Source organism: Cuculus canorus, chromosome 3 (genome assembly GCF_017976375.1).
Source record: "Cuculus canorus isolate bCucCan1 chromosome 3, bCucCan1.pri, whole genome shotgun sequence".
Taxonomy (NCBI): Eukaryota; Metazoa; Chordata; class Aves; order Cuculiformes; family Cuculidae; genus Cuculus; species Cuculus canorus.
Window position 1 is genome coordinate 14,677,786 of NC_071403.1, and position 121,392 is coordinate 14,799,177.

General features: G+C 40.3%; 2 protein-coding genes across 5 annotated transcripts; both read left to right on the forward strand.

Annotated features, from left to right (window-relative positions):
- Positions 1-959: 959 nt before the first annotated feature.
- FAM135A (family with sequence similarity 135 member A) lies at positions 960-90,261 on the forward strand. Of its 4 annotated transcripts, none has more exons than XM_054062418.1 (22): positions 964-1,096; positions 17,717-17,802; positions 21,403-21,520; positions 40,372-40,451; positions 44,542-44,681; positions 44,789-44,859; positions 45,172-45,345; positions 47,890-48,016; positions 48,392-48,545; positions 50,372-50,449; positions 52,780-52,829; positions 54,475-54,630; positions 60,430-60,503; positions 60,802-60,956; positions 61,215-63,531; positions 65,522-65,682; positions 67,394-67,485; positions 69,541-69,638; positions 75,054-75,205; positions 76,209-76,319; positions 86,510-86,623; positions 87,484-90,260. In XM_054062418.1, exons 3-22 carry the CDS (start codon positions 21,444-21,446, stop codon positions 87,687-87,689), a joined length of 4,587 nt encoding a protein of 1,528 aa, XP_053918393.1. In that variant the 5' UTR covers positions 964-1,096; positions 17,717-17,802; positions 21,403-21,443; the 3' UTR covers positions 87,690-90,260. The 4 variants fall into 4 exon arrangements, 3 of the variants coding, with proteins under 3 accessions (XP_053918393.1, XP_053918395.1, XP_053918394.1); XM_054062419.1 differs by lacking the exon at positions 964-1,096 and adding an exon at positions 2,590-2,728; XM_054062420.1 differs by lacking the exon at positions 50,372-50,449 and having other exon boundaries at positions 87,484-90,261.
- A 6,244-nt stretch (positions 90,262-96,505) lies between these two features.
- SDHAF4 (succinate dehydrogenase complex assembly factor 4) lies at positions 96,506-106,856 on the forward strand. Its single transcript, XM_054063857.1, has 3 exons — positions 96,506-96,619; positions 100,733-100,885; positions 103,576-106,856. Exons 1-3 carry the CDS (start codon positions 96,577-96,579, stop codon positions 103,683-103,685), a joined length of 306 nt encoding a protein of 101 aa, XP_053919832.1. The 5' UTR covers positions 96,506-96,576; the 3' UTR covers positions 103,686-106,856.
- The last annotated feature ends 14,536 nt before the right edge of the window (positions 106,857-121,392 follow it).

A 121,392-nucleotide genomic window follows, 5' to 3' on the forward strand; every position in this document is an offset into this window, starting at 1 on the left:
CCAACTCTCTCAGCCTGTCTTCACAGCAGAGGTGCTCCAGCCCTCTGATCATCTTCGTGGCCTGCTCTGGACCTGTTCCAACAGTTCCATATCCTTCTTATGTTTGGGATTCCAGAACTGGACACAATAGTCCAGGTGGCGTCTCATGAGAGCAAAGCAGAGCACCTCATCTACCCACCTTCTAAACACCTCCAGGGATGGTGACACCACCACCTCCCTGGGCAGCCTCTGCCAGCGCCCAATTAGTTCAGACTGGAAAAGCCACTGAAGGATGGTTTTATTTTCCAAGGTTTCTGACAATAAGAGAACTTCTCTGCTGTCGTGCTTTAGCACCGGAATTTGTGAACTGCCCAGCGCGGGGGGCGATGCCGGGAGCAGGATCCCAAGCCGGGGGCAGCACCGGGAGGATCAGGATCCCTGGAGCAGCGGGGCAGCAGGGGGAGCCGGATCCTGAGCCGAGAGCACCGGGAGGAGCGGGGGGAGCAGAATCCCGAGCTGGGGGAGCAGGGGGAACACGATCCCGAGCTGGGGGGCTGCAGCGGGAGGAGCACGGTCCCGGAAGCATCGGGGGAAGGAGGATCCCTGGAGCGCCGCGGGGACGGGAGCGGGATCCCGGGAGCACCGGAGGGGAGAAGGATCCGGGGAGCAGCGGGGGGCAGCAGGAGCAGCAGGGCGAGCCCGATCCCGAGCCGGGGGCAGCATCGGGAGGAGCACGATCCCGGGGCAGGGGGAGCCGAATCCCGAGCTGCGGGCAGCGGGAGGCATCAGGATCAGCGGGGCGCCGGGGGGAGCGCGGTCCCGAGCCGAGCGGGGCGGCAGGGGGAGCCCGATCCCGGTCTCGGCAGCAGCGGGGCGAGCCGGGAGCTCGCTCTCCCATCAGCCGCCGCAGGACCCGCACAGGCGCGGGCGGCTCTCGGGAGGCGGCGCGGAGACGGGGCTGCGGGCTGTGCCGCTCGCTGCCCCCCCCGCAGCCCCCGCGGAGCAGGAAGCGGCGCTCGGGCTCCCCCGGCTCTCCCCGCCCAGCAGCGGCGGCGGATGCCTGCGCCACGCCAGCCCGAGGCCTGGGGACCGGCCCGGCCGCCGCTTCGGCTCCCAGGTCGGTGAGCGGGGGTGCGGGGTGGGTGGGGGGAGCCTGCAGCAGCCTCCGTGCCCGGGCGGCCGAGGGGGGGGACAGCGGCGGATTGCAGCCTGCGGAATGCTAAAGAGCCTGGAACGCTGGAGTCACGGGCTGTAATCGGGCAGTTTCAGCTTGCAAACATTGAATGGTTTTAAGATCATAGAATCACAGAATCGTGGAAACGTAGAGTGGAATTGAGCAATTACAGCCTGCAAACACTAAATACTTCAGATCATAGAACCACGGTGTGTGATGAAGTCATTTCAGCTTGCAAACCTTAAATGCTTAAGATCATAGAACCACAGAAACATGGAAACGTAGAAAGTAATTGAGGAACTACAGCTTGCAAACACTAACGATCATAGAATCATGGAATTGTGGAATGTGAATAAGTAATTTCAGCCTGCAAACCTTAAATGCTTACTATCATAGAATCATAGAATGTGATTGATTAAGTAATTTTAGCTTGCAAACTTTAAATGCTTATGATCATACAATCATAGAATGTGATTAAGTAATTTCAGTTTGCTAACCTTAAATGCTTAAGATCATAGAACCACGGAAGCATGGAAACGTAGAAAGTAATTGAGCGATTACAGCTTGCAAGCCTAAATACTTAAGATCATAGAATCATGGAATGTGAATAAATAATTTCAGCTTGCAAACCTTAAATGCTTAAGATCACAGAACTGTAGAATGTAATTAAGCAATTGTAGCTTGCAATAAACGTTTAAGGTCATAGAATCATAGGATGGTTCGGGCTGATGGGGACCTTAAAGCCCATCCAGTTCCTTGCCATTCCATTTCCATGGGCAAGGACACCTCCCACCAGCCCAGGCTGCCCAAGGCCCCATCCAACCTGGCCTTGAACACCTCCAGGGATGGGGCAGCCACGACTTCCCTAGGCAACCTGTGCAAGTGTCTCAACACTCTCATCGGGAAGAAAATCTTCCTAAAGTCTAGTGTGAATCTTCCTCTCTCCAAATTGAAGCCATTCCCCCTTGTCGTATCACTCCAAGCCCTTGTAAACGGTGCCTCCTCAGTTTCCCTGTAGCCCTTTCAGGTACTGGAAGGTCACTATAACATCTCCTCTGAGCCTTCTCTTCTCCAGGCTGAACAACCCCAACTCTCTCAGCCTGTCCTCATAGCAGAGGTGCTCCAACCCTCTGACCATCTTTGTAGCCTCCTCTGGACCCGTTCCAACAGTCCCACATCCTTCTTTCGTTGGGGATTCCAGACCTGGACCCAGCACTCAGGGTGGGTTCTCGCAGGAGAGACTCGGGGGGGCAGAGCCCCCTTGTTTGTGCCGGGCTGACCCGCCCGGCCGGGAGGCGCTGGGCTGGGGTCTCTGCCGCCTCCCCCGCGGGACAAGGGGCTTCCAAACCCCCTGCCCCCTCGGGTGCCGCCGTTCCCCGCCGCTCGGGGCCGGGTGGTGCCCGCCCGGGCAGCGTTCCGCCCCCGGTGTTGATTGTTTATCGCTCCGAGGCGGCGCCGAAAATAGGTCAGAACCAGCGTTACCCCCCCGCGCCCCGTCCCCGCGGCTGCCTTCGCCCTCCTTGCGTTCCTGAGGGATACCGGCTTCTCCCAGCGTTTGGAACGGCGTTTGCGGGGGTTTGTTTATTTATTTCCTTAACACCGGTTCTTCGCGTGGCGTGGAAAGTTGGCGGCTGAGCGCTGGGAGTCGCTCCCGGTTGTTTTCCTGGTGCGCGGGGGGCGGCACTGGCGGCTCCGCTGGGCGCCGAAAATGCTGGCAAATAAATTCTATTAAGACTTATTTTGGAGTTTTAGAAAGCGAACACCCTTTGTCAGGCCTGGGAACGCGAGGGAGCGATCCCCATCGATCCTGTGCAGCGAGCTGGGACGCAGCATGTTTCCCACTTGCAGGCGTGGGGATGAATTTTCCCAGAAATCTTATCCATAGTCCTTTCCAAGGACTAATTTTATTGTCGTTATGAACTTCACAACAGTCAAATCTCTTTCTAATTTGGAGCTTTGGCTCCAGCTCTGACCTTGTGTTTGAGGCAGAAGGGCTGCAAACAGAGGTGGTTAAAGAAGAGACATCTGTTCAGCACAGATCGCGCTGCACACGAGATATAACAGTGTCTAGAAAAACAGTTTGGAAAAAAAAAAGCTATAAAGAAAACTTGCTGTGGGGGGACACTCTGTCTGACTTTCTAAAAACACACAGTTACTTGACTGAAACTTAACTCACTTTAGCTTAAATCCAAATATTCTGCTTTTTGTAATAGTAACTACTTCTTGTATCACAGCCTCTGCCCAGGTGGGGAAAAGCCCCTTCTCTGGCTTTGCCCACTGTGCGGGGCAGGCTCTGGAGTCCTGTTATCATCCCTAGGAGATCCTCAGGGGTGAATTAACTTTAGGACGCTTAGTGCATCAGTAAGCGCTCGTGTGGAAATAATCTTTCTTTTCTGTCTGGTGTTATTTCAAGCAAAAATTTCAGTAGAATTCACTTGAAAACTTGTATTTCATAATTATATTTTGCAGACGTACCACTTTGAAGAGAGATTGTATAGCATAAGAGATTTTAAACAAAATCTAATTGGGAGGTTTATGGTCACATTGCTTATTGTAACTAAAAAGGTATTTGGGTTTAAGCCCGCTTTTCATTTCTCCTGGTTGCAGTGGATTTTTCAGATTGAAAAGTAAACAAATTTCTGTTTGAAGTCTGACATTTTATCAGGTAAGTTGGCATAAATGTCTATTATGTTTTACTGGGTTTTGCCTTATTTTTAAAGGAATTATTCAACTAGTTAATGTTGTCTTATACCTGAGCAAAGCCTGAGCTAAAATCCACATGCACCAGTTTTTTGTTTGTTGGATCAGTAAGAAGCAGGGAATGCTATTCGTGTGATCCGTATTGCTCTAGAACAGAACGTGTTACATTTTCATCCATGAAATATCTCATGCTTGTGCATGTTGATTGTGAAGAAAAACCTGCTTGGCCCTTGTTAAAAGATAACTGCTGCAGTCCAAATGTGATTCAGTAAGGCTCTATTTGGCTGGAGCATTATGACTTTTTCAGGATGAAGGAATAATGGGTTTGTGGAGGAGCAAATTAAGTACTTTTGCATAGTTTTTGTTATTCCATTCAACAATTTGTTGCCCATTAGAACTGGAGATACTGCTGTGTGGGAAGTGAATAATAATCCGGGCTCTGGCTGTATCTTCACAAATACTTTAAATGAGTGGAACACAGAATTGTCATCTTGCTCTGTTTCTTCCATACAACTGTGCCAGTAGTTGCAGTCTGAGTACCTGCATTTGCTATGTCAGAGCACAGCTATAAATCTTACTCTGGGTTTTCCTTGGATGGACCAACTTATTTTCCTTTTCCTGCCTCTCATTTTTTCCCCTGTAAGTAGCGTAAGACAATTCTTCAGCTTTCCTTCAGTATTCAACGAAAATTACAGAACACGAATTCGAGCTCGTTCTCTGGAACGGTTTTCATTTCTTTTATGTTAAATGTAGTCCTATAAAACCGGTCAGAGGTGACTGATATGTGAAATTATTAAGTTTTGTTCTTAAATCACCACTTGCTTTATTAGAAAAATTTATTTATTCCCTTTGCTTTTAAGTTATGGTTGGTACAACTGGCCTGGGTAAGGCTTGGCATGAGTAGTCATCAGTACTAGTAAAGTATACATAGCAACCAAAATCTGTCTTCAAAACTGTGATTTTCAGCGTATGCCAGACAAGCCAACACATTTGTTGATTCAATTTAGTTCCATTGCTGTAGAATTTAGTTCTGTTTTGAGTTCAGCAAAACCTCAAAAATAGTGCCTTGGGTTCTGTTTAGGCTTCAGAAAAAATACGCCCTGGTGTCTATTCTGAAGCCATTGAACCCCAAGTCGTGGATGTGGTACTGTTACCTAGCACTCCTTTGTTTTGGAAGTATCCAGGTTCCTCTGTTCTAGGACTTTCTCTTGAATTTTTATCCCACATAGAAGCATTAATGAATACAGTTCCCAAGCAGAGAGAGATATGAAAATCGAGATCCATGGCTCTCTCCGGCGTTTCTTGTTGACTTTGACAGTCAGTTCTTCACTGAGGAAGACTGACACATTGTGTTGGACTTTATTGTTGTGGTTTTAAGACCTGAACACTCTGTGACAGGATGTTTCTGTCAGTATCACACTCTCACCAGGTTGTGGTCTGGTATTTTCATATGAACTTTTCTTTGAGGGTTCTGGAAGTGATTAGGATGGGATGTGCGTGCCACAGCCATCTGGCTGGATGTGGATAGGAAAGCAAATTCTGGCAGAAGGGTGAAGTGGATTACTGTGAGTGGTAAGGTTTTGAACTATTGCAGGTGAAGATATGGGAGCCCTGTCTGAGCTGTGACTCCTGAACTGTTATTTTACCTCTATAAAGAGAACCTAGATGTTTACGCCAACCTGGTGTAAACCTGTTTATTAAAGTGCTGCTGAGACTACTGGTGCCTGTATGTCTTTCGGCCTGGGTACTCTCCTGAACAAATGTGAAAGTGAAATTGGTACCAAAGGTGGACCTCAGGGTGAGGATTACGATAAACGGCTGTGAATTCTTGTTAGTGTTGACCTTGTTTCGGTGTTTGAAGTTGTTATTGATACGGGCTAGTGCTTCTTATCCTTGTTTGGTAAATGGTTCATCTTTTTCTGTCCTATGTCTTAAATTCCTGTTGTTCTTTTTCAGTCTCCGGTCCCTACAGACTACAGGGTAGGCTTGGCAGAATATACCCTCTTGTTTACTACGGTGGAAGAGTTGCGTTTCTGTTGTGTGGGGTTTCCTCCTCTCCCCCTTTCCTCCGTATGGAAAAATACAGTCTCGCTAGAGCTTTGATTGTTTTCATGACGTGATAGACGAGTAGAGTCTGCGTATTGACCAGCAATTGTTGGTGATGGATATTTGTTTTGCCAGCCTGCTGTTGTATGTCAGGTGCCTCTGACAGGCACTTGGCTCAGGGATCACGTAGCCAAAATAGGTACTTGTGTGAAGTACCAACACCTTCGGTTTCTCTTTTGGTTAAACTATGAGCATAACTTAGATTTTTCTTAAATTATTATTGGTTTAATCTTGCATACATTTTCCCTCCTAGTGAAAAATAAAAAAAAAATGGAAAATGTGTTTATTTTTTTTTAATGAAAAGTTTGTTTATGCAGCCACCTTCAAATGCTTTATAGGTAGGATATAGGATCCTACATAGGAACTGTCAAGATGCAATTTTAAATTCTGTTTTAAATCAAGAGCGAGAGACTGCGTTTGGCTGGTTAAATCTGCTCAAGAGCCACTTTTTCTTGTCCCTGTGAGCTTGCTACAATCACACTGTGTTTCTGAATAAATGCTGCTTCTGTGTCTTTCTCCCACGGCTAGGCAAAACAGTAAAGTATGTCCTTGCATTCTGTTGACATTCATGTACCGTATGTTTTCTGTGTGACAAGACACGTGCTTTTACGTTTGTTGAACATCTGCTGATTTTGGCCTACTCTAGCATTTTACTAAGCACATTTTGATCACGTTCATTCATGGGATACATCCGATGAAGTATCGTGTATGGAAAACTACGTCACTGTACAAGTATGAGCTTCGCAGTTAAATATTTATGCCATCATTTCTAGCAAAAGCAGTTGGTACTGTGGTGTTGCTGATACTTGCAGAAGTCTGTCGTACAAATTGTCTCCTCAAAGAACAATACATGGAACATTCATGGTAACAAGAGTGTACAACAAAGAGTAAACAAGAAAAAAAAATCTGAAAGGGAGGAAATAAGTTTGCTGTAGTTTGGGGTGAGGGAGAAGTCAGGTGAGCAAATTGTGTTTACTTCAAGCAGGAAATCAGTGACAGTACTATTCTTGGAAAGAACGGGCAGAGAAATAAGGAACAGAATGAAACCTGAACGCAGAGTTCAACTTACAAGCAGAAACAAAAGTTAAAAACACTAAAGCAGATTGAGATGACATCAGTTCTATTTTTCATTAGATGGTTTCAGTGCTGTCTCCTTTTTTTTGTAATGGATTTTCTTTAGAGGTTTTGGAACTGGGAACATTTTTCAGTGCTAAGAATCTTGGACTTCACATTTTTTACATAGTTTTGTTGTAAACAAGATATGAAATCTCCTTTATCACTGTTTCTTACTAAAAATAAATTCAGAATTCCCTCATTTCTGAGTTGCATGTCTTGCATCAGGAAAATTGAAAACATATTACTTTTCCTATTTTTAATTTTCAAATGAAAACTTATAAATTTGTTACCTCTAATACTGTATAATTTTTATATATATGCATACCCATGCATATATGTTTGTTTATAATTTGCTTAAACTTGTTTATGGAATAAATGACAAACGTGTGCTCACTACACCCTCAAATTCTTAGAATTAAGAAGAAAAAAATCTACAGCATTCATCAGTTGTGCAGGAAGCCTTACCTTTGACTTCTGACATTTTGAAATAATAAACTGGCTTGTTTTTCAGATCGAGCTCTGCTTCCTATAATCACAGCCTTGTTCATGTGTTGTAACTTCATGAATCTATCCCTGTTACTCATCGTGACATAGATCAATCATTACCTGTAGTGTACAGGGTATCAAACTAGATAAGCTTGTCATGCTTTCTAGCTATAAAACAATAGGAATTCTCTTTATGCTTTAGATGATATTCTAAAGCTAAGAGGTTGCACTTTAAATTTTGGTAACAGAATGGCTTGCGGTGTATCTTTTGTCTTCTTTATATTCAAGCTTACAAGAGAAATGTGATAGTGTTTGCTCCTCTGCAAGCTTAAGAAGTATTATTCATAGAAACTACTTTCTTCCCAGACTGTCAGTTCAGTTGTCACTTGATTTTTCTGCATAATGATTGTATATTTCCAGGTAAAAATTTCAACTAAATAGCGTAATTAATGCTGCTGTCTTTTAGTAATAGTGGTGTTTGCATATCTAGTACTTTTAAACTACAGTATATATTGCTTGCCTGCCTATTTATGTGGCCCATCTAGCTTCCCATAAAAGAATATTTGTTAAAGATTTTCTGTATTTTCTGGGCAAACAAGAGTATACCAGCTATCAGATAATTGTGGGGGCCTATGGTTTCATGCACTTCTGACTTTAAACCCTTCACCCCAGTGAAATAATTCAGATCAAATTGTGCCAAGGTATAGAGGATATTTGAAGTGCCAAAACAATGAGGCGTAGGTAGTAGAAAACATACATTTTGCTGCTCTATGTGTAAAAAGAGAATAGAGGGAAAAAAACTTATAATGACTGACTGAGGTCAGTAGTAGACCTAAAGGTGGAAGTCAAGACTTAGATTGCCAACTTTGCAGTTGTTCAGTCAGGTTGAGCTCCGTTTTCCTAATGAAAGCCCTTGCTGCCGAGCCATTGGTTTTACCTGCTGCTAATTTTACTTTGTGTATTCTTAAGGTACTGCCTCCTCTGTGGAAAGGACATTGTATGGCTCTGAAATGAATTTGAGCCATCAGCCAACGCTACAGACATTTGGGTTGGTGACTAGAAGCTCTAACAGATGTGTACATGCCTTTTGACTCGTGAAAGGTGTAGAAGCTGGCAAAGTTTGGACGGAAAGATGAATTGTCATGGCTGGGCAGTATGGTCAGCTGTCAGTGTGTCCTACTCAGGACAGGGGGGAACAAGGGTGTGTTTGGAAACAAACCAGCTATGCTGTCTGCGGGGAAGGGAAAGCCTCTGATGACTTTCGTTCCTGGTTGTTGGGCCTTTTTCCCCTGGGTGTGAAATAATGTATTTAATAGATAGTGTTGATTTTAAAGCAGCATATAAGGGATTTAATGATCACAAACATTAGTACATGAATTTCTGACTAAATATGACAAGTAAATTTTATGGGAAAAGGAGTGGACAAAACCAGTTCCATATAAAACATTGTCAAAAATTGTTTAAGCAGCAATGGTTATGGTTCAGGCTAACTCAAAAATCAGTTTACTGCTTTGTTTTCATGGGACTCTTCAAGTCTACCTCTTGAAGCTACTGAAGATGATCATTAGACTTGTTTTATTTTGAATATGTTATTTCAGGAATGGAGCTGTGCCGTTTTAAGTTTGTCTCAGTTATTTTAGTGGCTTCTCAGGCGTCAGTGTTGTTCCGTCAATTAATGCCGTTAGGGAGGTAAGAGGGGAATAAAGCCCTCAAGCCACAAAATAAATAAAAGCAAAACTTGAGTTTGATAAGGCTGCTGTATTTGCCTGTTTAATAGGGACTCTCTAAGTAACTTTTATTTTGGTGTTGTGGTGAGGGTAGGAGCAGCGTCAGCTCCGCGAAGGGGGTGGCCTGTGGGGCTGGGGTGGGAGTGGAGCAGCCTGTGGTGACCAGGGTGGTTTTGTCTCTCTCTTCCTTCGTGACAGGGAGTGATAGGAGGGCTGGAGCACCTTCTCTACGAGGGCAGGGTGAGAGGGTTGGACTTGTTCAGCCTGGAGAAGAGGAGGCTCAGAGGAGATCTTATAGCGACCTTCCAGTACCTGAAGGGACTACAGGAAAGCTGGAGAGGGGCTGTTCATAAAGGCTTGTGGGGATGGGACCAGGGGGAGAGTGGTGAGGCACTGGCACAGGTTGCCCAGGGAAGTTGTGGTTGCCCCATCCCTGGAGGTGTTCAAGGACAGATTGGATGGGCCTTGGGCAGCTTGGTCTAGTGGGATGTCCCTGCCCATGGCAGGGGGCTTGGAACTGGATGATTTTTACGGTCCCTTCCAACCCAAACTATTCTGTGATTCTTCAGGAAAAAATTGTTCCTGTTACTTGACAACTGGATCTGTCAGTTGGCAACTCCGCAAGCAGAGTGTACTTCTGGACCTGCTGTGACAAAGAGCTGCTGGAAGCTGCTCAGCTTTACAGCATCCAGTGACTGCTTCAGGAGAGAGATATCCCTGGTCTGGGTTGCCAAGGAAGGTTCCCAAGTGTGTAGTTGCATCCCTGGGAAGCCGGACCTGTGAGGAGGGAGTGGGACATGCTGTGTGGAGGTTGGGCTGGGCTGGTGCTTCAGCTCTGGGGCTGTGTACCTCCTTGGAGGGGGAGCACTACTGTCCTCTTTCAACTTTTGAAGTGAGCATAAGGGTGTTTTAACTCAGGAATGGCCATGAGAAGGGACAGTTGCTCTTGCCCTGCCACTTAAACCTCTTTGCTTTGCAGCGCCACAGCCGTGGCTTAAGGAGACAGGTGCACTGAGGGCACAGCCAGCCAGAGGAGCCATGGTGTCCCACTGCCACACACCTTCCCTTCCCGTTGCTGCAGTGGCACTGCTATTTGTGGAGCTGTGCTTTGAAACAGGATAAGGAAGCGATCTGATCAAGCCCTGCAAAAATAGATTATTCTAAAATGGTAACTAATTCATTTTAAAATGCTGTCCCACGAGCACTGTGTTGGCAGTGCGGTGGAGGCGATGTACTGATGCTGTAAAGATGAGATGAGCACCTGGGGCAGAAACTTCTGAAGCTGTTGCTGATGTGGAAGACTTCATGTAGTTCCACAGGCAGAATTGGCTTAAATTCTTGCCATGTCCCTTGCTCAGTTCTTCAGGGTTAGATGTTAATATCGGCATGCTCTCTCAGATGCATCAATGCAGCTGTTTGTGGAGCCATGCTGTATTTAAATCAGTGAAATGTATAAAAATACAAACCCAAAACCCTTATAAAGGAACCTCCAAAATACCCGTAAAGGTTTTTTTTTTGGTGATAGTGGGTTTTGTGTCCCCCACAGCTGTCAGTAAAATCACAGAGATTGGTGTTTGCCAGGTAGGTGAGAGCAGTTCTCCAGGGGTAACAGGGAAATCCTTTAGAAACTCTGCTGCTTATAATATATAATGTGCTATTTTCTCATGATGTTTACTGAAATACATTCTTCCTGTAGCAAATACGCTGAGCTCTGCTCAGTTTGTTTAAGCTGTCATCGTAGTTGCCCATCACTGCAGATCAGTGTCCTCTTTACCTGACGTTTGTTTCTTCAGAAACTTCTTTTACTGAGCATTTGTGCACACACAGTAGTCTATGTACTGTGTTTATGTAGTCCCTTCTCTAATAAAGCAGACAAGTAAAAGTGGAGAGTGATTTAATTTTGTTTCGGAAGTTGTTTTTGTTGTTTGGATGTTTTGAAGGTGGGTTTTTTTTTCAGTTTTTGGTGTTTGTTTTTTTTTCCTGCTGGTAGCTGTTGGGACAGACACATCTGATTTGCTCTAGGCTTCAGTGGTAAAAAAGAGAAAGGGGGGCATCAAGGGTAGAGTGTTGAAACTGGTGCTTGACTGGTTTTGGTAATAGCTAAGTAAATTTATAAGGTTAGATATGTTTCAACTTTGGTTTGGAGGCAAGTAGGAAATAACTTGCTGGAGGTGCCATCTGAGGGTCTTGGAAGACCTATGGTCAGAAAATCATTAACAAGAGAAGAACGAAATAAGAATCTATGCCGTTTCTCTGTCTAGTATTGAATAAAGACAGTGGGTAGGAATTATGGCAAGACAAAAATGTTTTATATTTTTAGATTTTTTAGAGTTTTTTTCACATTGAAATGGATCAAACTTGAACTTAAAAGTTGTGTGTTTGGCTTGTTAAAATGGTAGGAAACTGGAAGCCAAACCACAAGGAAAATAAGTGAAATCAAGGACTGTTTTTAAAGGTGTAGTACTGTAAAGCCAGCCCAAATCAGCTTACTTTATATTAGGTTGCTAACATTATGTGTTGAAAAATGAAATAGGCTTTGATATAGTAATCCCATGTGTTTCTAAAATAATTAATAGGTGTATGAAAGTCCCAGTGGAGCTGCTGTTTTTTCATGTTGGCGCATCCAGCCTATCGCCACAGATTATATTAGTGTAGGAACTACCAAGAAACTGTTTTTGTGGCCACTGATTGTGGATCAAATCTACTGTCAGATTATCTCCTAATGCAACTTTGATCAGGCAGGCAAATTATCACATTTCTTAAGTTAATACAAGTACACAATGTATCATTTGCACTGCCTTAATGCCTGCTGCGGGAGGAAAGACAGTAACTATTTGGCATAAAGCCTTCCAATACAAAATCAACCTGTCAAATTTAAACTCTGTTTACTGTCTTGTCAAACCATGACCTCAGAGCAGATATCGGAACTGTGTAAATTATGCTTTGTTTTATTGACACAGGACAATAATACAGAATTATTACCTGTTAAAATAATCTACTGAGCATGTACAGTTAGTTTTATTTTTCGTTTCTCTTGAAACCAGGGCTTTTTTTTCTTTTTGGCTTTTTTTCTTTTTAATAAGTTTGCTTGGGATGGGAAGAGAAGTTGCTACAACTGCGTCAAACTCTGAAGCCTTCAGCACAGGAAAGACATGGACCTGTTGGAGCAGGTCCAGAGGAGAGCTAGAACACTGATCAGAGGGATGGAACACCTCTCCTATGAGGAAAGGCTGAGAGAGTTGAGTCTGTTGAGCCTGGAAAGGAGAAGGTTCCAGGGAGACCTGATTGTGGCCTTTCAGTATTTAATGGGAGGGCTTGAAAGATGGGGACAAACATTGAGCAGGGCCTGCTGCGATAGGGTAAGGGGTGATGGTTTTAAAGCAAAAGAGGGCAGATTCAGACTAGATATAAGGAAGAATACTTTTTATAATGAGAGTGGTAAAACACTGGAACAGATTGCCCAGAGAGGTGGTGGAAACCCCATCCCTGGAAACAGTCATGGTCAGGTTGGTCAGGGCTCTGAGCAACCTGATGTAGTGGAAGATGTGCTTACTTCTGCAGGGAAGGTTTAACTGGGTGGTCTTAAAGGTCTCGTCCAACCCAAAGTATTCTGTGATTCTCTGACTTTTTAGGAAACTTTGATTTGTAAAATATGGCAGAAGATAACAGTAACAGTCATTGCAGACATTTTAATGCCAAATTGATCCGTCCATGGGAGGACATGCTTGGGACATGGAATTAAAAGATATTTTTCTTGCTTTGTATAAGCAGGGAAGTGAAGTATGTTTTAAGCACACTAAATAGGCCTTTAATACTTTATGAATAATCTGTTAAGTTGGGCAGAATCAAAATATTTTAGTAAGCTTCCCTCTCCTACTTTATTAATTCTTACCTATTACATACTTCATAAATTCTTGAGGTTGTTTGCAGGTGAATGTATTAAACTATGCAGTTTGTTCTTTAAGCCAACATTCTACAGCTTGCAACTTATATATACATATATAGTTTATTATAACATCATTGTATGTTTTTTATGTAAAGTTACAGAAGACTTTCGATTAAGTATTTGGAGGAAGCGCCTGATTTTTCTCTCCCCATGTTGCTCTTCTTAGTAGACTGTTAGATAAGAATAGATTGATTGCATTAATTGAAAATTGTAAGCAAAATAAGTAATTGATTTAAAGATGTATTTCTAGATACATTACTGCTACTTTAGTTAAAGGTATTTTCTTCATTGTTGTTAAGGTGGGTGAATGGTGAATGGACAGCTTAACTGCTAATTTACTGTCTTCACTCTGCTTGGTGGTTAGCATGAGAGTGCAGTAGTATTTAGTTCCTTTTTCTCACTTGGCTGATACACAGAACCCAAGTGAGACAAAGCATTGGCTTATATGGTAGCACATATCCTGAACTGCCACTGCTTTCCGTCAGAATGCTGTGTTTTGCTGGTTCTGACTCAAAGGCAGTCACATTTGTGCCAGTTATTTCATACCCTTTTAATAATGACTTTTAAAATGTGGGTTTTCTTTTTAGGATAAATCTTTGTAAAAGGCAAATAAAACATTCAGTTTGGTTTGCTCATGTTCTGTTTCCTCTTTCTTTGCAAATTACTGTTGAAATCATTGCTTAATTCAGCCTAATATGGAAGAGGAGAAGGGATGTCAGAGCTAATGAAGTTTGTGTTTAGTGTAAATTGGTGGCTGAAGAGAGAAGGCGCTGAAGTTAGTGCCGACACTGGGAGGAAAAATATAGCAGTCAGCTAGTGTGTGGTCTGTTTTCATAGAATCATAGAATCGTTTGGTTGGAAAAGTCCTTTGAGATCATCAAGTCCAACTGTACTTGTCCACTACTAAACTATATCCCTGAACACTTAATCTACGCTTCTTTTTAAATGCCCATAGGGATGTTGACTCAGTTACCTCCCTGGGCAGTGTCTTCCAGTGCTCAATAAACCTTTTGGTGAAGAAATTTTTCCTGATGTCTAATCTGAACCTCCCCTGGTGCAACTTGAGATACTTTCCTCTTGTCCTATCACTTGCCACTTGGGTGAAGAGACCCAACACCCACCTCTCTACAACCTAATTTCAGGTAGTTGTAGACAGTGAGAAGGTCTCCCCTCAGGCTCCTTTTCTCTAGGCTTAACAACCCTGGGTCTCTCAGCTGCTCCTTGTAAGACTTGTTCTCCAGCCCTTTCACCAGCTTTGTTCCTCTTCTCTGGACATGCTCCAGGTCATCAATGTCCTTCTTGTAGTGAGGGGCCCAAAACTGAACACAGTGTTCGAGGTGCAACCTCACAAATATGACTTTATAACTTTATATCACAAATATCACGGATATAACTTTATGGTACCTGCAGGATGTGTGATCTTATGGTTAGTCAAGGGTCCATAAAAGGTCAAGGGTTATTGTGGTGGAGGGAGAAGAACACATTGGTAGGAAGGCAAGCTTTAGTTTTCTAAACTAAACCAGTTACTGTTTTCACCACATTGAGTTTCAGCTGAAAGCTGTGTCCAAGAAACATGCTCACAGAACTTTTCATGTTAAAGTTCATAATGAAGCAGCTTAGAAATAACATGTCATTTGTCAGACAGACAAAGAGCGGTGCTAGGGGAGAAGGGAAGAAGCCTAATAAATGTTCAAGGTAAATTATTGTATTACATACGTGATCTATTAATAGGGGAGAAGAAAAGAAATAAATGCAACATATTAATGACTTCCATGCTCAGTGGGAATAATGAAGTTGTCAGCTCAGAGTATTGACTATGTTGTTTTTATCAGTGTGCTGCATAAAGGATGAGATATTGGTGCTAAATTTAAAGCAAAAAGTAGGAAAATTTGAATTTTAATTCTTGATTAGGCTGGTTGTTTATTTAGCCCATTAAAATGCGATAGACTTCTTGCTTTAGCTTTGTTAAAAATGGTGACTCTAACCTTGTAATGGCTTTCTGGGAGGCAATCTAGGCCTAGAGAACCAGGGAAGAAGAAAATTGTAGTGGTTTGGTTTTTGGTTGTTTAGCTATATTTAGGTAACTGTGTTTGTTTACATTCATGTAATTATTTATAACTGGGAGGCCATAAAAAGAATTTAACGGATAAATGCTGATATAAGGCAGGCTATTCCCTTGTTTTTTTTTCTGAGTGGTGGCTATGTTGCCTTTTTAAAATTGGGATAACGAATAAAGTATCCTAGATATCTCTGCTTGAGGGGAGGTGGTGTTTGTTTGTTTCCCTGTTTTACAACATGATGATTATGCAATCTGAGATTCAATTAGCATTTCTTTTCTACCCCCTCACCTTTTTAATTACGGAGAGCCAGGGTTTATTTGTATTGCTGGGAGGCTCTGTCTCCAACCAGAGCACCAGGATGCCGGGTGCTACACAGCTGCTAAAGGATTTCAAAGGAGGACAAGAGCGTTGCACTTGATATAGTAGTCCAGGCTCTCTCTGCAGGGGATGCAAAGAGGGGTGAAATGATCAAAATAACAGTCTGTTTCTTTGCAGCACCGTGCTGAACTAACACATGCAGTGAATTATGCTTTTTCAGCCTCACCGTAATTAAAACAAAAGAGGAGATTAACTTGGATGAGTTTTGGCTGTATGGATAGATCGAATGTATTTCTAGTCACATGCATAAAAATTTGGCAGGTCTCGTGCATAGTCTTGCCAAAGTCTACGAGAACCCAGAGAAAACTAAATGAAAAATAGTGGTGAGGTTTACAGTCAGACCATTGTTGTGCACACTCAGAAAGGAGATATTTGGAATAGCCATGCAGGTCAGGTCAAGAACTCTGTTTTCACCACATTGAGTTTCAGCTGAAGGCTGTGTCCAAGAAACAGCTGAAGACAGTTCCCAGGTGGGGGGACAAACCTGTGAGTCATCAGCACAGGGATAGACGGTGGCTGAATTTGTGTTGGTGGGTGCTGGATCTCTGAGCATAACGGAAAAGAGAGTGAGGAGAAAAGGTCAGGAATAGAGGTGTACAAAGCTTCTACAGCAGCTTAGAAGAAAAAAATATCTGGAAACTGTATTAAATGAGCAGCTACAAGAAAGGTAGAGGAGAATAAACATTTTGTTGTCTTTTCATTAGTAGGATTCTGTGTTTTAGCTTTTGACTTCCACTGCGCATAAAATATTGAGTGTAACACTAGGACAGTTTCAACTGCAGAGGATTTCACTTGTTTCGTCTCTCTTTTGAAAAAGAATGTAGTCTGATTTTAAAAGAGAACTGGTATGACACAGGTTTTGTTGCATTGTCAAACAAATGAAGTAAATGTTGGTGCCATTTTGATGCAACATTATGGTGTCAGGATTTAACCGGGACATTATTGGTAGTTTATGGTACCGAAGATGTAATATGACACATGACATGCATTTTAAAAAAACCCAGATTATGGTTTTGGTTTTGTTTTTTTGGTTTTTTTTTTAATGCTTCACCTTCTCTGTTTTCTTGTCTTTGAAGCTAGGGCAAAACCAGTTTGGTTTCATGGCTTGCCTGCACAAGTGGTGATAGGTTTTGTGTTTGTATAATATTTCTCTGAAACAAATGTACAGGCAAAGTTTCTTCAAGAAGAGATGACTAAGCAATCTCTTCTCTTTGTAGCAGAAATCTAAAGGTCATCAGATAAAAGGGAGACTTTGGTTATTTTTTAGAGGGTTTTTTTTTTAAATAAATGATTTAAGAATACAAGGGAGAGACTGCTACTTCAACAATTTCAGAGTAGTGGTTTAGCAGGAGTTTCAAGGGCAGTTACAGAATATTAGGTGATATGCTAGGTGTAATGTTCGCTCTAAGAAAGTGCGTTCTTAGTCTCGGCATTCTCTCTCTTATCCTCTAAATTTTGTCTCCTGAGGAGAAGGGACATGAGATATCCCAGGGGAATTTCACCTGACCTGTTCTTGTACGTCGTCTCCTCCCTGGTAGCTCTGTAGGACTGCATGAGGGCATGAGCTGTATTTGATGACTCAGGCCAGAGTATCCTCCTACCTCCTCATCACTGCATTGCTGCTGGTGAGCCGAGAGTCTTTCTGGAGATCCGAGATGCTGTGGGGTGGCTGGGGGTGTACTGAAGACCTCTGTAAGCTAGATTTTAGAATTCCTTTGTGAAGACAGGGATAGTTTGGCTGAACATGGCAACATCAGCTTTGCCAGAGCATGGACTTCATGAGATTTATTTTTTCTACTTTATTTTGGAAAAATAGGTGTCAGACTGCTACACTGGCTGAAAGCTGAAAACTGCAGTGCAGGAACCAAGGGCAGATGGGACAGTGTTGGTAGGCATTCATGTCTGATGGTTGGAGAGGACACTGAGGGGGGAGGAGCGGGGAGCTGTGAGTGGGACACAGGATAAGAGTGAGTGAACACAAGTACTGAAAGATGTAGAGATAGTGCTCTTAGTAAAACATTTTTTTGTTTGTTTTGTTTTCTAGTTCAAGCAGTATGTTTCTGACAGCAGTAGCGAAGAACTGGAAGACTGGTTAATAAACATACTAAAATGGAGTATTTAACAGTGGAGGTAAGACATTCTTTGAACATACTGTGGTTTTGTTTCTGAGCATTGTCTTGTAATTCCCAGTGCAAGTAGCTGCCTTATTAGCACTGTTACACAAGCTTTTCTCTGAGAACAAAGCTAGTTCGCGAGGTTTCTGTGTACCTCCATCTGCCTTTTCACTGTATTTCGGGTGCTCTGATGCAGCTGCTGTGAAGTATCGCTAAAATGTTAAAAAAAAAACCAAAAACCAAACATAATCAAGAATCATTTTTTTCCTTATGGTCTTTTAAAATCTGATATCCCGTGATCCATTTTGTATTGTGGCCTCAGAAAAGATTAGACTAAAGAAGATGGTGGGCTAGCGTGGGGACAGTTTGGACTGTCCCAGAAGTGCGAAGGAAAGCAAGGGTTTGGCCCTCAGTATAGGATCAGGTGGCTTTAACTGACATTTGAACTATTGGAGATGTTCTGTCTCAGTGCTTAAATATTTTTGAATATTGAAATGCTGTTTTGACTGTAAATGCTCAGTAGATACCAAAAGTTATGAAACTGTTTTTTTCTAACCTGTGTATTCTCATTTATTATCAGGTCTTCTAATATGTGTTTACATCCTGCATTAGCCTCCTGCTCATATGTAGAGAGCTCCTAGTGAAGGATTCTTCTGCTGTTTGCAGGCAGACAGAACAAAGATGCAGTTTAATAGCTTGGTTTCTGAACGCTAATTATATGCTTTAAAATAAAACAATAAACTCATTAAGGATTAAAATGAGTTGTGGACATTTAATGTCATTTAATTTAGTGAAGTTTAGTGGAGTGTGAATTTGAATGGAATCTATGCAAATAAAGACTTCTAGATGAGGTGAGCTTATTCTGTTGGTTTTTGTACAATTAGTGAACAAAAATTAAAGATACTACTCAAATCTGAGCTTCTCCTTTAAAGTATTTAATAACTGCATAACACTTTTTGTTTTATAGTTCAAAGAATACTGTTTTCCCTTGCACTGATATGAAAGACTTTGACAGAAAAGTAATGATTTGGTTTCTGCCAGCCCAGGGCAGGGAATGTTCCCCATGGTTAAGGTGCACATGGAACAAGCTGATGCTTGGCAAGGAAAAAGCCATCCTCCAAGGTCAGGTGTTAGGCTGCAATCCTGGGATCCTGCAGTGGCACGCAACATTGATTTTTGGATGCATTGTTTTGTGAACTATGGCTCAATATTTCTTACTGGATTTGCAGTTGATTCTGGAGGAAGGCGTGAGTGCCACTTTTCCAAGTATTCTTGGTAGCTGAGCAAGGGCTGTGTTTTTAGATTAAAACGTGGTGCTGTGTTGCCCACTCCTGTGTTTGCTGGGCGCTGTGTTCAGTCTGCAGGGGTTGCCTGCCTGGAGAGATTTTAGTGGTCTGGCTGGGGAAGCTAAGTCAGCTCGACAGAGGAGGGGGGGAGCGGCCCCGGCTAGAACTGTGCTAGAAACAATAGAAATACCACAAGTTCACTGGACAGCCCTTTTGGCAGTAAATGTGGCCCTCCTAGCTTTTTTTGTTGAATTAACTCATTCATAAAATGAACCTTTGAACTTGCCTAATTGGACTAGTTCTGGATTTTTTTGAGTTCTCCTACTGAGAAGAGAAGTTCTCCTACTTGAGGGACCTTGGAGCATTTGTGAGTGAGTGCTTGGCCCAACAGCTCCTGTAGGAACAGTCTTCACTTCTCTTAGTGGGGCCAAACTGTTCAGGGACACACAGAGTGCCACTCGCTGTGCTGGGAAGTCAGAGGCATTTTTCATCTTTGTCCCTTGAAAATGGAGTTTGATCAAAATGCAAGCTAGATGAGCATGCCCTGTGGCATCCTTTGTCTGTTTACATCCTCTCACTTTTTTCCCAAGTGTTTTAAAGTGAGTTCTTTTCTGAGGTATTCATCACAGGTTTTATGCACAACTCACAAGGTATGTTGTCCAGCAGCCAAGGGTCATGACAAATCTAGGATCTCTGCTTAGTGGCAGGTCAGGTTCCATTTGCAGAAGATACTCTTGCATTTTGGTAGGTAATGCAGTACGGCAACCCCACAGAATTAGAGTGAAGAACTTCTAGCTTTAAAGACCACTGAGGCAGCCCTACACAATCCTACAGACAATGCAGTGGAAGAGGGAATGGTTGCAAAGGTTACCGGTGACAGTTCAAACGCTGCATACTGTAGCAAAACTTGTGGCATCATTCAGTTAATTGGAAGTCCCTTGATTGAAATTTGAATGATCACAGGATTTTTAAATGAGCTGGGTTAATAGCGTCATCTAGATGCTGCGGTTTTGATCTTGTGGTAATGGCCCTTGATCAGAGTTCTTTGTATTGTCATAATTCAGCTTTAGAAGCAAATTTCCTCTTTCCCTGTCCCCTGTTACTTCAGTAACCTACTATTTCTGTGGGTTTTTTGTAAAGTGCATGCAGAGTCCTTGTATTGGCTGTTAAACCAAGGTCACAGTTATCTTCTTGTTTATAGTTAAAAATCTAGACTTGTGCTATGGTGCTTGAAGCCTTCCAGCTCCTTAAGAGTGGGAACAGAAAGGTAAATGTTATCTTGAGTCATATGCCAAGATAATTTAGTTGGTAGGCTGGATATAGCCCTTAAAGGTACCTTTACTTTCAGGTGACTGATACTGGCTGTGGCGATGACTGTTTATGGCAGCTGCTGTGTTTCAGTCACCATAGCACTGCTTGCTGCTTCACAAACACCCAAATGCATGTTCAGGATTTTAGAATCAAAAAGACCTCATAATCCATGCAAGCCTCAGCCAGGCTAGCTTTTTTAATGTTCGCTGCTTCTGCGTTAGACCCAGCAGATGGACTAATGTGCATGAAGGATATCTGGTTTAGGGTTTTTTGTCTGCGTATTCTTCAAACCAGACAGTTCTTGCTGGAACTGGAAAGTCTGAAGACAAGTGTTTGCAGAAAGTGTGGTCTGTTTTATTAATCTAGTTGGTATTGTTGAAGGAAAAACAGCAGAACTCTGGATTTTAATTTAAGTATCAGCAGGCAGTTGTGAATTAGCAGGAATGTGCCGGTCTGTGGCTGCGAAGAGGACAGTGAGAATTAACACTTTGCTACTAAGAAGGATTGACTAAAAATGGGCATTTTGCCATCCTTAACTCCTGTCTTCCCTCTAGAATTTCCATCTGAAGTCCCACATGACCTGGTCAGGTACTTTCTCTGCACTGTTTTGCCACACTGTAATTCAGCTGTCCCCGTCCTCATGTTGGAGTTGAGGCACCGCTGCCTGCACGGTCATTCTGCTTCAACAAGGGCTGGAAGCAGACCATGCTTTTTTTCTCCTTGACAGCAGTATTTTTCCCTCTCTCCAGCCAAGTACCAGAGCAGAGCTGCAGTACAGAGGTATCAGTAATTGCCAGGATTGTATTATGCTGATGCTGTGTTGTGATACTTCTCTGATATCATTTAATGCCTTCGCAACAAAGACAGAAGTTATTGTGGGCAGGATTTCTTCTTTAAGCCAGGGCCTGTATATTTAAGGAAGCTGTGCAAAATTGTGCATAGCATCGTCCTTTTTAAGGACCAGATAGGCATTATTCCCAGCTTGTATTCTAAAAAGTTTGTTTTCTGTTTGTTTTCAGTAACTAAGGTGCTGACAAGTTTTGACTTCATCCTCATAAACATGAGTGAAGTTCAGGCTATGGTAGAATTCTCCGTGGAGCTCCACAAATTCTTCAATGTGGATTTGTTTCAAAGAGGGTAGGTAGTACATTCGTTCAGACTTTACTGTGGTGGTTGCCTGATGTTGTGAAGACCTTAATGGGTACTGTCATGCAGTGTTGCTTCATGTATTATTGACTGCTTTTAAAGTGATTTGAAAAAAAATGTATTCCTTGTTGGAAAGGCTTATACTTTCTCAGAGTTACATACTTAAATAATTTGGCCGAAAACTTTAAGTTGTAATAAAATATTTATTGTCTAATTGAAAAAAAGGAAAACTCTGCAGCTTTGGAGGGTACTTTGTATTCTCATCCAGGCCTTTACCCTTTCATATTTTCATTTTTGTAATCCTTTGTGTTTGAAATATGATAGGTGTTTCTCTTGAATCTTTTAAAAATGTTGCTGCCCTTATTAACTCACTTATCAGTTTGGCAGTGGAGAACACCAGCTTCTCTCCTCGTCACACTGTGCTGTGCCTCCACAGTTACAGAGGACTCCATACTGTGTTACTAGGCTCTCCTGACCTCCTCTTACTCCACCTGGTTTCTGTGGAAGGCTTTTTAACATTTCTTTTGCTTGATTTTATCTCATTGTCCCCAGATGACTTTCTGTGTTCCTCCTTGACAGTGGCTATGTAGGAAATAATCATTTATAGCTTATTTTCAAGTTATTAAAGATTATTGGTCGTCTAGTATTGTGGCACGTTGCCGTTATGTCAGTCTTCTAACAGATTACAGTGAAAATACATTTCAGTATTGTAGTTCTTATGATGTTTGTTGTAGATAAATGTGGGTGAGGCTATGTGTCGGTGTTTACAGACAGGGAACAATATGTATATCAGTGTTGATTTGTGATTGCTCCTTTTCCAAAACATTATGGAATAACTTTCCTTAGAAACATTTTGGTAATAAGCAAATGCATTCTTTGTTTTAACCTTGTCATAATTCAAGGCAGGTGAGTGGGTTATTGTTTTTGGTAGAGTTGGGGGGAGTGTGGCTTGACAAGAGTGAGTTGATGAAGGTTAAGTAACAGGAAAATTGTTTTGCTTTGGGATGCATGTATAGTTCCTCCACCTGGTATTAACCCTCTGAAGTGGATATTTTGGGGAAAAGTGATGCAAAAAACAGTTAGGATTGGAAAAGAGCTCAGGAGAAAGAGGCATAAAATAACCATTATAAAATATTTTGGCTAGCTAGCCTCTGGGTTTGCCACATTACTGTTAGTTTTCATCTGTATTTTGTTAAAGCTAGCTTTTCTCTGAATTTGACCTGAAGCTGCTACTGACACGGCTGATTACCCATTCTGGCTGCTACCATTTGCAGTCAAAGTGTATGCAACAATGTCTATGTCCTCTTTTTAGGGAAAATAGTAATTTCATTCTTCATTGGAAGAGAAGGATTGAGGAAGGCTTTAAGAGGTCTGGGAAAATACTGAGAATATTCTGATTACTTCAGAAGAAAAGCACAGTCTGTTGAACTGTTGCCTTTTTCAATCTCTGAGATTGACAGGGATGGAAAGCGTAGAGTATGGCAGCGTGTTAGCTCTGGTAGAGAAGAGCCTGAAGAGAAGAAATTCTTTTGGATGTCTTAACCTTACTATTCAAATGACTCCTCAGAATGGTGGTAGAGAAGCAAAGCACGGCAGTATAATTACCAGTGCTCTACTTGGCATGTTTCTTTTTAGCTTGCTCCTTAAAAAGCAGTAAATGCACAGAGCAAGTTCAGAGAGGTGGAATGCTGACATAATGAGAAAAGTGACATGAGTAGATACTATCTCTCTGGTTTCAAGCTGAACCTTTAACTCTGGGCACTTTCTGTTAGAAAGAAATGTTGGGAAGGAGAGGGAGCTTCCACAACAATTCAAAAAACCGAGTATGTGACTGTTGTAATAATTTCTGTCAATTTGGGTAAGTTCTAGTATTTTTCTAGGGGAAAATAGGTGGTGTTTATTTGAGGCAGGATGCAATATTTACATTGCCAGAGGAGCCTTTCAATGATGGATTGAATCAGCAGAGAAGGAAATCTTAGTTTCATTGTTAGCCTCCTATTTTGAGCTACAGCTGTATTTAGCATGGTTTCTCTCACCAAAAGTTAGGTATAGAATTGATTGTATTCTGAGCTTGTTCAGGGTTGTGTGCATTCAACCCTACCCAGTTTAGCATGCCTGTCTCATGGTGTTAGAAGTGCAGTGACCTTCTGAACTGTGTAAAATAAAATGTCGACTACTGCAAGTAACTAGATCAACCTGATCAAGCTGTTTCTCAAAACTTAGTAGATTTTTATCCAAACTGTTTGGAGAGTGACCCCAGATTCTCAGTCTTTTGATTACTGGAGACGACATAATTTCCAGCCTAATTTTTCCTTCTGATCAGTTTTTAATTGTTTGTTTTTCTTACCAGTTTTGTCCTGTGCTTTGAAGTACTTTATCAGTCCAAGTGTTCATCCTGATGTATTTTTAGATTACAGTCTTTTGTCTCTTTTATTAAATATGAACTGAATCAGTTTGGTCATTTGAATTTGTGGCAGATTCCCCACTCCACTTCCTTTTCTGTTGTGTCCACGATATCCAGTTAAAATGATTCTCTTCTTGTTTTTATAATTATTTAAGAAGAAACTGCCGGCTATTACATCCAACTGGAGCATGTTTTCTTGGGTCTGTATCTGTAGTGACACTATTGCCAGGAGCACTTAGGACTATATTTATGCTAACAATTAATTTGGTACTTCAGTAATGAGTTACTAGAAGCAGTGTTGACATCCCTTTATCTGTGCAGTTCCAGGGTTACTTCAGACTAGATTTAATCTCGTCCTCTGGACCAGATGTTTTGCATCGTGAGCGTATTTTGAAGTTGTTCATACCAGTAATTGGTTCAGACCTTTTTGTCCCTTGAGGGCTGAGGTGCATTTTGTGACATGTAAATCAGAGCCTGTGGTTTTTTAGCTTTCCTTAGGAGACATCTATGTTGTATATGTGAAAAGCTGTAAGTGAATGGAACCAGCATGAAGCAAACTGGGATCACTGGGGGAGGTGCCTCAGAACCACTCTGCTAATCTTAACCAACCAGTCATGAAGACTTACTTAGTCAAAATTTTTCGTAGTATTTCACTCAAGATTAAATTTGAATCATAGACTCATAGAATGGTTTGAGTTGGAAGGGACTTTAAAGCCCATCCAGTTCCAACCCCCCTGCCATGGGCAGGGACACTTCTCACCAGACCAGGCAGCCCAAGGCCCCATCCAAGCTGGTCTTGAACACCTCCGGGGATGGGGCAGCCGCAACGTCCCTGGACAACCTGTGCCAGTGCCTCAACACGCCGATCAGGAAGAATTTCTTCCTAATATCTAATGTAAATCTTTCCCCCTCCAATTTAGAGCCATTCAGGCTCACTGTTACAGCCATGTTGTTCTCCTACCTGACCCTTTAAAGCAGACTGTGTATTTTCTTTGCTTTTAGAGAACCGTTACTATTGTAAGTCAGGGGACATACACAGAGCAGGCACTTCATTGGAATACGTGAGACTTGCCTGTACGTGTATCTCTCTGTTGCTCATCTGGTTCAAAAAAGATTGTACTTATTGTCTGCAGTGGTTCTGGGGTTTAGCTGCTTCTGGCAGTTGCACTGCAGCTGTTAGGTAGTTTAGTTAAAGAGCAGTTATCCTTATCTAATACAGCTATTTCATTACGTTTTCTTACAACTCTGTGCCACTTGCTTAGAACCCAGCTTGCTCCAGGTAGCTCTGGTACTTTATTTTAATCTGTTTTAATATTCAAGTAAGACTTCATATAATTTTCCTTTTGAAGTAGTAAGATGCAGTCATGGGATTTTTTTCCCAAACAGTGGTTGATGTGTGTGTATTTGGTGACAAAATGAATAAAAGAAATGTAATTGTATGGGACCTGTGAGAATGACGGTCTGAGATTGCGAGGCTTTGGGCTGTTTTGTTATCTTAGCTCATAAAAACTCCAGTGTGATTTGGGCTTGCTGGTGTTCACCATTTATAAATAGAAAGAGAAACATTATGTAGCTAGATTGAGATGTGGACTGCAGAAGTGGAGAATGAGTTGAGTGGAGAACCGGTTGGATGATTGGGCTGAAAGAGTTGTCCCCAGTGATGCGAAGTCCAACTTGCAGCTGATGACTAATGGCATCCATCACAGAGTGACACTGGGTCAGTACTGTTAATGTTTTGATTCACAACCAGACAGAATGCTTTCTCAGCAAGTTGTTGAATGGTAAACGGCAGATAATGGTTTGATACTCTGGAAAGCAGAGCTGCTCTTTGGAAGGATCTAATCACATGGGAAATGGGCTGATAGGAACTTCATGAAGTTAAAGGTAAATACAAGGTCCTCCAGATGGTGTTGAATAACCCCATAAGTCAGTGAAGGCTGGGGACAAACTGGCTGGAAAGGAGCTTTGCAGAAAAAGTACTTGAGGGCCCTGGTATATAAGAGGTTAAACATGAAAAGAAGGCCAGTTGCATTCCAGCTGTAAGAGCTGGGGTGTAGCAACGGGCACGCTTTGCAAAAGCAGGGTCTTCAGTCTTGCCGTTTTGTGCTGCCCTACTCCTGCCAGCAGCTGAGCAGCGATGTCGGGCTGTTTCTCACTCAGTTTTCAAACTGGAATACTCCTCTTTCCATAACAGTTTTCCTCGTTGAAGAATCTGCAAAGTAGATGCTCAGTACATATATTTTTTTTGGAAAAACATCTCATTGGCTTGAGAACCCTTAAGATATAAAGAGTTTCTCTGTGATGGGAGTCACTGACCGTAGTCCGGGATTTCTGTAAGGGTGCAGTCAGTTTAATATTACTTTCTGTGCTGGAAATGGGGAAAAGTAGGGTTTTTTTTTCAATTTAGTCAGTATCTTTGAACAGAAGCTGATCCCTAAAATAGGGTTTTTGCCACACTGTCAAATACTGTGTCTGTGTCACTGTGCTTCCCTATTCATACTTCCATTCACATGTCGTTTCTTATTTTTCTGTAGGTCCTTTGGCATAAAGACTATTCTTTGTTTCCACAGCAGACACCCAGTTAATGTATTTGGTTTATTACTGAAAGGCTTATTCTGCCTACTTATAATAATCATTAGTAAGAATAACCTTTTAATACTTTGTCAACCAGCTTGCTCAATGTAACTGAAATGAAAATCACTTTCCGATGTAGAACAGATGATGATGATGTTCTCTCGAAACATTTTTATATGCACTTAGTGCATTGCATTCTTGTTTTTTCTAGTGGTGATGTTATCAGCTCTAGATGGACAGTTAGAATGTACGGTGTTCTGGTAGTGTGATTTTGACCTGTCTTTTCCTGTTGTTTAGAAGTTTGTGCAGGTGGGAGGTTGTGGGACACCGATGGCAATTTTAGCAGTGTTTTGGAAAGGAAGTGTGGGATGTTTACTTCTTACACTTTCTGCTCTGCCTTGTGCCACCACCTCCTGATGATTATGAATAGTATTTACAATGCTGTTCTTCAAAGCCATCGTTAGTGTAAGAGTGAGCTTTATCTTACATCTTTTTCTGTGATGAACTGTGGATGCTTACCCTTCGCATTTACATTCATGTTCCGTATGTGCCAACATCCTGATCTGAGATATAAACGTATTGAATATTTCTGAGTGCAGGCAAGTGGTAATTGAATGGGCTGCAAGGTCTGCTTTGAAAACAGCTTTAGTCTATGATTTCCCTACCTCTGTGTGTTTGTATGGTCTCGATGTTAAATTACTATGTGGCACTAATAATTTGTTATTTTGTCAGTATATATATGTGGACACAACTTGCCAAACCCGGATTTAGATGATTTTCAATAGTAGTGTCTCTCTGTCTGTGCTTTGTCTTTTTTCTTTGGTAGCAGTTTTCTTTGTGAAGTAGAATATCTGCTGTTTCATTTGGGGCTTCAGAAACAGAACTTCGTTATTTCAGCTAAACGCAAATTTGGTTTTAACCCAGGTAGACTGTGAATGAGGCAAGTAAAGTAAAGTATTAACACCAACTCTTTTTAATAGCTGCAGGTTGACATTTGTGCTCAGTGTGTCTCATTATCTGTTAATTGACGTTGGTTTGGGTTAAAAGATTTTTCCAAAGATACATCAAGAGTTTACATTAGTAATGTAAGTCTACCACAGTTTGCAAAGTGGTTTTGCCTTATGAATGCTGGTTAACAGATGCTGGAAGACTATTAAATACCTTCCACAGAAGAGACTTCAGCGGATTCTAACATAAAATACGTTTTTGGAGGTGAATCATATCTGAAATTAGGTTTCAGTAGTGCTAAGTTGCCTGAGAACCTAAGTCCCGTTGAAAGTCAAAGGAATTCAAGATTCGGAAACTGCTGGAAATTTAGCTTTGTGATATTCTTTTGTTCCATAGATTAGTGGTTTTTTCCATGTGCAGATACTTAATGTGTCTGAGCAGCATTGACATTTTATGCTTCTGTGTGTGTGGTTGTGTAATGTAGCGCAAAAGAAAATGCACTGAATCAGAGCATGAATTTTAATGAGTCTTCCTATGATAACACAGTAATTTCATGAGAAATAATGTCATATGAAAAGTTATATTTTACTGGATCCAGTGAGTTGTTTACATGAGTTTTATGATTCATTGAGAGGAAATTAAAATTTGAAGAGTACGTTTTTAGTAGGATCGCTTTTCTCTCTCCTGGCTGCATCAGGAATGAAGAAGTTTTGTCCTTAAATAAAGAAATAGCCTCTGCTAATGTTTTGTGTTGTTAGCATATGATCAAATAACAAACACTCAAGGAGCAAGGAACATTCAGGCTCACCTGTTTGCTTTTCTTTTTAATTCATACAACCCACTTTTACTTTCAAACTGTGTTTCTGTATGACATAGCCTTCTGGAAATAAGCGTTGTGAATTGTCTTCTGACATGTAGCTTATCTTCTGAAGTATTGTACTGTGATCTTTACTTAATGTAATGCAGCCTTTACAAAGGGAAGAGAAAGCTGTCAAATTTGTCTAACAGTTGCAAGATGAGCTCTGTTCTTAAACTTATAGTTTTACAGAACTACAAATAGCAGTAATACACGTTTAAGATTTGGAGGGCTGGCCTGTAAAATCAAGGGAATAGTTTGTCCTGAAAAAAATAATGCAAATAGCTTTGTTTCAATTTTACTTTTATTTTTCTAAAGTGGATCAGTTTCTGATTCTAGTTCAACAGTGGATGCCCACACACAGGTCCTGTTTTCGTTGAGGCAAGAAAAGGTAAGACTGGCAAAAAAGAAAGCTGGGGAGGGACTTTTGACAAGGGCATGGAGTGATAGGACAAGGGGGAACAGCTTTATATTGGAGAGGGGAAGATTTAGGTTAGGTATTAGGAAGAAGCTCTTCCCGATGAGGGTGGAGAGACACTGGCACAGGTTGCCCAGGGAAGTTGTGGCTGCCCCATCCCTGGAGGTGTTCAAAGCCAGGTTGAATGGGGCCTTGGCCAGCCTGGGCTGGTGGGAGTTGTCCATGCCCATGGCAGAGGGGTTGGAACTGGTTGATCTTTGAGGTCCCTTCCAACCCAAACCATTCAGTGATTCTGTGCCTTGCCTTGAAGGCTGTCAGCAGAAACTTGGATCAGTGAGTTTCATTAGTGAGGGAGTAAATGACAGTATGAGACAGTATTGAGTATAAAAGGATTCTCTCTGGAGAAGGCCGATTTTTTTTTTAATCAGTAGAGGAATGTAGCTGGCTTCTGTGTGTAGCGTGAAGGTAGAGTTGGAGTGGGTGTTAGCTGAAGACATCGGAATAATGGTTTCTTGACTACATACGTTCTCTTTCTAAATCTGAGTTTTTACCGAGTTCAGTATTCTGGAATGGCATGTGACAGCAGTAGCAGTTTTAACTTTGCATTAAATATCTCTTTAGGCATTAAAATAGATAATTTTGAGACTCTTCCATGGTGTAGCACTCTTGTGCGGCAGCCTGCAGCTTCTGCTTAGGCTGACAGTTCAGACCAGTCCCTGTGTGATGGTAGCAAAAATCAGAGAAAAGTCTGTCATTCCTAAGTGTTCTGTCCTGTTCAGGTGTGTTTGGTTAGTATACATCATAGTTCTAGCAGAGGTGATTATGTTAATTCTTTAAGTGAGTTTGCAATCTGCAGCTGTCTGAAGGAAGGAAGGAAGATGTGCGTTCTGTGTTCCGAAGTCTCAACTGCTTGTGATACAAAAGAAGCTCTTGGTGTGTGGTCTTTTTGCATCTCTTCTGCTGCGCATACATCTAATCGTATCTTTATGTATACCTGTGTCTGTAATCACAAACAGCAGTTTACTGGATCATCCCGTACTTCAGAGAGCATATAGCTCTATGTGAATATGGTATCAGGCTCGATTCCACCACCAAACACAGATTTGCTGCCTCCACTTCAGTCAGGTGTTCTCTTCAAAATACCTTCCTCTTTCACTCCTTAAGGTAATTGCTGTACTCCATATAAAGTAACTTCTCACACTTTTGGCATTTCTTTTTTTCATCATATTTCATCCCCTTCTCCTTGTTCTTCCTCTCCCAGATTCTCACTCCTGTTGACAGTAGGGAAGGAAGCTCAAGACACCTCCAGATGGTTAGGGATACTCCAGGCTGGAGCATCATTTTTGTTCTTATCCATAAACTTTGTTTCTTCGCGAAGTTTTAACAGGCCTTTGGAAATGTTTCTTGTTTCTCCAAAAGAAAGGAGTCTTCTCTGACTTCTGGCACGAGATGGCTTTTGGAATGGTGTAACTGTAGTGCTGGACCAAATCACAGAATCATTGAATGGTTTTGGTTGGAAAGGACCTTAAAGATCATCTAGTTCCAACCTCCCTGCCATGGGCAGGGACACCTACTACTGGATCAGGTTCCTCAGAGCTCCATCCGATCTGGCCTTGAGCACCTCCGGGGAGGGGGCATCTAAGACTTCTGTGGGTGACCTGTGCCAGTGCCTCACCACTCACAGGAAGAAAATTTCTGAGAGAAATGTCTCTGAAAGTTCCGTCCTCCATGATAGGAGGTCTTCTCTTGAACGGGAAAGGCCATTATGTCAGTGTGATCTGCTGAGTGAGAGCAGCCCAGAGATTAGTATGTTGTGAAACCAAACCTCTGTTTGAACTTCTGCATTCATCTCACTTGGCATTCCTGCCCGTGGGATAGAGAGTTATGACAGACATCAAGGTATGTCAATTCTAATTTCCCTAAGCTCTCGTGGAGAGATCCTGAGCTTGTCTGGCAGCGCCAGGCTGCAGAGTTTCCTCCTTCCATGCTGCTGGCCGCTTCACGCCCCGGCTGCTCTAGCGGTTGGGCTGGCTGAGCTGCTGCAGCAGCCTGCTTCGAGTCAGGCTGCTGGATTGGTCAGGTTGGCAGCATTGCTCTGCAACTGGTGCATTGGTGTGACTGGGGAGTGGGCAAAATATTGCAGCGGAGGGGCAAGAATGAGCGTCTGGGAGGACAGGGCAGAGGAAAAGGAGAAAACAGAACTACTTAAGCTTGGCTTCTTACAAAAGAAGCCTATATACACTATACCTGTAAAAGTATAGTTTTAGTTTCAAGACGTTGTTCTTGGCATTTCCTTGTTATGAGGAGGGGCAGGATTTCCCAAGTGGCAGCATGCATGAACAAAGAGGAGGGCTCAGACAACTGCAGAGGACAGAGGGACCCATCCCTGGTATTTGATGGGGTAAGGGCCCTAATCACCCCCAGAATGCCAAGTCTCTTTCCGTGAGTTAGGTGATAGAAAGGTGAGTTTGCAGACATTCAGAGCATCTGAGACCCACAGTCTCCAACCCCTGAAGGAGAAACTGGATTCTTCTTCAGTCGCTTTTGCAGATCCCTGCTTACAGGGAGCAGTGGCTGGAGCTCAGCCTCATAAGGGGAACACAAAGATTCAGATACAATGAACATTGAAAGATTGAGGCTCCTCAGTGTAGGTACAGAGTAAATCATAATACCACCTTGATAATCATCCCTGTACTTCTGTCCTGTTACTGTGGTTAGTGCTTCTTGTATGCACTTTTTCCCTTTCCCCATCATAATGTTCTGCCCTTCCTAGTTTTTGTCTTGTTGTCTTTTTGCATGCCTTCCTTTAGCAGTCTTTGTTTCCTATGTTTCCTGAAGACATTCTAATAGACAATTTATTTCAAATTATTTTGGATGCCCTCTTAAGTTTTCTGCAATACTCATTACTGTTTTCTCAAAATAAAACCTTTGACAAAATGTTGACTTTAGAAAAACAATTTAGACTTGTTGAACAGGTTCGGTGGGCGCTGCGTGTCTTTAGGGTGTCCAGCTTGTGGAATCTGTTAGGAGGAAAAGGGAGGTTGGTTACTTAGTCTGTTTGTGCCCAAGTAATTTGTTTAGTTTATTTAAACTGATATCAGAACTTTAACTCTTGCAAGTTTGGATTTTTAACTTTACTTTTCTAAGAGTGTATTTGCTGCCATGTACTGGGTGGGATAGTTGTAATAAAACCAAAGACGTTTTTGCTGTAGGGGATGGCTCCGAGGAGGCAAAAATAAAAATTCTGTCCAAGAACAGCAACTTTTTGATTTTCATGAAGGGGATAGAAGTGATATGTTTGGGAATATCTTCCTTTCAAATCTTGAATGCTCGCCTTACTCTTCAACATTCATGAGCCCTTAGGATCATCTTAATAAGAATGGGAATTTCGGAGTTTAGGAAAACAGATCTTGACTTCTGCTGCTAACTTTTCATAGTTTGCATCTAATATTGTTCGTGTAATATTTTCTGAGAATATTCCTTAATTTATGTTAATGATAAATGCGTACATACAGTACACGGTGAGCAGATCTGCTTCTCTCAGTCTTTTTGGAATTGAAACTTCTGAGGGAAAAAATAATTTACAGGAAGTGGCAGTAACATTTCACATTCCTTCTGAGTGTGGTCTCCCACCAGCAGCAAAACCCGATCTAAGCCTACCTTATGTCACTGAAGGGAACAATCCTGCTTTTTCCCCTGGCTGTGCAGCCCTGCATTCTGTAATAGCCCCTACTGGATAATTATTTTCTCTTTCTAAGTGGATGAGCATGTTGATCTCAGTTGCTGCAAGGTCAGGACTTATTTGAGGAAGGGCAAAAACATGTAAAAGGGGTTTTGGAGTGCAAATTGCTTCTACGGGTGGCAGCACTGTCTTAAGCTGGCTTAAATGCATCATGAAACTGCGTGTTGCTTGGAGGAAAAAAGAGAGATGCTTCTGATTCTGAAACAGTTTTTCTTTCTTAGTGTCCTAATAACAGCAGGATGTTACTTGAAAATATAGCTATCCAATTTAAGAAATTGAACTAGAGGAGCTAATGTGACTTCCTTTTCCACAGGGGAAAAGATGAAGGTACTGGTAAAGGATAAGAATAGTGACCTTTATTTGTTGTATCTTACCTAAGATGCAACAGTTCATATGGGCTTTTCTGTCATGATGGTTTGCAACAGTTTTCCTTGTAACACCTGAACTTCCACTCTGGTTGAATGTGTGATGTGTTTGCTATTAAAACAGAGATTGCCTTTCAGTAAAATAAGCCGTAAAGTGAATTGAAAGGCTTGTACACTTGATTACTGGCAGCTGAGAGGAACAGAATTGCACAGCTGCAAAACTTAAACAATTGCAAAAAACAGTAAATGCCAGAAAATGAGTTGTCAGACTTATCTTCTGGGCGCCCATCTGTTGTCTTTGCTAAACCTTGTTTTCGAAAATAACTTGTTATGATGTGTCTGAGGAAAACTGCTGCGTGTTTGCGAGGGGTGGAGCCTGGTTACTAGGAAAACCCTGTCCTGTACCTTTGTCCCCAGAAAATGGAAATGTTCAAGCCACTCAGTGTTTGAACACTCCAGCATTTATGCTGAAACAATAAGTCAAATGAAAAATAATTTCATGGTAAATAAATGGAGTTAGAAAGTTGTCATGTAAGACAGTATGGGAAGACATTAACCCTGCAGATGAGCTTCATGGAGCTGTTGTAATTCGAAGAGGAGATTTAGTATGATTTCCTTCTTATTCCTTTCAGTAATAGCAGGAAATAAAGGGGGAACTAAACCCATAAACATAGTTTGTAGTAGAAGTTAAGATTTATTTGATTAGGTGAGAGCTAATCTAGTGATTTATTTTTATATGGCTCTTTAAAAAAAAACAAAACTTATTTGAGAATATTCTTCTTTCAGGTTTTTAAATAAATGTTCATAGCCATTGTAGAAATTCTGCCTGAGTCTGCCTGTGATAAGAACACGGAGAAAAGGCTTTTGTAATAATAAGGCAAAGTCCCCAGCTGCATTTACTTTCCCTTCTCTCCTGTCTTATGTACTTAATCCTGTTTCATAACTAGTTGCTGTGACTTACTTGAGGTATTAATCTCCCAAATAGTTCTCATCAAACTTTTTGTGTCGTAACTGTTATGTAGTCAGAAGTAAAGTGTGCCATAGGCACACGATGTACTTTTAAATAACTCACTTTCATGAAAACTTGCTTTAAAATAAATAGGAAGCTTTTATCTATTTCCTGTAAGTTTGCCTTTTTTTAATCTTAATAAAAAACTTATCTTTTATTTATCTTAATAAAAATATGTTAGCCACAGGAAAATACCTGTGTTTTTCATAGAAGGGTTTGATGAAAAGGTTTTAGATGAAGTATTTTGGGCATAATAATTCTCCTGCTGCTCAATATCTGAATAAGGATATGTTAAATGATAGAAGCCCCACAATTGTAGCAGAGCGTAATCTCATATCGGTCCATATTAGAAGTACGTAGTACGAAGTGATTGCAAGATAAGAACCTTTCTGTGTATTCTGTACCTGTATTAAATAATTCCCTGTCTAGATAAGCCCTGTAACTAGTTGGTGGCCATTTGGTAGTCTGTGGGCCCCAGGTGGGTTTGGTAGGATTAAATTTTTATGGACAACTGTGCATTTCTCCTGGCGGGGAGAATTAAGGAAAAAGTCTAACCCATTCTCTTTTTACATTTGTCACTTTGAGAATCAGCATTTCATTTCCTGTGCTTTATTCTGTGTGTTTTTATATTCTCTTATTTCTATTCCCTTATACCTTACTTTATGCCCTTTCTAATTTTCCTCTTTGCCTCTTGTCTGTGTGCCTTTGCTTGGATTGCCTTTTGGCAGAATTATGCAACTTAACGAGGTTTCCAGAAAATTCTGACGCATTTGTGGTAATATTTAAAATAGAATATTTGCCTTCCAAGATAATTTGAAATGCCTCAGTCATTAGAAGCATACTCAGATTGCCTTGAAAACTGTGTTTATGCTGGATTTTGTCAGTATGGGCTTGTGACCGGTTGTGCGTAATGCTAAATATCTTTGCTGCTTTTAAGATGGATTTTTACAAATCCTCGATAGGGTAATGAAGGGTCTCTGCAATAGCAAAGGGCTTAGCTTATAGGACACAGGGGTGTTGAACAGGAATAAAAGAACGTCCTCTCTTGTTGGATTCTTTGAGTATTTTGCTGACTCAGCCTCTCACTGCAGCAGGAGTTTGTGTAGGTTGACTTCTGTGGGAAGAGGTGTGTTGTGTAGAAGGTGCAGCTTTGCCAGTCAGTGACTGCAGTGGCATCACAGAGCTGCCTGTTCCTCAGGAGACTCATTCCTCTGTCCGTTTTTCTCACATTTCCTCACTTCAGTGCCACATCCCGTATTTACAAAGCAGTGCTGCGCCTCACCTCCGTTTCTGCATCTGCCAAAAGAAGCATACTCGCCTGAGCCACTGCTCTGTCACCTTGGAAAAAACAAGGGAGAGAGATGTCTTGGTGATGGTCTTCAAAAAAGCGTGTTTTCAACGAGGTCTTGCATTCACTAGATCCTAAGAGCTCTCCTGAGGTTTTGCATATTCAGGGTCACAGCTGTTCCTTCATTTGGTGAACTGATAAATTTAGAAGCTGCCCTGCAGGTGACCCAACGCGCATGTAAATTTTGTCACAATGTTCAATGTGACTGAGCATTGAAGTGTGCAGTCAGTGCACTGGGATTCAACCAAGAGGAAAGGTTGGACTCTGCCGTGTGAGCTTCTGCCTTTCCTCTGCCTGGCAAGAGGAATTGCAGAAGTTTCTCCTCAATTATCAGTTGTATTATGGAGGTTTTTCAGGACGTACATTTCCCTTGGAATGTACTTTAGCTGGCAAAGTAAGTGGTTTTTCAAGTAAATGCTCGTGCAGCTAAGTCTGTAAAAGCACATATGCATAAGGTATTTTTTTATTAATAGTTGCCCTTTATGACTGCATTTGGCAACGTTACTGCCTGTGATATCATGCAAGAGTGTTAAAAAGTCAAATAACCATTACTTCCTACATTTCATCTTTTGTTTGTAGCTGGATACATTCAGGTTATTGATAAACCTACTTCTTGCTCAGATTATAAGTGGTGATGTTCAACAAATGTGATGAAAAAAACTTACTTAGCACGCGTAAGTGATGATCCCAGTGAAAAAAGAAGCCGATCAGTTTTCCTGCGTAGGAAAGTGTTTTCTGGCGCACGTGGAATGGATGGTAGCATGTCATACAGTCAGTCCACTCTCATGCTGAAAGCAAGATCAGCACTCGATCCCAGCCAAAATGGTTGGAACTCTTTCTCCTCAGGTCTTGAAAGCCTCCATGAGTAGAGATTCCACAACTCCTCTGGACAACCTGTTCCAATGCTCAGGTATCCTCAAGTCTCAGTTTGCTCAGTCTCCCTTTGGAGACTGTCATTCAAATCACTCCTACATCAGCAAGGTGAAGGTCAAGCTGTTGTACACTGTTGAATTAAAAACAATGTTAAAGATGCACTCTGGGGCTTTTCTTTGTGTGGTGTCAGACCTTCATCTAACTGTCAGTCTCCTCTTCATTGTAAATCTGTTCCTTGTGCTGCCCCTGCTGTAGTGACTTGCATTAAGGCTCCATTAGCTGTGGCTGTAGCCTAGGCTTTTAGAATACCAAACCGTAGCTGTATCATCAAAGATGATCTAAACACGTCTTGCTGAATTATCCAGTGGCAGTTCTAAACATCACAGCATAATCTATCAGGGTAATTTAGCAACTACTGCATATCAAGTTCTTCATTTTTTAGTGCATTATTTCATTACACTGTAAATTACAGTTCTGTGTGATACTTCTGTCCTTTTATTCTGTTTGGTGAAATACTCAGCTATCCTACTTCAGCTAATAGTGAAAAGGGTAGCAAAAGGTCCTTACATGATGGGTGCTGCTGCTTTCACGAGTTATTAATGTGTGTTCTTACAGTATACCACCTCCCTGAATACCATTGATCCTTTTCATCAAAACAGGGAGTGTAGCTTTAAAGCATCTTTGTCAAAATATTTCTGACTTCTTTGTTATCTGCAAATTGCAACCCTTAATAATGTGAAGATGGCGTTTTCCTCATTTAATGCAATCAAAAGAGAGATTAAGGAACAGGTTACAACACTGAATCTTTCAAATTATCCTTCAGAAATCTTCACAAAAGAAATCACTACCAGTCTAATCTTTAAGAACTCCAGCACTTTCCTGGAATCTTAATGCTGATTGCAAAGCTCAATGTATTTTCTTTTTTTAGTGTTTCTGCTCTGGAAAACAGTTTTCTGTAAATCTTGACGAGAATATACAGCAACTTTTTTTGTGTTATCAGCAAAGCATTTTTCCAGGTTGCCATCATAATCAGGACTTGAGAAGGAGCCAGACTGGTGCAGGGCCAGTTTGAGTGCTCCTCTGCCACTTTTTGGGGGCTACAAGTGTGCGTCAGAGAAAATGAGGTTTTCCCAGGTTGGGCACATGAATCTTACTGACTTTGCTTTAACACTGGCCATGCCAGTGAAATGTTTGTACCACGTTCTCCGTTCTTTCGGGCTTCAGGAAGGCATTTTAGTACAGGCACAGTGATGGACCCAAACTGTAATGCCCTCCTTAGTCCTTCTACTAAGCCTGCAACTGCCTGACTAGGTCTGTATATGCCACCTCTTGGAAGATGCTGGAATGGGGTTTGAAAGCTGTGGTAGACTCAACCTACTTTATCTGTTTGGGTACACTTAGTGGCTTGTTCTGTAGCATTGTTATTGTCTGGGGATTTTTTACTACCCAGGATACCTTCATCATCTCGTAACATGAGATAATGGAGAGTTAATTGTATTCACATCTTATTTACAGAGTGTTTTAAGGGACATGGTTTAGCAGTGGAGTTGGCAGTGTTAGGCTTACAGTTGGACTTGATAATTGTTTAGGTTGGAAAAGATCTTTAAGATTACATGATCTGTGGCATTTAAAGATGAATGACAGTGCATAATTTGGGAAAATACTGTTTAGGAGGTTTTCTTTAATTTAAATATCTTGATGCAGTTCAATAAGTGTTTCAAAAATCTAGGCACAAGGTTTTGAATTAATGTTTACATATTTGCCCTGAGCTGAACTCGCACAGTATTTTATTATTCAGATTAACAGGTGAGAGTTCTATGTTATAAACTGCCTGAAGTATAAATCTGCTGAATATCAAAGCCACCTGTCACTACATTAGCCCAAATTAAAATGCATCAGACAGGTAAAGGGTTTATGGGATAAAGGATAAAATATTCTGCTTTTGATTAATTGCTAGCAAGTAATAATAGGAAAAGGCAGGATGTCCCAACAGCCTTTTTGTTTCACAAATTGCATTCTAACCACGAACAAGTCTGTTGATTGCTTTCTTTGAGGCCCAGGGTATAAATAATCACTTAATAGCATTTTAAGGCAAATTACTCTTATTTCATTAAGTAATAGGAATATCACAGTACTTTTTTTCTGTGTGTGTGTGTGTTCAGTGCTCAGTTTTTAATTTTCCCTTGCTTTTCATTTTACCTTCTTATGGTCCTAATTCATTAATCTCTCCACATATAGTCAAGTTGCTAAGTTTAGTTATGTTTGTGCACTGCAGAGCTGTCACGTGGTTCTAAACATGAACTGAGAATGATGCAGATGTTGGACATTTTAAATTTTATAAAAAAGAGACCCAGTTTGGGGTAAAATGTCTGGCTTGTCTGAACTACTGAGGCATAATATTGAATATAAGCCATAACAGTGATTCTGCATTCTTAATACGTGATGTAACAAGCCCTGTGCTGTGCCATCACAGGTCAGACGTTTGCCATATGGGAAGGTGCAGCATCTGGTCGTGGCCTTTCTGGCTCTTCATGAATGTTTACTGTGGATCCATAAAGTGACAGTGTGAAAATGAGGCTGGTGGAAAGTATCTCCTTGCTGAGGCTATTGTACTTTATAGTGTATCATGTGTCCTCACTATAGATGAAATGAGTAACTGATTGAATCATGGAAGTCACACCCAGAGAAAAGGAGTGCATCAGTGTACTAGATCACATCCTCCCAGATGAATGTTGAGAGAGCTCCCTTAACCTCCTCAATTCTTTACACTCTTGGAGGTGACAGTGAAAGCTTAATGTTACATTAATTATTTTTTTAATCCAATACAAAATTAATTCATTTACTGTCTGTGAATTAGTTAAGAAGTGTGTATGGAATCATGTTTGACCTGTGGGTCTTTAAGAACTATATACATAGTTATTAGTTTGCAATAGGTTGTTTTATTTCATTTTTAAATGCAGGAATTGTATTGCTGTCATCTGTTATCTCTAGTAATATAATTAAGTATTGTTCGTTAAGGATATCCTGTTGTAAAGCATTCTTAGACATATGGTTTTGTCCAGGCTGAAGTTGACTTATTAATTTTATGGAAGGATTACATTAAGGGTTTGGGTTTTTTATTGGTTGATTGTTAGGCTAGTGCACAGCTGCATCACTTGCTAGTAAAGTCCTGGATGGTCAGCTCTAATTCAAGGGTTAGAAGCCAAAATGAGAAAACCATAATAGATTAGAGTAGTTTGGATTTTGGTGGGAATGGTGAAGGATGAACTTTAAGACTGTGAGTAGCTGTACACCATGAGTAGAATGTAAAGGGTAAATTGCATACTTCAAGGGCATTTTAGACAATGCTTCTGCCTGAAAAGGCTTTTTGTCTTCCTACTCTCTATTTGTGAACTTGCTCCCTCCCTGTGTTGGTGTTAGTGTTTGTGGGGCTGTGTGGTAGGTCACATCAGCTCACTGAGGAGCTGAAGCTAACCCCTTCAAACAAAAATAAGTGATTGGAAAAGATGGAGAGAAGGTGTCATCTAAGTGTATTTATGGGTGCTTGTGTAATGTAAAGAGTGCCATAAATCAGTGTGGGTGATAGGTAGGGATTTCATAGGTGAAAATCAATGTTGGAAAGAGTATGAGGCTGAATAGGATTAAAAACTGTTTGAAGATGAGGTAAGAGATGTTGAAAACAAAGACTTTTGTCTTGGTTTGGGGTTTTTTTTAGGCCTTAAGCCTGCAATTCCTACCTTGATAGCATAAAGACAGTAGCACTGTGTCTTAACACTGCAAGTACTGTCATATTTTGGTTAGTGTGACCCTTTGTTTTCACTTGCTGATATCTGGTGGCTACAAACAACGTAGAGAGTGTCTAGTAAGCAGTGAGATTTCTGGGAGTTCTGGGGTGCTGAGGGATGTGTTGCAGTTTCACAAGTAGCTCCTTCAGTGGCAGGACTGGCTATAGCAGTCCTGTAGATGTGCTTCATGGTAGATCCTTCAGACATGGTTGTAGTGTGGCTGGCAAGCCTGATTTTTCACTTGCGTCAGTTCTCCAGTGTAATTTACCATGCACCTCCGTAAATATTTGCCCCAGCACTGTGAGGAGCACAAGACTAGTTCTGTATTGGTTTCCCTCTTTTGTTCATGTGTTTGGCTGCCACTCCAGTTAATGGTTCAGAAAAAAACAACAGGAGGAGGGGTCAAGGTAAGACAGTCCTTCCCAGTCTCTGTTCCTACTTGTCTGATTGTATGAATCTCTGTGAAGTAAATTACGTGCACTGTGCTGCACATGTTGCAAATAACTGTCTTTTGCTTTAGCTTTTACCAGATTCGTGCATCTATGAAAATTCCTCCAAGAATTCCACACAAATTAGAAGCTAGCTTGTTACATGCAACTGGTAAGTGCAAAAACTTTTAATAAGAGGTCATTACCTTGCTTTGCTAATTAAGGGACCATGCTTTCTGTCTTCTTTTGTTATAACTAATAAAAAAGTGGTTTTAATTTTATTAGTAATGCGATAAAAATATATGTTGTTTCATGATGAACTGCTGAAAAACTAGTTTGTTCTTAGCAGTGAGACTTAAAAGTTGATCACAGGATTTATGTTACTGTTTATTTTCTGTTAATTCCCTTTGTTGGCAGCAAAACACAGGGATACCTTTATATTAGTGTCTGCTGTTTTTCCCACTGGTCTGCTAAGTCTTCTCCGTGTTTCAAACTAAGATAACTGAGGGTAGATCTCATTTAAGTAGATACCTCAAAGTAGCGAAACTTCACGTGCAAACTCTTACATAGGTTGCTGAGCCCATTTTTTTCTGAAAAGGAGACTCTGAAAGGATCCGGTCTTGCTGTTTTCAAATTTCCTCTCTTGCTGGCTGGTGGCAAAGCTGAAAATCTTTTTAACCTTCTGAACAGAATTACCCACATCCTTGTCTCTTTGGGCATTTTCTTTTTCTTAACCTGGCACCCACTTTGTTGTTTCTTTGTCGAGGCAAACTGAACCTGGAGGAACCTGTTAATGCTCTCCTCATTCTGTAATGCCCATACCTCAGCATGCTGAAAAAAATGCAAAAAGCGAAAAATTAATTAGTTTTCAAATATCAGGTGGAATGCTTGAAGAAAAAAGTACAACAGCCTGAGAAAATGTGATATGGCATAAATGTAACCTGATTTTTGGAGGCTATTTTAAAAGTAACTCTTGATTAGAGCAACAAAGTAGTCACTGAATTTTAGTCATGCTTCCTGAATATTTCCTGGATTTGTGTGAAATAAATAAATCATTCTTATGGACCAAGATTACTACACTTCAAAAGCAAAATTTAGTGTGGTTTAGGGAATTCAGCTCAGCTAAACTGATGCTTCTGTAAATAGAGTGTTTCTAATGATGCCACTAAATGATATGTTTAACATTGCTGAGAAAATGTTTCCATTTCCTGGTATATTTTGGAATGGTCTTCAGTTATTTTTTCAGAAAGCTGCAATCTTGTCAGTAAATTGTGACATATGTGTTAGCTCCTTTGCCTCTCATTGCCAGGCATAAGGGATGTAAATATTAAGACTGCAATTTTACATGAGTTTAGAACAGCAGTACTGTAAAAAAAGAACAACCCATGATTCCCCTTGTACACTTACCTTCATGTTACTCTGTGCTGAGTTGACACAAGTGTCTGATTTGGCCCAGGAACTTAAACAGAGGAACTCATTCAGCTGACAGGCATTCATTTCACAAAAACCCGAACCCCTCCAAACCCCAAAACTGGATCCGTTTGATTTATCAGGTAGTTACTGATAATGTTTGTGACACAACAAAGCAGGGAGAAGGGTATGCGCTGGACAATGAAAAGTCGTAAGTTTGTCCTTCTTGCAGATACAATTGTGCTTGGCCTTGCTGATGGCTTCTGCCTTCCATTTGTTTCAGCTTCTTGCTTAATGTATCAGAGGTGGATGCTGTAGCTCTAACTCACAGCTCTCCTGCTCAAGGTGGTGGATGATGTCAGTTACTGAGGCTGCCATTATTTGTAGAAAATAGCTGCTCTCGGGCTCCCTGTGGACTAGCGCTAAGAGCGCTGACCCACTACGTGGAAGTATCACTTGTTAACCATAGAGGAAGCTGAACAGGAGCCCACAGCTCTCACTCTAGTGAATGGCATCCTGTGTTGGTCAGATGCTTCTTCCTATACTTTTCTATCTACCTCTTGTTCTGTCTTTCATACTTATATATTCTAAATCCTATTCCCTTGGACAGCATCATGGTTTTCCCACTTCAGTTCAAGCCATTTTGCCTGCATGTAGCTTTTCCTAACCTCTGCTAAAGTCAGTGGCAGTTTCCCTACCCTAGATAAATGTTTTCTCCTCTCCCAGACTGATTGATTGATCTCTTCTTTTTATTTCCCTAAGTCAAATACACAGTCTGTTTTTCCCTTCTTCCTGTTCCTTTGCATCTCCTTCTACCCCTTGCTTAGCCCTTCCCAGCTCTTCATGAGGTCCCATGATCATTTAAATCTGGTTTCCTTCCTTTTCTATTTGCCACATCCTTTAGTAGTTCAGTAGAATTGCTTGGTACCCAGGATGAGTGTCATTGCAGATGTGATATGCAAGCCACTTACTTTTGCTCCAGGCCTCCTGGCATTCTTGTAAGTTGAAGGGAGATGTAGTCATAGTCTAGAAAGCTGAAAGGAAAACACACATAATTCTAGTCTGTGCAAGGCTGTTTCCAGATCTTAGGCTCATCTGAATTCTCCCCCCTATCATGTACTCGTGGATGGTTTTCAGGGAAGAAAACAAAGCAGGTTGGAAAGGAGATGTTCATTTTTAGGATGCTAGAATAAATTAATTCCTTGCTTCTTTTACCACTGTGTTGCTGAGACCTTTTTTTATGAGGACAGAAATCTAGAAATAGTCTTGGCCGGTGCATAGTTGACTTGAAAAAGAGTAGCTCTGCCTCGTTGACTTCACATTTGTGAATCCTTGCTTTTCACATAGGTGTGACTTGGCCCGTTCTTGGTGTCCCCTTTTCCCCTTAAACTCCCCTTTCTCAGTTCTGTTTCACGTTGCACTGTGGTCAGCAGAACTGAGGGCTGTAACTCAGAACTGGATGCTGCATAGGAAGTGGAACCGCAGCCATGTGTCTCCATTACTTCTTTTGTGTCAGACTGGAGTGGGAGATCGCTTTTGCTGATGCTGTGCGATTCTGCCGTATTACGTGTCATGTGAAACCTTATGCACTCTGCCCTTCACCTGTAACAGATGACACAGATGGATATAAGCTGAAAGCGTCATTATATGCAGAGGAATTACTCTCAAATGGTTCAGACTTTCTAAGCACTTTGTCCAGGACAAATGAATTGCTGATATGTATGAAAGCACTTGAGCAAACTCCAGAGTTTTTACTTGTTTCTAGTTTCTGAAGGGAAATTGAGCTAAGATGTTATGGAAGTTGTAGAGTGGGAATGTTTGCCAGGCACAATGGTTTTCTATCAGAGATCTGTAGACCCCAAAACGGTAAAGCACAAACTTTGCAGATGTATTTTTTTTCTATTGTGAATTCCTTCGAAGTAATTTATTACAAAGACTCAAAAGAATTTTTAAAAATGTTTTGTGCCCGCATCTGCATAATTTCTAACACTTTGTGTTCTGGAAGAGGTTAATGTTATTCCGCCTGCTTGTAAAGGAGTGATAAGAGTGCTGGTATCTCTGTTACTTTTGTTCTTCCAAGTTCGGTCTTTTATGTGTTGTTTTACAGGATAATGCCCGTCATGGCATTTCCTGCATGATAACCCCTTGCTGTTATGCTAAATATTTCCTCAGTAACTGTTTTAAACCATTCCCTTTCTCATTTTTTTTTCTGCAAGTCTTTTTATTTTTTTTTGACAAAGGATTCCCTTGACCATTTATCACACTTCCCTGAACTGTTTTTTATGAGCTGCCTCTGGACCAAAAGCAGAAGTGCTGTATTGAATGAGAAACGCAAGGTGCAGGTGATACTCTTGGAATTGGTCTGGCCAGAGTAGTATACTGTGATCTGGAAGGAAAGAACAAACCACCTCTGTTCTTGATTAATTCAGTGACGTGGTATATGTCATTTAACCTCTTTGCCTCATCTGTAGGTAATTAACAATTCTCAGTGTGGTTAAATGTTGCAAATCAATGTGAGTGTTGGATGGAGGAAAGCAGATTTCAGGATTTTTATTAGAATTTTTAATGCATGGAACATCTTACTCCGATTTGGAACAAAGTGAAAATTCTTCAGTCTAGAACTTATAATAAAAGCAAATTACATTAAAAATATTGTTACAGTATTGCTTTGAAACAAAATGTGCTCCTCCAAACTCCAACAGTTGCTGACTGAAATGGAAACTGCTGATATTATTGATATCGCAGTTTTAGTAGTGGTCATGAAACTGATCGGAACGATAGTTCCACTTATTAGCTGCTCTCAAGTTTCCAGATTCTATGCCAATTGCATTAATACTTGTTTCTCTTTTCAGGTGCAGATCTTGCCTTTCCTGCTTCAGTCCATGACAATATAGTTTGCAGTAAAACATTTCAGATTCTTTACAAAAATGAGGAAGTTTCTGTGAACGACGTGATGATTTTCAAAATAAAAATGCTGTTAGATGAGAGGAAGGTAATCTGCCACTATATTCAGATACTGAAGTCTTCGTTAGATACAATTTGAATTAGAGTAAATAAAGAAACTCGAATAGATTTCATACTTCTACTATTTCTTTTTAGATTGAGGAGACTCTTAATGAAATGAATTTTCTGCTAATGTTAGATCTACACTTCACGGATACAGACTATTCGTAAGTTTAAGTATAGAAGATTTTATTAAGCAACAAGTATGTTAACTTTTTAAAACTGATTAAATCTGCATTATATGTATATACACAGTGTGTTATTATTAGATGTATATGAGGGTAAAAAAGAAATCCAGCGCTGAAGTCTGTTAAGATTTCATAACTGGTTTATCTCATTTTGATTCTTATTTTCCTGGATGAGATGTCATTGCATTCCAAAGTACAGACTGATGCTGAGTTGCTATCTGTGTCAGTTATTAATAACTTGCACTTTAAGTATAATTGCTCTAACTGTATGTTGTTTTAATTTCTCCTTAGACCAGATGACCTGAGCACACTACAGCCAATTAGTAGCCGAACTTTAAAGTTGCACTTTAACTTACACCGGGGCCTTCATCATTATGTCAATGTTATGTTTGATTACTTCCATCTTTCTGTCATATCGGTTATAGTCCATGCTTCTTTGGTTGCTCTGCATCAGCCATTGATAAGGTAAGTTCTTGTTACTAAAATGCAAATAGATTACTGAGTCTCCAAATGGAAATGTTATAAAAATCCTTAGGAAGGAGTTAAATCTGTGTAGTCAATATGGCAAATGTAGTTTTCTTTATGATGATTTTGGACTTCTTGTTTTCAGAGTTACTTGGACAATATTTTGAGTTTGGTTTTGTTAGAAATAAGAGCATATACAGCAGAAAAGAGAGAATACCCATGACGAGAGAAGAGGAGGAATGTATAAATATCTGTATTTATACATGTATATTTATATACATAAATATTTCTACATTTCCTTAATTGGGAAGATGTGCTCACTCTAATTAGTGACTGAAATAGGTGCCATTAACTTCACAGTTTTCAGTTACTACTGTAATGGGAATGATGTTGGCAAATGGTGCATTTCCCATTTTCTAAAGTAAATGGAGCTTTAGAGTTTTATTTTCTCTTTAAAAAAGCATTTGCCTAATTTTTAGTGAAGCATTTTTGTTTCATTGACCTGTTACCCTTTGCAATCTCTGTTTACATTGCTTCTCTGTCCCAAAAGCTAGTGTGAAAAAGGGTCGTACGGTTTCTCACACATATGAAGTGTTCTTTACACAGCTTTTTCTTTAGCGTATCTATCTTTGCCTTCTTTCACAGTCTTCAAATACTCCATGCCGCTTCCCCCCAAGTTTCTTCAAATTCAGGCTGTGCCATAAATATCCAAAACTTTAGCTTAAGATATTCCCACTGCTTGTCCTGTCTTCACATCTCAGAAAGCTGTGTCGCTGTGTATGTCGGACAGCTGTTCTGTGCAGCAGCAGGACTGTGCTGGTTTGGAGAATTCAACTGGCTTTTTTGTCTTTTTGTTTCTTTTTTTTTGTCCCTCCAACTTGGATTGGTTTAGTGATGTGTTTTGGGCACTGTTATGTAGTAGCTGAACTCGCACATCTGAAGGGATGATGCGGCATTATTTGAGAGAGGAGGTGGCAATTCTCTAAAACTAGTATTGTTGTTAGAGATTTCATCTGGTATAATAACGCATTTACACTTCACAGACATGCTGCTACTTTAAGTTGTTGCTCTATACTACATTTTAAATACAAATCTTTCCCCTTGTATTCATCCCATAGCTGTAGGGTCAACCTTCACTTCATTGTGAGAAAATGAAAACCAAGTTTTGTTACCAGTTTTATCTGTTACAGTCAGAAGTGTATTTGTCTCTGCTGAATTTTTAAAAGGTTGCAAAAGATCTGACTTTTTAGTACAATTTTCCCTCTGTCTCTGGCTTTTCAAGAGGTGATACAATAATGTTATTTAGTTTTAAACCTCAACTTAATAGAGCTTTTGTAAGGAGATGCTGAAACAAAACAGCAACTTTCACACTGCTGCGGTTATCTTTAGACCAGAATGTTACTAGTGTCCACAAAATTATTTTGAGGATCCAAGTTGTCCTTTAAACCAGTTTGGAGTGGGAAAGGAAAGAAATCTTCAAGTTTACAGTATTTTGTTTCAGCTGGGCTATCCCATATTGTAATAGTTAGGAAATACTTTATAGTTACCGTACCCATATCACAGTTGCTTTTCTGGAGCACTTCTTTCTGAAAAACCTTGCAGACCATTGCAGACTTCTCTCCTCTTTGTCCTTTGGGCTTTCCTGGGTGATGGTTTGCTTCTCTGTTTTGGTCACGCTTACATTACTGAACCCCTTCCTTTCCTAGGGGGTCACTTTCTGTGTTTCCTCTTTGGAATAGCATCCAGGTTCCTTTTCTCTCAGGATGAACCAGTAGTAACACTCTATTTGAAAGACAGGAGATAATTGCACGTGGTTACAGCCCCAGAGTCCTGTATGATCTATTCTTTTTATTAACCTGTCGTTGGTCTTTTCTCCCCATAGTCTAAAAGCCCAGGCTTTCTGCGTTCATTCATTTTTCCTGGTTCTTTATTCTCACAAGGCTACTGCAGGATGCTCTGTTCTCCTAGGAGTTCAGGATGGGCTTTTCTCTTCAGAGATCAGGCATCCCTTAGGGAAACAGCAATTGCAATTTGTGTGACAGCTTTCGAACTGCTTCCTACTGCTTCACTTTTAGGAGGTAAATTCCCCACAGCAAAGTTGGCAGAAAGCGAACTCTTCTTACATGTTACAGTTCAAAAGGTATTTGTATGGCTTAGGCTTTCAGGAATATTGTTTAAATTAGATGAGATTTGCATTGGAAATAATGAGGAAGAGCTTGCTCTATCTCCTGGCGCAGAGTCTGCTGACCTTGGTGGCGAGAGATTGCAACACAGCAGCTGAGGGTAATAACTTTTCAGATTTATCCACCTAGCTGGAGACGTGCTTTGAAGATAACTGTTCTGAAGATAACTGCTTCCCTAACACAGCACCAGAGACTTAATTGAGGAGGGGTTTTAAAAGGGCTGCCCACCATGCTAAGAACTTCTAGGATCTTACTGAGGGTCCGTGATTCTGTTGATTTTAAGAAAAATCAAGAGTTTAACAGTGATGGTTTTGTGACTCACAGGATGTTCGAAGTATCACTTCATTTGTGCTTTTTGCAGTTTTCCTCGCCCAGTGAAGAATACGTGGTTGAACAGGAATGCACCAGCACAAAACAGAGACTCTGTGATTCCCTCTCTTGAAAGCGTGGTCTTTGGCAATAACTACACGAAACAGTTATCAGCAGATGTAAGAATGTATCAGTTGAAGGTTTTATTTGTATTTTGTCCAGTGGTGTGAATTTTCTCTTTTTTTGCAGACATATTGCTAGACAAAGAATGAGCTTGTGTTAAAATTACTTTGGTGTGCCGTGTGATATGGGAAATGAGAAATACTGTTCCAAAAATGCTCTGTTGCATGTTTGAGGAACACCCAGAGATGGAAAGCTTACAATATAGTGTTTAACCTTGTATTTCGATACATTGCAGTCCATTGAAAATTGAAAAAATATGGATTAAGTTTGTGAAAAGAAGTGATTTGCTTATCTGTCTTTTTAGTTGTTGTGTCAGTACTTCATTTATTGTAGAAAATTAATATGTGCCTCACCTTTTTTTTTTTTTTTAGGGCTGCAGTTTTGTTGTTTCAGAATCTTTCCTCAGCCATGCCTATAATTTCCACTATACGCTTTGTGCGAGTTTGCTGCTTGCTTTCAAAGGGTTGCATAGCTATTTCATTATGATAACAAAGGAGCTCCCCTCTTCGCACCGAATTGAACTGGGTATGTTGAATTAATAAAACGCATCACTCTCCTGTCGCTGTTCATTAAGAATCCCCCTATTCTAGACTAAACTTGCATTGATTTCACACATCTTAGATATCTAAAATCTTTTTGCTTGATCTGAGCTGGAATTTAATAACTCAAGAAAAAAGAATTAAAAAAACTGAGTGCTGACGCGTTGGTAATAAAATGAGGAGATAACAGCCTGAATTTATGCAAGTATATTTTTTCTTGTTGGTCTTGATGTGCCCTGTTGTTCCAAATCACCCTGTTTAGGGGTGAGAAAGTTAGGGAAACTCTTAATCAGAGTAGCACGCTGTGCTTGTTTGTTTCTTATAAGGAAACAATGTATATCTGTATAAAAATTGGAACTCTGTAAGCTTTCATTTAGGAAGAATATTACAATGGGAACTTATCTGAAAAAAAGACCCACAAGATGAAATTGCTGCTGACTCAGTTTGTAGTATAACTTTTAAAACAGGCTTATTCCTAAGAATTAGGAGAAGAGCTGAATAGACAAGAACTGTTTCTATAAAACTGAGTAGTTAAAGTACGCTTTCAGAGAAACTATTTCTTTAATACAGTTAAAATTAAACTCTTAATGGATATCTTATAGAAAGAAATTTAAGTTCTGTGGCAATGGAGACTAAGTAACTACATTGGATTAAAATAACTGAAAATATTACATGAAATATATCTTGATGCTTAAACATTTCACACAGGACCCTCAGTGCCCTTAAAATATTCCTACAAAATATCTGTCTAATAGAAATAAGCCGGCCATGGAGTTGCGTAGTTGGGTTTTATCTTTCAGACTTCGTTGAAGTCACAAAAACCGTTTTCATAAGCTTCTGTGGAACTTGAGTCAGAACTTTTGTCATTTCCAAGGATGATTTAGCTTCAGGATACAAGCTTCAACAGAAATGCTCAAAAGAGATATAGGAAGAGTAAATTACTACTTAACATTTAACATTCATTGCACATATTCTGCTGGTGCTTTGGTTACTGTGTGTGGGTTTTTGGAGGTTTTTTTTTTTTTAAGACTCTGCTGGAATGACTTTGTTTTCTTATTTGTAAATCTTTTTTTCATTTATTTCAGTTATTTTGTATATACATTGATTGGGACACTTGATATAACAAAAAGGACTAATGTAATGTAAATATTAATTATGCTACTATTACTCACCTTTTGCTCATGGAAAATAACTAACGCCTGCCATTAACGCTAATTTATCTAAAATCCATAAACATTACAAAAAAAAAAAAGAAACTGTGTTTCTCCGATGTCTGTGAAGAAATAGAAACTTTCTGGACTTCACAAAGCACACAGCTGGCATTTGCATTTATTTTTCTTTTTTTAATTAAATTAATTGTTTTGTAGTGGCGATTTTATGTGTGAAGTTTATATGGGCATCGCAGAAGATAATCTCAAGTCCTGTGTAAATCCCAGAATCATCACTTTTTTTGCTTTAAATTAAATTATTATGTCTTTAATTTTTTTTCTTCTGTTTGCTTTGCTATTATTCTGTCATATAATTTTAACACAAGACAGTGATTTTACAGAGCATGTGCAGACATGTTGGACTCGATAACTGTAATTGAGCATTTAAATATTACATTTCAGGAAATAAAAAATGCAGGCTCAATGTTTATCACAAGTGATATCTGGAACCTACACTGAAATTACATGCTTTCATGTACTGATCTAACTGCACTAATTGCTAGGCTAGTAAAAAGCTTTTTTACTAACTTTAAGGCAAATAATAAATCACAAATGAAAAAAGGAGTGTAGTAACTAGTCATGTGTGTACAATCCCTGTAACTAGCCAAGGCCAGCATGCAGGTCCTTTATGAACGCCTTCTCAGAAGAAAATATCCACGAACCCAAAGAGACGCCTACCTAGGTATGTTTTCAAAGCAGGTGATATAACCCCTCAGATTTTTATCAGTAATATAAATATTGATAATATAAAATAATATATATGTATTAACAATAAAAAATATTAAGTTCTTTTGTAAGCAGGAACACTGTTGTCAGCCCTAGTGCATGTACATTGAACCCTTATGAAATGAGCAGGAATGAGCTTCTTATTTCTAATGCCTGAATATAGATAATAAAATGAGAAATTATTACCATTTTTTGATTTAGTGGTGTTCTACTTTACTAAACAAAAATGTTGAAGAGTTGAATCAGTCATCACCATTTAAATAAAATAGCTAAAAATTGTAGTTTCATTTAATTAATCACAAACTCAGTTTTTAAGATAATTATAGATTAATATCTTTTCTGCCTGAGAAATCTTTCAGTTTGCTTCTGGTATCTCAAGCCTTGATTCTTCTAAAGGCTGCTTAAGACATTCCCAAAGCTTAAGGTGTACTTGTCCATGTCTAAATTGCCAGCTCTCCTTTTAGAGAGTGTCAGTGTGGCCTGATGCTCGATAGATGGTCATAGACTCGTAGAATAGTTTGGTTTGGAAGGAACCTTAAAGGTCATCCAGTTCTAACCTCCCTGCCATGGGCAGGGATTTTCCACTAGATTAAGCTGCCCAAGGCCCCATCCAACCTGGCCTTCAACACCTCCAGGGATGGAGCATCCACAGCTTCCCTGGGCAATCTGTGCCAGTGCCTCACCGCTGTCATGGTGGAAAAATTCTTATGTCCAGCTTAAATCTGCCCCTCTCCAGTTTATACCCGTATAAACTGGATGACAGTGCTGTTTAAGCACATGGAAGTCTGTGACAGGAAAAGAATAAAATGGCAGTTCAGTCTCACAGTAGGTCACCGGCTGCATCATCTAGAACTGCAGTTTGGTTTTGTTTTAAAAAGAAAACAAAACTAGTTTTTAGCAGAGCCAATAAAACTGCATCGGGCAGTTGCCAGGTGAACTTCCCTGCTGTAGAATGTTAATATTTAATTTCCTTTTGTCTTGTATTGTCTCTATTCTTTTTTTTTAATGTGACATTGGGATTTTCCATAATGACTTCTAAGGTTTAGATGCTGTTCGAAGCCTTTCAGAATAATTATAATCAAATACTGTGTCACTACTGCAAGGGGATGTAGTTTCAAAAGCAGTTCTAAACTTGTTTCTGAGAACTTCATGCATTTTTGCAATTTGCATATTTTCTCAGAACTTGAAGTGGTGTGAGTTAATTTGTTTGGCATAAAATTTTAACCTAAGTATAATGGATACAATGAGTTGAAAATAAATATATACTTACCAGATCTAGCTGGTATCATTCCAAGACAAGTTGAGTAAGCACGTTGTTCCCATTCTGTAAACCTATGTTCCTTATCCATATCCTGAATTTATAATTGTGGGTTTCAAGGCATGTTTTGTTGGTATATGTTTTAAAGAAACAGTGTAGTTTTTTTCGTTAGTACTGTGTTTCAAAAATGTATTTAAATGTAAATACTGATTACAGACAATTTTGGGGCTTATAAATTGCTCCCTTGTTAGTGGTACATCAGATGTAGAAGGATATCAAAACATACTACTAAATTATTTTTTAATTGATCAGGTTCCCTGAAGTAGACTAGGAATGATTAGCAAGGAAAAACTTCCTACATGAAAGAATAAATCTGTTTTCTTTATAAATAAGTCGTTCAAGGATCCAGCTTAAGCTGCCATGCCATAGAAGATTGATTTGCTTTTAACCTTGAGCTGTTGAGAGAAAAATCAATTAAAGACAGTTTTATTTGACTAAAATATAATTCCTCAGGCTATTAAAGAATGGTATTTATATTCACGTAGCTTGCAGATCAGGTAAATAACATACCTGTAGAAAAATGGTATTGGAATAAAGTATCTCTGGAACATCCGAGACAGAAGAGGTGTTGTATTACCTTGGTTCTGAATGGTGACATCGCTGAATAGCTGAGCAGCTCTCGGTGGTTAATCTGCAAATAATATCATCTAAATTGCGGTATTTTTAAGTATAATTTTGTATGGAGAATCGGTATCCTTGACAAGGTATCCTGATAGGTGATCATGACACTCAATTGCAAAACTTTTTTTATTACTTGTGTTCTGTCCTCAGTCCTAGAAACTAGTAAGAAATTATTTTAATGGGAGTTTACAGTTTACCTGATTTAAAGTTGACTGTGGCACTTAATACGGCTTCAAGTTTTATTTGATGGGTTCTTTTTCATGCTTTAAAATTGTTTTTGAGATAACTGCTTTTACTCTGCAACTTGAAAAGTATATTTTTATGGGTATGTCTTCTCATCTTTCCAGAAAACATAGATGTAGAAGCTCGTCTTACAGAATTGTGTGAAGAAGTAAAGGTACAATTTTTTTTTCCAGTGAAATAACTATTAAAGTAGAGTGTGTCGATTTCATATGCTACTTAGGATAAACTGTTTGTTTTGGTGATAACATCCTGTGTGGGTTTTGCCAACACTTATTTCCTTATTCAAAGAGGAATTGCTCAACTCACTCCTGAAAATGTGCCTTGGTATGTCAGTAGTAGCCATGGTAACTTTTGTCTGTCATGAAACTGAAGGTAATAGCGAGGTGGATTACTTGTATTAAAATTACAGTCTGAATTTTCTGCGTTTATACTATGAATTCTTTGGTTTTGATGGTATCCAGTAACAGTGTCAGAAGATCAAGCAGTAATAGTACGTTGTACAAAAGCAGATTCTCCAAGTCATCCCCTCATTTGGAAGGATTTGCACTGGTGCTGTGTCCTACGTTCTCAAGGAAACACTGTCTGCCACATTACTTAGGTTTGTCTCCCCAGCGCTCTCCTTAGTCAGAAGTAGCCCCAGCGGAATATCTGATTCCCTTGTCACATCAAACCTTAAAGCACAGGTTTTAAAACTTTTTTGAAAGGTTGTCCCTGCTTTGCTGCCGAGTGGGCCATCTGCCCAGCTTCTGAAGAACAGGAGGCTTAACCTTTCATTACTGTAGTAGTAGTATAACTGCAGGGACATGTAACACTGGTTTTAAGAGGTTGTCATTTGTATAACTGGAGACAAAGCCAATGCAAGAGTTCTGTATGGGCAACTAATAATCTTACTTAATATATTAGAAGGTTTTTTTACATTCTCATAGCTTCTGTGAATTCTTTAGTTACTCCATTAGCTTGCTAGAGTATGTTTATATGTTTTCCACTTTCTCCTTTCTGTTCTTTTGTGCAGTTCTCATGAAAAGTTTCTCTTATTTCCACCCTTGCCCGCTCAGTTGGTGGTTCAGTATTTGCAATCCTTTCTTCTACTTGCTTTTTAATATTGCTACATTTTAATCTTCACTTTTTAAACCCTTTGCCTCAATGCCTTGTGTGCCTGCAATGAGTTTCTGAAAAACTGGTTTTCCTTTCTACAGTGGCAGGGAACATAAGCCTAGCAGTTTACAATTGACTGGCGTGCAACCATTTCACAGTACATTAAGAAAGAAAAACTTCATTTGTACAGAATTTGTCTTGGTGTGATCTCATTCTAGGAAGCTTATGCTATAACACAGCTTCCTGATTGTGCTTAAAGTGTCTGTAGATCTATAGCATCACATAAATGTTATTATGAGTTGTGACTGTTCTGAAATTGAGAGATCATAATTATTAAATTTTTATGACTATCAAAGTTGGACTAACATAACGAATATTGATTTTCTGTTTTCTGATTCCTGATTCCTTTTCCTTTCAGGCACACTTTATTTTTGCATGTTAAAAATGCAACAGTTGCAAGTCGGTTATTGTTGCTATAGCTGGAATTGTTGATTTGATTTAAGGTCAGAAGTCTTAATTCTGAAAGACAAGTGGGTAATATTTAAAGCAACGTGAAATGATCTGTTGCTCTTCAACATAGATTAATTCAATTCTGATATTTGGGCAAAACAGTTAAAATTTTCACTAAGATAAATTACAGGGGTTTTTTTATTCTTGCCTGTACATTATGGTCTTATTTGTTAACCATGGAAATATTTTTTCAGAAAATGGAAAATCCTGATGAACTGGCGGAACTTATAAATATGAATCTTGCTCAGCTTTGCTCACTTCTAATGGCTCTCTGGGGACAATTTCTGGAGGTCATTACCTTACAAGAGGAGGTCGCAGCATTGCTAGCACAGGAGCATCACACGTTAAGAGTAAGTATTGACTCCGGCTTTAGGAACTCTGGCACGTTGTTGTGGAAATGTGTGGTTCTAATTTTTCTAGTTTTGTTTGGGAAAGTTAATCGCAATCATAAAGGGAGCTGTTTGTATTGCATTTGTAAGCTTGTGTATCATGTTGTTAGAGCTTATTCTTGGAATAGAATGCATAAAATACATTATTTATGGTTTTGAGCAAATTATTTGATTGATCTTTTGAATAAGAAATGCAGCTCAGAAGGCAAATAGCAATCTGTGGAATAAGATGTATTTGTGCAGAATGATGTATTTTTCTGCAGGAGCCATGCCTAGTGCCCACCCTGCATTTTACTTGCCTGCTGCATTTAGGCTGCCTGCTTACGTCATAGAACAAAATGTACTTTCCTTCTGAATTAAGAATTTATAACCTTCCTAAGCTTTGAAAGGTCTTTTAAGTGGGATTTTAAAAAAGATGTATCGGAAGTGATCTGGCATGTGAGTATGTGTTTATATTTATTAAAAAAAACATATAGTGAGTACCTGCACAGCTGATCTGTATGTGTGTATATACGGTTGTTCTGGGCAAAACTACAGCCATGCTGGTTCCCACAGTGAAGTATTTTCAAGTATGAACCAAAGCATTTATCTTAATTCCTAATAAATACATTTTCCCCTTCGATCTTTTGTGGCCGAGGATTTGAAGAAACGTAACAAATTTTTCAGAGTAAGGTTCATTAAAACAAAGACAAATGAAGAATGACAGCCACCACTCCTGCTTGTCAAACGTGCAGCTCGGTTTTCATCTGGCCTGGCATCTTTACCGTTTGACATCACGATCTCTGCCTTTATCTCTGCACACATTACAGAAGAGATCATTTTAAGAGATTATCTGGAGGCACTTGTTGTACAGCCATTTACAGAGAGCTTGTTAGACCGTCTGGTTAATGAGAATACACATTATCAGTGCTGTGTAATACTCACAATCCAAACTAAAGTCTGTTTTAAGGTTTTAGTCCCAGAGATTGGATTTGTCTCACCAGCATCTCTGTCACTTGCGTGAAAACCCTTTCTGTTCTGGTTCTTGTTGAGGTTTAACCCAGTAAGCAGCTGAAACAACCACATGTTTTCACTCATCACCTCAGCAGTGCGATGGGGGAGAGAATTAGAGGGAAAAAGAGGTAGAACTCTTTGGTTCAGAAAAAGACGGTTTAATACAGTGGAAAAGGAGGATGATGGAGATGATGATACAATAATGATATAATAATGATAGAAAAATATAGAAAACAAGTGATGCACAGTGCAACTGCTCACTACCCGCTGACCCACACCCAGCCTGTGCAGAGGTGGTGGCTGTGGCCGGCTGCCCCGGTTTATATACCGAGCATGATGTTGTATGGTATGGAATATCCCTTTGGCCAGTTTGGGTCAGCTGTCCCAGCTGTGCCCCCACACCTCCCAGCTTCTCCCTAGCAGAGCATGTGAATCTGAGAAGTCCTTGACTAGTGTAAGTACTGCTTAGCAACAACTAAAACGTAAGTGTGGGATCAACATTATTCTCGTGCAGAATCCAAAACACAACACTATACCAGCTACTAGGAGGAAAATGAACTGTATTCGAGCTGATACTAGGACACTTTTGGAGGCGAAACCTATGAAGGGTACTTGGACTGTGGTCTTGTGCACAGACTTGACAAATCACATTGTTTAATGAGGGAATCATGGTTATCGAAATGACCTGTTGTGGAGAATAAATTGAAGGGGCTCAAGGCATATTTGTTAGATGTGCTAGCCATAGGAAAGTGTTATCATTTTACTGGCTACCTATAAATCTATATTACCTTTCTGTGCTTACTGCATAAATTCTGGAATCCTTCAGATTAACTGGTGGAACACATGAAATAAGAATACTGTTTCACTTAACCTATACTTGCATTCAGTTGCAGGTATGGTAGTGTTTCTACAAGTATATATTTAATAAAACCAAAAGGCGTATTAATATTTTTACTGCTCCAGTGTTTTGTAAAAAATATAACATACTGCTAAGGGTCATATATTTAGATTTGTAAATGCATCTCTTAAAAATCTTTGATATAAGTCATTCTGTCTAGCTCTCAAATACCTTAATTATTGAATTTTACTGCAGTTATTTTAGAGAGTATTAATTACAGTTGTTAATTATAATATGTGAATTGAGATACTGCACATATTAAAATTATTTCTGTGACGCCTTCCAGTTTGCACAAAATTTGAATAGGAGTTCCCTTCCTCCCATCTTGAAAAAAAATAATTATTTGATTCCATGCATAAATAAACTTTTCTAAGTTGAGCTCAGAGGTGACCCTTCTTATCACTGAAAAGGTTGAGCTTGTTTTATTTTTGAAAGAAGTGACTAATTGCTATTTCTTGTTGAGTTCTGCAGTTACTCGGTATTTTGTTATCTACCCAAACATCAGAGACTGAAAAAGAGGTGCAGGATATGGGTAATCTTAAACTTGCCTTTTTATTTAGGGCCTGATAGCAAAGAGCAAGCAGGCTGACTCTTTTAAGAATCAAATAATGACGTTGAGAAGGAAATTTTACCCGAGCTGACTTAGAGAGAACCAGCAATGCGATGTTACTTAATTTTGCAATCACTAGTTTGCAAATGTGACACTTTCTTTCTATACTCCAAGATGCGAAGAGCTTGTACAAATACTTTGCACATATATATATAATTAAAATATGCTGGAAACCATTCCCATGTGGCAGTAGAGCAGGAACCAGCAATCCATAAATGCATAAACTTTTAAATTGAAAGGAAATGGTAAATTTGAATCTTGATATTTCTAAGAGCTTGCGTGTTTAGTTGCTGATTTTTGGTCCTGTTTTGCAGTGCTTAGTGTAATAATTTGTAATTTGTATTAGTATTCTCTTGAATATATATTCTGAGAGCTTGTATAAGGTGCTTTTGCAACACCTGCAATGATCCTGTTTCACTAGAGGCGTTACCTGCACATACCAAATGATTCAGGCTTTCTGGTAACTGAATTTAGTTGAGGTTTGAGAGATGACCTGCTAATTCTGCTCTTGAGAGAATAACTGTCCTTTCTACAATAAGGATTCTGTTTTTCTACATAATCATTTTTGTTTTGGAAATCAATACCCTGTGTTTGCTACTGGATGATTAATTTCTTAATTTTACCTTTTCATCTTGCAGTATTTACAGACTACACCCTCTGCAGGAAATTTGTCTTTAGGAAAGTTTGGCATTAATCTAAGATAAATGAACCCTTTTTGAGAGTCATTAGTCTCACTGTTTTAGATACATGTGTTAAAATACCCTTGGAAATGCCTGTCATCTCTGTTTCATCAAATGACTTTCATTCTCTTTGCACAAACATTTATAAAACAGGTATTTCTGCTGAAGTATGCTTAGAAAATAAGGTTATAATGAAATAATATATTTTAAGTATTTGCAATTTTTATTTTAATAATTTCCTTAATGTATTTAGTTTACTTAAATATTTAAATATTTTCAAATACATTGAATATTGAGTGCTATCTTAAAAGATCTGGAACATTTTAGATACACTAGAACATCCAACAACTGCATTATCACACTGATAAGGTTTACTGGATTTTATTGAAAAAAAGCCCTGCTTAGTGTATGTGATATTATATTACAAAAAGTTTGCACACTAAACTAGTTCACCTTTTTGTTCAATAGTGACATCTTCTGGTGGGTTTGAACATGCCCTTCCAAAATGATTTCTTTCAGTTTGATTAGTCCTGAAATAGAACTGAGAACTAAGCTTTTGGACTTGCTACTCATAAGTGTGCAGGGATTCAATATATATTTTACGGCAATTTTTCTATCTGATTTTCCCTCCTCTTCTGCTTACATTTGGAGGGCCATAAAAACGATAATTTTGGGAAGTCTGTAGGGACTAGGAGCAGCAGATACCATTTTCTCCTGCAAAGTTATCATGGAGTTGGCTCAAGTTGGTAGCACTTGAGTCACTTGCACTGGCAGGTAGTCATTCATGTTTTGCAGAGCCTGTTTAACAGCATTCTAACAAATGCCTCAGTCCTTCCATGTGTTAAGTGCTAATTAGACGTCATTAAATAGTGTTGGGTTGGGTTTTTTCTCTCCTTAATATTGATTTATGTGGGGTTTTGGAGCTTGCATTCAATTAGTTTTATGCTGTTTGTATTATGCTAACCGCTGTCTGGAGCTTGGAATCACATTTTCTTCAAGAACCCTGCAATTACGTAGACAATTACAAATAGGATTTATAGCAAAACAGAAAAAAAAAACCTCTTACGTCTGAGAGACTGACAGGTCTGGTCTCTATATAACTCCAGTAACTTTATGCGGTAAGGTGATTGCTCATATCCACAGTGAAAGCCACCTTACTTGCCTCCTGGGAAACGGCTCTTTTCTTGGCTTCAACCACAGACATCTACTAATTGGACTATATTCCTGTTACTCTTTTATTTCCTGTTACTTGATTGATTTGGATGTTTAGTTCATATTTAAATTGCTTAGTTTAGAACAATAACCAGTCCCCTCTTCATGATCAGTTGTTCTAAAATCTAATTTTACCCTGTACAATTGTCTCTACATCTGTTGTGTAACAATTTTCTCACTTTCTAGAGGAAAGGTTGAGACTTAGCTCTGACAAAATCATGTATTTGGAAGGTAGATGTCTCCTCAGAAGAGTGAGCTGGGAAAATGCAGGGAGATTAGGAACGCCGTTTCTAATCTCACATGTGGGTGCATAAATTTCTGGAGAAAAGTAGATAGGTCTTTTGTGTGGGTGTGTGGTCACCACTGGGGGTGGAAGTTGCATTTACCAGAAAGTAGATTATTTTATATGACTGAGATTAGTTACATATAACTTTAGTGCTTTCTTTTTACTTCAAAACATTTTCAGTGACTTATCAAAACATTTTCCGTGACTGTTCGTAGATTATTTTATGACTGAAATTAGTTACGTATAACAGAAAAAAATTAAGTCTGGGAGCTTGGGACAAGACTTACAGCTTCTAGTGTAGATTAGAGATTGGGGACTTAATGTCTGTGCTTTGGATGGGGTGCTTTTTGTATGCAGAAAGATAAAAATTGCTGAATAATTCTCACTCTCTATTTCCACACTATGATGATGGAAATCATCATATTTTCTATAATGGCAGAAAAATATGCTCCCCTATGTTATAAAATAACATTTTAGTATTGTATGGTTTATTGACTTCAAGCATACAGTTACATCTTGAACACAATGCTTGTAATTAGCATACATTTTGTTATTGTCTTTGTCATTTGTAGTGGAAATCTTTACAAACAAAAATCTTTTTGCACAAGTTTACTGTGGGCTAGGGAGTATTCATGGAAAGTTTGAAACACACTTCTGTATTTTGAGACTGCAGAATATCTGATGGGCTTCTACTTCTGAAGGTAATCTTTAAGTGCATTCAGAAAAATGCAACAGTTTCCTTTCTTTGCATTGAAATGTCTCTAAATATTTCTGTGTGTTAGTGTTTCAGGTGAGCCTGATTTGGGTGGTTGATTTCTTGAAAATCCAGTATTCAGCAGGCAGTTGAATCTAATGTAATTTCCTTCAGTCATCCCGTGCACAAATTAAAGTTCTCATTTCAGTCACTTGGCCTCTCTGTGACGTCCTCTTCCCTACCACTCAGCCTGAATATTAAAAAAAAAGTAACTATCCATGATACACGCAAGATAATAACACTGCTGTGTAGGGATGGGGGTGGATTTTCAAGAATTGTGTGTAATGTAAAATAAGGTCTGACTGTAACTTGATTTGTATCTTGCAGGTGCGCAGATTTGCAGAAGCATTCTTTTGTCTTGAGCATCCTAGGCAAGCTGCCCTTGCCTATCAAGAACTGCAGTGAGTAGCCATTTGAAATGCACAGTATGTAGCATGTACTGTTATTCTGTAGATTATGTTGCATAGAAGTACTTACTGTCTTGTAAAAATACTGTAAGTTCAAGAGAAACTTATATTCTAAATATAGGCTGAAGGTTTTTAATGAAACTTATATAAGAAGTTATTGAATAACTATTAAAGCTATTGAGTAACTAATTAGTAGAAAAGCTACTTAAGTGAATTAAACTACTGCTAATTTCTGTTAATATAAAAATAAATAGTTCTTTTTTTTCATGTAGGACTGCTTCCTTTTTTTCAGTGCTCAAAGTCATCTACAGATGTGTGCAGCTATCAAAAACACTTCCTTCTGCAGTTCTCTTCCGCCCCTCCCTATTGAATGCAGTGAACTAGATGGAGATATGAATTCCTTGCCTATAATCTTTGAAGATCGATATTTAGATTCAATTACGGAAGGTAAACACACCTCACAATGCAGTTTTCTTTTTGAAGAAATGAGTAAAAATTATGTAAAACTTGAGTATTTTTCTTTACTTTTCTTGCCCACTTTAAAGGAGTACATTTATTTGCTAGGAAATGTTTCTTTGGTTTCAGTTTTGATAATATGTAAAGTTCTGTAATTGCTAGTGCTTTATAGCTTCTGTTACCTGCATAATCATGTTGTAAACGATCTTTTTTCTTATTTCCTCCTGTCAATATTTTTTCTCGTGAAAGATCTGGATGTACCCTGGTTGGTAGTTCAGAGCCTTCCAAGATCAGAGTCCAATAAACTGGATAAATTTGAAGCAGAAGAAAGTTTTGTACCTGGTTTTACTAGCCCAGAACTGAAAATAAGACCTGCGGGTGCCTCCAACCTTTGGCATTCAGAAGGTGACAGGATGCTAACAAAAACTTTGAAAGGGAAAAACGAAGATGCAAATAAATCCAAAGTTAAGGTTACTAAGCTCATGAAAACAATGAAACCTGAAAACACAAAAAAAGTGGTGAAACAGAACTCTAAGGACTCTGTGGTGTTAGTAGGCTACAAATGTTTAAAAAGTGCACCACTGGAAGATGCCTGTAGAAGTTCAGAAGGCAGGCCTTCATGCAATGCTAATGAAGGGCTGGACCCTACATTAGGTGGGTTTCCTTGTGATACAAAGACCTGCACTAGGCAAATAAGTCAAAAAGAACTTCCATTTTTGCAGTCTGGAACTGAAGAAAAGACTGCCGAGATTGAAGGTGTCCAACCAAGTCCAGGTGGTCCCGTGCACTGTGAAAATGTGGCTCTTTTTGGTAGACTTACTACCTCCCAGACAGGTTCTGGAACTCTGCAAGCAGATAGTGCTCTACAGCCCAGAGATACACTTGAAGGTTGTCATGGGGGTCAGCCAACTTCCTCAGGAGTCAGGACAGTTGAGGTCAAACCAAGTGATAAAAATCCTTATGAAGGGGAGAAAGTAACTGTTCACATTGGTTCATGGGCCGAGTTTCCACAACAGGGAGTACAAGGAGAGAGTTTGCAGACACACAATACTCAGACTTCAGAATCTGGAAATAAATGGAATTCAGGAGAACAGGAACCAGTGCTTGAAAAGGAAGATGTCCATGAAAGAAACTTCCGACATACCAGTGATATCTTGACAAAAACGAAAAGTAATCAGCCTACTCTTTCTACAAAAGAAAGTCAACTTTCTGTAAGTGGAGACGTGACTAAATTGCCAGATGTTAGCATGACATACGCCTCTTCTAGGTTTTCAGATTCAGGTGTAGAAAGTGAACCAAGTTCTTTTGCAACTCAATCCAACCCTGATCAGGTTTTTGAAAATACTCAAGGGCAAAGTGCATACAATGGTGAGAGAGTATTTCCTCAGCTTTTACTAAAACCAGACTGTGCTACAAAAAATGCAATAGAAAGCCACTGCACTGAGAGCACCAGCGCTGTAAGTGAGATACAATCATCCCTGACATCCATAAATTCTCTGCCTTCAGATGATGATGAGCTGTCACCTGATGAGAATTCAAAGATATCTATTGTACCTGAATGCCAGCTAAGTGACAGTAAAACGGTATTGGATCTTGGAGCAATCGACTTGCAAAAATGTGATGACAGTAAGAAATCAAATACTAATTTGCAGCAACAGGGTGTTGTGTTTTCAGGGCACTCGGATAACAAAACTCTGTCTGTACATTCCTCACTCTCAGGAACAAAAGATCTTTTGCACTTAGTTGCTTCAGATAAGGATACATCTGCTAATGTGAAAAGTTACAGCCCACAGGCAGACCTTGGCACAACCTGCAAGGGCTCTGAGGACCTTGAAAGGCATCTTAATACTAGAGAAGAACCAGTTAAATTGTGTTTGGAAATTACTTATACGGGTGAGCCATCTGTTGTTTTAGGTTCTCCATCTGTAAATGTAGTGTGTGAGGCTGAAAAAACAAATGAAGGAAAACACAGTGAGCCTTTAGAACTAAAAGAGACATCTGAAGAACTGTCCACAGCCAGAAGTGAAACTGGTACAGATAATCCATCTCCAACCAGTAGTACTGACATGGTAAAGCAAGGGCTTGTGGAAAACTATTTTGGCTCTCGAAGCAGCACAGATATTTCAGATTTTTGGCCTGTGGACAACAGCAATCCTGTTAGCCCTCAAAAGGAAACATATGAAAACCAAATTATTTGCTCTTCCCAACAAGATGAAGAAGAAGAGGAAGACCAAGAAATGATTGAAAATGGGTATTACGAAGAAACAGACTATAGTATATTAGATGGAGCTTCCAGCGCTGAGCAGGATCAGGGCTCAGCAGAAGAGAGAGCGCTGAGATCCGAAAGGATTGATATTGGACATCTGCGAGGTGGAATGACAGTGCCTCCTGTCTGTACTCCTGGCTGTCTGTCTTTTCCTTCTTCTGTGAGAGACTCTCCTTGCAGTGTTAATTGTTCTTCGAGGAGTAAATCTGATGCAATTACACAACAGCCAAGCAGCAAATCCTACAGCTCAGCTTCATCTGTTTCCTGGTTTGAAAGCTCCCCAAAACCTCAAATGTTAGCGTAAGTGATTGTTTTAAAACAAATTTTTTACTTTTAAAAATGATGTTAATAGAGTATAGAAGGGGAAAAGACACGTGGTTAGACTCCAGAGTGCCCCCAGCACTGTCACGTGGTTTCTGCACACTCATTTTAGATACTCAGAAGGTCTGTTAGCTCTGAGTTCCTTCTACTGACCATCTTGTAATTTTATGTAGTTTGACAGACTTCAAGCAAAAAAAGGGATTTCTTTGGTTCTCTAATATGTTCCTTTTTAAAAAAGTAATCGCTCAGCTTAAAAGTGATGTCATAATAGCTACTGGGCATAAAAATGGTGTTTTATGAAATGGAAGCTGTTAAAATAGCAAGAATAGGAAAACATACTTTTGAGTTTAAAAGCATAAAAACATTCAACTGATTGTCCTTCTAATTAAGTGGCGCAAATGTGCAGTGCTAACCAAGGTGATGGCGCTGTTTTTCAATCTTAACTTTAAGTATCCGAAATGTAACAACACCTCAGAGACTATAGTGCTCTAAGTTACACTGCAATTTGTGTACCAGGATAACCAAATTTAGAGGAGGAACATCAGGGATCCCAGATTGCACTCCTCTTGCTTGCTGTAAGTGTAAGAGTTTCCCTGATAACACCCTGCTGCTAACTGAACACAGGAATCAGCAGCCTCACGTGTTGTATTAGAAGTAAACCATTGCTATCAGGAGGAAGAAAGCTTACAAGAGAGGTAGAAAGGAGAATGCTAAGCAAGGCAGAAGAGATAAAAGACCAGATAGTTTGTGGTTAGCAGCTGAGAAGAGGAGGAAGAATTGAGCAGTGGTTGAGGGAAACTGGTTACTAATAGATACAAAAGTCACTTCTGAAATACTGGTGTGCAATGGGAGGGATGAAAAGCGGAGAGTATTTACTGTGGCCTTTAACAATAAAGGAAACAGGGAACTCGGAGTAAAACCAAAGATTTGGCCTTGGGGAAAGCAGATTCTCGCAGAGCGTGGGATAACTGGGATTGCAGAGGGCACGATCTGCTCCACAGAAAACCACCCTTAGTACTTTCAGTTCAGCAAACGCACCTTGAGTACAAACTAAGAAACCTCTGCTGTGGAGTGATAGGCCTGTGGTGGTTTCTGTTCAGACTGACGTCGTTGAGGCTTGCTTGTGCCACTTGGGGAGGAATGAACTAAAGATAAAGCTGGAAAAACAGCGAACAGAAATGCGAATGGGAGGAAAACAGTGAGCCGGCAGAAGGTATTGGTAAGATACAGAGTAAAGCAGGGAGTTCTGAGGGGTCATGCAGAACAGATTAAGGAGGGAAAGTAGCCTAAGGAAGTGCTGCAGGGAAAGTGGTGTGCAATAAATTAGGTAGGAAGGACATACACTGAAAAACTAAGAGAAAGAAAGGGAGGAACCCAAGAAATTCCTAGCATACGATGAGCTCAGCTAATAGAGGCCATACAGTTTATGCCTTCATATAATATCTAAAAGATCAAAGATCTGCCTTCTTCTGAAGCAAGTATCATTTACTTAGCCTACCAGAGGGTCTTTCTGCTCAGCAGTTACAGCACTGGTTCCAGGTCTCTGCTAACCTGGGAAATAGGTTTTAAGTTTGGCAAGAATTAGCAAAAGTCAGTGTAAATCTTTACCTTGACTTCTGGTTGCTTGTAATTCCTGTGGATTTGTTACTGCACTTAAAGATGTTGCCTGCTCAAGACCAGAATTAATCCAGAATCTTCACTGGTTTCAGAAATACTCCCAAGATTGCAGAAACATTCAATGGAAAGAAGAGATTAAGAGTTTAGGGTATTGGCTTTGTAACAAAGGAAGAGGGGTTGTATGAAGCTGCAATAGAAAATATTTTGAGGACTGGCTTGTTTTGTGAAGAAATATATTTTCCTTCATATCAATAATATAGAAAACAAAAAGACAGTTGAAAAATGTATCCTAAGAGATTCTACATTTGGCAATAGTAAATGTTGTTTTCTCATAAATGTGGTTTTGTTCCAGTTTCCTACAGGCCAAAGAAGAATTGAGGCAACTGAAACTTCCTGGATTTATGTATAGTGATGTTTTCAAACTGGCTTCTTCAATACCTTATTTCAGTATGGAAGAGGATGACTGTTCGGAAGAAGGAATACATCTTATAGTCTGTGTCCATGGTCTAGATGGTATGCTGGGAAATGTGATACTGAGTGAGATAACAGTTCAGATTACCAGTCAGGTTTGACTTTTGTCATTTGAACTCTGAGCTGAATGCTTCTGAAATAGGTTCACTGGAGGAAAATAGGAATTTGACACTACGCTGCTACATTTGACAGTGTGTTCCATAGAATCATTTAAATTAAGAATTTTATGTAACATTTGTCTTCAGTAAAAATTTCATGTACATAAACCCGTTTTTGCCATGCTCCACATTAGATACATCTCCCCTTTTTTGAGTCACACAGATATTTGTATGATGGCAACAGAATGGAGTTGCTAACAAAACAGTTTTGTTTAGAATTTGTAATATTACATTGTCAAAGAAAATAAAATGTGTGTCTTGTTAGGAAAAAATCATCCATGTAAAACGGTTAAGTATTTATAAGGTTTTAAAAGGCTAGCTTACTGAATCACTGAGTGGTTGACACTGGAAGGGGTCTCTGGAGATTGTGTACTCCAGCTCCCCTCCTCAAAGCAGGGTCACCTACAGCAGGTTGCCCAGGACCCAGCCCGGCTGGGTTTTTCAGTATTTCCAGTGACGGAGACCCTACTGTAGTAGAAATGAGAAAATCTCTTGCTAATTGAAAAATTTAAATAGCTTGGGTATATTCACCTATTTTTAGTTCAGAGCATATGTGCATCTTAAGAAATATCCTCTTTAGTTAAAATATTCATAGCTTTCTGCCGTCAATGTTTTTGTCTTTTTTTTTGAGTAACTTCTTAAATTAACAGTGTAAGGAAACACAGGAGGGCAGTAGGATAGAATATTGGACTGGCCTGACACTGCACAGTCTTCTTGTTCATTGTTCAAATTCCTAAGTTTTAAAAAAAAAAATAAATCAGAATAGCTTTTCTTTCTTCCTCCGGGCAGAAAGCATCCTTTGTTAAGTGCTTTTAAAGCAGAACTGAAACATCTGCACTAGTAATAGGGAATACAAATTGTTATTGCATGCTTAGAATTGACACACAAGTTAACTTGGCCAAAAAAACTGTTGTTCAAAAGCTGTCTTTGAAGCATTAGAAAAATCCACATAGTTAGAATTTTCATATGAAATGTTGAGTTCATACAAGTTCTTTCTTATTAGTAACAGATTGAAATAAAAATCTTGTTGTGTAACTAAGTCAGAAAGGGTACTTTTTCTTCACAAAATATGATCATTCATGTAGGGAAATCTTCAGGATGTTGGATGAATTAGCATTTTTTGTCTTGGGCACCAGTCTGAACGTGTCTTTATCTGCTGACAGTCCACTCGGTCTTTTTATTCTATGGAAATGTTTACAGCTTGCCCTTAATTCCTTGCTCCTTCACTGAATTCTTTAAGCTGTCTCCAAGTTCTTAAATTGTCTTTTATCCAAGTTAATTAGATTTTCAAGAATGTAATGTGCACAGTGCCCTGCATCCATTGGATGCTAACACAAAATCAAATGTGACTTCCTAAATCCTTGCTTTTTTAAAATGTTTTCTGCATTAAATGTCATTTTTATAGACCGTTTTGTCACTTCATTTGTCATTGCAGTTTATCTTCTTGAGCCTTACTGAATTCTAATTAGGACTGAGAATATCATTAGATGTGTTTAAATATAAAGTTGTGCTGTAGGTTCATTTCAGTATTCTAAGTGCTTTTATTGTAAGTTAACTTCACGGTATCTAACTCTTGGTTGTTTTTCCTTTTTAAGGTAACAGCGCAGATCTAAGATTAGTGAAGACTTACATTGAGCTAGGGCTGCCTGGAGGGAGAATAGATTTTCTTATGTCCGAAAGGAATCAGGTATTTGCCAACAAAAATAGAATATTTGTAAAGCAGTCAACAATGTACATCTTCAGACATGTTTATTTAATGGCACGATCGTGCTGCAGTTTGCCATGTCCTGTATATTTTTATTGTATTCTCACAGAATTTGTTATTTGATCTGTGCTTGTGGTATAGTAATTACAAAACCTGGTGTAATACTGAAGGTAAATATGGGTATGTAAGGAGTAACATTTGTTGCTGCTATTTTGTTGTGTGTGCTGCTATCTCCTAAATTCTTGACATAACCAGTTAGGCTTGTAGATAAAATGCCCTCGATATTAGTGGTGAAAACGGTAATAGTGAAAACTGGTGTGACAGGAAGAGAGATGCATTATTTCACAGGATCTGAGAAATACAAAATACCTGTCTCTTGATTTTGTCAGTGTTCTGGAAGATCCACATCGTGACACTGAACCAATAGCTAATTACCTCTTCTGTTAAACTTTTGTGAATTTTATGTTTTCAGACAAAGTAAACTTGACAAAGCACAAAAGACCAATTTTTACTTTTTTGCATGTGTATGTTACATGTGGTATTAGACACTGCAGGGACAAACTAGAACACAGAGTCCCTTCAGCAACTCAGACGAAAGGTTCATTTAGTGCAGTAGCATATTTCTGGCAATAGCTGCTGGGATACTTTGTGAACAGGCTGGACAGGCACCGAGTGATGGTTTCTCTTCTCTAGCCCTATAGTTTCTGGCAGCAGTCCTGAGACTTTCTGATTTGGGAATTTCATTGAGACCTCTGAGCCTAATAGCTACTGACTAACAGGTCTTTTATCTTTAATGTTGGCTTCTTTTTGAGCATTTTTGCTTCCAGTTTCCACAGCATACAGTTGTCTTAAATTATTAGTTCATATATGTTACTAATTCAGTTGCAAACAAGGAAATTCAAACAAATCCCCCTACAGCTTGTTTTGGAAAATAAGTAGTCATTAATCATTCCTTGCTTTCCACTGCAGTTAATTAAATATTTCATAAGCAAGTATAGTTTCTCCCTCTGGAGGCAACCTAAGAGACTTAATCTATTCAGTATTTCTCAGGATCACCTGTGAAACACTTTCTGGTCATCTGTAATATCCTTCCCTGCCCACTTTCAAACATCTTGTCATTTAAAATGGGATGACCAGAACGAGATGAGTCATTTAAGATGCTTGTGCGCTATGGACATAGAAGATGCTATATTGATATTTTCTGTTCTTTCCTTGCTTTCCTAGCATAGCTGGCTGGATAGAACACAGATGTATAGATGATTGCTAGCATATATGTTTAAGGCTGTTTTTCCCTGTGTAACATTTTGCATTCCTTGCCATTTTATCACCCATGCACGCAGTACCATAAGATTCTTCTGTAATTCTGGTCAGTTCTAGATTTGATTATCTGGGATATTCAGTTTTGTCTCTAAACTCCGACATCTCATCTCCTTCCCTTTCCCAGATCATTTATCAATATGTTGAACACTACAGATTTTGGCACAGATCCTTTGGAACTTGTGTTGAATAGTTTAAGGCAGCCTTTGGCTACCTCTTTTTTCATTTCTTACTGCTAAGCATTGTAGAGAATAAGCTGTGAACTGGGAATAAGGCTTTAAGGATTTCTTTTGTTTTGAATAAACAGTGCTGATGTAGACTCTCAGCTGTTGCAGTAATTGTCTCATTTCTATTGCACAGGCAGTGTGATTTAGTTCTGAATATGCAGTTTGGTCCTCTGTTTCACAACAGATAAGATTATGTATAGGGAAAGGCTTAGAACTAAGGCTGGCTGTGAAATGTTAAGATTTGTTTCGGTGTTAGAAGAAAGTAGTCTTACAGTAAAATGTGTCTCGCTTTGTTCCATGTTACAAGAAAAAAAACTTCAACAAATATAACTAGTTGTAGTGTTTGGATTCAAAGTTAATATTGATAACGTGGATTCTGTTACTTGTGTGCTATTGATCGAAACACTGGGGAATAAGAATTCGGACTGAATGCAGAATGTATATTGCTGCATTAGAAAATACAGTTATTATTTTTATTTCTTTTATTTTACAGAATGATACCTTTGCTGATTTTGATTCGATGACAGATCGCCTTTTAGATGAAATTATACAGTATATACAAATTTATAATCTAACCCTTTCAAAAATCAGGTAATATCTGTTCTATATTACTTACAGAAATAAACTTAAATTAGAGCCCTGTGTTGTTCTGAACTGTTATGCTCAGGAGCAGCCGAAAGAGAGGTGGGGAAGAAAAATTCAGGGAGAGGGAGGAGCAGGGGGAAAGGAGGACAAAGGAGAGAGAAGGGAATCCCCAGCTGAAAGAAGACTGAACATTGTTGTAAGCTCACCTAGTCTTGGTGGTGGTTTTAAGGCAGAGTTAAGCATTCCATTTAAGGAACTGCTGTCCAGTGCTTCCTCAGACCCTGTGTGGTAGATAAAGTTGTGAGAAAGTTGAAGGAAACTGTAATGGCGCTATGTCAAGATCAATTTAGCTTTCGTGTGAATTTATAGTCTCTTCGCCAAGGATGACAAAGCCAACTGTCTATACTGTCATTCCTACAGGGAAATTCTGTCTTATCTGTGATGTTGAAGAGCAACTGCATGAGAAATACATATTGTGATTTTGATGTTTTCTGATGTTTCCTCTGCTAAAAAACATGTTTTACATCTTAATAGAAGAGTTGTGCTAGTCAATGCATCCCTGTTCCCTTTTCTTAGTTACTTCCAGGGAATACCTGTTCCATTCATTCCCTCAAAGCAGGGTACACTGCTGCGTTGCTGGAGTTAGCTCATCAATAGATGAAAGGAACAGATTCAAGCCTGACTTCATTCATTTGTTTAGGCATCCTCAACTTACACATCTGGAAGGTTTTCTGACTTGCTAGTCGCATGCGTTTCCTACAAGTTTCTGCATGGTCATGTGTTTTGTAGGCCTTACTCAGCCAGAAGAAACATCTAACATGTTTAAACATAATCTCACTTTTTTAAACAAATCTTTCTATTTTGAGATGGGCAATGTTGCCTAAATCGATGATTTAAAAAAGACGGGCACTGTGTGATTATATTTGTGTTACACAGACTGCACGTTAGTGCACTCTTAGTCCAGGAGAGGAGATTTCTGTAACCCACCAGCACACACTGACATCTTCTCACCATGCTGCAGTCTGAAGGCTGTAAGGAGCAAACCCACAGTTACTATTGTCCGTACCTGAGAACTGAATTCTCCTTTCCTTTCATTTTGCTTCTCTCATGAGACTTTCAATTTGTAAACATTTGTAACTTGAAAGAAAAAAGAAACTACTAACTTTTTCGTTCCCTTTTCAAAGGTTTATACTTGTGTTTGGCCCTGCCAAAGTAGGAGGCTCCTTCTCTCATCTTTACTTTTCTTATGAGAAAGTTAAACCTATTCAAGGCCAGGCTGGATGGGGCCTTGGGCAGCCTGATCTAGTGGGAGGTGTCCCTGCCCATGGCAGGAGGGTTGGAACTAGATGATCTTTAAGGTCGCTTCCAACCCAAACCCTTCTGTGATTCTGTCAGCACATCCTGCAGCCGTTTCCTGGTAGCTACATGAGAGACCTTTCAGAAAGAGATGTACTTATACCCAAGTTTTTGCAGGGATGACCCTAGAAAGCCTAGGGAACTACTTTTGAGAGATTGTTGAAATGGTCGATGCGTTCCTACCTCATTTTGGCTGTCCCACTGTAAAGGAAGTGGACTTTGTGCTAGTTAGCCATGCTCTCCTGAGTGATGCTAGTTTCTCCTCATGAAACCAGCCTATCTGCTAGAGAGTGTTCCGTGTACAAGTGCTGCTCAAAGCTGAGTCAAATTGGAAACCAGTCTCCAGACCTGTAACGATTTTGTATGGCAAAAAAAGCTGAGAGCATCGTGCGCCAGAAATACCTGTATTTCTGTCCCTCTTTTGCAGTCAAAGTCTTGTTGCGGGCAGAAGGGAACACACGCATTCTTAGATCTTATGCAGAGCTAAGAATTTACTGTTAGTCCAATTAGTGTTTTAATAACCTCATAGAAGTGCAGCAAAAAAGTACTGTTAGTCTAGTTACATTAACATGAAAATTCATTGTTCAACTTCATGTAGAAAAGTCCCACTATTAATATGGTTAAAATTTTCTACAGAAACTTGCCAGTATCTTTTCTTGGGTGGGAGCTGTCTGGGTCCCAAGATTGGTGGTTTCTGCCTGCCTTAAGCAGTGGGACATCAGCATCCTGGAGCTTCGGTATGAAGAGAATGATGTTCACAGCGGGGATTTCTGCCTTCTTGGCCTTGGATGTGCCTATATTTGTTTTCATACTTCCGTATTTTCAGTCTGCCCACATGCTCTTTCTTTTGTTTCCTATTTACTTGGTTTTTTTCCATTCTCTGTTATCCCTACTGCTGGCTTTCTTTCCTGAGTTGTATGATTATGCTTCCGCAGAGACCATTAATAGACCACGGGGGACCTGACCCGTGCCTGCTCTCTGCCACACCATACTTTGTTCTAGTGATACATAGTTCAAGCCACATGGAATAGCTAATTGTTATTAATAGAAACTATAGTGAAACTAAAGCAACTTTAGGCGTCACTTTTTAATTCAATGCCAGGCGATTGTTATCAGTGTTAAAACAAACTAAAATCAACTTAGGCCAGGACAAGTCAAGAGACATTCTTGAGATTCCAGGCACAGGCGTTGGACTTGATGAGGCTTGTGGGTCCCTTCCAACTCAGGACATTCTGTGATTCTGTGCTGTCGGGTCAATGTAAAGCCTCGTGTCTTCATGTAATGGCAAAATAGTGCCATTTTGTGCTGCATTCTTAAACCATTTCAGGATGGAAGCCTGTCCTGGTCATCACATAGCTAGGAAATAAACAAAGCGGTCTTAACAGTGTAGTTTCAGAAACTGTTTTCCTCCTGTCTGATGACCCATGTTGGACTTTCAGTTGGATTATTCGGCTTGTCATCCTCTTCCCCAAGTAACTCACTGAAAAAGAAAGCATTTCTTAATACTATGCATATATTAAAACATCTGCTCATTGTTTTAGCACTTTTTTGATTATGACTTTTGATGGATTTTTTTCTTCCACAGATTTTTATAGTTGGACAGGATTTTGTGTTCGTTAGCACAGACTAATGAGGTTTTACTGTGTCTAATTTTCCAGTATGATCTGAATTGGTAGCCTTACACCATAAAGCACATAAAATACTACAGTTTAATTCTGTTCCTTCAGTGTGTTAATGATACCTTGTATTCAAAAGATGGTAATATTGCCACCTACTGTTCAGAAACACATTGGTTTTGCAGAGCATCCCACAGTTGCAGGTATCTGAAACAATGAGTAGGATGAGTAACGTTTTTGTCTTACACTTTCAAAACCCTTTTTGAAGGATTTTCCTCCCTTTTCCATTTTTGATTTGAGCAAATCCTTAAACCTTTCTGTATTGGAAAATAATAATGGAGCCTTATTATGCATTCACCTAGATGGCTGAATTTCATCACAATGTATTACTGTAACCTTTGTTATTTTTCTGAGTCTTTACAATTTAAGAACACATGTTAATCTCTGAGGTACATTCATATAGCTAATTGTGAGCATCTTCTTTTCCTCAAATGGATCTTACATATGCATTTCCAAAGTTTTGATTCAGGTTATTCTTGAGGATGATAGGATTGATTGATGGATCGCTGTTTTTCCAGTGACAAAATTGTCCTTTGCTATGATACAGTATAAAGGTTTCTCTTCCCTTTACGACATTTAATAAATAATGGATGAAATAATGGAGAGAACTGCCAAGAGAACGTCTCTGCTGATGTTCACGTCTTCTTTAGAAAATAGTATCTTTTACTCAAGAGCAGTTGTGTGATGCTGGTCATCTTCAGGATAAACTTACTCAATTTCTGTGGACATTTTCTGGTTCCTAAAGAAATCTATGCGTTTCTTTTTCTTTTATAGACTTTGTGATGTACTCTGAGAATGGTTTTAAAGCTTAGTATTCAAGAGAGTCAGCAGTTCAGTATTTTGTTAAACAAATGCACTGCTCTTGTGCTGGCAGCACACAGGATATGTATCTTTCATTTCTAAATTAGGCAAACATAGCAGGCTGCCACGAAGAATTTCTGATATCACAGCAATTTCAAAAATTTAGCAGTAGAAGTGAACAGGAGGGATATACATATATGCTTAAACTGTGTATAGCCTGCTCTGGCATAGAAATGTATAATTATGTCAGAATTTAGGTGGTCAGGTAGCCCTGCCATTCTATAACCTAATATTTGAATTTTCTCATTTAGCTTTAAATCACAATTTTTTGAGTCAATTGTTCTTGCTGGGGAAGCAATTGCAGAGTCAAGTGATTTTTTAGCAGATATTATATAATAATAATATAATATAATAATCTGTTATATATTATAATCTATAATAATATATTATAATATTATATATATTATAATCTATAATAATAATATTATAATCTATAATAATAATCTGTTAATATATTAACAGATATTATTGGTAACTTTGTTTTAGCTATTTTTGGTGACTGGGGTAGTGATAGCAAGTGGGAAGGGTGAACTTAAGGACATAATGTTGTGGGACATACGTGATCTGGCTGCGACAGTTCTACTATGTATTTCGGGATGATTGTCTGTTCTCCACATGTCCTGAGGTTGCAGTTGTAAAGCAGGAAGGCGCTTTGTCCTTCTAATTTTGTGAGTCTTACCTCAACCAAGTCCTAGTGCCTAGGATGCTGTGGTCCTCACCTCAACAGGGGCCTGTAAGCATAACTGCATGGTAACTAAAATTGCTTTATTTTGTGGTGTCCCTTCTGAAGAAATGCTTTGTTCAGGCTTGTGGGTACAACAGTAGGCAACTCAGAAGTAATATTTATTCTCAGATACATGAAGCTAAAGAGTCCCATCCGTCTCTGCCCTATCTCACTTAAACAGGGAAACAATTAAATGTAATATTCTCCTTTCAGACACATATTCTTCAGTTGCCTCACACAAGGTGATAATTACTTTGGTCCAACTGCCAGGCAGATTTGACACGTTGCTGCTAGTTTAAAATAGCCAGATTCAGTTAAGTAAGGGGTTTCCCACTTACAGGAGTACTTTTGGACTCCTTCTTCACTGGATAATTTCAGTAGCTCTCATGCATTTATTATACTGAATGCTCTCACACCCCAAAGCAGTGATTTAGTTGGTCATACACAGCTCATACGATATTTTCTAAGTACTTAGTGCTAGGGGAAATGCACCCAGAAATAACCTTGGGTTTGGGTGGGAGATGCTGCTGGAGGGATACTTTATTTCCACTAGCTTTTCAAAAAGGGTGAATAAAATAATTCTAGAGGAGCTCAGGACATGTTTGTAGTGAATTTGTGCAGGTTGGGAGATACGGACAAGCTATGTTTTCTGTGTGACCTAAAGTACAGGCTTCTGAACGGAAACTCTTCATTATTTTTTTCCTATGCTCTTTCAGCATTTTATGACACCAGTTTTAATTTTCTCGTTTAAAAAAAATTGCAATAAAATTCTATGTTATACTGGTTTTTTTTCCTTTTAAACAGCTTTATTGGACACTCACTGGGTAATTTAATAATCCGTTCAGTGCTCACTAGACCTCGATTTAAATATTACCTCAACAAACTTCATACCTTCCTCTCTCTGTCTGGACCACATCTTGGTACTCTCTACAACAGCAGCGCTCTTGTTAATACAGGTGAAGTATTATTTTCAATAGTATAAGTTTAGGGGAGATTTTGGTTTTGAAACACACTTAGCAGTTTCATGTGTGGTGCACGTTTTTGTATTAATATGATGATGAAAAAGTGCACGTTTCACTGGCATAAAAAAGGAGTTATTAAAATAAAGTATCAGTAGAAGGATGTGCACGAGATGGTTGACATAAACATTTTCCCATATATTTGATTAAGGGTTTGTATTAAAGCATAAAGAAACTCCATTATTGATATGTTGAGCTCAATTTATTACAAACTGAATTTTAATATACTTAATCTGCAAAACAAGTAGGTAAGATGCATTCAGATAATTCTGAAGTAGTGTCTTTTCTCTCTCAAAAATGTCTTACAGTAAACCTTACAACCTGCAGATGTGTTTGTACCTTGTGAATGTCTGGGGTTTTTTTTAAGGACTTGCTTGCTTGCTTTTTGCTTGGCAAGGGAGAGATTTTCTGAAACGACAGTTACCGGCTGCCTTTGCTTAGTGACTAATAAAGAGGGTACAGCATTATAGAAAATAGAATACTCTGATTTCCCTCCCAGAAAATTCTACTTCCTTTGTTCAAGTCATATTTAATGAATTCAGTGGTTCTATAAAGTTATTTTTAGAAATCTGAGAAGTTGTGCTTCTTGCTTGGTGCTACATATTCCAACATGAAAATGTTGTGATAATCTGTAAATTACTGAAATACATGTTGTATATTGCCTCATGGGTAACATGAATGGATTTTCACTGTTAATGTAATTTTTTCTAGAAAGGCACATATAGTAGTGGACATAATAGTCTCCATTCTTTATTATATTTAGGCAAGAAAGAATAATGAACAAAAATTTTGTATGTTTCTGGGCTTGACAACGCTGACATGAAAATCAAAACTAACACCTGAGGAGCTTAAATATAAGGCCTTTATGTATTTTATGTATGTTCACTTAGCTTACATATTTAATTGTGAATCTGTACTCATGTTGTACCTAACAATGCAGGACTGTGGTTTATGCAGAAGTGGAAGAAGTCCGGTTCTTTGTTGCAGTTGACATGTCGAGACCATTCGGATCCACGACAAACATTCTTATACAAACTTAGTAAAAAAGCAGGTAAGCTTTGTTAATACTTACTGTCTTTTAAAGCCCACTGTACATAAATCTATGTCATTCAACTCTCCTTTGTACAGTGTCAGTCAGTCAGTTGTTACTTGCTGAGGGAATAGTCACCTGAACTTGCTCTTTTCAGTTTCTTTAGGTTCTTTACCTCTGTTTTCCTTTACTGTAAAAATCTTCCAAGAGGATTTTTTGTAAAGCATCCTGTAAGAAACAGATAGGTTTTCCTAACAGTTACAGTTGTTACAACGCTATTATTTGTGTATTGTATTTATTCCTTTGATAGGAGTGAATGGTAATTATCCAGTTCTGACATAAAAGGTGAAAGTATGATGTATGCATGGTTTGTACTCAAGCAGTAGAGGCTTATTATCATTAGTTGTGGTTTAATTTTTTGTTGTTTTAGAAAATAGCTGGTGCCAAGTCAAGTTTGTTATTTGCCAGAAAACTTAGTGTGAATTTATTAATATATTATGTTGTGCCTGGTAAATATAACTCTATGCTGAAATGTAACACTGCCAAATCCACCACTAAACCATGTCCCTAAGTGCCACATCTGCGTGTCTTTTAAATACCTCCAGGGATGGTGACTCAGCCACTTCCCTGGGCAGCCTGTTCCAGTGTTTGACAAGCTTTTCGGTGAAGTAATGTTTCCTAATATCCAGGCTAAACCTCCCCTGGTGCAACTTGAGGCCATTTCCTCTCATCCTGTCACTAGTTACTTGGGAGAAGAGACCAACACCCACCTTGCTACAACCTCCTTCAAGGAGTTGTAGAGAGCAATAAGGTCTCCCCTTAGCTTTCTCGAGGCTAAACAACCCCAGCTCCCTCTTCTGCTCCTCGTAAGACTTGTTCTCCAGCCCCTTCACCAGCTTCATTGCTCTTCCCTGGTCATGCTCTAGCACTTCAATGTCCTTCTTGTAGCGAGGGGCCCAAAACCGAACACAGTGTTTGAGGTGAGGCCTCACCAGTGCCAAGTACAGGAGGATGATCATTTCCCTATTCCTGCTGGCCACGTGCTTTCTAATTCAAGCCACAATGCCATTGGCCTTCTTGGCCACATGGGCACACTGATAACTCATGTTCAGCCAAATAATTGATGTTAGTCATTAATTTATGTTGTTATTCTTAAGTGAAAAGTAAATGGGTTCACCTAAACACTGGTATCTATGATTTGGAATATATTCATGGCATTGTTCTTGTAGAAGTGTATGTGGATAAGTGTTTTGTTTGCAGAACTTCCACAGATCTAGGATTGGAGCTACAGTTTGCTCTCATTTAACAAGAAAGCTGGGAGCATTTCAGTTTAATTTTCAAGTAATTTGTCAAGGCAGAATGAGAGAGATAACTTATTTTAACAATTCTCTTTATCTGTTTTTGGTTTATAAATAGGAATTGATTTATAGAATTGTCAATGCCTTTTGAAATGATTGATTGAATAAGTTCCAGCAAATGACAAGTGATGATGATGATTAACTAAGTGTCTGCTTTTCTTAGTCTGTTTTTCTATAGCATTGTATGTGGTTTGTCTGTCAGCTAGCTTTTTTCTTTTATGCACTTAATGAACTGCTAGATTTGTAGAATATTTTTTAAAAGTCAAGTGCAACTCATCCATTGCCCAGCTATTGTGTTTCTTAACACAGAAAGAGTGACCTTGAAAAGTTAACTTATTAAATCAACCTTCTATATTATCTTCAAGTTTAAGAATTATGAAAACAAAATAATTTGTCAAGCCATGTTACCCTATGAAAATAAATCTTAATTTCAGAGAATAATCATAGAATCATAGAATGGTTTGGGTTGGAAGAGACTTTAAAGATCATCTTGTTCCAACACCCCTGCCATGGGCTGGGACATGTCCCACTAGACCAGGCTGCCCAAGGCCTCATCCAACCTGGCCTTGAACACCTCCAGGGATGGGGCAGCACAGCTTCCCTGGGCAACCTGTGCCAGTGCCTCACCACTCTCATCTTCAAGAAATTCTTATGTCTAGTCTAAATCTGCCTCTCTCTAGTTTATACCCATTGCCCCTAGTCCTATCACTATAAGCCTTTGTGAACAGTCCCTCCCCAGCTTTCTAGTAGGCTCCTCTTGTAGGCAGGTAGTGGGAAGAAATTCATGCTTAAATAATTGTCATTTCTGATTAGATTGTTGTTTTTTAAAAAAAATCTGGATGTTTTCTTTTCTGACTTCACCATTAAAAATTCCAGTCACTCAGAGCTGTTTTCTGAATTATTGTCATTGCGAATTGTTGATAAGGAGCAAAAGCTGGCCTTACTTGCTTAGAAGGAACAAAAAGTGAAAGGATTATTTATTCAAAATGAAGAGAGTTAAAGTTTGTGCTGTTTCTTGAATTTTAATTTATCTCAAGCATTGATCACTTTCTGTTGGCAGTTGAGGGTTTTATACTGTCTTTAACCCAGTGGAAAGTTTAGTTTTCTTATGTTGCTTCTTCATAACGATGATGTTTAGAATTATGTTCTTTGACAGTCATCTCCTTGAAATCTGCTTATCTTGCCTTCAGCAATTGCTATCTGTCTGGTAATTTGAGGCTGGTCTTGGAAATGATTGTTAATTTTATACTGTGGTAAGAAATTACACCAGGTTGCCAGCTATGATGACATGAGGTCAGTGCAAACACAATTGTAGTTGCACAGAAGAAAAAGTACATGAAAATTTCTGCATTATGTGCAAGTAGTGCTTCTTGTTGCGGCGTTACGGAATCAACTAAGAATAAGAGTTTAATTTTTGAAATTAATTTGATAAGAAGAAGATTTTTAGATGCAAAACTAAATATAGTCCTGTACTTTCTCGTTGCTTGGCTTTTAGACATTAGTATGGTCTGTCCACTTAGCTTAAATTAATTCTTTTTGTAACTGAACAGTTGATATTTGCCATAAAAGTTACAAAACAGCAATTATGTGGACCTTTCCTGAAAGGAATAAGAGACAGTGAGTTAAGTATTATTTCCAACCGGTGCATGAGTGAGTTCAGCAGCAATAGCACCATGTGGAGATTCAGTGACAAGTTCTGGAATTTGCATAGCTCCCGATTTCTGCTTCCACTTAATCTACTGTTTATGCTTAAATATTTTCCACAAGTGATAACTGTACCTTCGTGGTTACTTTCTAACATCAAACGTAAAAATTGGGTGGCTTGTGATGCCAACTAATTTTTTGGCACATCAACTAAATAATAATAATCAGAAGGTTTTACTTTTAAGAGATTAAGGAAGGATATGCATTTGATGTCTGTGTTCAAATGCATCATTGACTCCACTTGGGGGACATTGTACTTTTTATCTACGGAAATGGAAAGGCAATATGCAGTGAAACTGGAGATCTTTTCAGGTGTAATTTGAGCGCTGTTCCAGGCATTTCTCCCAGCCTTTCTTATTCACTTTGTTCTGTGCAAGGTAAACAAGAGAAACTCGTCTTTTTTTTTTTTTTTTTGCTTCAATCAGAACATTTTGTTTCTTACCTTATTTACATTTTCTACTCAGCTAGTTACACTTTTCATAAAAATAACGTATTCAAAGGAGTCTAGGAAAATAAACTGTAAATTCTTGATTTGTATCCATTGCTACCCAACCAATCTGGACTTCCTTGTTCATGGAACCCGAGATGGTCATTTTTGATGGGTTCAGAGCCCCTGCCTTATATGTTAAGAAACTAGCAGTGAGAGAACAGTTTCATTTATACATAGGTTGCCTTTGATGTTCTGATTGTCTAGAAAAAATGTCAGTGGTATTTAACATTCAGCTTCAGTTTGGTTTCAGACAAGACTTTAGTGTGTGAATACCTTGTTCAGAATGCCAGTACACTGGTCAGTACAGGGTCCAGTTCCAGTCTGGAAACTTGAGCTTGTCACTCACCTGAAACAACAATTACTGAAGACCCTGGAGGTAGTTCCCAATTTGATGTAAATTGTGATTGATCATTTGCAATTAAGGACTTGGCGAGTAGACTGACTCCGAAACTTTGTACGGATCTCATTCCCCTATGATGAATAATTGTGTCAGAAGCGTGGCTTGCTGAGACTGGCCTGCATAAAGCAAACCTCGGAACGCTGTTTTCTATTCCAGTTATGAATTGTTCACTCACTGGTGGGAGTGCTTCCTGCAGCAAACTTTGGATCTGCAAGTTTTTCTACCTCAACTTTAGTTCTGAACTTTTTTTAAATCCCATTACTCACTTGTAGAATATGCCCACATTAGCACTCGGGAATGTATTCAGAAGCAAATCTCTTCATGATCCCTGTTTACTTCAGAGCACAATGAAGGAGCTTTAGCAGCCATTGCATGTCACATCCACAGGACCAGACTAGAGCTAGTCCAAAGTAAACTCTCCTGAAAATAGGCATTGTGATGGATGAGCGATTCTTAATACCAGTGGGTTTACTCTACAGTGCTGTCCCTTATTTTTGCCACAGTTCACAAATGTGAACATACAGCCATAGTCTCTTCTGGGTTATTTTTGTACTCATGTAGGTAGGCTTAGATTCATATGTCTTAGTACTTCCACAGACCTTGATTAGCGGAATTCTGATGTGCTTGTTTATTGTCTTATCTCTTCCTTTAAAGATGTGCATTTTCCTAATCTCTGAAAGGAGAAAAAGATGTTTGGTTTGGGTTTTGTTTATATCCATGTTAACAACAGAGCAACAGTGAATAAGCATGGGTGACATGTTTTCTTCTTGAAGTTGTCTGTTGCGTACAGGATGTCAGCTTAACTTCCTTTGGCTTTGTGGAGGGAAAAAGCATTTCAGCGCTTGACTTGAGGGAATACCTGTTTATAACTTCCAGTACCTGAAGGGGGCTGCAAGAAAGCTGAGGAGAAATTGTTTACAAAGACTTGTAGTGATAGGACGAGGGACAATGGGTATAACTTGGAAAGGGGCAAATTTAGACTAGACAGGAGGAATTTCCTCATGATGAGAGTGGTGAGACATTGGCATAGGCTGCCCAGGGAAGTTGTGGCTGCCCCATCCCTGGAGGTGTTCAAGGCCAGGTTGGATGGGGTCTTGGGCAGCCTGGGCTGGTGGGAGGTATCCCTGCCCATGGTAGAGGGGTTGGAACTAGATGATCTTTAAGGTTCCTTCCAACCCAAATTATTCTATGATTGTATGATAACTTGTGATGAGGATGAAACTAGAATTGAAATAGGATCCCTGTTGGTAATATGGCGTGGACACCATCCTACTCAGTTCTTCTAAAAGGAAAGACTTCCCAACCCTCAGTTGTTCCAATAATTTTGGAAGAACCTGGAGCCAAGTTTTGTAAAGTAAGATCGTCAAGGCAGAGTTTTGAGTTGACATGAAACTCTTGAATTGATGTAAATCTAGCTCCCTAATCAGTCTTCTTGTGGGACTGCGCCTGAAAGTCTGAGCTTCCTTGCATCTGCACTGTAGCATCTTAACCCACGACCTCAGCTGACTCAGGATCTCAATGCTTAAATTTTTGGGGCACATTTTTTAGCTGTCTGTGTGATGTGTTAACTTCACAAAACAGTGTGGAAGACCAGCTGCAGGAAATGGCTGCCTTCCAGGGCATGATTTTTTAAGTCCCTGTTTCCGGACTGAATTTTTGGCAAAGCTTCCAGATCCCTATTTCCAAACAAGTACGTAAATGGACAGAATTGTAGAAGATGTTTGGACTATAATACCTTGATTGAACACCAAAATTAGCTCTGCTTTGAGCAAGTGGGTAGAACCAGATGATCTCCAAAGGTCCCTTCCAACATAAATTATTCTGTTCTAGGATTCTGTGATTAGTATATTCCTAAGGAAAATGGCAGCTTACTAATGGAATCAGATCATTGTATTTTTTTTTCCAAGCTCATTTAAGTGATTTTTATTTGATTATACTCAAGAATTCTGTGGCATCCACAGCAAATATTGTCCATTGCAAATAATCAAAACTTTGTTTTGAATTACTTAAAGGGTGGTGGTATGGAGTTTTGTCATCCTTTTTGTGATACGAGCCTCAAAGAACATCAGCAGCCCATTGTACCAGCGGCTCCATCACCCATTCCCCACTTATATGTTGGCTATAGGTAGAGGTCAGACTTAACACCTGATTCTGGTGCTTGACCATATATAAAAATGTATTCCTCTGCAATTGCAGTTGGTTATGAGTTACCAGGTCTCCACGCCTGCTGTTCCAGACTGATTTTTCCACTTGACGTATCATTTGACAAAATTGTTCATGGATTTGTAAATCTCATTAAACGAGTAATGACTGATGCTGTTATCAGAATTCACTGGCTGACATAAATGGCAATGGTTAAAGGATAGAAATTGTGCTCTCTGTGGATGCTCAAATTCGTTTGAGACTGAAGTTCCGTTAGGTGGTAGGGGTCACCAAAAAAATTTGGAAAGCCCATTAAACGTTTGTTACTACAGGAAAGCACATTCTGACATATGGGACAAAGATTGTTATTTCAGCAGTGATCATAGAATCATAGAATGGTTTGGGTTGGAAAAGACCTTAACGATAATCCAGTTCCAACCCCCTGCCATGGGCAGGGACACCTCCCACCAGACCAGGCTGCTCAAGGCCCCATCCAACCTGCTTTAACACCTCCAGGGATGGGGCAGCCACAACTTCCCTGGGCAATCTGTGTCACTGCCTCACCACTCTCATCGGAAAGATATTCCTCTTTATGTCTAATCTAAATCTTCCCCTCTCCAATTTAAAGCCATTCCCCCTCATCCTATCACTCCATGCCTTTGTAAAAAATCCCTCCCAAGCTTTCCTGTAGCCGCTTCAAGTACAGCAAGGCTGCTCTAAGGTCTACGGAGCCTTCTTTTCTCCAGGCTGAACAACTCCAACTCTCTCAGCCTGTCCTCATAGCAGAGGTGCTCCAGACCGGTGATCATCTTCGTGGCTTCCTCTGGACCCATTCCAACAGTTCCATATCCTTCTTATTTATATGTGTTTTTTACATGGATTGTTCTTTTCCAAGGTATCTCAGATCCCGATGAGAAAGTTAGTCAATACTTCGTAGTTGATGACAACCTCAGTGTTTTTTATAGTACTCTGCAGAAGTATGTGATCTATTCAGCAGATGATGCGATGTGATGAGTTAGAGTGTATTTTCTTCTGATAGAATTAGATTTTAAGCTTCCAGCATTTTTGCCTAACTACAGCAATCCAGAAATGCTGGCCTAATTAGATTTTGGGCTTGGTTTCTTAATTCAGCAGCTGAAAATTTTGCTGTGCAAGAAAAAATGGTTCATTAATTACTTAGAATAATTTTAAGTTTGGGATTTTTTTCAGCACTTACAGTATGCATGACAGATCTTGCATTATGTGTGGTTTGGGAAAATAAAGATGTGGATCATAGGAATTAACTGAGCTTTAGTCTTTGCTCACAGTTTGTTCCTGCATGTTTCAGTTAATTGAAGACAGAATATGTTTAAAAGTTAGAGTAAGTGAAAGAAGAACATGTAAAGATATTGCATGGGCCAGTTTTTATTGCTACATAAATGCAAGATTATGATAAGGTGCTTCTTTGTCTCCGAGTACACAATTTAGGCACAGTTTAGCACTGTATTCTTCCATATTGGTGATAATTCCTTGTGTCCTGAGTAGCCCCACAGCCTGTCTGGAGAGCAGAAGGGATGCTGTTCAACACCATGCAATTCCTTCTCATTGAGAAGTGGTTTGAGTTATCTCATGTTTTAGAAATCCAACGGGTTGCTAAGCTTGGTATGTTTATGTACATCATTGTGACTCCTCTCCTTTCCATCCGTATAATCATATGTGTTCTATGTATCGTATGAACCATGTCAGAACAAACAACTTCAAGACATGAGAGTTGGACATTTTTCTTCAGAATAGGCACAAAGAGCTGTCCGAAGAAAAACCACCCAAGAGTAGTTAAACAGTAGAACTCATGCTTATGAAATACCTTATGTGCCACCTTTGCTTCTGGTGAAGAGTTCCCTCAAACACTTCACTGTAATGAAACATCCCTGATATTTATCATGCCTAGAATAGTTAGGGTTGGAAGGGACCTTAAAGATCATGGAGTTCCAACCCCCCTGCCATGGGCAGGGATATCCCACTGGATCAGGCTGCCCAAGGCCCTATCCAGCCTGGCCTTGAACACCTCCAGAGATGGGGCAGCCACAATTTCTCTTGGCAACCTGTGCCAGTGCCTCACCACTCTCATGGTGAAGAAATTCTTCCTAGCGTCTAGTCTAGGGAAGCCCGAGACATTATTTTTATGAGTCAGAATATAAAGCATAAAAATGAGTCACTGGGACCAAAAGTGGATGCCTAATTTATGAGACTGTGGTGTCCTAAGCCTGTTTTGGGATGTGGTTTTTTTGGTTTGTATTATCGTATGTGAGGGTGAAGAGAGGCTGTTCAGATGTTGATTGATGTAGACTGATGTTCTTTTAGAGATTCCTCAGGATATCTCTTCCTTCTTCAGGTTGATTAAAATATCTAGGCAGTTCCCTTCTCTGTACCTTTTACGTGAACACTAATGGATATTTCTCTAGGGCAAGTGCATATCAAAAATACTTAATACAAGATAGATGGACTCCCAAAGAATTTATAAAACTCTTACAGATTAGCCTGCAGAAAATTCCTGTCCTTGATTTACTCCAAATACATTCTTTGTGACTCAGTACAAAGTTTTGGAACTAGCATCTATATTTTTTGTGTAAGATTGCTGCATTCATTTTTCATCAGATGTCAAATAAAAGATCCCAGTGATTTAGCTGATCTTTTCAGACAGCGTTGTTTTTCAGTGGGCACAGGCAACAAAACCACAAAACCAATAACAAAACCCAAAAACCAACCAGATTCCCAGTTTGAAGTAGGCAGGAGCCAGGATCTAGTTTGGATGCTTTCTTTTTTTTTTTACAGATTTACAGAATTCTCTTTTCCCGTTTTCTGTGAAATCTGGCAAGATGCATTTGCTTTTTCACATGCTAAAGTTGCTCAGTGTTGTTTCTTTAACTGACTTGATTTGGAGATGTAGTCTTCATCACATGGAGTGTACAAAACCTGAAAATTAGGAAACAACCTCTGGAATAAATGAGATTTTTCCCTTTGGGCTCTATTGGCAGCCTTAGGAACAGTTATGTATTAATACTTAGTATATATTCAGTCTGAACAAAACAGGGAAGTTAGAATCCAGAGCTTTTGCATGGCAGTATAGCTTCTGAAAAGCAAAAAGCAAGTTATTTCTTTTTCCTACATGATCAGATGTCTTTTTTCCTGTTAATGAAATAAAAGTATTATTTGTTGAGGTTAAGGCACAAAACATTTGCTGCAGATTCCAAGAAGCACCTTTGAAGAATGACTGTATTTGCAGTATTTCAGTAATGTTCAGAATGGATTAAATACATTTTGTAAATTCAAAGTTTACAGGATGTGACCATTTTTCTTCAGAAGTTAAAAGCAGGGCTAATAACACCAGTGCAAAACCCAGTAGCACCAGTGCAAAGTGAGTCCAATCAGAGGTACCAATGACAAGATGTAAGCATCTTGACACCGAGGAGATTCCCAGAGAACCATTCAGGCTGCCTGCTTTTCAGTATAGCTTACCTTTGCCTACACTTAAACTGTTTGAATATCTTCTGGGTTTGCCTACCATTTCCCTGACTGTAGATGGCTACGATGTTCAGATGGGGCTATTCTAAGGCAAAGGAAACCTGTTTTCATAAAATGCTTCGTTGTATTTAGCCTAAAGCAGATGGGCAGCACCAAAACCTGCTGAAACTTTTCAGAGAAGACGTAATAATTACATGCCTTGAACATTGTTAACTCCGTCATTACTGGGGGGTCTTACATTCACTTCATCTTATTAGTAGAGTCCAAGACGTAGGAAGTCTGGGTTTGATTTATAAATGTTTAATTATACTTGGGGAGTTGTGTTGGGTGGGCCACACATTGTAGTGATAGGACGAGGAGCAATGGGTATAAACTGGAGAGGGGCAAATTTAGACTAGACACAAGGAAGAATTTCTTCACAATATGAACACAGGAAAGCCGATACCCAACAATTTCTTATTCTGCAGCTCTACCTATTGTGATTTATTTTTTCTGCCTTTTTGTGCAAGGTCTTGTAATAAAGGGGTAACAAATTTCAGTTGTAAAATGTTTAATTTTTCTGTAGTAATTGTCAAGGGATTCCTTATAATAGACACATTTTTCTCTTTTCCTGTAGGTCTTCATTACTTCAAAAACATTGTGTTAGTAGGATCTCTGCAGGATCGTTACGTTCCTTATCACTCCGCTCGCATTGAGATGTGTAAAACAGCTTTAAAGGATAAACAATCAGGTAATAAATATCCTGCAAATAAAGACCACTCAGATTAAACCTCCTCAGTCTCAGATTCATCCCATTTGATTTCGAGTGTTTAACTGAGGGACCTCTGTTCAGACATGTTGGGCTTACTCTGTAGTAATGGAGAGAGAAAACCCATGGGGGAGCTGACTTGTTTTCTGGATCTTTCCAGTTCTATTGCATGCAAAAGGAGAGGAAACTGAGTGAATTTCTAGCTTACAGACTTTTCCAAACGTTGGGTGGGGTGAACCACAGCTCCCAGCGTGTTACTCCATGATAGGGAGGACAAATAGTTTTGGTTTTTGAGGTCAAGTTGTAGCATCAAGCACGTGGGTTGTGTTTAGTTGAGGCTTAGTACCAGCACTGAAAGAAAAGGTAGTTTAATCATTTTTGGCTGTTGTATTCATTGTTGTATTCACTGTTGAGACATTCTAGCACAATTGCAATCTAGCGTTATATATTGATAAGTACCTTTATGTAGTGTAGTAAATTAACACCGAGGAGCACATTCTCACTAAAAACGTACAAATACTAATATGTATAGCTTAAAATTATTTTTCCAAGATTTCTGAGGCAATTGAACTTCCTGCGTGCTGTGTCTTAACAGAACAAGAGCCAGGTTGGATGGGGCCTTGGGCAGCCTGATCTAGTGGGACATGTTCCTGCCCATGGCAGTGGCTTGGAACTGGATGATCTTTAAGGTCGCTTCCAACCCAAACTATTCTATGAATCTATGATAACACCTACCATTACCTTTCTTACTCTGGAATGTATTATTTTGAGGTCAGGGGCAAAGAACTGTATTTTGTTTCTGAAGATTCACACAGTACAAGTTGTTTTTTTTTTCTCTACAGGACCAATTTATGCTGAAATGATCCAGAACCTGCTTCTGCCAGTTCTTCAAAATAAGGAATGTAATTTGGTCCGTTATAATGTAATTAATGCATTACCCAATACAGCAGATTCTCTCATAGGGAGAGCTGCACACATTGCTGTACTTGATTCTGAAATATTTTTAGAAAAATTCTTCCTTGTTGCTGCCCTAAAATATTTTCAGTAGAGAAAAGCATTGTAAGAGACTTGGTTATTACCTCATTAACAGATGAATCAAATAATGTGTGGTATTAAAGTATAGCTGCAGCTGTATTTTAAGAGATATTTATACTTTTTATATGAAAGATAATTTATATCATCCACACTTAGGGCTTTTTAACATCAACTTTACTTTCTAGGTAATGTGGCTGTGCAATATTTTTTTTTATTTTGTTCTTTTTACTTTTCTATTACTTTTCTTAATTTTGGGTACCTAATTATTTGGAGATTAAAGCACAGTGTGTATTTTTGGTTGGTTTATTATTGGCTCTTAGACTACAGAAGTCAATGTTACTCAGCTACATTTTACAAGAGGCTTTACATGCCAAAATAAATCGGATTTTAAAATTCTAATAAAGTCTTACATGTTCAGTTGTCGTATTTTAGCACTGTAGGAAGTTTTAACTGGAAACACAATGCGCTGCTAAAATACTGGATATTTGAGAATGACAATATCTGTGGGTCTCGCGAAGACCATTACCGAGCTGTCTGTTCAGAAATCACTACAGCTTAACAGTTCTACAGAATCATTCTCGTCATCATTAAATACGTTATGCCTGTGGGAATATATTTTCTACTGATCTCAAAAACATGTTAGTTTACATACTCAATTTTCTTACTGGAACTTCAGTTTTCAGAAGCAAATGGCAACTAAGGGGTTTTGAATGTTTAATGATAGCTGCCTTCAAATAATTGGGGTTTTGCAAACTGCATCAAAATTGCTCCTTCCTCCATCAGTTCTTCAGATGAACCTGGACAGTTTTACACGGACTTCCTTCTATGTACGTAAAATAAGTAAATGTTACAAATTTCTGCAATACTTTTATGAATTTAAGCAATTTTTAAATATTGTTAAAATGTTTTATTGACTACAAATATTGTAAATAGAAATCAATACATCTTCAAATGAGATGATATTGTAAACTTTCCCTGTTTAGTGATACAGATAAAATGTTTTTGATATACAGGAATGTTAAAGGTCTACTTTGACTTTCTACTGGTGCTGAATAGCATTACGTTTGGTTTCTCCTTCCTTCCCTTTTCTGTGTTGCAAACAATAATTCACTAAAGGGGGGGGAGGTACATGTGCATTCACTAATTGTAATGAACTTTTTTTGAAAGATATAAATTTGTTGTGTAATGCATGTTTATTTTTAGCATTGTGTTATTGCATCTGGTGTTAATAAAATGAACAAATGACTCTAAAGGAAGCAATTAAAGAAACTGAAATGTTCTGCTAATTACCAAAATTCTGGGGAGGCTTTTTTGTATAGAATTAATAATTTTGTATTATTTGAAATGAATATAGCAATAAGAGTTTATAATGAAGTGATTTTGCATTTGGTTTGTTTAATACATAATTTGTAGTATTTTATTTTCTCTGTAGCTTACAAGTTTCAGGTGACACAGTTTGGCATGCAAGTTGTGTTAGGCACGTCCTTATGACACAAAGATGTCTTAAATACATTCCCACTCCAACAATGCCTACTTTTATTAATATTTTTTTTACATTATGATGGGGCCAGTATGGCGTAAATATTTGTGTTCTGACGACTGTCTTTTGTTTAACAATATTCGAGCAGTTGGGTAAATCTTGAATTTAGGGAGCTAGTTCTACAAAATTTTCCTTGGTTCACAATGATCAAGGTAAGTTACTCCTAGTACGTAAGTATTTAGGTGTTTCTGTCACTATTGAAAACAGTCTGTCTTGCTGCATTGCTCTGGAAATGGTTGGACTCGATGATCCAAGAGGTCTTTTCCAACCTAGTGATTCTAGCGATTCTATGATTCTATGAAATCCAGAAGTGGGAAGCATGCTTTTATGATTGTAAAAGCAGAAATATCCTAGCAGAAATAGCCATATTTTTTTTTTAATCTATCACATCCATATAAGGAGGCTTGAATTTAGCTTGTTCTTTGAGGAAAATGGATGGTGCAAGAAATAAAGTGATATTCGCATTTAAGTTTATCAAGGAACGAGACAAATGAAGAGAACATTAAATTCATTTTCTCTCCCCTGATCTGTATTGTTCAGTGCAGTCTGTATGCTGCCCTTTTAGTACTAGACCTTTTGTGGGGGCTGTTTGACACCCTGAAGTCGCAAAGGAGTGGTCACTACTTGTGTGTCTTCAGTCGAGTGGCATGGTGACCCCAACGTGTCCTTGAAGCACATGATGTTGCACTTACAGATTGTATCGTACAGTTGCTTTCTGAGAACGTGCACTCTTGGATGCCACGGACAACTGTGCATGTGTTGCATGGCAACCTCCCCCGACTCCCACATATTTCTGCCTTCTATTTACTAGGTAGAAATATGGACTCATATCCTTATCAAATGTCACCTGATGCAGCAACAGCTGTGAAGTGCTCCATCTCACCTTGCTTCTCTCTCAACGGGGGCTTTAAGCTTCCTGTAGTGACAGTGACCCCTCCTTTATGCAGCTACCCTGCAGCTGCTTGAAAGGGAATTATGCCGCTTACAGAGGGAGAGATAAAAATTAAGGTCTTAACATTCCTTTAGAAACTGCCTGTCTCTTGTTCTCTGAAGGCAGCAGGCTGCTACTGTATTTTCACAAAGCTCTTGGCGATACTGGTTAGAGGTCACTGCAAAAAAATGAGATAGTGTCTGAACTTTTGCTTGCAAATTGGAAAAAAATAGCTCGTGTTCTACTGTGTAGATCACTGGGCTTCGCTGCAGAGCTGAGAAATTCCACATGGAAAAACCTCCTCTGTAACCACAAGACGCTCTTCATTCTAACCCAGTCTTATTTGCACAGCCCTGACCCATCGTGTTGTTCAGATAAGCAAGTTTCTTGACGTGGTCAGAGAGGAAGAGGGGGCATTTAGGCAGCTCAGCACACTGACTTTGCTGCCTGGGGCACTGAGGGTTGTGGTATATGCAGAGAGCACCCCTGGCCAGCTTACATTCTGGCTCATCTGAACTGACCTGCTATGGAGTCTATGCTAACTCCAAGTCTTCTATCTCCTGCTTTTGAGAACAACAAAGCAAAACAGAATATGGTGTCATTGGAGATAAATTATCAGTAAACAGAAGGAGGAAAACAAACAAACAAAAAAAAGAAAACATTGCATGTTATCACAAAGTGGAAAATTCCCGTGGCGCATTTTCCATTTGTGTTGACCAGTGTTCAGATTTATTACCTCCTCAGCCGCAAGATCTAGAAACAGAAAATTCAGGAGTAAAAAGCAAATTTTACATTTTTGCTGCAGTAGATGAAGAACAGGAAAAATGTTTTGAAGACTTCAGCCTTTTTTGGTGAGCGAACAGTTCCTAATTGTTCTTACATTGTTGTTTCATCCTTAGCATTTGAGATGGCACTTAAGCATGATTTTTCATTGGTTTACGTTAAGCTATTAAGAGACAGCACTTACGCTTACTTCATACCTGCAGACAGCCTAGTGTGAATATTTTTAGGGTAAGGACTTCATTACAGTTTTACTGTCGGTAGCACATGCACAATAAGCTCTTAAACTTGGAATAGATCTGGTTTTTTTCTTGCTGCTTTTGGGCAGAAGAACCCTTTTTCCCCATGAGCCACCAATATTCCTCATTATTCTGTCTGATCTAGAGACTCAGTATCTTGCTGTGAAAATACAGAAAAGGATTTCCTGTTACTTTTGGTCCCTAATGTCCAGTTAACCATGTTATAAAAAGCCGATTGAGAAAATGTCACACATAAGGCAGTCAGTTAAATTTAACCACTTTCCGCATGTAGGCATTGCCAGATGTAGCGCAATAAACTCAACGGAGCATTGCTGCTGTTAATTTACCAGCGAGATTTATTTTATTCAGCTCTTCAGATGTGAGGATGAAATGCTATAGACTTCAGTCTCCGAGAACAGCTGAGTGATAGTTGTCTTCTGCAGTTTAGTATCTGGGGACAGAGTGCTTTGAATTCTGTTTTATGGAAGAACACAACTGGAGATGTTTGAGGAGTGACAAAAACTAAATGTTGCCGTATTCAAAATGTTAACTGGAGCTTCTCCCTGACAACCCAGGTGCTGCTTAGCCCAGAATCACGTTTATACTGAGAGAGAGTAGAGTGTTACAAGCTCCTTCAATGAGGAAACTGGGAAGACGTGGTCTGAAGTTCTCTGGTTCAGCACTTGGGTTTGATTGCTTTGTTTCTTGCTGCTTTCTCCCTAGGAGGGTGAATAACACCTGCTGGAGTGCAGAAAAGACACCAGATGGGGTATAGGACTGAAAGGGATCAAATTTAGTATTATATTAATAAAATAATTATATTTAAATAATGTTCTAAGTTATACAGCTTTTAGTGTCTAAGGATGCATAGGCATCAGCCTGAATTCTCTCGTGACTGAAGTAGCCTTTGTGTATTATTTCTACAATTATTTTAATTAAAAAAAAGGGGGGGGGGGATGTCTGCACTACACGTTGTAGGAGGGAGGTGGTGGTGGTGTGGTGTGAGTCATCTCAGCGGCAAACTCCATCACATGGCAGAAACAACCACAGAATGACCTGAGTTGGAAGGGACCCACGAGGATCATCAAGTCCAAATCCTGTCCCTGCACAGGACAACCCCGAAATTCACACCATGTGTTTGAGGGCATTGTCCAGATGATGCTTGAATATTATCAGGCTTCACACCGTGACTGCTTCCCTGGGGAGCTGTTCCAGTGCTCCAGCACCCTCTGGGTGAAGAACCTTTTCCTAATATCTAACCAGAACCTCCCCTTGGCACATCTTCCTGCCATTCTCTGAGATCCTGTCATTGGTCACCAGAGAGAAGAGCTCAGCTCCTGCTCCTCCTCCTTCCCTTGTGGGGAAACAGTAAAGTGCAGTGAGGTCCCCCTGTCAGTCTCACTCCAGGCTGAACACACCAAGTGACTTTAGATGCTCCTCATACAACTTCCTTTCTAGACCCTTCATCAGCTTCATGGCCTTCCTCTGGACACTCTCCAGTAGCTTGATATATTTTTATTTTGGTATATTTTATATTGTAGCACACAAAACTGCAGACAATACTTGAGGTGAGGCCACACCAGTGCAGAGTAGGGCAGGGCAATCACCTCCCTGACCAGCCGGCAATGGAGTGCTTGATGCACCCCAAGGAGGGAGAAGTTTTATTTCTCAAGCACCTCTGCGAGACCAGAGCTGCCGTCACTAACAGCTTGGGTCCCAAGGAACGGTTTACCTGAGACAGAGAGCACTGGAGGGGGCATGGGGTTGTTTTTAGGAAGGGGGGGGGGGGGGGGGCTGATGCAAGAAGTAGCTACTATTACAAAAAGTCAAATATTTTTTATTGAAGTTAGAGTGTAGTTTCATCTAAGTAATTGTAATTTTTGAAAATTGGACAGAATTTCCCTCTGACAGTGTGGTATTTTTTTCAAACACTGTTTTTCCAGACACCGTTCTTTCTTTGGAAATAACATCTTGTGTTCAGTGTGCTCTGTGCTGAACACAGAATAGTTTGGGTTGGAAGGGACCTTAAAGATTATCTAGTTCCAACCCCCCTGCCACGGTCAGGGACATGTCCCACCAGCCCAGACTGCTCAAGGTCCCATCCAACCTGGCCTTGAACACCTCCAGGGATGGGGCAGCCACAGTCTCCCTGGGCAGCCTGTGCCAGTGTCTCACCACTCTCATTGGAAAGAAATTCTTCCTTATGTCTAGCCTACATCTGCCCCTCCAGTTTATGGCCATTGCCCCTTGTCCTATCCCCACAAGCCTTTGTGAACTGCCCCTCTCCAGCTTTCACAGAATCACAGAATCACAAGGTTGGAAAGGACCCATTGGATCATCGAGTCCAACCGTTCCTAACACTCCCTAAACCATGTCCCTAAGTACTTCATCCACCCGTTCCTTAAACACCTCCAGGGAAGGCGACTCGACCACCTCCCTGGGCAGCCTGTTCCAGTACCCAATGACTCTTACTGTGAAGAATTTTTTTCTGATATCCAACCTGAACCTCCCCTGACGGAGCTTCAGGCCATTCCCTCTAGTCCTGTCCCCTGTCACTTGGGAGAAGAGGCCAGCTCCCTCCTCTCCACAACCTCCTTTCAGGTAGTTGTAGAGAGTAATAAGGTCTCCCCTCAGCCTCCTCTTCTCAAGGCTAAACAACCCCAGCTCTCTCAGCCGCTCCTCATAAGACTTGTTCTCCAGCCCCCTCACCAGCTTTGTTGCTCTTCTCTGGACACGCTCCAGAGCCTCAACATCCTTCTTGTGGTGAGGGGCCCAGAACTGAACACAGTATTCGAGGTGCGGTCTCACCAGTGCCGAGTACAGAGGGAGAATAACCTCCCTGGACCTGCTGGTGACCACATTTCTGATACAAGCCAAGATGCCATTGGCCTTCTTGGCCACCTGGGCACACTGCTGGCTCATGTTCAGTCGGCTGTCAACCAGCACCCCCAGGTCCTTCTCTTCTGTGCAGCTCTCCAGCCATTCTTCCCCCAGTCTGTAGCGCTGCATAGGGTTGTTGTGCCCCAAGTGCAGGACCCGGCATTTGGTCTTGTTAAACCTCATCCCATTGGTCTCGGCCCAGCAGTCCAGCCTGTTCAGATCCCTTTGCAGAGCCTCCCTACCCTCCAGCAGGTCGACACTTCCTCCCAGCTTAGTGTCATCTGCAAACTTGCTGAGGGTGCACTCAATGCCTTCATCCAGGTCATTGATAAAGACATTGAACAGAGCTGGACCCAGTACTGAGCCCTGAGGAACTCCACTTGTGACTGGCCTCCAGCTGGAGTTAACTCCATTGACCACCACTCTCTGGGCCCGGCCATCCAACCAGTTTTCAACCCAGGAGAGTGTGCGCCTGTCCAGGCCAGAGGCTGACAGTTTCTGAAGCAGAATGCTGTGAGAAACTGTGTCAAAGGCTTTACTGAAGTCCAAGAAGACTATATCCACAGCCTTTCCCCCATCCAGTAGTTGAGTGATTTTGTCATAGAAGGTGATCAGGTTAGTTTGGCAAGATCTGCCTTTTGTAAACCCATGCTGACTGGGCCTGATCACCCGGTTCTCTTGCGTGTGCTTCATGATAGCACTCAAGATTACCTGTTCCATGACTTTCCCTGGCACTGAGGTGAGACTGACAGGCCTGTAGTTCCCCGGATCCTCTCTGCAACCCTTCTTGTATATGGGCACAACATCAGCCAGCCTCCAGTCCAGTGGAACTTCCCCAGTCAGCCAGGACCTCTGGAAGATGATGGATAGGGGTTTGGAAAGGACATCCGCCAGTTCCTTCAATACTCTTGGGTGGATCCCATCCGGCCCCATAGACTTGTGGTCGTCTAGCTGGGCAAGCAAGTCTCTAACCGCCTCCTCTTGGATCACGGGAGCCTCAATCTGCCCCTCTAACTCTTGGATTTGTAAACAGAAGGAACAACTTTCTTTGCTATTAAAGACTGAGGCGAAGAAGGCATTAAGTACCTCAGCCTTGTCCTTATCCCCTGTCACTGTTATTCCTTCTGCATCCACTAGAGACTGGATATTCTCCCTCTTTCCTGTAGCTCCTTTCAGGTACTGGAAGGTCACTGTAAGGTCTCCTCGGAGCCTTCTCTTCTCCAGGCTGAACAAACCCAACTCTCCTAGCCTTTTCTCTTATGGAAGGTACTCCAGCCCTCTGATCATCCTTGTAGCCCTCCTCCGGACCTGTTCCAATAGTTCCATATCCTTCTTATGTTGAGAATTCCAGAACTGGACACAGTATTCCAGATGAGGTCTCACAAGAGAGGAATAGAGAGGCAGAATCACTTGGCCTTGTTGAACCTCATGAGGTGCTCACAGGCCCACTTCTCCAGTGTGTCCAGGTCCCTCTGGATGACATCCTGTCCTTCCGGTGTGGCAACTGCACCACTCAGCTTGGTGTCATAGGCAAATTTGCTAAGTGTGCACTCAATCTCGCTGTCAATGTCATTGATGACGATATTAAACAGCACCAGTCCCAGTATGGACCCCTGAGGGACACCACTTGTCACAGATCTCCATCTGGACTTTGAGCCTCTGTTTGCAGCCTTTCCCTGTCTCTAACCCAAGGAGACAGATCTGAAGCCAAAGCTCCAAATTAGCAAGAGATTTGATTGTTGTGAAGTTCATAACGACATTGAAAATAGACCTTGAGAAGTAACAAAATATGCATAAGATTTCTGGGAATATTTCCTGCTTTCTGAAATTCCAGAATAGATCTTATTATATGCTGGCGTTTTGGGGATCAGGGTGGGCGAGTGTGTGTGTGAGGGGGATGATGCAAGCAGTAATTCTGTTACAAAATGTGGAATAGTTTTGATTTCAGCTAAAGTAGAGTGAAGTTTCATCCATGTAATGGTATTTTCTGAAAGTTAACCAGAGTTTCCCTCTGATAGCATGGTTGTTTTTTTTTCAAACATTGTTTTTTCCAGACATTGTTCATTCTTTGGAGATGACGAGGTCTTGCGTGCAGTGTGATCTGCGCTGAAGAGATGTGTCTCCTCGTGTAATCACCTGTTTGCAGCCTTTCCCTGTCTCAAACGCGAGGTCAGAGCTGGAGCCAAAGCTCCAAGTTAGCAAAAGATTTGACTGTTGTGAAGTTTCATAATACATTAAAATTAGTCCTTGAGAAGTAGCAGAACACAGGTAAGACTCCAGGGAACCCGCCCCAGTGCCCCGAGTTGGAGGTCCCCCCGCTCCCTCTGCTGCCCCCGCTCGGGTCTGGCCGCACAGACCGATGGGATCGCGCTGCCCCGCCCCGCACGGAGCTCTCGCCGCTCCCCAAACCTCCGCACGGACCTTTCACAGCGTTTATTTCCGGCTATTCCCACGGGGGGGGGGGCGGGGTCTGTCTCAGCCCGCGCGAGCCCCGCCCCCCGCTGCCCGCCCCGCCCCTCCCCCCCCGGCCATGGCGCTGCGGCGGCTGTTGCGCGGCGCGCGGGCGGCAGCGGGTAAGGGAGGAGGGGGCGCGCGGGCGTAGGGGCGGGAGGGGGCGGGGCTTCAGCCCCTGGAGGGGCTGCGGGCGGGGGCGCCGGTCGCTAAGGGGGCGCCCAAGATGGCGGTGGGGGATGGAGTAGGGGGAGGTGCCTCCTCAGCCAAGGGCTGCCTGTAGGGTCGGGCGGGTCACGGCGTTTGTCCTCCCTCTTGGCTCTAAAGGTGTGCTGCTTCTGAACATGAGCCAGCAGTGTGCCCAGGTGACCAAGAAGGCCAATGGCATCTTGGCTTGTATCAGAAACGGTGTGACCAGCAGGTCCAGGGAGGTTATTCTCCCTCTGTACTCGGCACTGGTGAGACCGCACCTCGAGTACTGTGTTCAGTTCCGGACCCCTCACCACAAGAAGGATCTTGAGGCTCTGGAGCGTGTCCAGAGAAGAGCAACGAAGCTGGTGAGGGGCTGGAGAACAAGTCTTACGAGGAGCGGCTGAGAGAGCTGGGGTTGTTTAGCCTGGAGAAGAGGAGGCTGAGGGGAGACCTCATTCCTCTCTACAACTGCCTGAAAGGAGGTTGTGGAGAGGAGGGAGCTGGCCTCTTCTCCCAAGTGACAGGGGACAGGACAAGGGGGAATGGCCTGAAGCTCTGTCAGGGGAGGTTCAGGTTGGATATCAGAAAAAAATTCCTCACAGTAAGAGTCATTGGGTACTGGAACAGGCTGCCCAGGAAGGTGGTCGAGTCGCCTTCCCTGGAGGTGTTTAAGGAACGGGTGGATGAAGTGCTGAGAGACATGGTTTAGGGAGTGTTAGGAATGGTTGGACTCGATGATCCAATGGGTCCTTTCCAACCTTGTGATTCTGTGATTCTGTGATTTGGGGTAAACGAGGCTGAGGGAAGACCTTATCACTGCCTACAACTACCGGAAAGGAGCTTGTAGAGAGGTGGATGTTGGTCCCTTCTCCCAAGTAACAGGTGATAGGATGAGAAGAAACGGCCTAAAGTTGCACCAGGAGAAGTTCAGAATAGACATCAGGAAAAATTTATTCGCCAAAAGGGTTATTAAGCACTGGCAGAGACTGCCCAGAGTGATGTTTGAGTCACTGTACCTTGAGGCATTCAAAAGACGGGTAGATGAGGTGCTCAAAGATATGGTTTCGTAGTAGACAGGTATGGTTGAACTCTATTAATAATCTCAAATGTCTTTTCCAACCAAGCAATTGCAAACCTACTGCTGTCACTATCAATTCCGGAGTTTTTCTTTAATAAAATCTTAAACTGTTGTTTAAAAGTTTGCAGCAACTCTATGGAAAGAAAAAGTCCAGAATTGATGATGAGTTGGAGAAGGACTTGGGGGTGCTGATTGAAGAGAAGCTCGACATGAGCTGGCAATGTGTGCTCACAGCCCAGAAGGCCAACCCTATCCAGGGCTGCATCAAAAGAAACATGGCAGCAGGTCAATTCTCCCACTTTGTTCTTCTGAGAACCTTAATGAAGTGTCTAGGTCTGGAATCCCCAACATAAGATGGATGTGGAACTGTTGGAAGAGGTCCAGAGGAGGCCACAAAGCTGATCTCAGAGGGCTGGAGCACCTCTGCTGTGAGAACAGGCTGAGTTGTGCTTGTTCAGCCTGGAGAAGAGAAGGCTCCGAGGAGAACTTATAGCGACCTTCCAGTACCTGAAGGGGTTACAGGAAAGCTGGGGAAGTACTTCTTACAAGGGCATGAAGTGATAGGATGAGGGAGAGTGGCTTTAAATTGGAAGGGAGAAGATTTAGGTTAGACATTAGGAAGAAATTCTTCCCAATGTGGGTGGTGAGGCACTGGAACAAGTTGCCCAGGGAAGCTGTGCATGCCCCATCCCTGGAGGTGTTCAAGGCCAGGTTGGATGAGGCCTTGAGTAGCCTGGTCTGGTGGGAGGTGGCTTTAAGGTCCCTTCCAACCCAAACCATTCTATGATTCTATGATAGCAGTAGATTTGCAATATAGTTGCTGCAAACTTTAAGGCATAGCTTAATATTTGCTGGAGGGAATTTACTGTGGCTTTGGAAGTTATTGGCATCCTTTATGTAAGGAAATTTAGGTATCCCTAAGGAGGAGGAGGACAAATAAGCCTGCCCCACCTGCATGCTCAGCTGAGTCTGCTCTGTAGGACTGCAGGACAGGCCACTTCCTTCTCCATCAAAAGCTAAGATTTCTGTTATCCCATTGATAGAGTAATCCTGAAATGGTCCTGAACAGTATATGCTAATAGAAGAGCTGCAATAAAATGTTGTTGGATGTTTGTGGGCCCTCCTAGGCTGGATTTGGCTGTTAGGTTCATGGAAAGATTTGGCTGATGCTCCTGTCTGCCCTAAGTATCTTGATGAGTGCCCAGCTCCCACTGCACCAATGGTTTTGTTATGATAAATCACGGGCTGTGGGCCTTTTCAGAAGTCTGGATATTGTGGATTTTGGCTGTGTAGCAACTTTAAAGACTTGGGATTTTCAATTTCTTTTCAAATTCTCTCTGTATGAGCCACAGAATTAATAAATTGGATGGCTTTTTGACTGCCTGTAAAGGATGAGTTTGTAGAGATCAGTTTGTAGGTTGTGGTTTACTGATAATGTTGATTGTCTATCTCATCTTTTTCAGAGGTACTTTATGTTGAACTTGTGTCAAGAAGAATGTGTTTTGGTCAAGAATATCTGGTATTGCAAACAGCAAAATGGATTTTGCCTCTTCCTTGCTGAGATAATCAAGTTCATACCAGTACCTTAATCTGACTTTAATTTGAACTTGGACTAGAATATCAAATTGAATTTAAATTGCTAGCTAGTTTCCCTTTCAGCTTGCTGAAGAATGCCAAGGTGCTTGGCAAGAGGAGAAAGATCCTATGTATGCAGAAGGATTGGATTCTTCATTGTTGATAGTCCATTATCTCATGCTTAAAAGGAAAAAAAAATGCATCCCTTTGGGGCATTGGCAACAGCTAGCAGGTTTAATAGAGTTTATGCAACTGTAGGGTGTAATCTTAGGGCTGTGGTGTTTTAGGATGAATGAATATGCTGATGCTGGGAATACAAGTGGATTGTTGAGTGGTGAGTGTATGAGTGAGTCAAATCCACGCTGCTTGAGAAGGTTTCCTGATGCAATATTTAAACAAGGTCGAATGATAATTCTTTTAAGCACTTTGTACCCAGTCTGGTATGTGAAAGATTCTGTTTGAATCTTAAGAAAAGTCAGAGCTGCTTTAGACTTGTGTCTATAGCTAGAATGTCTTTAGAGGGTAGTTCATATGCACTGTGGACATTTGGCTTTTTAACCAAATGCAGAAATGTCAGTAATTTTGAAAGATCTTCATTAGTATTTTTTTACTTGTATGACTCGAATTATTTAATGACTTACAATATTTGTGCAGCTTCATTTTTATACTGCTTGAAAGAACTCTAGATATGGACATTAATAGGCACCTACATTTATGCTTAAAGGTATGTTAGTAGTACTTTAAAGGAAAAAAGTTTGCTTTTAATTACAGTATTTCCATGCAGTTACATAGTTGAATTTAAATGTGCCCAAAGTTTGTCCTGGGTTTGACTACCAGCTTAATTATTTTACTGTCATAAAGGAAACCCAACTATTGTCTACAAACATTTTGGGAAACCTGTTACTAAGTGAATAATATTTTATGTTTTAAAACTTTCCTTTGGGAAAGCAGAAGCTTTTTTCTGACTCAAAAGCTGCTGGAAATGAGCCAAGACCTGGAAATCAGCAGGCTTCTTGGGGGAGGTTAGGACTTCTCCACAAAAACAGACTGTACTGATCTATGCTAGCATAATTACTACTTAGAGTCTAAATTACAAGAAGATAACAGTGAAGATAAGTTCAAGCAGTTTAAAATACACTGTTTATGTCAACTGAGTTATACAACTAACACAGTTTTGCCTGCATATGTTTCTAGGGCCAAAAATAATTATCTTTGCTGATTTCTTAGATGTTCGTGAGCTGAATGTTAAACTAATATTTGGAGTTTGTTTTCCTGTCCTCTGCTTCCCAATTTCTGCAGTGAGGATTTTTCAGAGGTGTTCTGAACAGTCATGGAGCTTCTGAATATTGCACTGTGACATTTACGCCACTTATCTCCATTTGTTTGATAGGGTCATCACTACTTTGCAGCTCTCTGAGGAGCACCAGCTCTAAGACAGGAGGAAGACCTGAACCTGCTAAGCAGCCACTTAAGAAACCGAAGTTACCACTGGGTCGATTTGATGAACCAGAGGAGTCCAATATAGAGAGGGAACCCCTGGAAAGTAAGTCATGTTTTGTGGAATTGAAAGCTGTGTTTTAAAGGAATGGCCTTGAGATGCTGTGCTGATTTCAGTTTAAGAAGAGGGGGAGGCATTCGGCACTCTGCAGAATTGCTTCCTGTGTTCAGTGATTCTGAAAAAAAAGAAAAAAAAAAAGTGAGGCAGGGCAGTGGGCACAGGTTGCAGCAAATGATGTATGAGGGAAAAAAAACCTTCAAAACAAGCTGATTGAATATTGTAAGTCGTCACACAGAGAACTTCTGGTATCTTTCTTCTTGGAGACACATTTTCACAGATGTCCTGACCTGACGTCAGTCTTGCTTTGAGCAGGGCTGACTCCAGATGTCTGCCAAAGGTGATGAAATCCAGCATAAACCACTCCATGATGCTGAGAAATGTAGCTGGTATTGGTCTCTTATAATACAGCTATAAACAGTGGTAGTAAACTCACGAGGGCACCAGCTCCTTTTTATTATCCAAACAGCCTGTTCTGTTTCTTGTTCCATGAAAGACTTGTAGTTTGTGCCGGTCAGTCTTTCTCTTAGCCTTGTTGCTTTTCAAAGCAATACCTGCAACACACACTGAGTTTACTGAGCCACTCAGTGGGGTCAGGGAAGCCCTCACAAACTGCTGTTGTTTGTGTTGCATGGCAGTGACCTTAGTGGGGCTGCGTTTAGAGAACCTGGCAAGATTGAGGCACCAGGTGCATTGCTGTTGAAGTCACTAGAAGCATAATTTTTTACCAGATGGGAGAAAGACCTGAATTTTTCCCCTTCTTTTTAGTTAGCCATCTTTCCTTAACTAAAAGTGCTGGTCATGCTTTGTCATATTCATGATAACGTGCTATTCTGTTACTATTTACCAGTAATGATAACCCGCATTCTATCTATTTTGAGATCTCTACGACAAGCTTTTTTAATTTATCAATAGATTACTATGAATATACAGATGACAAAATGACTGAAAAATTACAGTATCATCTCAGAAATGGCTGCAAGCAATTTCAGATTGTGACTCACTTGAGAACTGACTCAGAGTTGGAGTTACTGTGTAAGCAGCTATTTAATTCTTGTCCTTTTATTCCCAAGAAAGTAAATAAAAGCACTGCTTCGTTTAAGAAAAATGCGTAGTTATTATCTTTTGCTTTTTTGCTTAGATGTTCTAGGTTTAGGGCAACACTCAAGGTTTCTTTTGGCTTTGAATTTAGTCATACCTGTGTATTTTTCACACATAACACCAATAATAGGTTGTTAGAAATCTGACTGCCCATTGTGTCCTTGATGGTTATTAGGCAAAAATGTAACAGTTTAGGCTGGCTATTTGAATTCCCACTGTTGTTTAACTATCATGGAGTAATCTTTTAAGTTTCTGCATCCATGTCAGCACATCAGGAGTGCCTGGATTTTGGTTTGATGACATCTACAAAATAATATTAGATAATTTGTGCTTCTTGTACTGCCAGAGGTGCTCAAATACTGAAATTTCCTGTCCTGGTCTGCATGAATTTTTAAACACATATCCCAATATGTCATTCTGCATAGCCTGTAGCTACATAAGTCTCCATCACTGTCCTCCTTCTCTTTGCTCTTCAGGATTTCTGTTGGCTTTTCTCATTTTCAACCCTGCTCCTCATGACTTGTCTTGCCCACCAGGGCTAAGTTAGGGCTATGACTTGAGGGAGCCTCAAGCTACACATATATAAGGATGACTCTGGAGAATCAGTGTGGCAAGAGGACGTGTGGGGTACAGTGAGCTTCAGGGAGCCCCGCGGTCTAATGCAGGATGAGAAAACAGCCTGGAATGGTGCTGTGCCAAAAAATACTTTGTGGCTTGGCGATGCCTCATGGGATGGCCAATGTGCAGCGTGGGTGGCGTGAGTTACTGCTCTTAGAGGCAGTAACTGTTCCCTGAGTAAGGGAGCACTGAGTAGCACAAGGACATCGACTGTGGGGTGCAGAAAGCTCCATGGTGTTCGAGCAGTTGCTGTGAGCTAGTGGGGTGCTGGGAGTAGAGCCTTGCTAACATGTAAGCTTAGCACATTTCTTACCAGAGAAAGTCCTATTCATACCCTTCTTACAAAGAGTGTCCCTCTTCTGAAAGGGCATCCATGACTGAGTGAGCTTAGGTTAAGTTTTAGAAGGTTAAAAGTCTCATTTTAGCTATTTAGGATTTTATGGGATCAGCTATGACTGAGGTCTCTAGCCTAGTGTTGATGGATATCAACATGCTTATTCTTGAAAAACATACAATCATCCATGAAAACATGGCATTTTAAATACATAAATAACAGAATCGAGACTGAAAATCAAGCTAAAATGAAAACCCAAGTGCTTAAATTTAGAGACCTAAACAAACACAGAAAGTGACCTGGTATGTGAATGTTTGTACGGTGTACCTGAATAACACAAGTTCTCACTGTGAATTCATGAGAAACTGTGGTGCTTTAGGTCCTTTGGACATTGCGTTCCTTTTTTTATTTGCATAACTGGATGTGATTGTGTATATTGCCGGCTGTTGTCACAAAACTATGAAATTACTGTTGTATGACTCTGGGAAATGTTTAACTCAAGGTTGCCTTTAAGAACAAAAGAGAATTGATTTTGTATTTGAAAATGAAGCTAAGAGGTAGGCATCGTGGATATCTGTATTTTCAACATTATAGGCATTTTAATGAAGTTTCCCTGTCATTTTAGAATTCCCTGATGGAATCAATCCTGCTACAAAAGAGAGGGGTGGACCCAAAGGCCCTGAACCTACACGTTTTGGAGACTGGGAGAGAAAAGGACGTTGCATAGATTTTTGATGAATAAATGTGTCTGTATTGCTAATAAAATATTCCTCGTTGTTGGAAAAATGTGATGAACAGAAAAATCTCACCTGGATTTGCTGTGAAGCTTCTTGTTTCTGTCATGCTTGTGATGAATTTTTTGAGAGGTACCATGTGAAAAAACATGATACTGCATCTCAGATTTTGGAACTGTTACTTGCTTAATGTACACTTGATCTTTACTGCTATTTACACCATGCAAGAATAAATGCACAAGTAGTGATACGAATTGTTAGTTGGGATCTTACTGAGATGTATAAGGGTTTGGATCTCTTCATTTAAACCTTTGTGTAGTGTCTTAAAAGTGCTGAAAGAGCTTTGCAGTTCACTAACTGTTCATGGTGTCCCTGCCCATGGCAGGAGGGTTGGAACTAGATGATCTTTAAGGTCTCTTCCAACTCCAACCGTTGCATGATTCTGTGAACCTAGATACCCATCATTAAAGTACAGCCACCTGCGAGTGGTGGTACTTAGCTGGTGTTCACATTTAGTGCTCTAATTCAATGGTAAAAGCCCTTTTAATCAAGAACCATCCCCTCTGTTTCCATTAAAGTGAGTTGGGGTTTGTTTCCTGTTTGTGAAGGAGAGACAGAAACTCCGTTTAGGCTGTAAATGGCATGATGGAAATGGAGACCTAATTCTGAGGGTCATCTCATGATGGCAAGTAGTGTAGGGATGTTCTATATGCAGTTTTAGAATACTGTTTAACCTAGCTTATTACATGCTACTTCTGTCTGAAAACTGGTTAAATGTTGCTTGGAGGAGAATAACATTCCTTTCTGACACCTTATGATCAAAGGGGGCTAATTACATTAGGTCATAAAGCTAAGTGATCTGGCATTGAACTAAATATGCTTCAGGCAGACCAAGCTCAGTTCTTCATTCAAGAATTTGCCTTGTTGTAAGCACTATAGTAAAGTATGAATCTATCACTTGAGTGGGTACTTATTAATAAGAATAAGCTGTTATTATTAAAATGTGTGAACATAACACTGTATTTATTTCTGTGCAAGTTCTTTTTGATCGCCTAAATAAACGGTCTTCAGCTGTAAAAGTCTTCTTCATCCCTTTATGTTTTCTTCCTAGTGTTCTGCTGACTTTTCAACCTCTTCTCTTTTACTCTACACAGTCGGGCTTCACAATTCCTGTTTGCTGCTTTTGCCACAGCACCACAATGGGCATTAAAACAGAATAAAAGTTTTCTGGAGAGCCCAGGAGTCTCCCATTTTATGGCCTACATTTCTTTGCTCTTTGCTATGGCAAAGCAAGTTGTATCTGAATGAAAGTAAGCTTTACTTCATGATTTTTGTTGTTTGGCATTACTCTGGCTTTAAGTAAGAATGCATTGCTTTGCCCAGCTTTGCCTTTTCTGTGATTTTTTATTAGAGCATCAAAGTGTGTGGAATTTCCATGTATGGAATTTTTCAGTAACCTAAAGATACGCTGGGTCACCTATCTATAATTTATTAAAATACTTATCTGTAGTAATGCTTTGCTGCTTCAGTTGCCAGTGGGTTGGAAAATATTTCGTCACACAACGCACAACCTATTCGGATAGGAAGCAGAAATTTTAATTGGAAACTTCTGCCTTTTCTACATCATTGTTAATAGGCTTAATGTCTAATTAGTGAAAAGGCAGTAACACTGCAGCAGTTATTTTATTTTTCGATTCTACATCTTCCTATCCTTAACCATGAATTGCTGCATGAGTTCACTATCTTCTCTTACCAGGTTTTACTCTTCCCAACATACACTCCATGAATGTTTACCTAGTTCTGATTCTTGGCATTCCAGATTTCAGTTCTAATTGCTACCTTCAGCGTAGACTGCAGCTGCAGGATTGCACCCTTTTGGTTCAGTATATAAAGAACTCGTCTCCCTTTTCCATGTTTTTTTTTTCTGTTTCAGTTAGTCATCTTCAGTCTCTTCCTGCTTTGTGATTTAGGACTGACACACATGCCGTCCAGGCCCCTGCATGTTTGCTTTCATGCAGGTGATGACTGCTGTGTTGGAGCTCATGCAGGTCCTGGGCACTCCCTGTCCACGTGGATTTGGAAGCTGCTTCTGAGAGCACTTCCATACCAACAAGACCCAGTGCCTCACAAAGGCAGGGATTTTGCTTTCTTTCAAAAACCAAAAAGGCTCTTCCCCAACTAGTGTTGTAAATAGCTATCAAGGAGTTGGCACTTGGGAAATGGAGGATACCACTTCTATCTCAAGGAACTTCAGGCCCTTTTTGTCACCTCCCAGGGCAGTGCCAGTAACTGCCAAACGTTCACTTAATTTGGTTAGGGAATGTATCAATAAGAAATAAGAAACTGAATGTCTGGGCAAAATAACATGTAAAAGCCGAAGAGCAAATGCTAAGGGGCCTTTTGGTGTAGTCTGGCAATCTGGTATTTACCGAGGCATTCTGGGCTCTGGTACCAGTAAGTCTAAAATAATATCTTGCAGTGCTGCAAAATCACTTGTGGAATCAGTCAGAACCAGTCATGGTCTGCATGCAACCACTCACACAGTGACAGGGTGGGGCATAGATGATCTTTTCTGGTTTGTTCTTGCAGTGTCTGCAATTGGGAAAGAAGTGTTTCAGCCCTATTCCAGTGCTGTCTTCCTGCTTTTGCCAGATGATTAATATTAGCAATATTAATTAATTAATGGGATACAGCATTATGGGTATTAAGGGTAAAGCAATGACTTGTGGTGTGAGCCATTAGATTGGCCACAGGTATGTTTCTATCATAAATACTGATTAAATCTATTTTTTTTAGCTCTTTTTGTTAGTATCACAGTGTAAAGCAGCAGGACTTGTATCCATTTTCTGTCAGATTTCTGGGAGACAAAGGAGAATTGTTTTGGCTGTGTAAGCAAATTCTTGTAGTACAGGAGGATGCTTGCTGCTCTGGTTTGTTTTCCTTACTAAAAAAGCTGTATGTTGTATTTCTGCCATAGGTTTTCTTCTTTAAACTTGTTTCTGCTTGTTTGCATAAACACATGTGGTACGCTATTAAAATTATGAAGTCTTTATTGTTTGAATGAATTGCTCTGTAATTACTTTATTACAAAATGTATAAAGGTGCACTTCGCACTTAAAGGAAACGTTTGCTATATATTGCCATGCTGGAAAAGTACGTATTTCAGTGCTGATTTTAGTCAGTTAAAATGCAAGGTTTATTACATAGTAGAATCAGAATAAAATTACCCTTTATGGTAGCAGATGTTTGCAGAAGACTGTAGAATGTTGTTGTAAAGCTTTACTACTTTTTCAGCTCACTGCAGTAAATGATCACAAACTCCAGTGGTCTGTAGTGACAAACATGTGACATGGCTGTTAATGACACTTATTCCGATTTTCTTATTTAGAAAGGACCAAAACACCTTGTTCTGATGTGTCAGGAAAATGACAAAACTGTATTCATTTGTAAAAGAAGAGGATTTGGAAGTTCTGTGGATTTTGTATTTGTTGCTCAGTCACTAACATGGCATCAAGCATATAGAAGTATAAGGAATTGATTTGAGATGAGGTTCTGTGTGCCAATGGTGATCAAAAACCATAAAAAATTGTGGCTGCTCTCAGGCTTTTGTAAGATGCAATATGAAAATGCGCTTGCTCAGCTGGTGGGTGGTGCTTCGTGTCAGACCAGCCGAGCTGTGCAGTCTACATGCAGCTGTCGGTGTGCCTGCACCCCAGTCTCATATCAGTGACTGGTGGTAGCAGGTACTCATGTGTCACCTTCCCAAGGATTTTTGTTGCAGAAAGGGTGGCACAGTAGAAATTGAGTTGTAATTATAAAATTAAGTTGGGGCAAATCTTCAGAAAAGAGCTCTATTTAAAACAAGGGCTGCGAAGAGCGGAACCAGTGAGGTCCTGCATCCTCTGAATGCTGTACACACACTGTAGATCCAATGTCTGTCTCCACATTCCCTTGTTGATTGACGTAATCTCCACCAGGCAAGAGACAGGGCATATTTCTGCCCATCTTCCCCTCAGGGGCATTATGTGGACCTTTTCCCCAGCCACTGATGTCCACAGAGCGTGCAAGACCCTAATTACCTTTGAAACTCTTCTCTCCTTGCAAACTTCTCAGTATTGAATAGACTGAAGTTACTCACTGCCTTCTAAAGTCATGGGACGGGGCAGATATTGGCCTCTTCTCCTTTGGAAACCCAGCTGATGAATAACTGACCGTATGTATTTTCTTGAGGAATAGTCAGCATCTCTGCAATTTTCTACTGCTGAGAACAGATTTATTTTTTCTTCCCTCAAAGAACACCAAAAGTGCCAATTAAAGCTTACAGCAGTAAGACTTTGACATGCATTTCCCAAGCACTAAAGTCTCGCAGTCAGCTAGAGTCTTGGGCCTGAAAAAATCACATATTTTCATGTTGCCATTTTTAGAATGAGAGTGTTCTAAGAAGCTCTTTAAGGTCCTTACTTAACCAATTCATTTATAATAAAGTTGACATACCTGGCCATCAAGACACAGTTGTAATTCTCAAATGTTAGTCTCTGACAAAATTAGGTGAGCCATGAAGTGAACTGGTGGTCAGGTTAGTTCTAGAAGCCAGATATTGAATTGTTATTTACACTGGGAACCTCTCCTAATCAGCTGCTTTAAAATTAAGTGACTTATTTAGCCATCTGTGCTTGCTTCATAATTAGTTGCAATGGAGGGAGATGGCTCTAAAAAGTAATCTGTCTTGGTACATGGAGATGAATTCTTCTTTACAGGTGGTGAATGGGAGGAAGTTTTAAGTGTGTCCTCTCCATTAACTTTTAAAGGCTGCCTAAATAGCTGTCTTAAGCAGATACCATTAGAGAGATGAAGTTGGATGTGTCAACAGTGTGGTGGTGACAGCAGAGAAGCCAGCGTGTCGGCAGATGCAAGGTGTGAACTACTTGCTTCCTTCTCAGAGCGCGGATTGCAGTGCAGCAACAGGACCTGCAGTGCTTCTGCTGCCTGTGCCCTGCCCAAATGCCACTGGCAGGGAAGGGGACATTCAGGCTAACTCTTAGGCACCTTGTGCTTCCCTTAAAATGAGAGGAAGAAGGCTGAAGCTAAGACTTTAAATTCCTTCTGCCTCTCCAACCCCTAAACAAATGCCTAAAGCATCCTATAGCCAAGAGACTAACACTGGATCTATTTATAGCCGGGTGGCAGCAAGTATCTCAAATCTAGGAATCCATGGGTTTTTTTTCCCTAATAAGGAAAGGGTGAAGTGCATCAAACTAACAGCCAAGCTGCCTTCACCCAATGTGCTGCTGAAAGAGAGGGAGCCAATATCAAGATAAAACTGGCTAGAAACAAATATATTTGCTCAGCAAACCCTTAGTCTGCATGACTTCCTCATGAGGGCTGAGGAACAAAGGATGATGTGTTTCCAGTTTTCATTTGAGAGGTGGGGGGAATTTCACTGTCTCCTAGAAGACACATGAGCAAATGTTGCTTAGCTCAGGGAACATCCTGCTTTTAGCATTTTTTTTTTCCCCTTAGGGCTTTCACTTGCAAGCTCTGCAGTGTGTATGTGTGATCTTCACACAGAATTTTTTCCAGATGTTTTTCTTGTGCTAGGACTGCAGGATAGTGGCAGGTAACTGGTCTAGCAGGCATGATGCTTCATCCTCTCTTTATAGGCTGATGTCATTTTTTCTGCCTGGTAGTGACAGCTGCAGGTCTTTTATTATTAAATTGCAGGTTATTTAATCCTGCTTTTAATTTTTGCCAACCTTGAAGCCATTACTTTATAAGTGCCCTTAGATCCTCTGGAGTAGTAACAGGATACTTCATAAACTTAATCACAAATTGCAGATGTTCCTCTTTCTCTGAAGGAAATCTTTTGATAATTTGTATCTTGTATGTGAAGATCTTGACGGCCAAAAAAAAAGATAAGCCCTGTGGACTGGATCTCCTCCAGTTGCTTCTGACTCTCCAATTCAGGTTCACTATTGTATTAAAATGTAGCTCTTTTGAGGAGTCAAAGATGCGAAGAGGGAGATGCTTGTAACAAGTAGCACAGATGTCTCTGAAAGCTTTATGCATAAACCCAACTCATTTTAAGGTCTCCTTTAACTGGGAATCAGTGAAAGTGGCTTGGCTGTTACATTATTGAAGTTCCTTCTGAGTGCGTGGCTGTGGTCCAGTCTGTCCGGTACAGACTGGGTATATTGGGGCAGTCCCGAAACAAGTCCATGAGGCGATGTTTACAGTTTGGTGGGTTAGTGTGCGCAGAGAAGTCCAGCACTGAGGTAGTACAGCTCTGGCTGACAGGCAGGTGCGCTGTAGGCTGACCTGTGAATGATTGTGGGAAAAATGCCTTTTAAATGGACAGAGTTTTGAGTAAATGGGCTTCCCAGAACATAGTGACATCATCAGTGGTGTGCATGCTTGTGGTCTGTAATGTCCACTGAGATGCTGGACCTGACCTTCTCATTTGAGCACTGATGCAGTTGCTTGTGATAGCACGAGGCTGATCTGTGAGCCAGGAAGTTGCCTCCTGGTCTTATACATCAACTCCAATTTGAAGATAAGCTAGGATTTGTTCCTCCTTAAGAAGAGAGATCTCAAAAAGGCATCTGTACCCGCCGCTGTTTTGGGAGATGCCCTACATCCTCTCCTCCCCTTGCTCAGGAAGACCTCTGATGGGAGGGCACCTGGCAGGGAGCAGCCAAATTACGCACGGAACAGGTGCAGGGGGCGGGCAAATGCATTTGGGCAGCTGATGGCCAGATGGTCCTTCCTGTAAAACTGTTTATAGTAAAGTGTGGATAATACCAGCCATATCACAAAGGCTGCCATGCTGCACAAGCCCTGCACAAGGAGAAAACATGGAGTAATCTAAGTAGGATTTGCACAGCAATTCTGGTGCTTTGCAGGAAGCCAAAAAGCACAACAGCACAGGTACACAAGGGAAGAAAAAAGTATTTTGTTTCCCCATATTATTGAAAATAAGTAGAGGAATGGGTTGACTGGAGCACTAACGGTAGTCTGCTGTGTCACTATACTTATTTCATGTAACACTCTGTGTGCACATTAGCAAGTTGTTGTATATTGCAATACTTGTGCCTTAAAATGCCTCCTTTTGTCCGTTTCCAGGCCCACAACCTCGTATACTTTGGGTTTGAAGAGAGAAAGATTTTGTTGATGTTTCCACTAGTGGCAGCTTAACTGTGCCGGGACAGACAGGCACCCGAGCAGGGAGGGGTGGATAACCTGCAAGGGGTCACCTCCATTCACTCAAGGAGTGTTGTGGGAGTGCCTCTGCTGTCTCACGGAGGGCAGAGCATGGTTCCACCAGTCTAGCTCTTTCTTAGGCTCCCTGATGCTTCTTAGCCTTTGTCCTTCCTCTCATATCACTGCCACTAGGCTAAGCAGATCATCCACGTGATCACACCTCACACAACTGGTGTCATTACTGCCATCCGTTCCCAGGCTCTGGCACTCCCTGCAGCCAGAGACCTGGATGGCTGTGTGTTTTCCTGAGAGTTCTGTCTGGGTTGCTGCATCCATTTTGGCAAGTGCAGAGGGCGGAGCTTTCTGCCAAGTGGATATCAAAGCTAAGCTCCTTCTGAGAGCGATGACCACCAATAAACTCACTTCTTGTGCTGGTAGGGCGACTGAGCCCTTCCTGCATGCCCTGCTGTGCCACACTTTTGTTTGCCAGCTCCGTTCGCAGTGTTCCCAGTTGGTTGTGCTCCCTAGGCTGCACTTAATAGGCGAGGAGGTGGCTACAGTTGCTCTGGCAATACCCAGGCCTCAATAGTGTCTCCTGCAAGAGCTGCTGGGTCCTGGTGGGTCTCTCTGCTGCCCTGGCATTTCCCTGCCTCAGGAAATGCTTCTACTCCAAGATATGTTGCTCCGCTGCGGATTGGGCCAGCTACAGAGCTGCTCACCCTGGCCACTGGCTGCTGGTTTCAGTTACAGCCAACTGATCCTCTCTCCTAGCCTTTTCTCATTGCAGCAAGTCCTACAGTCTTGCTCTGGCAATGACTCCTGCAGTGCTGATACAGACCAGTTGGCCAGGAAAGGCCCTCAGCATGTCCATCAGCAGGTCCTTCCTCATGTACCTCCCTTAGCCTGAAATATTTTAAGCCCTTGAACTGGCAGCACTTGTCCCTCACTAATAATAGTGGTCCTGACCTGCAGTGCTATGTGCCCTTCAGTTCTGGACATCACACAAAAATGGAAATTATTTATTTTATACCATAATAAAAGTTTCAGGTTTTATCTCTTCTTTGTGCTTTTCTATCTCTGCTTTGACACAATCCCAGGACTTTCCCCATCACAGCATTACACGTGCATTTTCTTTCAGTTTATGGGATTAAGGGAACAAAACAGAGTTGTCTCCTTTCAGGTTGTGTCCTTTCAGGTTGTGTTGAAAACAGCGGACTGATGACAGAGAGGCATTAATGATGGTGCATTATTTTAGACCACAGTGGCACTGGAAAACATGATGTTGGTTTGTTATCCCTGAGCAGAGGCAAGAACGATTGCTCCTGGTCTTTGGGAGAAAATTAATGGAGATTCCTTCATTATCTGCTGATTGCTAGGAAAGAAATGGTAAGGTAGGGAATGAAGTAGTGAGTGGAGATGGGAAAATTTGGCAAGAAATCCCTCTAACGTTTTGGGCTGCCTGGTCTGTAGGAAATTTTCTGTATACAACCTAATTTGGGAATTTGACTTTGTAGTCCCCAGAACCTTTTCCAGCTGCTGTGCTTCAACAGCCAGACACAGCTTCATAAAACTTCAGATGTGGTCTGGATTCTGTTCTGTTCCTGGATGCTGTTTTCCTAAGCCTGTGTTGTTGGTTTGTTGTTTTTATTTTAATATAGGCTGTCTCCAAGGAAGTTGCCTTATCAGAGCCAGTTTTAGCATGAATGTGCTGCTTTACTAGACTCAAGGACAAAAGACCTGGAACCGTGGATTCTGGGAAGGACTTGAGGGACTGGAGACTGGCCTCTGATGCCTTGGTGATTTTTTGATGCTGATTGGCACACAGGGGTTATTTTTACTCAATACAGGAGCAGCAGAACACACCACAGTGCATTGTGGGTAGCACACATCAAGAACAAGTTCTGTGGGAAGCCAGTCAACTCAGTGTCCTGAGAACAGTGAGAAAAGTACAGCATGACCTCGCATATCACTAAACGTCACAGCCCCCTCTCACACATCCTCTATGCTGCATCCAATCCCACATTCATCTTTCTTTCCCATCACCTCTCTCACAGTACTTTCAACTCTCTTCCCTCACTCCTTGCCTACAGGCTGGACAAATCCAAGCAGTTGCAGGATGTATGAGTCGCTGTGCTTTCCCACCGTCCCACGTAAATGCAGGATAGACTACAGTCCTGCTTAGCAGTGTTGTCCTTTCTGGGGGCAGAGAGGTGCTTTAGGCAGCCAAGCCCAGGGTGGCCTCTGAACTCCCCGAGTGCTCTCTGCCACCACACAGGTGGCAGTCCGGACTCCTAGCATTTCCTGTAGCGTGCCAGACATGCAGTTCTCCTCTCTGGTCTTCCTTTGAAAGACAAACCCTGTATGTTGTTCCTCGCCATGGAAGGAAATTATTTCAATAACAGCCTCCCACAGAGAGCTGAAACTGGAAATCCTAACCATTTCTAGATCAGGAATATCTACATGCATTTGCATATCCTTATTCACACATACATGTACCTAATGCAGAAACGTTTGCAGATTTCATCCTTCAGTGGGAGGTTGGCACTTGATGAAACCATGTCTCAATGCATCAAAACATGATAAATAACAGTTATAATAAAATACTTTATCTAGTAAAACTACAGCTAATAGTGTTTCTTCTGCAGTTTGGTTAGTTTATCAATATTTTATATCATTTTGAAAATGAAAAAGTTACAGGCAGATCAAGACTGGCATAAAAAGCCAATACTAATCCTGATGGGCCACACCAAACTGTAAAAGAACTGACAGCATCTGCTGAAACTATACCCAAAATCCAGCTAGGCCAGTATCCTTCAGCTGACAAGTACCACCAAATGCTTTGGAAGAAGTCCCTTCATGATAGGCACTGGGGAACAACAGAGAGCTCATTTTCTACTTCTATCTTCCATCATCTCTTACCATGTTCTTACAGTTTAGCTTTTAAACATGCATAGTTATTCAGTACAGTTCTCGTTTATGTGCTGAGTTCCTCAAGCAGGCCTAGGCCTTTTACACAAAATAAATAGGCAAGGGACAGACAGAACTAATACACAAATGTATAAATTAGCTTTGGAAACAATTTCAGGACCATTTAATCAGCTGCTTCTTTGGAGTTGTTTCTTGCAACTGATTTTTTAGTGCTCTGATTAGTCAAGAGGACTTGTAGCGTTTCCTAAGTAGAAAAAGATAGTAAATATGAAGATAAACATCATTAAAGGAAGTAATACAGAGAATAAATTTAAGGTACAAGAGACCTGATCAACTGTAACATTTCTACTGACTTTAATGTATGTGAGACTGAATCCAATGTGAATAAAGATATTTCGTTTCCTCACTGCAAATATTCAGCTGAGGCCATGGGAAGGTACGTCAGGTATTTCTCATTTGTAGTAAGAACATCATTATGATTTTAGAGTAACCGGAGAAGAAAATTTGAAATGCTGTCAGATGTACTTATATTTCTCAGTGGAGAAATCTCTCTCTCAGTCTTCTGTTTAGTTTTCTTTTCAAGATTTACACTCCAAGGTGAATCTTTGCTTTTGCATATTCACATGGCATTCAACCCCATTCACATGTTATGATTTCTATTTCCACCTGAAATTCTACTATGAACAGCATCTAATTTTCCATGAGCTGTATCCCACCCTCTGGCTGCACGTGCCAAAAGAAGAGGTTGGAGGACTACGTCATTCCTAGTTTCTCCCCAGGGATGAACAGTCTGCTGTATTTCTGACATTAAAAAACAATTCCTGGCCAACAGTCCATAGTTCTTAGTCTTTTTATCTAGCTGAGGCTGTGCATCTTCTGTACCTCGAGGTGTTTGCCCTTCTGCTTGTAGCTGTATTGCTGTTCCGCAGCCATCACGGAACTGGCACAAAATGCTTCCTTTGCATCATCAATAAACAATGGGAAGAATTTGGAAGATGCATAGAGCCTATTACCTGGTAAGCAATGTTCTCTGAGTTTATGGTCAACAGCGCTGAGAAAGCTGTCACATGAACTAAACCACATCAGTCGTGGCCGAAGTGTGTTTAAGAACAAGAAAAACAAGGAAGAGTGCAAGAACAATGAAGATTGTAGGTGTGAACACATTTATTATAGTTGGCTAATGGTGGGGAGCACCAGTTACTGCATGGAGTAGGAATTAGGGTCTGAAGAGGACAATAGTAATTAAACATTTGATTTCAAGTATACTCATACACACACAACTTAGATACTTCTTAACTAAGAATCAGCTCAAACACAACCTATCCACATAGTTTACCTCTCTAAAGAATTGCATAGGTATTAATACTCTCAGACACCAATGGTGTGTTTACAGGCAAAGAAACGTGGATACTGTGTCTAGCCTGAGAAAGCATCACAATGAAGACCAGGTGCTGAGGTCCCATTCTGCTCTGCAGGCTGCTGACACTGTTGCTGTGGTTGTTACATTACCTTGTTTGTCTCCTCCCTCAAAGATGACAGAGATATCAGCAGAATTTTGGTTAAATTATTGATCTAAACCCTTGCAGTAGGAGGAAGGGATTATTTTCATTCTACATACAAGACAGTACAAGCTGAAATACATGAAGGGAATCAATGATGATCACAAGCATCCCAGCCAGGATGACACAGAACATCAACAACAATTTGCACAGCTGGAGACATCTGAACAAATTCTGAGGTAACACTGCTGAGCCAGGTGAAGGTCAACCTGTTTGTAAAGGGAAGTGTCTGTTCCTCAGCCTCCCTACCGGCCACCATCTGCGGGCTGTGTTGTACAACCTGCCAGAGAAAGCTCCGTACCTGAGCTCTGCCAAAGCATGCAGGAGAGGCAAGAAATGGGAGAAGACTGATCAGCTACATCTGTGAGTTAGACTGAGGTTAAACCAAACACACACTGTCCTCAGGCATGTGACTTCTTGGAAATATCAGCTAACCCCCTGATTTTAACACACTAAACCACGTGTGTCTAGTTCAGACTGCCTCCAGCATGCAGATACTTTGTCAGTTATAATGCTTCTTCCTCAGAACAAGCATCTCTGTTTGTGACCATAAGACAACAACTTCTCAGAAGAAGCAATCTCATCGGTGCTTATGCAACACCTTCAGCTTTTTTAACCACTTTAAAGTGACTCTGTTCTGTAATGCTCAATACTTTTTTCTCAGTTTTTACCCTTCCTGAAGATTTATTTTTGTCAGTTTCATAAACATTAAAATCACATTAGCTGAAGGAGGAGAAATCCCATTTCTTCTTTATTTCAATTTACTATCAACTTCTTCGCTTTTCTAATAACAGACAATATTTTTTCATACTGTTTATGCTAAAAGTAAAATTTAAACAAATTGCATCTATGGGAGTTGTGCATCTCGAAAATCTAAAGGAAAAGAGCAGGACCGCTCACTGCAATCATTCACTGACAGCAAAGCTTCAAATTCTATCAGCCATGTAGATTTCACCTGATATATTTTTTGTTTTCCTTCATCCCCGTTTGCATTAATAAAAGTAAAAATACTTTTTAAAAACTTGTTCTCTACATTTACTTTACTAAAAAGGGGCTTTTCCCTAGCAGAAAAGATGACTTTTTGGTTCTGACCACAAGGGAAAGACAGTAGCTTTAGGACTAAAGCAGAAGGCTGTGCCTCCACGTACACAAGCCCCACAGCTAAAGAAAGGTATGTAGCGTGCCCAGTGCATGCGTTGTCCAGCCCATCTGGTACCACCAACAGGGCTCCTCTCAGCTGGAGATCAGCTCTGCAGGCACTGCAGGTTCCATCCTGGTTTTCTGAGGGGCAAGAACTTCTCAAACTTCATGAAATATTGCTGGCTGCATACAGGATTTAGCTGGAGCTCAGAGTCCTGCAGCTTCCCCCCAGACATTTACCTCAGCACTGGGGACTCCTGAAACCTCTTGCTGTAGGTCCCCTGCCCGAGCTGGCCACGCTGTCCAGGCATCATCGGGCAGTAGCAGCACTTTCCTCTCATCTGCTATTTCTCATACTGATAGCTCTCACAAACAAAGTAATCTGGAAATACACACGAGGCTGTTTTCTAATGCCCCCAAACTGGTTGTGAATTAGGTACATTAAGATCACAGGTCTTCAACTGAAGAGATGCAGAATCGAAGACATATGGGAGTATTTTAATCTCAGCCAGAAATGGGATCAGAAGTGGGAAAACCTGTTTACCTTCCAATTCTACTCCCCTGATGCATATTCTTGGGAGCTGTGATTCCAGGATGAGTCATGCCAGAAACTCCCCTGTATCCGAGACAGCTTGATGCCATAAAGGGTCAACAAAGTGAGATAGCTGCCCTCAAGCACAGAAAGCAAGTTTTTCCTTGAACCTCAAAATCCATGCTACGTTCTAAAAATAAATACAAAGCAGATAGATATTTCAGAAAGAAAAAACGGGCACAAGGCAAACGCCTTCACCTTAATCCAATCTCCAGGGACATAGGACTTGATAACAAAATGTTCTTTAGCAGCACTTCACCTCTATAAATCTGATACTGCTTTAAAGGGAAGCCAGTACATTATCTTCATCTTATAGATGGGGAAACTAAGCCCTTAGAGGTGGAATGACTTGGCCGAAACCAGACCTGGGGCTGACAGTATTGGATTAGACACATTTCATTCAGACAAAAAAAGCTGTCTCTGACTACAACCAGGCACATCACAGGGAAGTACAAGAAAGCCCACATTATATGTGTTCACAAATCTGCCTGTTTACAGCATTGTGCAGTGCCGAAGGGAGGCTGATGCAATCGGTATGTTAAATCCTCAGTCCAAAAAAAGCCATAGGAAATTATTTTTTCTTTTTGTATGATACAAGTAGGTTATTGAAATGTGTGCTACAATAAAAGATGAAAAGGCTCAAGACTGTATTTTTAAATTACACCATCAATGCCATGCAAACCACCCTGAAATTAGAGAGCCACTTAAAGAGCTTAGTGAATCTGTCATGTCTCTAAATGCCGCAACTTGAAGGACATGAAACCTTGTCCTTAACTATTGAAATGCAAAGAGAGGAAGTCACAGAGAATATAAAGAACTTGTATAACACTGCCATGGATAAATTTCAGTACTGGTGTGACACCCAGGGAAATTTTCTCTTTGGTTATCTGAGGCACAAGCAGCGAGATTCAGCTGAAACCAGGGGAAGCCATGATTTGCAGTGTTTTGACTGATAGAGGGCTTCAGAATCACCAGGCAAACAGAAAAAAACACTGCTGATCTTGAGAGAGTTCATGGGAGACAGCCCCAAACTAGAAACAAAACTAAGTATTTATTAACATCCAAGTCTGATCAAACTAATAAATAGCCTCTCCCATGGAAACAGCAGAGGAAGACACCTGTCTAACAACACCTTTCCCTCAGATGCAAATTATATCCATTTTTAATTTGCATTTTTCCTTTGGTTCAAAGTCATACTACCATCACAAGTCTTCCCTGAATAAGCTGAAGGGATTCAGTGCTGTATCTTAGCACTCCGGTTAGGGTGTCTACTGAATAGTATGTCAAAGGGATGACATTTTACATAGCTGCATGATTATCAGAATTTAAGAGCTGTTGTAGTTAGGCAAGACCTACGATGTGTTAGAAGTATAAATTTGAATTAATTGATATCACTTAAAAGTACATAGCCATTTTATTTTCATCCTAACTATTGTTAATTCACTTAAGAGCCTTCTGCTCAGGCTGACCATTTGTATTTCACAATAAAGGGAATAGCAAAAGTTTTATCTGGGATTAAAGAGCTGTCATGGACATGTACGCTCTCTGTGTGGATATTAAATATAATTCCTCTCAGACTATATGATAGTAATAATACATAGAGATAATGACTGACCTTGGGTGTGTCATTTAAACTGAAGATTCAGAGATGATCTCACATATCAGAGTTGTAAGGACAACATTGTTCGCTATGAATTATCCTTTAGAGAATAAGTAATTATGTCCTGCCTACCACTAGACTGTTATTTAATGTGCTGTACTAACATAACATTTAAATAGAGTTCCAAATCTAAGTTATCCTGTCACACAAAGTATTCAAGCGTTACATTGGACACCTTATTTCAATAATCCACATATTCCAGGCCATTCCTGCAGCCGATCCAATTAAGAAAGGCCCCTTCTGTACCGCATCCAAGAACACAAGCAGAGTCTAGCGAGGTACTAAAGCTATTAGCATGAAGCAGTCATTGTTACAGCATGGTTTGAAGTTCGTCTTGCCTTTCCTGCGTAGGGAAGGTATGTTCCACTCCAAATGACAGGCTCTAACCTGCACTATCTGAGGCACAGAAACAGTCAGTTCTGCAGCTCCATGCTCTTACTCCTGTCTTCACAGAATCAGGTACTGGAATTCAAAAAACCACAAAAATTTATTTAGCAAAAATAATGATCCTCTTTGGTAGACTCAACATCCCATATAAGATACACTTACATCTGCCTTTTATTTTTAGCCTAGAATCTCTCTCTGCTTTCATTATAATATAGTACTCAGTAACATGCTTTATATTTTTGAGGAGATAAATCCCTTCCCCAAAGACTTGCAGCGCATACTGGAACTCTGCAAGAGAGTAAAGCCTGAAAGTAGACCATCTAGCTGCACCTCAAAGGCCCTAGAACAATCTGGCAGACAAGTGACATTAAAGAACACAAAGGGAAGATTCAGAAGCAAGAAATGAGTTATGGAAAGTAGATCTTGATCGTGCAGTTAAATAAATGGACCTTGTGTAGATCATTTTTAGAAATGAGACATAGGATGTGTCTTGGAGTCTCTAAGGTCTTTATTATTACAAACTGTCTTTAAATCTGCCCTGTGATTTTTATATGATCAGTCTTTTCCTTTTTCTGTCTGCAACTTCTGCACTCATTACCTAACTGGACTTTTTGTTCTATAACCTCCTCTTTTCACTTCCTAAATAAAAAGATCATTTTATATTCTGTAAATTAAACACACAGTTTTCGATGTATGCCTCAGAATACTTTTCTTCAAGCAAAAGAAATACAGTTTCCAGATAAAACATCAGAATAAAATAAACACAGAAAAATGTGCCTTTGGGGAGTAAGAAAACACTCCAGGACTAATTATGTTTGCCAGAACATTGAACGTGGACTCATCAGATTGATTAAGATTGTCATAACAGTAAGTCATTAAAGCCGTAAAAGAGAAAATTCAATATACTTTCTAGAGATAGAAGTCTATTTTTAAACAATCACAATAATATTACTTTTAGAAAAACCCTGTTGCTTTCATCTACTAGTATTTTGAGCAGGACTTTGATGTGAAAGATGCTGTAGTAATAAAAGCACAGACATTAGAATGTTAAATATTGCTTTCTTGTTACACGACGTTACTATCCAGGCCTATGTCAGTGGAGACAAACGTCAGGAGTATCCAGTGCCATATGGCACAACAGGGAACGGAAACAGCTGAGGGACACACAACCAGCATAGATTGTGTACAGAGAGAAAAACTTCTGATGAAAAGCAATGCAGTTACAAGGGGGTTTCCACAAAACCATCCCTGTTCTGTGAAAATCTGATCTGATCTGGAGGGAATTCCAGAATCGGCCTACAGTGAGGCAGTAAAAAGTTGAAGCAATCTAGTGAGCTGGAGGGAATCCCAGAGAGCTGGATGTCTGTCCAGAGAGATCCCGTTCTGTTGCACACACTGCATAGGGCCACGCAGCTCTTCAAGAGCTGCAAATTCTTCGAGTCAGAGCTCATTTTTTCCTGACCTCACACTTCCTGTGCAGTTACACCAACTGCAATTTTGTACACAAAACAAGGAAAACATCCCAGCAACCGTCACTGACTTCATGGTTCGAGAGGCAGTCACCAAGAATCCTTTTTTAGCTGCCAGATGTAGCCACTGCCTTGTGAACACATCCAAGTATGTTTCTCCTCAAGCGAGTGATCACAGAAAGGCTGAAGGAAGAGGGTTTTTTACAGCAAATCACTTTTCTCATTTCTGGAGGATCCAGTGGCTGTTTTCCTGCAGATATGAGCTCAGCTTGTGGGTGCTTACGGACATTCTTTTATTGATAAAAGACTCACTGCTCACTAAAAATATCCAGCTTTTGAAGTAGAAATGATCCTTCTCCAGCATTTCTGGACTTTAGAGAAAAGCAGAAGCCAGTCTGATTTGCTATGACCCTACCTCTTCAGCCTCCCCCAGTATGAAATTAACCTGAAGGAGAAAAGGTAAAATGAAAGTATTGAAAACATTTCTCCCTAACATTTCCACTTTTCTGAGAAAGATCCTACTAAGACTCTTGGTAGCATTGGCAGGACCACTGCAGACTTTCAAACAAGTAAGATCTAACATGCAATTATTAATTGCTTTTTATCATTAGGCACATTGAAAAGATGCACACTGATTTATCTATACTAATATTTAAACAGTACTCACTAAAATAGAAGGAAAAACATACTGTTACAGAGTACAAACCCTCTCAAAAGCTGTGTATATATAGATTCTCTTTTCAACAGTCTGAAGCTTGCAATTCATCAGCTTGTCT

Coding starts and splice junctions, on each gene's coding strand:
- FAM135A (XM_054062418.1), top strand. CDS start 21,444: ATGAGTGAAGTTCAGGCTATGGTAGAATTCTCCGTGGAGCTCCACAAA. Junction 60,957..61,214: donor TTTAGATTCAATTACGGAAG/GTAAACACACCT, acceptor TTCTCGTGAAAG/ATCTGGATGTACCCTGGTTG. Junction 65,683..67,393: donor CTGTGTCCATGGTCTAGATG/GTATGCTGGGAA, acceptor TTCCTTTTTAAG/GTAACAGCGCAGATCTAAGA.
- SDHAF4 (XM_054063857.1), top strand. CDS start 96,577: ATGGCGCTGCGGCGGCTGTTGCGCGGCGCGCGGGCGGCAGCGG. Junction 96,620..100,732: donor CGGCGCGCGGGCGGCAGCGG/GTAAGGGAGGAG, acceptor TTTGTTTGATAG/GGTCATCACTACTTTGCAGC. Junction 100,886..103,575: donor AGAGAGGGAACCCCTGGAAA/GTAAGTCATGTT, acceptor CTGTCATTTTAG/AATTCCCTGATGGAATCAAT.